This window comes from Cryptomeria japonica, chromosome 11 (genome assembly GCF_030272615.1).
Source record: "Cryptomeria japonica chromosome 11, Sugi_1.0, whole genome shotgun sequence".
NCBI lineage: Eukaryota > Viridiplantae > Streptophyta > Pinopsida > Cupressales > Cupressaceae > Cryptomeria > Cryptomeria japonica.
In genome coordinates, this window is record NC_081415.1 from 542,540,803 (window position 1) to 542,684,981 (window position 144,179).

At 37.5% G+C, this 144,179-nt stretch overlaps 1 protein-coding gene across 2 annotated transcripts; it reads left to right on the forward strand.

Annotated features, from left to right (window-relative positions):
• Positions 1–14,405: 14,405 nt before the first annotated feature.
• Positions 14,406–86,019, forward strand: LOC131041704 (inositol polyphosphate multikinase alpha). Of its 2 annotated transcripts, XM_057974884.2 has the most exons (11): positions 14,406–14,596; positions 14,743–14,817; positions 15,121–15,207; positions 36,142–36,217; positions 44,078–44,125; positions 51,700–51,897; positions 56,072–56,133; positions 56,282–56,337; positions 56,501–56,558; positions 56,687–56,889; positions 85,490–86,019. In XM_057974884.2, exons 4-11 carry the CDS (start codon positions 36,205–36,207, stop codon positions 85,746–85,748), a joined length of 897 nt encoding a protein of 298 aa, XP_057830867.1. In that variant the 5' UTR covers positions 14,406–14,596; positions 14,743–14,817; positions 15,121–15,207; positions 36,142–36,204; the 3' UTR covers positions 85,749–86,019. The 2 variants fall into 2 exon arrangements, with proteins under 2 accessions (XP_057830867.1, XP_057830866.1); XM_057974883.2 differs by lacking the exon at positions 15,121–15,207.
• Positions 86,020–144,179: the final 58,160 nt, after the last annotated feature.

Below are 144,179 nucleotides of genomic sequence, written 5' to 3' on the forward strand. Positions count from 1 at the left end.
TAAGTGTTGCATTCAAGACAAGGATTCAACCATTGAAGAGGAGATCACATACTACTACATACAACATACAACAAACAACAACATCTATACCTTCGCACATAAGGATACAAACATCCTTACAAAAAGGTATTAGTACTTGTTTTACATTACAATCATTTACATTTACAACATTTCTCATTTCTTGGTTAATTCCAAAATCGAGGTTTGACCTAAAGGCAAACCCCTAATCCCTAACCCCCCAATCATCTTCGCTTTTCTATGTGTAGGTTGTAGGTACACGGCTGAAATTGAAGGTCTGGAATCCTTGTGCAGAGACGAACAGATCCCCCTTCGTTTCGCGGATTTTTCGGAAGACTGTGTGCACGCCGGGTGCCATCGTCCCGTCAACTTTTGCTCAAATTTGCAGGACAGCGCCGTATCGACATTTTACTGCTAATTCCAGGTCCCCAGCTTCATCCTATATCCCTATCTCAGTTTATAAATGAATCTTTCTCACTTTCTATGCATTCCTAGCTTGATCATTCTATGCACATTCTTTACAAAAGAGGGTAGCCTTGTTGTCTTAACCATTGAAACTCATTTAGAATCCAATCTTGCATTGTGTGGGATTGGATCTTGTGGGCTTCAACCCCTCTTTTGAATGTAAAGTCTCCCCTGAGTGAAAACCATCAACCCTAGGAACCTCCCTTCTCTCTCCTTGGAGTTGGAAGAGGGGAGAGCAACTAGGGTTTGATCGATTTTCCGCTTTACAATAAGGCACGCTCAGACCTGTGAAACCAGGTGGAGTCAATACCTCGTACCTACCCAGTACTGGTACCTGCAATATCTTGCACCAAAGAACCACACATGCATATAGACCAATATATATACAGACACGGTAAGCACACCGATGAAGGAGAATCGTGATGTTCCCTGTCTCACCGGAGTGAGTGAAGGAAAATCATCCCCTTGCATCCCAATACACTTGCAAACATGCAACATATAAAAACACATTGCAATATAAGGGAAAAGTGTCAGTCCATGATAATGATCCATAAAAATGACATTACTCATAAGCACTAAATACTACGTAAAGTCATACACCATAAATCTAGATAAAGTATGAAATAACATTGCATAATATCCAAATCAAAATACAATAATGTTCCACAGAACAGTCACTGAAGTACCTCAAAACACACAAAAGAGGTTGATCAAGGAGGGGTACTACATCCTCCCCCCCAAGCCTAGGCTTACTCCTGGAAGCCTAAAATAGATATTAATAAAGCTCTCTTATCTTCGTTGCATCTTCCCAAGTCGTAGAGGACTCATCACTGGGGTCCCATAGGACCCTTACCTGCTCGATGGTGCGACCCCTGAGGGTCAAATCCCAATGTTGAAGGATGCGCACCGGCTCCATGGAAAGTTGCCCGTCCTCGACCTGCAAATCGTTCCAATCAAGAACATGGATCACATCACAATGATAAGGATGAAGAATAGAAACATGAAAAACATCATGGATGTGGGATAGACTTGATGACAAGGCAAGATGGTAGGCAACAGGTCCTATCCTCTCAAGGATCTCAAAAGGGCCTACAAAACGAGGCACCGACTTAGAACCCTTTCCATAACGGATCAGACTCTTGCGGGGACGCACTCTTAAGAACACACGGTCACCAACCAAAAACTGGCGATCGATTCTATGAGCTTCGACATACTTCTTTTGCCTATCCTGGGTAGCAACCAAATGCCCATGAATATGCTTAACCTGCTGCTCCATCTCACGAAGCAAATCTGGGCCTAAACACACCCTATCCTCCAACCGATCCCAACTCAAAGGAGTATGACAAGGACGACCACACAATGCTTGGAAGGGCGACATGCCTATAGAGCCGTGATATCCGTTATTATAAGAAAACTCCACAAGGAAAAGATATTCCTCCCAGCGTGACTGCTGATCCATAACATACATGCGAAGCATGTCCTCTAAGACCTGATTCACACGCTCAGTCTGACCATCGGTCTTTGGGTGATAAGATGAACTGAAGTTCAACTGGGTCCCCAAAGCATGCTGAAGTGAGGTCCACAAGGCCGATGTAAATACAAGGTCTCTATCAGAAATGATCCACCTTGGGATCCCATGAAACCTCACATCTTCCAAGAAGACTCGTGCCACCACTGCTGTAGTATAAGAAGATTGAATAGGCACAAAATGAGCAACTTTGGTCAATCTATCAACAATGACCATGATGGCATCATGACGCCGCGAAGAAACAGGCAACCCTACTATGAAATCCATGGAAATGATATCCCATTTCCAATTCGGTATCAAATTTGGCTGTAAAAGCCCTGCAGGGTGCTGATGCTCCGCCTTCACCCGCTGACATTCCAAGCACTTGGACACAAAATCAACAATGTCACATTTCATACCAGCCCAATGATATATATGTCTAAGATTTGTGTGCATCTTTTTGACACCAGGGTGTGTCGAATAAGGTGCACGATGGGCCTCAGTCATGATCAAAATGCGAAGACCCTCCAAAGGAGGTACATAGATCCGTCCAAGATGTCTAAGAAGACCATCCGACTCAAGAGTATATCCAGAATATCTACCCTCTAATGGTCTTCCAGACTCCACCACGACTCTAACCTCATGATACCAGGTGTCCTGAGGAAGAACTCCAAGAATCCTCTCACTCAAGTCCACACCAAAGGACAATCCTGCAACCTCAAGCCGCCTACAGCTCAAAGCATCTGCCACTACATTCTCTTTCCCCTGAATATAATGAACCTCAAAATCATACTCGTAGAGGAATTCCATCCATCTTCATTGTCGAGCATTCAAGTTCGGTTGCGTGAAAACATACTGCAAACTGCGGTGATCACTATGCAGCTCAAACCGACGCCCCAACAAAAAATGTCTCCAATGAACCAACGCATGCACTAGAGCTGCCAACTCCAAGTCATGAACTAGATAGTTCAACTCATGATCCTTGAGTTTGTGAGACTCATAGGCAACCACACGTCCATCCTGCATAAGCACCACACCTATACCTTCCAAAGAGGCATCTGTGCATACCATGAAATCTCTGGATGGGTCAAGAACTGCCAAAATCGGAGCAATAACAAGGAGTTTCTTCAAGGTATGAAAAGCCAATTTGCACTGTTCTGATCAAACAAACTTCTTCCCTTTCCTCTGAAGAGAAGTAATCAGATGGCCTATCCGAGAAAAGCTTTGAACAAAGCAACGGTAATATCCAGCCAAACCCATGAAACTTCAAACTTCAGAAACATTGGTTGGCGTTGGCCAATCAACAATGGCTTGGATCTTGGAAGGATCCATGGATACACCTTCTCCCAAAACTATATGACCCAGATAGCTCACCTTTGACTAGAAGAAATCACACTTTGCCAAATTCGCAAAAAGTTGATTCTCCCTCAAGCACTGCAATACTTGACACAAGTGACCCTCATGCTCTTCCATGGATCTAGAATAAATCAATATGTCATCCAAGAACACAAGAACAAAGTGGTCAAGGTAGGTGCGAAAAACCCCATTCATAAGACTCATGAACACTGAAGATGCGTTCGTCAACCCAAATGGCACCACTGTGAACTCATAGTGACCATAACGAGTACGAAACGTCATCTTATGAATGTCTGCATCATTAATGCACAACTAATGATACCCAGACTTCAGGTCTATTTTGGAGAACACCTTGGCTCCCTTCACTTGATCAAAGAGATCATCAATCTGAGGCAATGGATATCAGTTCCGGATGGTTACCTTATTCAACTGTCGATAATCAATGCATAATCAAAGAGAACCATCCTTCTTCTTGACGAAGATAACTGGAGCACCCCAAGGGGAAACACTAGGACAAATGAATCCCTTGGCCAACAAATACTCAACTTGCAACTTCAACTCACTCAACTCCTGAGTAGTCATCTGATATGGTGCTCTCGAAATAGGTTCCACACCAGGAACCAAGTCAATGCGAAAATCTATGTCTCGTTTCGGAGGCATACCAGGAATGTCCAAAGGAAACACATCCGCATACTCTCGAAGAATAGGGTGACCATCCAGAGCAATTTCTTGACTCTCTCCCTCATCCACATCCTCAAGAGCAACTACAAAAAGTTGACACCCTTGACGCATGCATTGCCTAAGTTGCATAGCGGAAATCATCCGTAAGGATATCGATCGTTGAACTCCAACGATCTCCACTTTCCTGCCAAGGTCATCTGCACACTCTACTATCTTTTGACAAAAGTCTACACGAGAACTGTGAGATGATAACCAATCCATCCCCAACACAACTCCATAGGACCCCAAAGGAATGACTCTAAGGTCCATTGAAGTGACAAAGGGTCCTAGGTCCAACTCACAATTGGGAACGAAGGCATCTACAAACACTCGAACATCGGTAGCCAACTCTACTTGCCCCCTATCTACCTGCCTAGCAGACACGAGCCCGCATCGCTCCACAATGGATGCAGAAATAAAAGAATCTGAAGCACCTGAATCAAAAAGTACGAAGATAGGGGTATCACGCAACACACCTACGGTCTCAATCACAGTACTCTGATGCTCTGCCTGGCGGTTATCCACCGCTGCAAATACTCTATGGGATCTACCTGCATCCCCCACTGTCGTCTCTTATGCGGCTAGCCTCTGACTAACCGACTGATGTGAATGTCGAGGACATAGAGAGACCTTGTGGCCAAACTGACCACAAGTGAAGCAAGCTCCACTGCCAGGTCCTCTACTTCTAGACTGTCCACTAGACTATCGAAAGCTCTCCCCAGTAGGGCCCTAAGATGCTCCCTGAGAAGACTGCCCTGGAAAGGTCTGCCTACCCTTCAGACATCTCCTGCTCTTCTGGGACTGAGAGATGCCACACTGCTGGCCTTGAGTCTGCTTCGGTCTTAGCGGCTGCTGCTACTTCCCACCCTTGGCGGTTGCCTGAGGACCCCTAAAAGGTGCAGCAGTCTGGGACTGATTCCCTCTACCTCTAGACCCACTGAAAGGATCACTCCTAATCTGAACTCCAGACTGGCTGCCATGAGCACAACTAAGGTTCTTCTCTACCAACCTAGCTTTCGCCACGGCTACCTCCACTGAAGAAGGCTCAAAAACTCTCACTCCTCCACTAATGCGGTCATTAAGACCCCTCAAGAAGTGTTGCACAAGCATAACCTCATCATTGCTAATCCTGGCATACTGTTTGAGCTCATAGAACCTGTGCTCAAATTGATCCACTAACAACCCAAACTGGTGCAGAGCATAGAACTCGTCTACTCACGACTGCCTCCACTCGGGTGAGAGGAATCGTGCCCCGAACCTCTCCAAAAAGATCTCCCAAGATGCGGTGTTAATGCTCACACCGATCCTTTCCTCTTCTAACCTCCACCAGATAGATGCGAAGCTCTCGAGACGCATGATCGTGCTTCTCGCCCTGGTGCTACTACTGTAGGGATACATAGCAAAACATCGACCCAAACTGATGAGCCAAGTCTTTGCCTCGAGACCGGTACCTCTTCCATCAAAGAAGGGAGGATTGGACCTCATCAAGTCCCTCATGTGCCCTAAGATAGATGGATCCGAGTCCACTGGGACCTCTCTCTTTCTAGGAGATCTCTCTCTCTCTCTCTCTGGAATCCCCTGAAGCGACTCCTCTACCCAGCCATGGATGGGCTGATCCATCTCGGGTCTGGGGCCTAATCTAGATAGCACCTCCTGAAACATCCGACGCAGCTCCTCCCTTTCGGGAACCTTCTCTACTGAATGTGGTTCCTCCTGATGAACTGACTGATCTCTATCCACACTCGCATGAGTGGGTGGAGGTGAAGGACTATGGCGGTCGGAACCTCAACCACTTCCTCCTCCTCTGCCTCTAGTGCGGCCACCAACACGACCACCTCCCTTGGCTTTCCTAGCCATGACCTAACACTGCACAAGAGAAAAAGGTTCAGATCAAAGGCAAGGAAGTCACACCACAAGATCTACACAAAAAAGTCAAGGCAAATGGGCACACTACAAACCTAGAGTACCCAGTGTTGAAACATGGGCTTTGATACCAAATGTAATGCCCTGCCAGGAACCCCGAAGGAAAACCCATAACAAGGGTGAAACAATTTTATTTTTTTTAAGTATAAACATCATAAGTGCATTACACAACATGCACAATAACACAAGCACGATAACACAACATGCACGATAACACAACATGCACGATAACACAAGCGGAAGACTTACACCAGAATTCCTTAAGGGTTACCAACGAAGAATTAACTTCAAGAATAATTTTCACAACATAAAAAATCCACATATGCATCATTAAACCAATGATCTCATGAAGCCATAAGCAAATAAAGATTCACCATAGAAAGATTGAAAGGATACAACATAATTTCCACTTCAATAAGCATTTACTAACATCATCAAGGAAACTTGATAAAAATATCCAAACATAGGATTATATTGCTCTTTCAATACATAGCTTCTCGATAAACATATAGGATAGATCCCATCCAATTACAAGGTTACATAAGATCAATATTACAACGATACAATGACCACATAGGTCTAGCAATACAAATAACCTTCAAAACATGAGATGAAGCATGAGTCACGAACCACAGGAACACCTGCGAAACCAATCCTCGCATGAAGGCACAAATCCGAACATCTGATGGGAAGTGGCACTACCACCCGACCATGTAATTCCCAAATGGAATCACCCCACCGTGCTAGGAGATAGTTGAGGACCCTCAAACAAGCATAAGCATGACATGGTCGACAAAACAATACGACTCCATGGCAGCACAATAAGACTCCACAAGAATCCTGGTGACTCAACTTCACAAACACAAGCGAACTGACATCACAAAACACAAGTGAACTGACATCACAAAACACATGTGAACCAAATGAGAGAGTGTCATCGCATAGCTTAAGATGGTTACCCTGGTACAGCCTCCATAGGTCCCGACTCACTGTCCTGGTAACCTCTCTCAATTGTCTAGTTCCAACTAAGTCTCATGCGGACCCTACCAGCCTTTTGTGAAGACAAGGTGGTTGGTTTGCCATTCTAGGCCTTCTCGCAACATTATGAGCCTTGTACTAGCACTCAGCTATGCACAAGGTACATTTATCTTTATTAATGTTATGATACTACCCACCTAATCAATTCATTAGATTACCAGTTATTATTTGACTTTCGTCGGGTCATAATGCCTACCACTTTGAGTGCAACCCCCAATCGAAAGCCACTCTCTCAAAAGACACTACACAAGCATGGTTACTCCCCGATGACCCTATAGCGAAGCAGACAACCATAACACCACTATCAGAAATAATTGGCCAAACAAGGACATACTGACTCTTGACTAACCATAAGGCAAAGACACTACATGGTTAAGACAACGGAGCCAACATATGTCACTTGGTCAAAGTTACCAATTACACCACAACAGGATGACTGAACCACATACCAAATTATCACAATAAACACTTGCAAGGATAGCTAAATACATCAAATCCACACTCAGACAATCTTTGAAAATAGCAGCATCATAAACACTTGCAACGTCATTGATTGAAAATTAAATAAAACACTCATTTCAAGTAGTCACATCTAATCAATTTCCAAATCAATATTCCAAATCTACCCATTTGAATCTCTAATTCATGCCTTAATTTTCATTGATAAATTCATTAACCACATAAAAAAAATCATATGAAAATCACATTACATCACACAATACCACTTTGAACTGGTAACACTTACCTCTTTGAGCAGGTAACACTTACCTCTTCGAACTGGTAACACTTACCTCTTCAAATAGGTAGCACTTACCTCTTTGAACAGGTAACACTTACCTCTCTTTGAACAGGAAACACTTACCTCTTCGAACCGGTAACACTTACCTCTTCGAACCGGTAACACTTACCTCTTCGAACAGGTAACACTTACCTCTTCGAACCATCCATTTCCAGAATTATTTCACAGGCACACACATACAGTGCCAATCTCCAAAATCTCAAGGAATAGTTTACCAACAAGGTAAAAGGTGAAATAAACACACTGGAAAGAATGACTAACCAAATCTTGACAATAAGAAACAAGGAAGCACCCAGCCAACCCAATCTAAAGTTAATTCTTTCAAAAGAAAAGGTAAAGCAAGAAATTGATTTCCAAGAACAAAACACACAATAGATAGTGAAATGAACCATTTCTTTCCTGAATGCAACCATATGATGTAGATTTCACAAAACCAACATTAATAAACACTAATTCTTCCATTTCAATCATTCCACAAACATCTATAGGAAGATTGTATAAATTTCCATGCACGTGAAGCAAACTGAAAATTACAAAACAAATTCAAAACAAGAAGGAAACCTCCAACCTTGAAGCATTTAGCAAGCAAAGAGATGAGGAACAACCAGTCTTGCAGCCAGGTCGAATTTCCAGCTCCTCCAGGAAGTTTTTCCAAAATTTTCTCTCCAAAATTCTCTTCTTCTCCTGCCGTGAATCCCCATAATGGATGCCCAAAAATATCTTTTAACCCAAGCTTCTAGGTTAAAGTTTTTCATCCAATCAAATTTAAATATTTTAAAACTAAAAGGCAATCAGATTTATTTCTTTCCCCAAAATAATAATTCTTTCCAATGATTAAATTAAAAAGGCCAAATGGAAAAATACAAAGGAAAGCTTTTATTTATTTCTTTTTCCATAAATACTTCCTTCAACATAAGCATTTAACCTTTTTTTAAATGGCTAGGCAATTTAGTTATTTCACAAAAATACATTATGCAACTTACACAATAAATTACGTCATTTAACCATTTAATCTAGCAATCATTAATTTAAACAAATCAATAATCACAAAGCATATTAATTAAATGATTATGCCAACACAAGATAACATCATCCATTTAAATTAAATAACCATTTAAATTAAATAACCATTTAAATAAATAGAAACACACAAAACCAAGACAGATCAAATGACGATGCTCAAATGACCAAACCAAGGCACCATGACTCGCATAACAGTGAGGAAATACAACCGACTGACAACACTCGTACGAGTGTATCTACGGTCAAGCTAGGGTACAATAACTATCTCCTCCACTCCCATCGGATATATATATATAAGGCACGCTCAGACCTGTGAAACCAGGTGGAGTCAATACCCCGTACCTACCCGATACTGGTACCTGCAATGTCTTGCACCAAAGAACCACACATGCATATAGACCAATATATATACAGACATGGTAATCACACCGATGAAGGAGAATCGTGATGTTCCCTGTCTCACTGGAGTGAGTGAAGGAAAATCATCCCCTCACATCCCAATACACTTGCAAACACGCAACATATAAAAATGCATCGCAATATAAGGGAAAAGTGTCAGTCCATGATAATGATCCATAAAAATAACATTACTCATAAGCACTAAAATATTGCATAAAGTCATACACCATAAATCCAGATAAAGCATGAAATAACATTGCATAATATCTGAATCAAAATACAATAATGTTCCACAGAACAGTCACTGAAGTAACTCAAAACATACAAAAGAGGTTGATCGAGGAGGGGTACTATAGAGGACATGGTTAGTAAATGCTTGGGAAAAGCATTAAAGCCCAAAAAGCTCAAAACACAAGCAACGTTCGATGTGGATGACACAATAGGACATTGGACAACTTAAGTGGCCAAGCCCATTCCTGGGAGAGATGCAGATAAGGCCACATAGGAAGATTTTACTATGGAGAAAATAGATTTGGGCATCGCATCAAGTGTCGTGGATGTAAAACATTTGGAATCTTCTACAAAAAGGATAATCTCCAGGACTTGGAAAGATGAAAAAGACAAGAGAGAAATGAAACAAATGGTCGCACAAATGGCAGAGTACATCAATTCTATTCATAATCCAAATCCTCAACCATTGTCACAAATACCAATGTCGTTTGACCCTATGTCCCCAACAAACCAGAAGATGCTTGATCAAGTTCAAAGGAACAGGGTAGTGACGGAGATGTTCAAAAAATGGTTGGATCTAATAATTCAACAAGGATCAGAATATATTACTAATCTGGTCAAGGTTTATAAAAATGCAGAAACTGTGAGTAAAGAACTTGAGCTGGAGACAGTCGCCTGGGAAAAGGAAAGGGTTAAGTGGGTAGCGGTTCTCGTACAAATGAATGATGTTCAGAAGTATGGCGTGATGAAGTTTTTAGCTGAGAAACCAGTGGAGAACCTAGATGACAATGTGCTATATGTGTCAAAGAAAAACGTGGAATGGTGCAACTCAATCATCGGGTAGGGCCATGAAGAATCCACTAAGCTACTCAGGGGACTGACTGATTTGATTGACACTATACATAAGGACCTTAAATGTATTGATATCCAACTCATGAAGGAAGGAGCTAAGGTTATTGAGGAAGTTGCAGACATGATTAAAGTCTTTAAAGAAAGAGTTCATTCCATTCAGACCACTAAATCTTTGACTACTGACGACTTTTCGAGAGTTGCAAGGATTGAATCAATGCTCATTGTCTATTTGGATCACTTGGAGATTCACAAAGCGAAGGTCACACAGGTGAATATGGACAAGGAAGTGTGGAAGCAGAGGATCATACACATTGGCCTGCCTTATTTCCAAGTTATCCTGAACTTTTCGATTGCACACCTAGGATGGTGAGGATCCTCGACAACACAAGACAAGCCCGTAACTTCCTCAGTTGCGGTAGATGCTTAGTTATGCTACAATGAAATGTCGGCCTTTGAGCGACTATTAGTTTAGATTTCTTTTGTTTCATCTGAATGGTTTATTTCATTGAAGTGAAAGTAAATGTTATTTGTTAATTATGTAAAAACTATGGCCTAGAGGCTATTTAAGCTAAAAAGCTTGCTTTTGAATGGGTTCCAAAAACTGTGATTTTGGGAGCAGTAGATAAATTTTTGATATGAATTGTTAAGATTATACATTGACCGATTATTAATGAAATGTTGTGTTATCTTTGAATCTGTGCGTTCTTAGATTTGCAATCTTTCTTAAGTAGATTATGGGCACAATATAATTTGATGATCAGTTATCTCTGTAATCCTTTTCAATTCATGTTTATTATTGGTTGTTGGACGACTCACATGGTATTGCTTTGCTTGATCCCCCTTGCTCTGTGAAGCATGAGAGAGTATTGATCAAGCCATTAGTCTTCGCTGAGTCCTTATTTTGCTTTGAGTTTGTACAACAAGAATGTTATGAATCAGAGTCTGTGAACTCTCATTTTAATATTCTTTTCAGAAATTTCCTATTTGTGCAGTTTTGAAGGCATTTATTTGTGTTGATGGATAAATGCTGAAGCCTTTCGATGCTTTCTGGTTAAAAGTGTTAGCATATCATCTATATAATAAATTCATTGTAAATCATACGAGGAGCTGCCCTCTAATGCAGAGGTTGAATTTTCATTAATTCTTCCAATTGTTGGTATATTTGTTTCTTTCCAAGGGGTAAAACGGAGTCATATTTTGCTTTAAGAAGATAATAGTTAAACTTTCAAGAAGGAGACAAATCTGTTTACTACCATATTGAAAATAAATACTTAAACCACTTGATTTCAGTGCATATCCTCCATCAACTTGGTACTTCCAGACAACGAGTTCATAAGAAAATGCATAGAGATTTGTCTTGATATAAAACAATAAAAACTATAAAAACTTCTGATATATATATATATATATATATTTTAAAATCCTCTATATATAGATGAGGATTCACTTTAAAAGTGAAAGGGCATACCCTTTCATTAAAACAAAAACTAACTAGAAACTAACTACCTAGAAACTGCCCTAACAAACTAAAACTGTAAAATACAAAGCCCCATCTTTGAACATCTTTTGATATCTATGACTGGTCTCCAAGCATCTGATCACACTTCTGAATGTGTTTCAAATATCCCTCTGATTTGTAGGTATCTGCATTGTAGATAATATCTCTGACCACAATCTCCAGAGTGATGAAGTTTTCCATCTGCTCGATTGTCTCTGTCATGTCAAGTCCATCAGACTGGGCAATTTTAAGGGAAGCACTGAGAAGACTTTGGCACTCCACAATCCATTTATCCTTATCCTTAATCTATCCATTTTGATCTTCAATTTCTAGAAAACCATGTTGTACTATTTCCTTAAATTCATTAAATTCATTTTGCAATTATGTGTCAAAGTCTTCATGTTTTTTCAATAGCTTTTGTATCCCTTTAATAACTCAGCATCTGTATTGGCCATTGTCTTATCATGCAACATAGTTCCTAATCTTTTATAAATCTGGTTGTGAGATATTGCATTATCCATATTATTTTGATAAACAACCAAGAAATCTTCAAGGAAACTCTGCAATTTTTCAAATCTCTTAGTCAATAAAACATAGGTTGTGTCAGCCCTCACACTCTGCATTTGCCTTTTTAACTTTTTATTTTCTAGTTGCACTTCCTCACATTTCTTTTTCGACTGAGACCCATCATGGATTTGTGGCACAGGTTGTCCTCCTCTTTTTAGCAATTCTTCATATAATCCCTTGTACTGATCTCTTTCTCTGATCACTTTTACCAATTGTGCTTTATTAAATTTTGAAATATCAATACCCATATTAGTAGTAACAAGGGGGTCCACTTCACCAACTTTCAATTTCATCATGTAAAAAGGGTACATCAGGGTTAGGGTCTAAAGTTAAAAACTTCATCTATGGTGCCATGGCTATATCTGATAAACACCTCGCCATTTGGAAACTGAATGCATCTCTTCACAAAATTATAGTTTTTGATCAAGACTTCCATCAGTCTGATATTTACGAAAACATTTGGAACAACCAGTTTACCTAAGTTGGTTATCCACAGGTTACAAATTGGTACTTCTCTGTCCTTTCTCAGAAAATGAAATAGGAAGAGTTCATAACCTCTCACCTTTGTCCACACGTCTCCAACCCCTTTATACCTGTCTTCAAGCTGGTCTTTTTTGGGCAAATGTTGTTTCGACCTCCTTGATTTTGGGCCTGGAGACTACAATTGATCAATAATATCTTGATTTAGTTTCCGTGCAGGAGGGACTTCCTTTGGTTTGGATTTTTTAGACGTGGATTCAAAGCCCTTAGCACTCCTCTTTCTTCCCGATGAACTCAAAGCCTCCATGATGTGTGAAGAACTGTGAGCAATAATTCTCACCTTGTGTGTTTTTTACTAAGACACAACTTGCATTTGTTTCTTAATTTGCCTCATGTGAGCCATCACTCTACTCAATTGCAAGCATTAAATATAGGCTGCTTTGGTTTCAGTTTTGAATTGCACCTGTAATGGCTCATCGGTATATGCTTTCTCGATGAATTATTCCCTTGGTGCCATCGACAATATTTCATTCCTCAAGTCACTTTGTTTTTTTATTAGCATGTGTCTTCCCGATGCCTCCATCGAGTATCGAAATAACCTTGAACAACCTCTGCCGATAGATACCTTTTCTCCGATGAACTTCCCGCTCTACTATTTCCATCGGGCATCGAGATAGCTTGAAATGATACATCCTGATCTCTTTAAGTTATGCCGATGACTAATGTTTCTCTTCCTATCGGTGCAAGTCTTACCGATAGCCTTATCGACTATCGGCAAAACAATAATTTGCATGTTTCGATAGTGAAAGTTACGCCGATGATACTTTAGTAATTACTCAGTCGGTGTATATCCCCCCGATGTGTCTATCGGGTATCGGGATAACTCCTATCCCCTTTTAGCGATAGTTAATCACTTCATGATGACCTTTGACTTTACTAGGGTGCTTTCTTTAGGGTAGGCTACACCGATGGTTTGATATGCTTACAAAATGCGCTCCCCTTAATGAAATACACGTTTATGATTTTTTACATACAAACTGAACAAAACCTCACACAAGCTCAACCTCTGAAATATCACATAGATCTTGCCTCTTTGGATAAAATTGTCAAAGCGAAAGCCTTATCTTTACTTAGTGCCACCCCCTAATTGCCTGACTGATAGTTGACTCTCTAGAGACAGATCACATATGGATGGAAACTGATGTTGTAGGATTACTCCTGCACATAAAATTTCAGTAGTAACTATTCTCATAATAAAAATACTTGTTTAAAACATACGACTTGTAAAATTAGCTAACATCAACTAATTCTATGTTTCCTGCTTTTATTCTTTTTACATTCACTTATTGATTTTCTTGATTTTTATTGTCTTTCTTATAAAATGTTATCTGATTTCTAATCTCATTACTCATGAGACGCTTTTATTTACCCTTCCAATCTCATTCTATCCATATTAGAAACCTAAAGTAATTTATAAAAACAAAAAAAACAATAAACATTAGTTTTTTTATTTTTTATACTAGAATCATTAAGCCTTCACTTCTCGGTGATTCTTGTTGCAAGCAGATTCCACTCTGGAGATGCCCGCTGCTTTATTTGTTTCCAGAGGAGATTTTCACGCTGAGCAAAAGAAAAGTTTTTTGTTAAATCAGCTTTCTTTCAATATATTTTGTTGGCTGTTTTATGATCGAAGAAAAAATTTCATTTGGCCATTCATGGGGTAATTTAGCTCTTTGGTTTGGTTTAAAAAAAATCTTTTAGCTTCTTTCAGTTGTGGCTTAGGCGTGACCCGTTTTTCCTCTTATTCGATGAAATTGCGAAGGTTGAGGATTACCTACTTACAGTAGCATTTTGCCTTACATGTAGTGAAAGGTAACTGTTGAGGTGAATTATCGAAGGATAACTGAAATTTCAATTTATGCGCTGCTGAAATTTCCGCAGGTACGCAAATTACTCGATAATAATTTTGTATACCGTAATCTATTCCAGATTTCATTTTATCATCGTCATTCGTTTTGCTTTTGTAAAGTTTTTATCCAGACCGGCGTTGAGTTGTTTACTTTTCACATTGCAGTGGACAATCATTAAATGAAAATGTGATTGCTCCTTAGGGTCAGATTGATCTATAAGATTTTTTGCATAATGTATCAAAGTGTGTCGGCTTGTTTAGAAGATTTTTTATATGGTTTTCTTGTTTTAGATTTTTCGATTTCGCGGTTTAACTTTTAAGATATCATGTGGTAGGTGATGACTGCGAAATATATGGCAGCTAAAATGGGTGTCATAATATTAATGGAGAATGAGGTTACAGGCTGTTTTTAATACGTGTAGGTAAGCTTTGCCTCGTACTTATATTTTTAAGCACTATTTAGGCTTGAATGCAACCCATTTAGTCCCGTGTCAGGCTCAGATATGCCTTGTAATCGTTCCACCACAACTTCTCTACATTTCTGCTGGAATTTAGGACTGCCTTTTAGCAAAACGAGGGAATGAACCAGTGTTGCATTCTTGTTAGGTGGGATATTAGCCTTAAGCGTTGCGTCATTCTGTAATGACCACCCTTGATTTTTAAAAAAAAAGGCGTTTGCAAGTTTGGAACCAATGTGAAATGGTTTGCTGATTGCGTGCTTTCAGATTTCATTCACAATGAAGAACATACATATAACATAATTGTTGCAAATAAGATAGAAGCAAAGTGCATTTAATCAACTGGTTCACCATTTTAATCAATCTCATTCAATAAACTGAAATCAGATTTAATAAAGTGCAGACCTGAAAATGGATTCTCTGGAATTTGCTTTAGCTTGCATTAATAAACTCCTTGACATTAAGTGTTGCATCTATGAAATATTATATCATTAAAATACCTGTTATTGGAAGCCAAATCAGTCAATCTTAGGTCTGATATAGTGGCAGATTTGGAACAGTTACCGACAGGGTTGAAGCACAGTCTTCAAGTGACTGAAATATAGTTCCAGGTGGCTGCTATGTTGCCAATATCACCCTCTAAACTTGCAACCAGGCCTATAAAACCACTCAGAAATGAACAGCCGCAAGAAATACTCCTGTTATGAATGTCAACAATTCAGAGAACCTGCAAGATTCTCTGCTGTAGCAATTTGCTGCACTTTCCCTTGGACAGCTAGCTTCATAACACCTCCAAACTCTCTCTAATCGCCACCATATACCTCCAAACTCCTGTAACCTCTTCACCCACACTAGATGCCACATACAGTAGATTTTCAGACATCCGAATAATGCAGATTTAAAACCCAAACTGAACTTTCAACCCCTCAGAGTTATGAGCAGAAATATGAAGAACAATGACTCTGAAAAAGCACACCAACAATCATCAAAATTACCAAAACTCTACCAATCACGAACAGCACTTCAAAAAGACACACCACACACCAAAACCACAATACTCACATCAAAGTATTGTAAATATCTTCATTCTAACTCCACCAAAATGATGGAAATCAGGAACTCTGTGAATACCAATGTGATCCCTGAAGTAGAGTCACTTCTTCCAGCTAGGGTGGATCTCTCACCACTGAAACCAGCAAGCAAAGATGAGGGTTTTCGTCCTCAACTAGCAGAAAATAAACCCTGAAAACAATCCAGCAGCATCCTGTTATGTTGTCAAAAGAAAGATGTCCAAATGAGAGCCCAAGAGGTGATTATATAGGACAGAGAAAGAAATTAGGGCAACCAAATTTGAAATTACTTTTCTCTCCATGAAACCCCGTACCCATTCAGGAGACTTTTTAATTTATTTTTAATTTCATATGCCTCCCTTTCTAGGCATCCACTTTTGGAGGCTAAGATTTAGCCTTTGAAAAAGATTAATTTCTTAATTCATGGCATCCCTTTAAGACATAAAAGGCCCTCCCTTTTAAAACAACGTCATGCAACTAGGTCAAGGGGTACAAGTTGCTTAAGTCATAAAGTGACAATATAAGAGACTTGGGTGATTAAAATCAAAATATATTTCTCTGAACATAATAAAACTTCACCAAAGTCCAATTATGAAATATTACACTGCTGGAGAAACAAAGGCCAGCCCAACTGTTAATGTTTTAGCAACACAGAAATCTGAAACAAAATACACAGAATGTATCCTGGGACAACCCTCCACTTGAGGGTGAAAAATCCAGCCCACTCAAAAATGAACTTTATTATATCTCTGAAAATGAATACAACTGTTGATAGTTTCAGATTACTATCAATCTCAATAAGGTAAGTTTGATTCTCCACAAATCAATCTTGACAATGAAGTCAAATGATACATCTCTTATACATTCTATAAACCTTCATAAGTCTGAAAATTCAGAACACAGAAAATATATAATATATCTGATCTAACAGACTACATACACAATATTCTCAACTTGCTATAGACAAATGAGAGAAGCCAGCAATATATATCTATCCATCTGCCAAAGAAGAAGAGCAACGGATATAAAGAATCGGAATTGCAAGTGAAGAGACACCACGAAGGAAAAAGAAAAGATACCAACAGTTACATCTTCACCGAGAGCCATATGGACATGAAGAGTCACCGACAGCCACAACTACACCATCAGCCACATAGACATGAAGAGTCATCGGCAGAGAAGTGAAGAGACTCAATGGTGGAGAGGTAGAGTCACCGATAGGAAAGTGAAGAGACTCCACGGTAGAGAGGAGTTAGATATTATCTTAGATCTCTTTCACAGCTATAAATCTTCAACACTCCCTCTTAGCAAGAGAGAGATCTTTAAAATGTCATCACATGACAAGTACACATAGCTGCAACCAAAAGAATGTCAACAAAAAAATCTCATCACAAATTTTCTTAAATAAAAAATGTTATCTTAGCATAACAATATTCACCATAGCTACTCCTAGAGGGTGAATCAGAAAAACAGAAAATAAAGTCATGAAGTCACACACATGACTTCCACCATGGCTACTCCCAAAGGGTGGATCCACCATAGCTACTCCCAGAGGGTGGAACAAGGGATTTCACCTTGAACTTCTCTCTCAGAGAAGAACTCGTTAACCAAGGGATTTCACCTCGAACTTCCCTCGTAGAGAAGAACTCATTAACAAGCGATTTCACCTCGAACTTCTTTCGCAGAGAAGAACTCATTAACATGGGCTTTCACCTCAAATTTCTCCATCACAGAGAAAAATGCATTAAACAAATTTTCATGATGACGTGGCTCCCTCTGAAGCTGAAATGTCAGGCTCTCTCCGAAGCTGAAATGCCAAGCTCCCTCTGAAGCTGAAATGCCAAGCTCCCTCTGAAGCTGAAATGTAAGGCTTCCACAAGCTCCCTCTGAAGCTGAAATCAATCTTCTGACCTCTTCGTCCAAGGTTACTTCTGACAATATGTCAGAGTCCCTCTGAAGCACAGGATCCTATAGGTTAGGCTCTATAGAAGGAACTTGGCTCTGATAATATGTTAATGTTTTAGCAACACAAAAATCTGAAACAAAATACACATAATTTATCTTGGGAAATTGGAAAACCCTCCACTTAAGGGTGAAAAACCCAGCCCACTAAAAAATGAACTTTATTATATCTCTGAAAATGAATACAACTGCTGATAGTTTCAGATTACTATCGATCTCAATAAGATAAGTTTGATTCTCCACAAATCAATCTTGACAATGAAGTCAAATGATACATCTTTGATACATTCTATAAACCTTCATAAGTCTGAAAATTCAGAACACATAAAACATATAATATATCTGATCTGACAGACTACATACACAATATTCTCAACTTGCTACAGACAAACTACATACACAATAATGTCAACTTGCTACAGACAAATGAGAGAAGCCAACAATATATATCTATCCATCTGCCGAAGAAGAAGAGCAGTGAATATAAAGAATTGGAATTGCAAGTGAAGAGACACCACGAAGGAAGAAGAAAAGACACCAACAGTTACATCTTCACCGGCAGCCACAACTACACCGTCAGCCACATAGACATGAAGAGTCATCGACAGAGAAGTGAAGAGACTCCATGGTGGAGAGGAAGAGTCACTGACATGAAAGTGAAGAGACTCCACGGTGGAGAGGAGGAGTTAGATATTATCTTAGATCTCTATTGCAGCTATAAATCTTCAACACCAATTGTTAAAAATAGACACTAAAATTAAGTGTGTCCAAACACCAAACTGAGATACACTAAGACTCACTATAAATAGTAAGTGCTAAAAATGGCCACTACTATAAATAGTAACTTAGTAAAAATAGTATATTTATCCTAAATCACTCGAGAAAGTGTTGTTCATCTCCATTAATCCGTCTGTACACATTGGCAACATCAAAATATCCCTTGTTCCTGTTGACACCAACCCAGAAAGCCAACATTAGATGCACTTCAAGAAAACCAAAAAAAGGGGACATTATGCATTCTTAATATTCTTAAGCTCACGTTAAGCTTGGATGCATCCCATTAAGCCCCGTGTTAGGCTGGGTTATGCATTCTAATTGTTACACAAGAACCTCTCTATATTTCTGCTGGAATAAGGATTGCTTTATTGCAATCTAGGGGCATGAACCAATGTTGCATTATTGCTAAGCAACACCAATTTGATGTATGAGACCCTTCTCGTAGAAACTCACATTTGAACTATTTTTCATTGGCCATATAAAATTCAAGCATTCTTGTAATGTCCCTACTAGTTAGGGATCACTGTCCTGCAAAACAAATTGTTAGAATACAACATATACATCAATTTGTTACTAAATCAACTTGCAAATTAATTTAAGATTACTTAATTAACACTAATCACAATTCTTATCTATAAAAAGGATACGAATGCCATACAAAGTATGTCCTTAGATGGCTGTGAGGCTCGCCTTCTTGGAACCCCTCTTGGTTCCAAGCCATCCGGGAAAACGAAGGTGAATTCAATTCCTGTCTTGGATGTAATTTCTTACATCCAAGCCATCCAGGAACCAAGGTTTTAATTTGATTCCTGTCTTGGGTGTAATTTCTTACACCCAAGCCATCCAGGAAATCGAAGGTTAATTCGATCCCTGTCTTGAGTGTAATTTCTTATACCCAAGCCATCCAAGGCAAACCATAAGTCAATTCCTTGCCTTGGGTGATGTACCTCATCACTCAAGTCCATTAGAGGGGACCGACCAGATCCGTCTCTTCTTGGATGAACTTGTCAACCAAGCCATTCATATATGCATATAGATCATCAGTATATATATATACTGCCAACCAGGGATTCACGTATCCCTCCATTAGGCTTAAGGGAGTTTCCCCCCTATGGCCTTCATTATTTAATCATATTTATATTGCATTTGACAATTTTATTATTATTTCCATTTCGTAATTCACATTATTAACATATATTCTTAACTATTCATTAATACGTATTTGTTAACATATATTTTAAATATGCCTAACTATCATCATGTTGTTATTAATTTCCTCAATCAAATCTGTATTAACATGTTCATTCCCTAATGTGTTAATTTGTATATTATATTCATTAATAAAGTAAATAACATTAACATGCTAATTTCCTACGTTCCTTGATATTAACACATTACTTATATTCCTTATTTAAATAAAGCAAATTGTAATAGCATGCTAACCCCTATATTCCATTTACATATATTAACATATTAATAACATTACGTGAAAAACATATAACACGTACCTGTTTGTATGCAGCCAATGTCTCTCCCTTCCTTTCCAATGCTGGTCCTCCCTTCCTTGCCTTCTCCCTTCCCCCTTATTATTTCTATCCCGTGAGGGGTTGTACCCCTTCACGGTGCCCTTCCGCATGGAGGGGTGTGGCTGTGATTACCGTTGCACCTCTTGTGCGGAGGTAATCGGGGGGGCATTAAATACTTTCGTTTAATTAACTTGCTTTATTTTATTTAGACTTATTTGCTTTTGCTTATTCGGTTTAGTTTTTGTAAAAGAATTATTAAATATTAAATAATTCACTTTTGTCATATTTAAATGTATTAAATATTTGATTGACATTTATTATATATTAAATATATTTTATTAATTTAATCATTTATTCATTTGGAACTTATTTAATTAATCTATAAATATATTGACATTATGTAAATACTTTTACATTATGTGATACCTTAGGGGTTATCACAATTCTACTCTTAGGTTTTTATCTTATCAACAGGCATTATAGTAAATTCAAACTTGCCAATCCACCTACACTTGTGCTCCCAAATTATGCTCACATTATATTCATATCATGGAAAATTCAATCGAGTATCTTTTAACAACAGGCTAGTTTTCATACAAAAGTTTCAAGACTCAGGCCAATCAATCAGTGAAGTTTCCAAAAAAAAATCATAACTGTAAAGTTTAGTATAAAGCTTACATAAAAGATTTACCAAAATGTACACACATTACTAGTAATTTCCATATTTTTCCTCAAATAGTAGTCTCTAATAGTAGTTTGTACGTGTGAATTTTTTTTTTCTAGTCCTTTAGGTTTTCTTTGGTGAATATTCCTACGTTACCCAGGGACGCGTCCCCAACCTAAAAACCCCCGTCCCAGTCCCGAGGACGTTTCGGGGACTTGGGGACTTGGGGACGGCTAGGGGATGTTTCCCCCCGTCCCCAAATTGTCATGCATTTTGAGGGTACATCCCCGAAACGGGGGGACACATGCCCTAGCTTTGGGGGACGGCCAGACGTCCCCCATATCTAAGGCCATTAAAAAATTTAAAAAAAATTAAAAAAGTTGCATTTTCATTTTTTTATATTTTTTTCTAATATAGGCCCCTTGTTAATTCAAATTGTTATTAAAAATAAAAAAAATGTTAGGAGATGCAGTTTAGGGGCAGCATTATACTTTGCCAGGTTGATGAGGAGGAGACCACGTAGACCATGACAGTGGGAGAGACTCAGAGGACTATGATTTTGGTGCAATGTTAGGAGATGCAGTTTAGGGGCAGCATTATACTTTGCTATTTTGTATTTAGTTTTACTTAGTACTATTTTGATTTTCATATCGTAATTGACAATGAAACTATATGGCAGCAGTGCAGCCTTTGGGCATTTTGACATTTTGTATGTTTTTTCTTTAATATCTATTATGATATGCATATTGACAATGTGAATGAATTGAAATTCTGATTTATGAATGCATAATTGCATATTGCCTATTGAGTATTAACAATGTTGTATGCTCAAAATTTATATTCTAAAATGTTTTCAACTTTTCATAGTATCATACACATGCTATATCCATGTTTTCATATGAATATAATGAATATATGCATGCTTTATCCATGTTTTCATATGAACATTTAGAATTTTCCTATATATTTTAAATTTTCCCTATATTTTATAGAGCCGTCCCCTTTGCTGTCCCCCACCATCTCCAAATTTGGCAAAAAAATTTGCCGTCCTGGAAACGCGTCCCGCCGTCCCCTACCCTCCTCGTCCCGGAAACTCAGGGTAACGTAGGCTTATTCTTATAAGCTTTGAATACCATTTATGCAAGTTTTTTGTTGCTGTCATAGTAGTAGAATTCTACTAAAAGAACCTTTTCGCACTAGACAACCATGATACATTTTATTATTCACTTTTATGAGGAAATTGGCTCCATTCTACTTCATGTTGTGTTCACATAATTACTGCATCCTCTTTTTTCATGTTATGAGATAGATCTCATCCATTCTTCACTCTGATAACACTTTTCTTTGAAGAGATGATCTTTTTTGGATACTTCCTCACAAAAATAAGAAACACCTTGCTTCACATTATTGGAGCAAATCTTTTACCAACAAGGTTGCCTGACACATTGAAAGGTGAGTATATCTGAAACTTGAAGAACTGATCTGGGAAACAATTATTCATTATTTCTACCTAAAAGACACTCTGAACCAGCAGGTTGGAGTGAACTCATTTTTGTAGAAGTTAACCATGTGATCCAGAGTACCACCAAGTTTATCTTGCAGAAAATTTTTAGTCATATAACTCAATCTGAAGTTAAGGGTAAAGTAATCCTCACGGTTATTGGGACATCATCTCATAGGTAAGAGGTGGTCCTCCTCCTGGGGTGGAACCTTATTTAGGCTAGTGTGATACATAGTAGATGCTGAACAAGGTTAGAGCCCCATCTAACAACAAAACAAACCATCTTGGGAGAAGCTATGATGCATCTCCTTGGGCTTTGTCATTAATGGAAGAAAATGTTATTCAACAAGACTTGTGACTTAAAACCTAGAATCTTTAACTTATTTTAAACAAAAAAATTGCACATTGAAAACACCGCTCATGTAATGTCCCTACTAGTTAGGGATCATTGTCCTGCAAAACAGACTGTTAGAATGCAACAAATATATATATAACTAATCTAATTTGCAATTAAACTTCAATTACTTAATTAAAACTAGTCTCAATTCTTATTTAATAAAAAGGATATGAATGCAGTACTGGGACATGCCCTTAGGCGGTTGTAATGCTTGCCTTCTTGGAACCCATCATGGTTCCTAGCCTTACCAGGAAATCGATGGATAATTCGATTCCTGTCTTGGATGTAACATCTTACATCCAAGCCTACCAAGGAAGATCATCATATATGATCAATTCCTTGCCTTGGATGATACATCTTATCATCCAAGTCTACCAGAGAGGGCCGGCCAGATCTGTCTCTTCTTGGGTGAGCTTTTGACACCCAAGCCTTAACATATATGCATATGAATACTTAGTATATACTGCCTACTAGGGATTATCATAATCCCTGAATTAGGCTAAGGGAATTTCCTCCCAATAGCCTCCATCATATAGCCACATTATTGTTATTCATATAACATTCTATATTTCATTATCATTTTTCAATCTATAATTTATGCCTACATTTACATATTCCTTAATTCCTATTATTGATCCTATATACATACAAATATTCTGCATACATATATATTTCTATTGCTATTATTTTTCAATCTATAATTTATGCCTACATTTACATATTCCTTAATTCCTATTATTGATCCTATATACATACAAATATTCTGTATACATATATATTTCTATTGCTACATATGAGACAATACTTTTGTAAAACTATAACTTTGTCAAAGAGACAGATCCATTATAAACATATATGTGTGTGTGTGGCACACACATATATTCCTTTAGTGTAAGACTTAACCACTTACCTCCTCGCAGATTGTTGGCGCAACTTCTCTACCTCCCGTCCTTATTCCCCGTGTCCTCCTTGCTCTGCGGGTTGTCTTTGTTATATACCCGTGGAGGGGAAAGGTTGTGTCCCTCCACGGGGTCCCTTCCGTGGGAAGGAGTGTGACGATGGTTGCAGCCCAGGCTGTGACTCCCGCGTCCCACCACTTCCCTTGGGGGGGGGGGGGTTACTTGTGGTGTTACCTCCTCCCCCTTCAAAATGCACGTAACTTATATTAAAACTAAATTCCATTTAATATTTAAATATATTTAATTATTTAATAATTCATCTCTCCATCATTTAATATATTTAAATATATTAACATTTTTTTAATAATTTATTTCTTATATTAACCTTATTTAATATATTAACATTATTTAATAATTTATTTCCTCTTTTAATATATTAACATTATTTAATATATTAACATCATTTTAATAATTGATTTTATCATTATTGGTGTATTTTATAAGATTTACATCAAGTGATATAGTAGAGGGTTATCACAGCTCAACATCTTCCCCACCATTATCTTTCTACATGAAACTCTAGGATTCTAACATTACAAAACAACACTTACATGCCTAGTTTCTAGAATAAGTATGTATAAATATCTTCTTGTTCTACATGACAAAGCTGTTGTAGTTTGGGGCCTAGTTTTTTCCCTAGAACTTGTTAAGAGTGAATTTATGATGAAGAGATCCCTTAGGTTTGATTGTCTACTTTTCTTGCCTTGCTCATTAGAGCAAAGCATTGTGTTGCCATTTGTTTGACCACCTCTTAGGAATATTATTGTGAGAATTTGAGCCAGTGGGATGTGAGAGTGTGGTCTATTTACTTGCATTTAGTAGGCATTGGAGTCACATGCATGGAAGTGTTTGAGATGCTAGAAGGAGATGGTCTTTAGGGTGATGCCAAGGGCAATATCTTAGGTATTGAAGCACCCTAGGGAGAGGCTGCAGCTAAAACATCCTAAGTCTTATGCAACTTTGGGCTAGTTTGGGCTTGACAAGCCTTGAGAAAATTATAGCATCTAAGTAGGGGCAATCTTGGTTTTTATGATTCAGAGTTCAAAATTTAAATGTTATTGATACCATAAATTTTCCCCTTCCTATATTCCTTTCCTCCACAATTTCTTCATTGAATATCGGAAGTCAAGGTGATGAAGCCATCTTTAATGAACAATGTTTTAGCTGGCATATGAAAATTAGCCTTGAGACTTGTAGGGGAGTGGTCAGAATTGGTATTAGAGTGCATTTTGATTTCTAGTTTGAGTCTCGGAACAAATTTTCATTGATAAAAAAGCAATCAAGCTTTTCTTGGAAGCTTGTTATTGCAATAGGAAGAAATGAATGTGATTCGAGATAGTTTGCCATTCTGAAATTGTGAAAGGAATTCAGTGAGATATTTACAAGTGATTATATTACCATCCTGGAGGCTCCTTGTATTCTCCCTACTTCGTTTCTCAAACTTCATTCCTAATAACTATTCTTGACCTTAAAAGTCATCGGAAGGTATATTTTGTTCTTCATTCTTCCTTTTTCTATCTGAAATGTTTCCAAGTTTCTTGAATTATTTAAAATTTTCAACTCCTCTTGATAATCTCCTTTATTTGTGGCACCTTGTCTTTGTGGACCTATTGCTGCATTTGCAACATGCCCTACTTTCCCAAGGAGATCATGGGAACCCTTGTTTATCAGTATCTTGCTTTTCAATTATCTCTAGTGTAATTTTGTGCATCATATGTTCATGGTGTTCATGATCTTGTTTAAAATTGATTTAGATGTAGTTCTTCTGAATTTGTAAATTCCTTGTGATTTTTGTGGCTCTGTCTTTCTTGACCTAGACTTTGATTTCATCATGTTTTAATTCTTCTTAATTTGGACTGGTTTCGATTTGAGAGGTCTCTTGGTTGTGTCTCACAACCATGTTCATGGCACCTACTTTGGCTTAAGGCTTGTTTCCCAGGTTCAAATTCTACCTCCATGCCTTCTTTTGAACCCCACTCACCGACACTATTGTCATGCCCCCGCCATGAGGTTGTTGCTTTTCAAACTAAATCGTAGCCTTGATAACAACAAGGCCTAGACAATAAAATAAAAGAAATTGATCTAGTTTAAAGAATATGCCATGCCCCAGCCATGATGGGAATAATCATAGCATTTTCAACTATAGATCACTGCCTTTATCCTTGACAAAAAGTGTAGCAATTCTAAAGAGGGTCGATAAAGATTCTTTAAGGGATGTTATTAGATAGTGGTTTTGATGTAGGAGCATTGTGCTAGAATTTTCTAACTGATTGATCACTGATCCTGTCGCCACATCAGCAGGAGGTTGAACTGAATATGAACGATTAATGAGTGATGGAAAGAATCAGTTACAAAGGGTAATGAAACGGTTAGGAGGAGTCGGGCGGTTTGGAGGAAACTGAACTCCAAAATAAACTAGGTAAAAACACTATAGTTTGGAATTGGCCCGATTAGGATGGGCGCTAAAAGGAAGAAGACTGATAGGCAAAGGGAAGGCGATTCGATTGGAATGGAAAAGGTCAGAACCGGCAGTACAAGAAAGGATTCGACAGTTAGTGTGAAGTAGAGTCAGATGGAAAGGCCGATAGGCTGACCTTCAGCATAAGGAATGAGAGTGTGGGTTGGTAATCGGGCAGAACCAGAGAGTCCCGATTTGGATGAATAGCAACGAAGGATTAACGTGTGGAAGCAGACCGAGTTTGTGTTGCAAACAAAGGGGAAAGGTCGTGGTCAGGAAATATAGCTGAATTGTGTGCGAAGTAAGCCGACCAAATACTCGGTTTCATAAAGGGAGGAGAAAATTCAAAATAGTAAATGTTGCATGAAGTAATGCGGTGGGAAACTATAACAGGTAGAGCCGTAATGATGCTGAGTCGATGAAAGGGCATATGGAGGCAGAAACAAAGTGCAGATGGTTATTGAGTAGTAGAGGGGAAGTCGGCCAACAAATGTATGGCCAGTTAGTTTGTTTGTAAACAGCTATTATTTTTTGTGTAGCCACCTTCGTATGCTGAGTAATAATAAAGATAACCTTTTTGGTGTTCACATTTTCATTGTTGGTTGTTATTGATGATTCTTGTTCTCATTGTAATTGGGTGCTAAATACATTGCTGTTATCGAATTTGGTTATTCTCTATTTTGTTCCTGTCACAATTCTGACAGGAAGTCTGTAGATGCTGATTGTTTTCCCTTGAAATTCCTATCATTATTGCCAGCGTGTGGAGTATGTGTTTGGGGATCAGGTAGAGCTGCTACGTCAGGTTCCATAAAATAAGCAAAAGACAATTAATTAAAGGATTATACAGCAGGGCAGCAATTAATTATGAAGGGGTGTATCTTTTGCAAGGGCAATAGACTTAATGAAAGGGTAGGACCTCTTCTCACTTGAAGATATGAGAGGAAGGACAAATTCGATTGGACAAGGCATCCATCAAGGAATTCAGCAGAAATAAGAATAAATATCAATCAAGTTTGAATTGGAGAAGAATTCAGAAATAAACCTGAGTTAGAAATTAAAACAGAAGCCTACAATATGAAGGGAAATGATTAGTATGGAAGTATTATTGTGTTTGTTTATTTATTTCACACAAATCTGATAGGAGGCTTTTAAGTATCACTCATATGGTTAAATTGCCAATCCAACAAGAAATATAGGATAAGTAATTATTTACCTAATTTCCTTCAGCAACCATGTTTGGAATCAATGCTTATATTTTTGCAAATAGGAAGATGCAGCAGTACTGGTCTTCCCTCATCAAGTACACCACCCCAAGATGGATGGACTAGAGGTCCTGCCATACTTGTGGGCCAAGGGGCCAAATGGATTGGAGGTTCATTCCATGCCCTTGGGCTTGGTTGGGGAAGACAGTCTCTTGGCGTCCAATCAAGCTTTTCCATTGGATTTCTAAATGCATGACTATGGGAATAAGCTGTGAAATAGATATGAATAATTTTAGTATACTTTGATTTTAATAAAGATTATTTGTATACGATAATAGGTTCTTGATATTAATGCTTTGATGTTGATTAATATTGTTAATAAGACCTAAATTAGGATTTTCTCTAATTTGGCATTACAATTATATAATTTATTAGAGAACTCTTTTGATAAATGAATTGCATTTCTTGGAATTGTTATTTTTAGACAAAATTAGGTGTATCCCAATAGGGGACATTACAATTGGTATTAGAGGCTTAATCTTGCCAGCTTTTTTGAAAAACCTACTTTAACCACCATTCAACTAGGGTTAACTATTCAGCCCTCTTTTAAAGTAAATCAATATTTAATTTTTATCCCATATATACCTTTTTAAGTCAACTAGTTGGTGTAAGATACCATCAATTGCACCAATCAAAGTTCAAATTCAACATCATCCAAGACTTGATAAATACATGGATTACTCTTGAATCTTACAAACCATGACTTTGATATTCACATTACAAAATATATCTTCTCACTAGCTAATTTGTAACACTCCACCAAGGAACCTTAGAGGATAAGAGCAAACTATACAATGAATGCGTAGAAATATATTTTTTGAAGTAATAAAGTGTCATCATGCATTGCATATTCAAGTATAATGCTCAACTTGAAGATAAGGTCAACTATGTGTCAACAAACCATGCAATGTGGAAGTCAAAACTCTTGGAACTCCATCTGAGATAACTCAAGTCACCTCTAAGGGTTCGTTGATGTCGCTACCTTAGCAATGCATCCAAGATTGGATCAATATCTCATGACTCACTAGGAGATGACTACATCAACCTCTAACACTAAACCAAACATATTTATGTTTATTTTAAAACACCAATTGAAATGTTCCTATGAAAACATCATGATACATGAATGTATAGAGAAGCATAAAATATCATACTTCATGCCCGATCCGAACACTGGTGCATGTAAAGCAATACCGATACATATCCAAAATAATTATTACATCCATTTCTAATTGGAGTGTTCAATACATATATGACCAATGATACATTACATCTTCCGATATACAAATGATTACATCTTACAAGAAAGAGAGAAATGAGAAAGATCCAATGTTGAGGAAGGAGGTAACATCCATCGAGCCAATCACAAACCAAGTCCTCCAATCCCCAACGGTGGTTGGCAAGTTCACTTGATCATGTGGTACCCTCAGGTCTACTCCATCGTGCTCATGGAGATAGTCAAATGACCCAAACAATCATACAAGTATACAAGGGAGGGCAATGGGTTAACACAAGAGCTAAACATGGAGCAAATACTCAACATGAACTTATCAACCCAACTAGGGTCATAAAACCATAACAAGATGGAAATGGCAACAATCCAGTAAGAGATGTTGCTCGAGCAATAATAAGTAAAATACCAAGAGAATGAGGAAGCATCCCCAGTTGGCAATAATAAAGGCAATGAGGCACACACAAGAGCAATACCAAATTTGCCATACGACATATATCACAACAAGATAACTATAAGGTCGAGCAATTGTAAATCCATAGGGTGCCAGTCAACTCTCAAGACCTAGATACTAGAGTGCTAGTGTAGGGAGTGTCATCATGTGTGCTCGTGAGGATGCACCACACGAAACCAAGCATTCTCTTGTACGAACAAGAATGATGATCATGCAAGTCCCAACGCTACATGCATGGGCATACCACTTCGGGTAAGAACAGGTGCCTACATGTGCGGGCATGCCTTCTCGATACATCCTTGGCCTTGTACTAGCACTCAAGGCACATTTGAGGCACCAATTATCTTATTAATGTTTAATCCCATCCCAAGTTTTAATTAATATTATCACTTAATTAAGAAACTCCCCAACGTGATTGCTTGCATACCACTTTGGGCTGGGTGCACATTGGGAGCCACTCCCTAAACCCACTTTAGTACCTAGACCTAGGCTCATCCCATTCAATTGATTGAGGTATCAAAAGAAAATACAATGCATTGATTCACTTGCCATAATCTCAATAACATCAGATATCTCTTTTACACAATGCCATAGCAATTATATACAAGGCATATTCAATTGGTCATGCTACCAAGAGAACGAATCCATTTGATCCCACAATGAAATGCAAAGATACAACACATCCATTTGAAGATTTCCATAAGCACTCAAACATTCATAACAATTTTTCATATCAAGAGCTATCAATTTATTCCACTTGGAAAGGCACAGGTCAAGTATCAATATCAACTTCAATGCAGTTCAAACATACTATAATGCCCACACCTGAGGCTCATCCATGAATGAGAGCAATGCATAGATACATATACTAATCATCATAGTAACATCTCAAGAGATCACATACATAATGCATAACAACGCCATTACTCAAGGATCAACCTAAAGGTTTCCAAATCATGAATTCAATCTCGGATTGATCCCAATCCACAAGTACAAGTGCAATTCTCTAAGGCATCTCATAGAATCATACCTTGACATCACAATTCATCTCACTCAAGGCCAATCAGACTCAAGAATCAAGGCAAATTGGAGAAACAACTCAAATAGGACAACGGAAAAGACTAAGACCCAAAATCAGTTCACTGCCAAGCATTTGCATGATTCTGCTCTAGAAAACCATCTAGGGCATCAAGTTTGACAAAAACAAAGTATGGGAGGTCAAATCGGGGTTTGACCCATTTGAGAACTACCTCATGAAAGTCCAAAAACACAAAAAATGAAATCAAACTACCATTACACCCATCCCAAAAGATTTGGACAACATTTCCCATATAAACTCAAGTTTTCAACAAATGCAACATACAAATCATAAAATCAATTAAACAAGGAGATTCAAATAGAAAGCACTCTTTAATCTCATCACAAACCATTTGCAACTTACTCAATTCATTTCAATTGAGACTCAAGGGAGAAATTAAATATCCTACCTCAACCTTGATGAAAACTTCATACTTGAAATGCAAACCACATATGCTAGAAGATGCTGGATTCTTCGAGTAGACCAAAGCACTCATCAACCTTAATCTTTGGAGCCAATGCCCACAAAAATCCATCCATCCAATCTACCCAAATCAACAATCCAATTTTCAACATGTAGGGTTTGAGAGAGAGCAAGAGGAAGAAAACTGACTAAGTGTTAAGAAAATGAGCTCAAATCCAAAATATAAACTCACTTTTTGAGTGAGGGTTTAATAATAATAAAAATCAAATTAAACTTAAAATGCCAATTAACCTCCCAAAAGACCCCCAAGATTATTCATTCAAATCTCATTAAATCAAACACAATTAAAACATAATATGCATTTAAATATTAAATCACCACTATAGCAATTAAATATCATTACTATAAGCATTGCAATAGCGACAATTGCAACTGACTGACAGTCATTACGGGCCGACTCAACATGACGAATGGGTTTTTCGAAAGTGAACAATTGTGGTAGTCGAGGCTCAAAAGAATAAAATAAGTAAAATGGTAAAATAAAGGGAATTGCCCTAATCAAGGGATGATGAGTTTTGGTTTGGAGTATTTGGCCGGTGTTTCATCTCTTGTTAACTACCATCGGGGGTGTGGGCATGCTCAAACTTGTGGAGCTAGGTGGAGTTGATGCCTTGTACCTGTAGTCACTAAAATATTCACATGTCAAGTGTACTTGCTCATATTTTTCGAAAGTGAACAATTGCGGTAGTCGAGGCTCAAAAGAATAAAATAATTAAAATAGTAAAATAAAGGGAATTGCCCTAATCAAGGGATGACGGGTTTTGGTTTGGAGTATTTGGTTAGTGTTTCATCTCTTGTTAACTACCATCGGGGGTGTGGGCACGCTCAAACCTGTCGAGCCAGGTGGAGTTGATGCCTTGTACCTGTAGTCACTAAAACATTCACATGTCAAGTGTACCTGCTCATATATATATATATTAACTCAAATCATTGAAGGGGATTTTAACATTGTATGCATTCTCATATAATCGAATGATACAATATCACCCCTTTCACATCTAATTATCAATTAAACTCCATAATACTAATTTCATCTAATCAACTACATTAGATAACATCATAAATATTATTTATCTACCTCTATGAGCATATATATATATATATATTTGTGAGAACCATTGCATGACTGATTTGATTAGAATGAAACAAGTGATTATGATTCAATGAGTTGAATATAAGTAGTAAATCATATTCCATGTTATTTCATTTTATTTAAGAGATTAAATGCTCAGTAGTGCAAATGAGGATATTTATGTTAGATGCAGTAGTTTCGTATATTCAATTTGATGAGATTATATTGAGTTGATGAGATATCATGTTACTAACAATGTTATGATGTTGACCCTGTTTAGGGAATATATATATATATATATATATATATATATATATATATATTAACTCAAATCATTGAAGGGGATTTTAACATGCTACCACATGCCCCTCATGGACTTTGTTTATGTATTTCATGTATGATGAGATATCATGTTACTAACAATGTTATGATGTTGACCCTGTTCAGGGAATATATATATATAATTAACTCAAATCATTGAAGGGGATTTTAACATGCTACCAACCACATGCCCCTCATGGACTTTGTTTATGTATTTCATGTATGGCAAACTTCAGACATTTGGTAAGTTAGGGTTGGCTCGCTCCCTTACATTTGTGTTTTCAAGAGTTTAATGTTTGAGAACTTTTCATACTTGATATTTTAATCAAATTTGTTTGAGTGAGGCACTCACATCCACTATTTCAAGTCCAGTCCTCACACAACATAATGTGCCCTATTGAGTATATCTACATATCTCTTGCAAGCCTTGTCCATGTGTTCAAGTTAGAGAACCTAGTAGATAGACTGCAAACTTCAAATTGCAAGTAATCCTGACTTTTCTTGGCCTCTAACATCTAAACTACAACACGTTTTAACTCCAACCACCTCTTGGACCTATTCACCTACACGAATTCTTGTTTATTGGAAAGCTTTAGTCAACTTTCAATTCTAGATTCCCATTGATAACATGTTAGCAATTGTTTAGATCCAAGTGAACTTGTGATGGTGTAAATAGACGATGTGGCTTCACTAGAGTAGTTGGCTTAATATTATATTTTTATACATTTCCATGACATCTAGATGGAGCTGAACTAAACATAGTTCCATGGAGTTTCCTAAGAGGGGGGACATGCGGGACCAAGGGCCTCAATTTGGGGATGGCTGGGGGTTCGTGGCGATATGGTACTTGAAAAATTAGTTATAAAAAGGTGTATAAGAATTACAAATGAAACTTGGCAAACTAGTAAAACCTAAAAACTGCTAAACTTTGAAGTGCACATAAACAATTTAACATTGAACAATGAAAAAATATGTGTATACACACACACATTCATTCATACATACATACACATACACATACACATACACATACACATACACATACACATACACATACACATACACATACACATACACATACACACACACACACACACACAGAGACACAGACACAGACACATACACATACACATACACATACACATACACATACACATACACATACACATACACATATGCTTAGTCACCGCATTCGCCGAATTTCCGGCTTCAAGTTTGGAATTCAGCAAATTTGTAAAAAGTTAATCAAATTCTAAAAAATTCGATGAAAATTCATATGGTGAAATGAAGGGTTTGTTGTTCATCATGTTGTGCCAAGTCCGCCATTGATGCTTTGCCCAGCTGCCGCTTTTCCTGTGCTGTGTGAGGCCAGCCGTGACTTTTCCTCGCTCTCATAGTGCACCTGCCATCGGATTTTTGTTTTTCATATTAGAGATAAGAGATCTACGAAAAAATTATTATTTGCTATTTAAGAATAATAAAGTAGTTTTCCGTTTAGGTTTTCTATTTTTTATTTTTCATTCCTTCAGTTAAGATTAATGTTATTTTAATATACTTTTAGTTATTAATATTAAATAGAATTATATTTATTTCAGTGTTCCACGGGGATGCGTTTCCCCCCTTTTGGGCTGCGTCTCGGAGACAGGGACGTTTCCAGGACAGGGAGATGGGGACGCGACGTCTCCTGTCGTCCCACCACTACCACCAGAGCTCCACCGGAGATGGGGAAACGTCTCTGCGTTTCCCAAGGAGACGTGGAGACGTGGGGATGTCCCCAAGTCTCCTTGGGAGACGTCTCCACGTCTCCTTGGGAGACGCAGAGGAGTTTCTCGAGGGGCGGGGAGACGCCTAGACGTCTCCCGTTGCCCCACGTCAAATGCAAAAATTAAAATAATTTAAAAAAAAAAGTGGTACAAGGCTAGACAGGGTAGAGTGACACCGATTCAGGATGATGAGGTGAAGGCGGGTTTCTTTAGGTGCATAGATAAGATGTTTGATTCCAGAGATGCCGACACAATTCACACTGAGTGGGGAAGATTTGTCACTCTTAGAGGCTATTTAGATGCAACAAAGATGGATTTAGAAACTATGGCATAGGAGGATCCACTTTTGTGGTGGAATTGTCATGGCTCGGAATCTTTGACCACCACTCTAGCCATCCGTTTGCTATCCCAGGTTTCTAGTTCTTCAGCTATTGAGAGGAACTGGTCTACATATAGCTTCATCCACTCCCTTAAGAGGAACAAACTTACCTCCAAGAGAGCAGAGAAGCTTGTGGTTGTACACAGTGCTTTGCATCTCATGGACCGCAAGACACTTGTGTACAAGGAGAGTCCAGCGGCATGATGTGATGTAGAGCCAAAGGAGCCTTCACAGATTGATGAGGATGATCCTACCACTTCAGATGCAGGGCTATTTGGTGTGAGCTTGAGGGATCTTGATCTTCAGGAATTCAGCAATTCCAGTGATGAGGAGTTCGTAGATGATTAGAGGCCTCCATTCGTTATATTTTGAGTTTTGTCATTTTGACATTTTGTCTATGACTCTTTTGTAATGCAATTGCTATTAGTATTTGTATTTGGCTACTCATTGTAATGATGAATCATGTAATCATCTTTATAGACTTTGCAATGGCATCAGACATTCTTATTTTCCGTTTTCGATATAATAGAAATCTCCAATTTGACAATTTCATTTGTCAAATTATATCTAGCAATTAGCATTGAATAAATCTTGGTATTTAGATTTAGTATTTCAAATTTCCTATAGTTTCATTTGAAATGTAATTCTTATACTGTTATACTGTCATACTTCTTTTCAAAACTAGTTTTTCAAGTACTATATTTATATGTATAACTATATCAGCACCACTGCCCCGCCACCCCCCCTGCCGTCGTCCCTTCGCCATCCCCCCACCATCCCCAAACTTAGGCCCTTGGTCCCCCTAGTCTCGGAAACCCGTCCCCACGTCCCCACGTCCCTGCGTCTCCGCATCCCCAACGCCGGTGGAACACTAATTTATTTATTGTTTTATAATTTTAATTTATATTAAATTTTCATTAAAAATTTAAAAATGAAAATTTAATATTTAGTATATTTAATTTATGATTATTTTAATTTATTTTTAATCTATTTATAATGTTTTCAAATCTATTTTGCAATCTTAAACTATTTTGATAATTTATCAAATATATTATTTTTATTTAATTTTTTTTATATAAGGCTAATTTAATGCCGAATTTTTTTTCTAATTTTTTACCTTTTCCGAATTTCATTCGAATTTTATGGTTGCTGAACTTGAATTCGAATTCAAACGCGGTGACTCAGTATACATGTACACACTCTCTCACACACATACATATCCAAGTACCCGTCTGCAATTTATTTTGAAAATGGCATCTTGGAGCCCATCCCCATCTCCCGCCCCCATCACCTGTGCTAGTACCAGTCCCCTGATGACTATGGTAGGAAGGAAATGCTTTAATCATTTGTCTTAATGAATTGGCTATAGATAATGATTTTTGTTTGCCTTCCTAATGTTGAAAATTTCAATATATCAACATTTATTCTGTGTTTAGTTATTGCATTCATTTATTTTTTCTGTTAGATCATGTTGGTTGTTTTTAAGTATTCTAGTCACTAAAGTTTGAGTGTGATGCAATTATTGAACTTGAAATTTGAAGGGCAAAGGGTAAACAATCAGCCAAGCCTGTGGAAGAAGCATTTGAAGATTTACTACCTGCAGCATGACAGAAGATGGTAAATTACTATGTCAATTTCAGCTGTTAATGATTAAAAAATGTACTTATCAAAATTATTTTGAAACCTTATTTTCTGTTTCAGTTTTTTAAACTGTCTTCTCATTCTTAGTTTGTTTTAGGACCATTTTGTGCTTTCCAAAGAAAGTTGAAATTAAACTACTTATTTTACAGAATATTTTGGTTTTAAGTAGAGTTACCTAAAATAGATTGTGAGGTAGTTTAATGGGTTTATTTGACATTGTAATTTTTAGTCAGAGTTAGTTCAAATTCAATAGAGACTTAACTGATTCTACTTTGAAAAAATCTTGTAGTGAAAGCAAGATAAATTATATTAATCAGGATGTCTTGTTTTAAGAAGTTCTAATTCATCATAAGTTTCTGGAATTATCTGCACATTAAAATTTTTGTTGTCCAAAAACCTTATAAGAAAATTACTCCAGCAAGTTCTAATGAACTTAGATAAATTGATTTTAATGTTTTTTAATTTTATTTTTCTTGCAAAATTATTGCATAGTTTTAACCGTGTTTTTTTTTATTTTTTTGGATTAAGAAAAATAAAATGGGTTTGTTCAGAGGGTTAGTTTGAATAGGTGGATAGTTTCAAATAGAAAACATTTTGCACAATTAAGACAAACAAGATTAATTGTTGTGAAGTAATACATAAGCATTACGGTAGATAACTGAATATCAAGTTCTAGTTAAGTTGAGGTTATTCTCAAACTACAGATACATCTAGATGGATTAGAGTTTATAGCTCCATTGGAAAGAACGCTGAAGAGCACAATTAATTCAGTCAAATCTGATGCTAATATATTGCAAAGGATCAATACATATAATCATTCTAAAGAGCCTTTTTATTGAACAATCAATTTTACATGTTTACATTTAATGAATATTGAGAAATGGCCCTAACTTGAATTTCATCTTGTAAATTATAATATTTGATAAACAAAATGCTTTGTGAAATTATCACATTTGACACTTATATTTACTTTGATTGTAAGGTTAGAATGAAATTAATAGTGATTATAGCTGTTGAGAGTTTTAGGGGCATCTAAAATTACTAGATTTTGCAGTATGGGACAGATAGTCAAGACTCAAGAGAACCTTAACACTTGGGACATTGTAGAATGAGTAGTACAACATTTCTCTCATTTTGGTGAAAATCCAATTTAATGTTGTTACACTTAGAAAACAGCAATTGATCTAGGTTGACTTTATTGTCTCTTTACTTAGTGCATTTGTTTACTTAATAAGTTTGATAGCATCCCCTTTTTGATGTTCCAATGGACTTACCATGCACAAGCTTGATGGGTTTAATTTTAGTATTTTACTTAAGATAAACCTAGTTGGCAAGTTTTTGTTTGTACAATTTAATAATGAGGATTTTTTAATGATTGGATGGGTTCTTTGGTATTTGACAAATTCTTTCCATTCATTTTTTTTAAAGAAGCCTTAAGTTAAATATATGCATAGCAGTTAAATATTATCATTACCTGCTATCTTCTATATATGTTTTATTTCATACTTAATGGGTGTTTTTTTTCCTTGATGTAATTATCATTTTCACATATATTTCCATCATTTGTTCAGCTGTCTATGTTTGTCTTGCTGCATGGGAGAGGCTACTTAGGGCTGGATACTTAAATTCCATAAGCCCCCATGGATCTTTTATTAGGCACTAGGGTTAGGGACCTGTTGGTGTGTTTTTTATGACAGCATCGAACACAGAATAAAGTTGCCTAACGGTCACTTCATTCTCTATTGATCAAAGTGCGATTGCATGCGAAGATTGCAAGAAGTTCAAACAATCGACTCCAAGGTTCCTTTATGCTACAGACGTGACTCAGTTGGTTGATGTGATTGCTGGTAATCCAAGGGGCCTTACGTTTGCATCATTCTTTCACTTCTTTGTTGTGGCTGGAACTCCATCATGGGTTATGGCAATTCTGCGATGCTGCTGCTTCGAACAAACTAAAATGAACTAAAAGTAAAAGGGAAAGGGTTTAGAAGGATTTGAATGTACTCCTAAGGGCAATGATAACAATGAATAGTACTTTGGTGGACAAATTCCAAATAAACCAAGCTCTGCTTCGCCAAGATCAACTACAACTCCGCAAGAACTGGTGCAATCTTCTGGGAATGCTAGAGGATTTTCAAATCGAGAAAGTACATTTGAATACCCAAAAACGACACAATCTAAACGACTATCCACAATTGAACTTAGCACAAATTTAGGGGGCTCAGACTAACTTTACACTGCAACTTACAATCAACAAGATGCAAAAAGTATGAACCATGGAAATTCATCAAACACCATTACATTCTCCATTGAAATCAAAACACTTTACTATTTCTAATCTAAGTGAGGAAGGTGAAGCCATGCAAGCTTTGAAAAAATAATTTAAGTGGACACCATCAGAGAACAATGTTTCATCGTTATTATCTCAAAACGTATCGCAACGATTTCATACAAGTCTCCCTCTTACAAATGAGGGGGTCACCCCTTTATATAGGCCTCAGGCCATGATTACATGCAAAACCCTAATTAGGGTTTGCCCAAAAGATTCTCCACTCAAGATGCAACAAGATGGGAATCAACAATAAATGCCCATTATGCCCATATACAATTAATTACAATCCTGCCAGAAATGGCACCCATAAGGCATTAATTAACCATTACATTCAAAAAGTGCCCACTATGCAATGAATGTACCCTCATGCAAAAATTGCCCATGATGCCATAAATGCACCATCATCTCCTGAACGTGAGGGCTGCATGCAGAAGGAATCTGCCATAATGCCATAAATGTGATGACTGCATGCAAAGAGATGCTTCATTAATTTAGCGTGCGTTGACTCGACTGCCACTTGGCGAGAAAACCTTGGAGAGAGAAAACTTCAGGAGAGAAGAATTTGATCCGTGAAGAATTTTTTGAGATTTTGAATTTTCCTTGCCTTGGAGAAGATTTTTCATCAATTTTGCACATTTCCTATTTTTTAGGAATTTTCCACAAATTAGGGTTTCAAGTCCAAGAGGGAGAGAATTCTCCCATGATTCCAAATCTGTAAAAATTTTCAGATTCTGACAAGATTTGGTGTCTAAAAATGGAAATTTCAAAATTTTTCTTGAGGGGACTTCCGCTTTTCCATTCCTCCCATTCCTCCTTGACCCCTTGGATTTTCATGCCTTAGACAATTTCCTCAGTTTTCCGGCTTGGGTGTGGAATTCACTTTGCATGGTGGAATGTCATCTATTTTGCACTTCTTCCATGCCTTAGTCATTTTGAAGCTCATCTCCGTGGATTTCATTATATCATGGTTTTCTTTGATTCTCCGTGACAATGGAGTTTTAGAGTTTGAATCTTCCCTAGGGCGCAATTCCTTATAAGGTAAATAATTCATCCTTTTTTCATATTTTCCATTCCTACCTAAGCCCCACCAATGCAAAATTTCGCCCAACACTTAGGTAGGGCACTGAAAATGAAGTATCATGGAGAAGGGAGGAAGTTGTGAATTCCCTCTCCCAGGTGGAATAGCGCCCAAGATGAATGGAAGGTGCCAAAATGGAATGTGCAAGGAAAATTAAAAATTTTGTGAATTCCTTGCCTTAGGTAAAATAGGTCAAGGCATGGATTGATGGATTTTTCATCTTTCCTTGATCACCTTCCTTTAGTGCCCTCCTTTCTCCTAGGGCGCTATCTCTCATAAGTCATGGAATTCAACATTTTATCTTGCATTCCAAGGACCCTCAACTTTACTTGGGCGCTATTTTGACCAAGGCAAGGATTTCAACATTTTTCATGAATTCCATGGTATGGTGGTTTTGGCGCCTTGGTACCTTCTAGGGCAGAATTCTTGCTTGTGGAGGAATTTCATTGAATGTTGAATCCTCCTTGACCCCTCCATTTTGGCGCCTGTCCTTGGCCTGGGGTGGAATTCTACTGTGAAGAAGGAATTTCGTTGAAAATTGAATCCTCCATGACCCCTCCATTTTGGTGCCCTGCTGAGTGTTTGGGTGGAATTTCACTGTGAAGGAGGAATTTCATTAAATATTGAATTCTCCATGACCCCTCCATTTTGGCGCCTGTCCTTGGCCTGGGGCAGAATTTTACTGTGAAGGAGGAATTTCATCATTTCATGCCTCTTCCAGACTTGGATGGATTTTGAGCTTCTTTCGGATCAGGCCACCATATAAGAATTTGTGGTGCTTTCCCAGACTAAGACAAATTTCTTGAGCTTTCCATTTTAGGAATGGGCTTCCAGCACTTAACCATTTTCTAACCCTCCCTATTTGCTTTTTGACTTTCTAGAATTAGAAGTAGTCGCAAATGCCTGGCCTTTGTCACCTTGCTTGAATGGTCCTGTCAGAATAAACTTTCCAAAAATAGAAACCTTTAAAATGTTAGTGTTAGATCCCTAGACAGGACACAAGAATGATTTACTATAAATAGAAACTTACTAAAAATAGAAATTACTAAAAATAATAAGTTTGATTTTTGGCAAAATGATGACATTCCGGGACTCTAAAATCCCTAAAAAATAGGAACTTTCTAAAAATAGAAAGTTGCTCAATTTTGGCTCAAATTTTACTGGGAGGTTCCTTGAAGGGTCCCGATTCCAGTTGTATGCTTAGTTTCTTCAAAACCCTAATAGAAACCTCGAAAATCTAGGACAAAAGGCATAAACCCAAAAATCGACAAAATGAGTCCTAGACTTAACCAAATTTGCTCAAATGAAAAGCAGACTTAATCAAAATGACCCTTGAGCACCTGCAAAGCGGAGAGACCAATGAGACTGCCACCAAAACCCACAAAAAACCAAGACCAAACGATCAAAAGGGCCTAAAAGTTAGGGGGTCCCTATTTGCAATGGGGCAATGTGTGAAAACGTCACAACAGGACCCTAACCAATAACCCATAGATGATTATTCATCAGGTCCTCAGACTATATAAAGTTCATTATTGGGTTCCAAGATGCTAATTTCTATTGGAAGATTATGCCGAGTTTGTTTATAAATAAATGTCGGTAGCCGAAGGTGTTAAGTGTGTAGTAGTTAGTCGGCTATGTTATGTATTGGTGTTTATTTGTCCCGATGAGTAGTTGTTACTTGATAGTTCTTGACAGTTGGTAATCTCAACCAACTGCAGACTATTTATGTACTCATTTTGGATGACTCAGGGACCTGTTATTATTGCCATACACATTACATAGCGGAATAAATGATTTGTCTTTTTGAAACTATATTGCACTTGGTATTTCTATGCTTGATAGTAGTTTCATTTCCATTTACTCTGTATGTAAAGTAACATTACCCTACCTGAGTAAACACTAATCACACTAAATCCATCTGATTTAGCCTATTTCTTCTAACCTAGTAAATAGACATAAGACAACAAAAACTTCTCATAAAAACATGAATAAACATTCTTGACTTCCTCCAAAGGCCCAAGTTCCTTCCCAGCTGTAACATACACCCCTACATTTTTTGAAATTTTTAACAGCTGAATATAATATGCAATGCAACTTCCTTTCCACTTTTTGATCACCCAGTTCCCAAGATGGGCAAGATGAGAGCATATGATGATGAGGATTATACAATCAAACCAAAATGCTGCACCTAAAAGGAAATACCCTAGTCAGCAAGCTAGCCAATGCCTCTTATTCTCTGAAGTGCTTATGCAAACTAAAAATGAAAATGAGGTTCTTCCAATTAATGAACAAACCCTAGTTGATCCTCTTTGTTTCATGTGCTAGAACATCTGAATGTATGCTTTTGTGTTTTGAAAAACTTCTTGGCTTTATAAGAGCACATACCCATGCATTATGATTCATTTTTCACTAATAAAAAAATTCTATTCACTGAAAGGTGCACTCTTGATTGTGTATTTGCTGACTTTTGATCTGAAAACTTGATTCGCCCTTGCTGTGGAACCTGACGATTCATAGAGGCACAATTTTCACTTTGAAAATCACGTTTTCATGCCCCTAGGGTGTGTGACTTTGTGCATTCCTAATTTGGAAAGCTTAAAAGCCTATTCAATAGTTTCATTGGTGTGCACCCTGCAAGGTAGCTTTAGGTTCTTTGAGACTCAAAATTTGTTCTCTATGGGGTGCATGGCTCTATGCGCTGCTACAGATATTTCTGATTTTGGAAACTAGTGTTTTCTTCCTTTAAGGCTGCTTGCCCAGAAATTACCATAGCATCATTTTGAAAACTGCAACTGCCTGGCCCTGCAAAAATCTGAACAAGGTGGTGAAAACAACACAGATGATCAAGACCCTTGAATAAATGGAAAAACATGGATATAGATTGCAGTTTGATACATTATGGGAAATTTCGTATGGGTAGTCCACATATTACCATTTATATGTGTAATCATTCAACCCTTTGTATAAGCTACTTACAGTTGATCCAAAATGGGTCATGAAAATAAAATAGCTTAAGGAAGAAAAAGAAAAGGTGCCCAAAATAAAGGTGAACTTGTTTCCCATTTATTAGGGAGCAAGGAGTAGAGTTTTGAGATTGACAAAGGCTGGAAAGGCAAGGTGGCATTTGCCACTCTAGGTTGGGAAGTTTGCTCCAAGATGGTTATATTATTTGCTAGGGCTTTGACTAGTATTGAGTCTTGTGGAACTCCTCCATCAAAACTTAATGGATTTGTATGCCATAGTTGGAGTAAACAATGTTTGGGCCCAAGCAGAATGTCCCATGGGGAAAACAAGTGGAAGCTAGTTAAATCATGGTGAAACCGACCATGTTCATTGTTAGGTTGAAAACCACATAAGCATTAGTTGGTACATCCCTTCTATGACACTGCATTGGAGACAGAGCAAGAGGGCCATGCAATTGGCAATAAATGATTTTCTTATTAAAAAGTTAAAGGAGAAGCAAAACAAAAAGATAGTTAGGAGTATTTCTGAGGACAAGAGGACAAGAGGAATGCAGTCAGAAGCATGGGAAACCATCATAGTCTTTTTGTAATATGAAATCATAGTACGGTTTCTCCAATAGTAGTTGAAGATCCCTGTTTCTCTATAATAGTGTAAGGTTTCCATTTTCTGGAGTTTCCTACACCCATAGGGGTTCGCTGACACCATGTAAATGCTTGTATTTCATGTGTGGATGCTTGATTACTTAAGATTATGTTATTAATTTCTGTAGTTATTTTACAGTTTACCCCAAACAAAAAGTTAATAAGTGTCAATTTCTGCTCCATACACTTTTTTTTTCTCTATCTATTATAACAGAAATATGTGTGATGAATTGAGCTAATCCCTAGGACAACCAATTATAGGTCAATGCCAAAATCACATATTAAAAATAGCCTTACCGACTTGGACTAGATATATAAAGTTGTTCTATGCATTGTATGAGATGACATCAGTGATTAATGCTGGGTGTTTTTGGTTCTTAATTTGCAAATGGCACATGATTTGGAAGAGGATCGAGTCCTCTGAGCTTCAAAATATTATAGTCTGCCTGTACAAAATGAAATGCTGTTTGTCAATAAAGGGTTCAAAAGAAAAGGGGATTTTGGAGCACTCTCCTCGTGAGGTCGAATACCACACAGTGTTATTCACGAATTGATTCTAATTTATTTTTATAGTTTGGTTTTATATTAGATTGTTATCATTTATGTATGATTGGTTTTTCTTACTTTATTTTTGAAAATAGTGGATAAGACTCAGGATGAATGCTAAGGGGTAGAGGAGGTCATTCAAATTCTCATTTAGGAAAAATAGCTATCAACTAGTTTGGAAATTATTTTTAAAAAGCCATTTGAATTTGAAATAATGAACAAAATTTATTCACTCCTTTATACTCCTAATTTAATTTGTTTTTGCTTTTGAATAGGTCTGCTTTGCCCTCCTATAAACCAGGTTGCCGGACACTCTGCGACAGGTATTGAAAAAATTCTTTGTTTCATTAATTAGAGTAAGCCTTTTAACTGATGCATTCTCTCTTCACTAAGGTCTGTGTTCCATGACCGAGCTTAATATACTCTTGTATCTAAAGTCACACAATCTGTTGTTCTTGCATGCATCAATATTGTTAATTGATTTTGGTCATTTGTGGGCGAATAAAAGTACATCCTTTTGTTATGGTTAAAATATGTTATCGGTGTAATAAGCTGAGAGGCTTCATGTTATAGATGGAAATAGTTTTCCAGTCCATGAATTAGTTCATGTTGAGGCTGCATGTTAGTTCCAAATGTGGATTTGATCCTCCACAACAATAAAGTAGATGTTGTTTTTTGAAAAGTTATTTCTCTTGGACACTGGATACACCTTTTGTACCCTTATTGCTTCATATTTGCATTATCTGAAGAGTGAGATGGACATGGTAAGATACAACTGTCTAAATCACTGGCCATACTGAGGTCCGTCTTTGGGCTCTATGTGCCATAAACACAGTCACTTCTCCCCCTCTTCCCCCCCAAACCCTACAAGAAAAAGACATTAAAACATTTTCTGTTGTTTAATTCGTGCTATTTTTCAATTATATACAAAGTTTCCTGAAGCATATTTTTACTAAAGACCCCTGAGATTAAGGTACCCCATAACTGGAAACATGGCAACTCATAGTTGGTGTAACTGTTAACTAACCAATTTGCAAAAATAAAAATGTCTTGAATTTCTAGAATAAAATTAAAGCACAGGTTTTTCTGCTTATTGGGTATCTTCCTTTTCAGCTCCAAGCATATTCCAAATGTGAGAACGTTAGCAAAAACATTAGTGCCTTTCATCATTTATCCACCACACTATAATCAGCTTCCTTTGGTTGATTCAAACATGAAAAAAACACTACTTAGTTAAAGTTAAAGACATTTTTTTAGTCATGGAAGTCTTTCCTCTTTCTTATGTCAATTTTTACAAACTTTTCTTTACCACAATCTTCCTATTATGAGCTTAATTACTGTGGAGGTAAAAGGATGAGAATAATACCATCTTCCCCAATATTTTCACCCCTGAATAGGTCACTAAATTTGTGATCATATTTCCTATTCTCCTGAATATGTTGGTGTGAGATATTGAATTTCTCAGTGTGCATCTTAATTCTTCAATGATATTGTTTATTTTCCAGTCAATGCCTTCCTCATTTATGATTGCTTCAATAATTAGTGTTGAATCCCCTTCCATCTTAAGTTTCTTCCTTTCATATTCCTTAGCCAGATCAATTCCTTCTAGATGAGACATTGTATTACTATTCGGTACCGTATATTGTATTCTGTCCCAAGTGATTTGGAAAATTAACAGATACTGTTCATCTTCATCTCTAAAAATCCCTCCCCCACCCCTCTTGCTTGTTGTGACGTAATCACACATCGCCCCATTGCAAATGGGGACCCGACTTTTTGCTTAGGTGTATTAGTTATGTCATCTTAGCTTGGTAGTAGCTGTAACTGGCAACCTTTGCTAGTGAAAGAAGGTATGTTGTGTGGATGACAAGGTTGAAAGTTGTGGTAGCGTTGTCAATATTGTCAAAGTTGTTAAAGGTGCTAGGTCATTGCAAAATGTTGTTGTGGATGGATTAAAGGGCATGGAATGGTAAGTCTTCTTGTAGTTCCCTTAGGAACTGCAAGCATAGCACCTTAAGGTCATAGATTTCAAGTTCACATTATGAAGGACCTAAGGGTAAAAGCCATGGAAATTTGGCCAAGTAAAACTCAAACCCCCTCAAGCATGTACAAATTTGTGCAAGGACACCCTATGAATGTGCTCATGTTTTAATTTGTGCATCCAACTAACCTATTTCTGCTCTCAACTTTGTGCAAGGTGACCCTTCTTGTGTGCTTTGCAAGAAAGGTCTTGAAATGTGCTCTATGATTATGCAATGCTAACCTTGAAATGCGTTCCATTGCCTTTGTGCTTTAAGTGGCAAATTCAAATTGGTTAAATATGCTCCCAAGGGGGAGGGGTACCTTGTTTGTGCAGTCAAGGGGCCAATTTGTGCCCATCTTACCTTGTGCTAGCTTGCCTACAAAGTGCTCTCCATCACCTTTTGTGCAAGCATGCCTTTGAATCCTGACCTTATGAGGCAAATTAGAAATCCTTCAAGTGATTGTCTAAGGGAAACCCTTAACCTTATGTATTTTTGTCAACATCATCGGGAGACGAGGGATACTTGGAGACTGGTACTGGTTACAGTATGGCTAATTTTAAAAAATCGGAGACAAGGGGAATTGGTGATGCCAATTTTTTTAAATATAATTCTATAATTTCCAAAAAATATCACGACATAGAACTTTGACATGACATGTATGCAAAATTTGGAAGCATTCACAAGGCATGTGAACTGTTTAATGATTAACCTTGAATCAGAGGCCTTGAAAAAACATGGTCTCATCGAATGCCATGATTGTAGGGTTTAAAATTTCGAAAACAAATGTAAACAAATGATTGCCATGATTTGCAACCCTAGTGTTGGGCAACTTTTTTATTCTTTTGGGAGCATTCACTCTTCTAGGGCAGCCTCAATGCTTCCAGTAGTGGAGTGGATAAATGATGGAAAATAATGTTTTTGTTTTGTTTTTAACCTTTTTACTTGCATTTTCCTAGAGGAGACACACAGGAGATGGCCATAAATTTGGCGGGAGACGGGAAGATGGTGGGAGACATGGAATTGAGGTCTCAAGCCAAAAACGAAAACTTTGGGTGCACAAAAAGAATCTGACCATCTCTGAGACATGTCTCAATGGGGTGGAGACATGTCTCCCGGTTAGAGAGATTTTTGTGCAAAGCTACCACACTAAGGCGCTCCCCCCATGTTATTATGCAAACATAGGCACTAAATGTGTCCTATCATCTTGTGCACATCACAATGTCAAATGCACTCAAGAAGAGGTAGAGATCACTAAATTTGTCTAAGTAAAAGGATGCCCCACTTGATCATGCATAAATCTGTACAAGAGCTCACTTGAAATATGCCTATGACTAGCTCTAATGCATGCCTCCCCCTTTTGTGCACTCATGAGGATAGATAAGATAGTGGTAGAGCAAGCACACATTTGCTCTGTGCAAGTAGAAGGAATAGATTTTGAGGAAACTTATGCTCTTGTGGCAAGAATGGAAGCTATCAGGATGTTTCTTGCTTTTGTGGCACACAAGGATTTCAAGGCTTATCAGATGGATGTGAAGTTTGCATTCCCTAATGGATAATTGAAAGAAGTGTATATAGGACAGCTAGAAGGATTCAAGCTATCGGACACTCCGGATATGGTCTGCAAACTGAAAAAGGCACTGTATGAATTGAAGCAAGCTCCCAAAGCTTGGTATGCAAGGCATGATAGGTATTTGCTGAAGCAAGGATTTCAAAAAGGTACTGTTGACAGTTTTCTCTATTTTAAGGTTGAGGAAAATGATATCTTGATTGTAGTTGTTTATGTGGATGATGTAATCTTTGGAGGAAATGATGGTATGTGCAAGAAGTTTGTTGATGAGATGCAAGAAGAGTTTGAAATGTCTATGATTGGGGAAATGAATTTCTTTCTTGGTTTACAAGTAAGTCAGAAGGATGATGGTATCTTTATTTTACAATCTAAGTATGTTAAAGAAATGCTGAAGGAGTTTGGAATGGAAAATGCTAAACTGGTATATTCTCCTATGGCTATTGGTTGTAAGTTGAGCAAATATGTTGAATCTCCGAAGACCAATAAGAGCAAATACAGATCAATGTTTGGAGAATTATTGTACCTGACTGGTACTAGCTGGATATCATGCATGTTGTTTGTCTTGTAGCTAGATTCTAACAAGATCCCTGAGAGACACATGTTGCTGCTATGAAAAGAATCTTCAGATACTTAAAAGGAACAAAAGACTATGGACTGTGGTATCCCAGAAGATCTAACTTCACTTTTATTTCTTATACCGCTGTAGATTGGGCTGGTTGTGTGATGACATGAAAGTACAAGTGGGGGAGCATTTTTCCTTGGACCTCGGTTCGTTGCTTGGTCAAGTAAGAAACAAGATTCAGTATCTCTATCTACTGCTGAAGTTGAATATATTGCTATTGCAACTTGCTGTACACAAGTATTATGAATGAAACAAACTCTTAAGGATATTGGAATGTTGTTTGATGAGCCAATTTTTATCTTTTGTGACAATACCAGTGCAATGAATATTTCTAAGTATCCGGTACTGCATTCAAGATTGAAACACATTTCAATTTGGTATCACTTCTTGAGGGAGAAAATTTTGGAGAATGAGGTGAAGCTTGATTATGTACTTACAAAAGAACAAATTGCTGATATCTTTACTAAAGCACTCCCTATGGATATTTTTGAATATCTTCAGTAGAAATTGGGGGTTATTGCCCCTCCTTTTTTGAAGTAAATGCATATAGAGGTGCATTAGACTAGTGGACTTCATGAATATTATTATTTTGGACTAATGATTGGGGCTTCCTCTTAGGGGGAGCTAAGTGCAATTGTGAGTTTTTGAGGAGCTAAACAAAATGAGCTAACAGTTTTTGTGTTTGGGCCTTTGTCCTTGATGGCAAAGGGGGAAGAGAATGAGAAGTTGGGAGAGAACGAGAAGATTGGCAAAATTGGAGAGGAAATGTGAGTAACAAAGTAACTGGAAGGGGGAGAATAGTGTATTAAAAAGAATTCAAAATTTGGTATGAGAGCTGTTGATATTGTTGCTGTCATTGATGTGTCGTCATCAATGACAAAGGGGGAGATTGTTGCAAGCAAGTTTGGGTAGAATGAGCTGCTAATGTATTGTCATTGATGTCAACATGCATTGGTTGTCATTAGTGACTGGTTGGTATAGTTGATGTTGAGTTTCCTGTGCAATTGTGTTGAGAGATTTGCTTCGCAATTCTTCTATATTGTACATCTATTCATGCGGTTTGGATATGTTGTTAAGTAATGTTTAGAGATGCTAGATTTGGGATTGCAATGCTAAGGAAGTTGTGTGTCACAATGTTTGACTATGTTTCCATGTGAAATGCATGCTCCACATTTCTCCACTTTATGGTTTTCGGTGTTGCGGTTTTGGAGATAAGTTGGTAATGTCCTTAGCTTCATTCTATTTTGTTGGCACGAGTTCTTGGGCTTTAGAAGCATGGTTTCAAAGTTCGATGGTGTTTATTCTAGGTTTGGCTGATCTCGGGTGTTTACACTTCACAATATTGCTCTGATGATTATGGATCGTTGTATAACGCGTGTGATTTTTATTTTGGTCTCAGTTAAGATGTGTTGTGGTCCACTTTACATTCTTTTCCACCGTGGGAATGTTTAGAGCTGACCTAATTTGAATTGTGTTCGGTTAAGATGCTTAGCCGACCTTGGGAGATTTTGCATATGTAAGGAGGATATAAATAGAGGACAATTTGTTGAGGATGAGGTGTGTGTGTGAAATGTGAAATGGAAAGGAAGTGAGTCGTGGCATATGTGTATGCGATGAAGATTTGTGAAAGAGGATCTATCTCACTGATTGTCTAATAAGTGTTATTTGAGTTGGTGAAAGGTGTTGAGCAGTGTGGACTTTCATGAGTTAGCTACTGGAAGTAGTGAGTTGAAGGTATCTACAGATCTTATGGTTGTAGAAGTGTATCAATGGTGGATTCTCTCTCTTTTATTCTTCTTCATTTGGGCAGTAAGCCTTTCTTTCTTCTGGGCAGTGAGCCTTTCTTTATAAAAATCATCTTAATTGGTGTCACCCTAACATGTGTTCATATATTGAGAATACCATTCTTCGTGGTTTTTCCCTTAACAGGGTTTTCCACGTCAAATCTGATGTTTCATTGTGTATGATGTGTTCTGCCTTTCATGTTCTTTCATGCTATGGATTAAGTGATAAAGTTAAGTTGCTGTGAATCTGATTTAAGGAAATTTTTTTAGAGTTGTATGTAAAACCCATACAACCCATACGCTCATACACCCCCCCTTCCCTCCTCGCCGCCCCCCCCCCCCCCCCCCTCCTCCTCAGTTGTCTTGTGTGTAAGAACATTCAACATAACCTGCCTTCTTCATAAACCAAGTTTTACTCTTGAAAACCCTATCTACATCCCTCAAAGTTTGACCTCTCAAATATGGCTAGGAAGAAAACCTCTGCCATCAATCTTATATCTACATCCCCTCATTGTTTCTCTAGCCATATGCCCGATTCTTCTATAGTAGGACAACCTATGAGTCTTTGAATTGGTGTGCTGATATTTTAAAATCTTACTTATGGTTCTATTGATTCATCCCCAATCGCAAGTTTTGTGGTTTCTTTAGTTGTTTTGAATTCTTTGTAAATCTTGTCTTGATTTGCTGGTTCCTTCTTTTTTGTCCTTTCTTTCCATTTTTTTTGTCCTTTCAGAGCCTTTCATTTCTTGTTCCTTGTTCCTTTTTTTTCATTATATCCTATCTTATTGTGCACATCTGCTATTCTTGTAGAAACTCCAAGGTTTAGTTAGGTTAACATCTCATGCTGCTAGCTCTGATCGTTCTCTTCTTAGAATTTCTTGCTAGTTTTTTCATTTTTCTTTTTTCAATTCCTCCGTCTCCTTTTGCCAATCTCCCCTTTTATTTTCATGTGTGAAATAATTTGATGAATTATTCCAAATTCAAATTTATAATCAATTTTAAGTTGTAATTAAAATTCATTAAAAAATAGTTGCAGACAAATTTATCGAAGTCTCTTCTTATTTTTAAAAAGTTTTTTTATATAAGAGAGACATTACTTAAATTTGAGATTTCACTTTGAAGGGTTAGCATTTCACAAGCCTTTTATATGAAATATAAGGGCACCTTGCAATTTTCTAATTCTTTTTAGTTTTATGATCCTAATTTTCTTCATTGAAAAAAGTTATCTTTTATGAGTAGATGTAACTATAATATAATAACTTGAGGTTGATGATATAATTACCAATATTTATTTTTGTTCAAGGCTCTGTATAATTTTATCAAACTCTTAGCACCTTCACATGAGGATCCCAACTTACAAATATATTACTTTGTTAATGATTGTAATTTGACTTCCTTGTTTGATGATGTTATAATTTATAACCAATGAATTGCATTTCATTTGAGTTGGAGGATGTGAATATTAGAGCATGTCTTCTTTAGAAGTTTGATCTAACTTCATTCAATGAAAGAGGATGGGAATATCAAAACACATCTTGATTTTAAGCTGTATTCAACTCTATTGAATGAAGAGGATGGAATTTTTGAAATCCAAATTGTCGGTGTATATATATTCCAAACACATTTTGATAACTGCCATGGCACTGATTTGGGATTTTTCGTTTGTTTGTTATTTAAATTTTATCTTTTTGCATGTATATATGTCACCAAGTTTTTTAAAATTCTGCTTTAACCTCACCAGATGCAATACATGTATCACGTACCATTTATGTATCTGGAAAACAATTTTTTTCACTAGATTTTTCATGCTTGACTTGTTTCCAAAATTATGATACTGCAATATTGTTGCTTATGCCTTATATGATTCAGTATATAAATACTTGATATATTCTGCTGGCAGGAGGAAATATAGGACCTCTTGTAGACAAAGCAGGCCGATTTTACAAGCCTTTACAAAATAATCAAAGAGGACAAAATGAAGTTGAATTCTATAAGAAGTTTTGGGCAGATCAAACAATACCACCCATCGTGCAAGATCTCTTTCCAAGGTTCTATGGCACAACATCTGTTCAAACTTCTGATGAGACTGGGATGTGTGATATCCAGACACGAGTTAACTGCAAATGATTTAAATGCATTTTCAAGTAAAAGTTCTTAATGATAATGTTTTCTAGGATATACTCTAGCGAATGAGGACAATGGTTAATATTTTATGATTTCAGACTTATCAAGAACCCATAAATGAGTACATCTGAATGACAAATATGAGCCCTGGTTCATTAATTCTGTAAATCTCTTTTATCAGGCCTTACTACTGAGTAAAACAAAACTGTGCTGCCTCAAACTAATTACTTGTTATTTCTGTGTCCTATTTTTTTGTGGTTACAAGGTTATAATGACAGAAACCATTTTCCATTATGTCAATTGGGACTGATAGTTTATTATCAAGATGGGTATTAGAACTGAATATTAATAAAAAGTGCCTTTTGGGGTTTCAAATGTCGACTTTGCAAGAAAGGATAGCAGTTCTGTACTTTATTACTGTCCTTGCGTCTGTGACACTTTTCTGTCCATTTTAAGGAAAGTACGTAACAAAAATTGGTGAGCTTGAGTTGTCTAATAGTTCATGCATTATTTTTTGCTGGAATTACACAAATTCTGTAGTCATAAAGAAGTTAGAGTGTAAGTACACTGTATCAATCAAACTTGTAGAAGTCATACCTACATCAATGGCTCACTAAGTTTATTTTTCATAATTGTATCGATTCATACATCTCCTGTGTGTTGGTGTATAACATGTATACACTTTTTTGTTTAGTTAGTTAGCTTATGTTAGATTTTTTCTTGTGAAAATTTAAGCTGTAAATATGGATGATTCATAATATTCATCTCATGTAGTTGAACTGGAAGCCAGTCCTCCTTAGTTCACGTCCTATTCAAACTTAGTGTCAAATAAAATGATTGAGTCCATTAAATTCATCCCATGAGTTAACTGTCAATCACCTTGAAGCAAAGAATTCAAATCACAATCAAGTTGAGTTTGCACAATTAGGGTTTCTTCCTAGTTAGCAAGTGAAAAGGCATGTATGCAATTCAATTTTGATTTTAATCAATTTAATTACAGACTAGACTAGACTAGAAACAAGCTGCCATGGCACAAAAAAGTAAGGAGTCCGTATGGGTGCAAGATGTCATACACAATGTCGCCGTACAGGTGCAAAATGAAACTGCCGTATGGGTGCAACCTGAAATTGCCGTACAAGGAAGTTGGGAGTATGAGTTTCTCCATAAATTTCTTGTGATGTTGATTTTCCTTCATAAGTACCTATACACTCCACATTACATATTCTGCTTTTCGTACTGTCAGATGTATCCTTCATAACTTTATATGCTTTCATTGGTTGCTCTTCACCAAGAGTTGAAGCTTCAAGAAAATTACATGTTGGTGAAAATACATCGTAGTCCTCCATTTGCCAGTGACGTACCCGCACTTCCATTGGAGGTTACTTGTTCCTTTGCCAACACTTGTTCTACTTCGGCTTTGGCTTCTCGAAGTTGTTCCTTCTCCGTACAAGCGTCTGGGTACATCGCCTTCTTCCTCTGTGCTCTCTTGATTGCTAGAACTACCTCATCTTGTTCCTCTACATCTAGCATATTAATACCCTTTTTCTTTGGGCAGTTGGTGTCTTCATGATTCCTGGGACCACACCATTTGCACAATAGTTGTATGTTGTCTTTCTTATTCTGGAAGTCTTTCGCAAAATGTCCCCATTCACTACACTATCTGCATTGTATGCTAGGAAGTCCTTTGGAGTCGTATTGTATTTGATTTCGCCCTCGATAACTGCCTAGCAATGCATTATGTGGTTCTGATGGAGTGGACTCTCCCTATCTGAAGAGTACTTGTGTACTTCTCGTCTTCAAATTGTATGGGCACTTCTTGATTTAATGCTCTATCACTTGGCAAATCTCACAAAACATATTTCTAGGACAATTACCTTTCGTGTGCCCCTCGCTTTTTCATTCAGTACACCATAGTTCATTACTTTCATTATTGGTTCCTTTCTTGACCTTCAATTCTTTCATCATTCTCAACATATCTCGTCGAAGCGCTCGTATGGTTTTGGATTCTGTCATTGCTACCTGCGGTGCTCTCGTCATTGTTAGTCTTCCTCTTCCCTTGGGAGGAGGTTTTGTTTTCACTATCAATGTCCATCGCCCGATTGTAAGCATCAGCGTATGAGGACGGAGGCACTACTTTCATCTTCTTGTGCAATGAGGGTATCAATCCCTTAGTGAACCACCTCTTCTTCAACCCATCAGTTGGTTGGCTCTCCATCTTGTTTAATAGTTCTTTGAGCCTAAGGTTGTAAGCGCGTACACTCTCATTTTTCCCTTTCTTGGTATTATAGATTTCAACCACGATCTTGTTGTCATCCCGCAGGAGTTTGAACTCTTCGAATGCCTTCTTCAATTCAATCCACCCAGCCTTGTCCTTAGCATCTAGGTTTGTGTACCAATCAATAGCAATTCCTTGAAGGGTGGCGGGAAATGCCTTCAGCCAATAATTGTGGTCATCTTGGCCACTCGCCTCCCATATCGTTATACATGTCTTACAATGTCGTACAAGATCCTCCAATCCATCCCTTGTAAATGTAGGGAGTTTTTGCTTCTCCTGGGTGTTCATCATTGTTTTCACTCAAAAGGTACTGAAGGAGTCTTTGGCTCAAGCCCCCTTATTCTCGGTTCCTCGACGAGGGACAAATTCCCGCATATTGGTTTCTCACCTGCTTACCCCCTTGTGTGCCGGACGTGGGGGATTGTTTCGACTACTACGTTCTAGTGCTTTCCTTGCACTCTCGGCCATGCACACGTCCTCTACATGTCCACCTCCAGTGTCCCCAATACTCCAGGTACTTCTAGGTGTGCCGGACCTGGGTGGACTATTCTAACCGCCACGCTCTGGTGCTTTCCTTGCACTCTCAGCCACACATGAGTCTTGTACACGTCCACCTCTAGTGTCCCAATACTTCGGGTACTTCCAGATTGTGACTCGTCACTGTGCTCCCTCCAGTCGAGGGTCAGTGAATCACCTAATCACTTGGTCTTGACCACCTTTGGCCTTTTCTCACCTTTATTGGGGTCTATGGACATGAATCACTCAAGGCTGACCTGATTTCTCTTAGGGCAACGACGCCAAAACGTTTACTCCCTATGGTGTGTTTTTCAAACTACTAGAAGTAAACATAAATTAACGAGTACATGAAATAATAATACAATGATAATGCATACCAGACATGGCAGTAAAATATATCTTTATTCGCACATGCAATTGTTACAGAGAAGAAGACAAGAGATGGTTGGCCAAGGATTACAATTGACTCGACTATTCCCTACTACCTTCCTTGGTAGTACACGACATATTTAAAGAACCAGACGGTTGCCGAGGGGTACACCACTGTCAACCAACTGACACATAAGTAACCGACAGTGACAACCCACTTACTACAAATAATTAATGCTATCAGATTTCCACAATCCATATTATAATTCTCTTGGCACACAATCTAATCCAGAGGCTCTAAAAGAATTACAAATAATTAATACTTTGGCAGATAGCAAATATTATCAATATAACAATAAGCAGTTTATGCCAACTATAGTATATTTCCAAATATTTGAAATGCTCAATGACATGAATGGATATGCTGGTAAATAAGAAAATTATAGAACAAGAGGAAGTTGCAAAGAGCCTAAATGATGTTAACCTTAGATAAGGAACAAATTGGAACTATAAATATGCCAATCTAGCATGAAAAGTGCTTTGAACATTTGGGAAGCAGATATTTCGTAAGTACATGGAGAAGTAAATTGATGTCAATATGCATCACATTATTTTTGAACCTCTTAAAAATTAGCTTAGGTTTCATATATTTTAAGAAAAGGAAGTTTTGACCATTTACAATCTTCAAAATGGGAAGCTACTATTTATTCACTTAGGTAATGTGCCTTTTGAACATATGCATACTGTTGTCCTGTTGGGATAAGACTTAAGATTTTCCACAATATTATACTTTTAGACTGAGATTTAGTTCAATGACAATGATGATGTTGTTTGTATGAAAAGGGTTGTGTTATCTCAGTTAATAGGAAAAATATTATTTATATAGTAGGTCTCTGTGGTGGAAATTGAGAAGTCTGGCTCAAATTATATTTGCAAAGGATGGAAAATTTTGATAAGAAGAATTTTAATTTCCTTAACATGCCAGAACAGTATGCTGTAATTGAAGACTTGACCTATCATTTTCCTCATCCTTCTGTGATTGATATCAAGGTACTTCTAGTCTCTCTATTATAGAGTACAGTAAGTGATTGGATGGATGATTCCTAAATGGCTTTGTCTTTGTCTATGCAATTTGTTGAATCCTGTAAACTGATGTGTATATTACCATTATTCTGATCCAGCTGTATGGTATTTGTAGATGGGGTCACGAACATGGTATCCTGGGGCAACTGACGAGTATATCAAGAAGTGCTTGTAATTTTATTGAAACATACTTATGCTTCTGGAAACTTGAGGAAAATCATAATTTCCATCGTTGAGCAATTTAATGTCCATATTATTTGAATATTTCTTTGTCCGTAGTTTTAGATTTTTTGAACTTACAACATGAATTTCAAGAATAATTAATTCGGTGCAGAGATAAAGATAGAGAAACCACTTCTGCTCTTCTAGGTTTCCGTATATCAGGGTTGCAGGTCAGCAGATATTACTACAAAGATGACGATTCCTGTTTTAGTGCAACATTTCAATATGTTTTGTCCTGGTTGATTTCATCCAATACACTCTTATGATACTCTTAAGTTATTAACACATGTTTCCACAGGTTTATGAAACTGCTACAAAAACCACATGGAAGCCAGACAAGAAGTGGTGCAAAGAATTAAGCACTGAAGGGGTTAGGTTAGCATTGAAACGATTTGTCTCAACAAATCCATTCTCTGAGACAGATCCAGATGGTTCACTTGCATCTATAATTAATGGTGATCCAGGAGGTGTTCTTTCACAACTCTTAGATCTGAAAGCTTGGTAAGACATGAATTAAACACCTTGATAAGATAATCACTCTGATAAGCTCACTGCTCTTGTTTGATCTTGATTTATTGCTTTGTGTGGGCATCCAACCCATAGATATGATACATGACAAAATAATAATGCACTGAAATAAAACAGCAATACATAAATAAATTATTTATCATTAGATTATTTGAATTAATAAATATAAGAGTTTTCTTTGTTCATATATATATAAATAAATAATTGAGTTATATGTACATGTAACATTTTATACTTTTTGCTTAATTTATATCATATTTATATATAATTATAAACATATGTTGAGGTATGTTTATATAAAGGAAAATTCTTTTGCAATTTTTTACCTTTTCCTTCATCTTGTTCCACGAGCAACCTTTCCTCCCCCCACCCAACCTTTCTTTCCCTTCTCTCTTTTTAATCTATTTGGGACTGCAACTAATCATTTTTTCTGTTCTTTAGCTATCTAACTTCCTGACGATGGATCGCAGAGTGTGATCCGAAATGTTGATGGGAAAACATTGCACACAATCAGATCTGACAGTAGTCTTTGAGGGCATCCTTTGCTCATCTCATGGCAATGCATGCCAATACAGAAGGGGCAGGGGATGGCATACACACGCACACCCCGCCTGTAAAAAACACCCCCTTACTTTATTTTAGAATTTTTTGCCAATGAAGCCACAAGAATTCAAGCAATGAGCATGTGAGTATGAGAGTTTTCTTTCACAACCTCTGATAGGTTTTTGCATTAAGTGAACTTCTGCTGTTACAAATTTGCTATTATGTTTTCAGTCAAATTAACCTCTGCTGTTACAAATTTTGAAGCAAAATACATCTAAAGAAAGTACTCTAAAGCACTGACTGAGCATTCAACTAAAAACATTTAAATACCCAGAAAATAGATGCATTACAGACCAGTTACAGACCTGCTGTAATAGTTTATAAGTGTAGACAATGAATTCCAAACAGGTATTACATCGCCATGAACAAGCCTCCCAGCTGAAGTGATAGGCTTAATCTACTCCATCAATAAGAAACTCTTCTAAACTGCTCAGGCCTTAAATAAATCCTCAACCAGCATTGGACGCCAAACTAAGGGTCTGAAAATTAAATTACAGTTATAATACCCTGCTGTTGGTGGCTAAAAGCGGGTGCAACAAGACTTAGAAAATGCATAACTCCACAAAACCACTTTCATTCTTCAATGCAAATAGCTGTGACTACCACCAATGGCTAGACGCCACTTTGGGAGGTGAAGGATGCCCTAAATTTCCAGTACTTCTCCTCGAACTGCCTCACGCTATGCCTCAACAATCTGTGCAGTCTATGCTGATGTGTATGGATCCTTCCAATAAATCAAACACTGCAAAGAACTCAGGAAAATCACTTGCAAAGGGGTCGTCTAGTTCTTAGAATGTCTTTGCAACATTACCCATAATCATTAACCTCACGTTTCTGCCCTAGTTGTCTCAAATGAAGGGGTATGACCTCCTCATGGAGATGTATGGCCAGCCCAAGCCAACCAGCAAACTCACTCCAAAAAGCATAGCATAGATTGCTAAAATGACACCCAAAGAAATGCTTAACCTGCAGTTAATTAACACTAAAAATCTCTACTGTTTTTTTGAAACCCTGAATTTCCAAACTCCATGAAAATTAGTGTGATTCCTATGTGAAATCATTAAACCAGCTAAGATGGATCTTTCACTACCAAAACTAGTGATTAGTGACGAGGGTTTTTGTCCTCGATCAACTCCTAGAAGAAGTCTTCATTCACTCCGATAGCATCTTGGTATGTTTTTAACTCTGAATGATGCAAATGAGAGCCAAAATCCCCTTATATAGAGTTGGAGGGAAAAAAGAGCAATTTGAATTTAAAAAAAAATCATTTCCCTCCAAAGCTTTTCTACAAATAAAAAATAACTTAAGTCCAATTCCCCCTTTCCCTTCGAGGTCCAACTTAGAAGGGACAAAACATCATTTTATTAAAATTAAAACACTAAAGTAAATATATAACATTACTTTATAACTTTAGTGTAATAATTAAAATTATCCCAATCATACTGTGGAAAGTACCGCCAAGGCACTGAAAAAAAACCAATCATGCTGACAAAATACTAGTGTTGAAGGATGATGTTGGATGCTAAATCAAGGACTTACTCAAAATAGCAATGTCCTCCAAGACCTGTGGAGAACAATCCAGAAGGCCAAAAATGCTACAAAGAGTTTTACCACTAAGTAGTACACCAATTGATTACCACACTGCTGCTGGAAGCCAAGAAAATTGATCTCTATCTTTCCAAGAATGCTGGAGTCCCTTAACCACCACCAATTAGCCTATGGGAACCCAAGAATAGGTTAATGCGAATCAACAGCTAACTACGTCCGAGAAGGGGACATTACACCACCAAATCAGGTGTTAATGCAAATGATCTCTAGCTGATGATACCTACCATATATAAATGGTTTTTCAATAGAGAAAATAACTAGCAACATTTTGCTTCTCTAAAATGCGCTAGGTGAACAGATGAGTTCTTTGCTCTTATTGCAGCAGTTTCAAATGTTCATTCAGAAATAATCTCTTTTCAAGGAGCTAGAATTGCCACTATCATGAAAATTAGGAGGATCTTAAGGCTCAACCAAATCCATAAATGGCTCTCCCTTAGAGCTAATACAAGTGTCTCAAGGGAAGTGGTAACTGTTATCACAAAAGCTTGCACTCTTGCTAAGCTATCAACTCAACAACCTTGTGAAACATGGAAACAACCTCGAAGTGTGGGACCTTGTGCAGGGGGGTTGAATCTCCGGAGAAGGCCGGCTTCCTTATCTATCTAGGTGCAGGTGTTGAACCAAATCAACACTTCAAAACTAACTCCTAAGTCTATCCTAACAACTTGTAGAGGAAAAGAGAAGAGAAAATGCTTCAAATAAAAGGAGGTGATGCACCGAGAAGAGATTGTTTCTCTCCGTACCGAAATGACACAAGTAAATTAACTGAAACACCCTGAAGGTGCACAACTTTTCAGTTGTATGAGTGACCCCAATGCATATATGAAGGTTAGAATTCACTGAATGCCAAGAGGGGAGAAGGATTCCCACAAGTCACACTCAGAAAAACCAGTTAACACAGCATATATGAAGAGAAAAAACTACAAGACATACACCTATGATGGAGGTAAGAAAGCATACACAACATACATAAGTTGAAAAGAGGCAAGAATGTGATTTTCAATTAATCATAAGGCCAAAAGCCAATCTTATAGTTGCAGAAATGCAAAAATTTACAAGTCTTCAAGAGAAGAGAAGAGCATAAGAAAGCTCAAGGCAACAGGGAGAGAACCCTTCACAATGAGGCTTAAAAGCCATTATATAGAAAATGGTCACAAGGGTGATCATGACCCCTGCATGTCAGTCTAGAAGTGCAGGGAAGTGCATGCACTTGACTTGTACATGCAAGCAACCTAGCCATACCCACAAAGGGCAATCCTGAGAAGGTGGATTGAATAATCTTCCAAAGTCAGGCATGACATAAGTCACCAAGCATGGCCCCGTACCTCCCTTGATGGCAATCTTGCCAAAAGCATTAAATGCACCCTTGTGGCTCCACAAAAAAAAGTGCATAAGTCACCAAAACTGTCGGAGCATTTAAAGCCTTGAATGTCGATCACGCCATCCAGAAGTGTTGCAAGTCGGAAGTAGGCTTGGAAGACTTCGGAGACCGGACTCTCGAAGTGAGGAAGACAAGGGAAGGAGCAAGGAAATTCAGAACCTCGGGGTTCCGAAGTTTCGGGATAGGAGGAAGGAGGGCTAGGAAAGGAACTAGGGAGAGAAGGCAAAGGGGGGAGGAACTTTGGAACCTTGGTGTTCCGGAGTTCCGGGGAACTGCTCAAAGGAACTTCGGAACCTCGGGGTTTCGGAGTTTCGGGATAGAGAGGGAAAGGGTTAAAGAGAGAAGGGGAACTTCAGAGACCGGAGTCACCGTAGTTGGACAAGGAACTTGGGAACCTGAGGGTTTTGGGGGAGGAGAACAGGAACTTCGGAACTTGGGGGTTCCGGAGTTCCGGGGTTGAGGAACTAAGAACTTTGGTACCTGGGGGTTCCGGAGTTCTGGGGTTGAAGACTTAGGAACTTCGGAACCTGGGGGTTCCGGGGGAGGAGAACAAAAGAAAAGCTAAGGGAAGGAAGGGAACTTCGGAAACTTGGAGTTCCAGAGTTCCGGAGTAGGAAAGAAAGAAGCTAAGGCAAATAAACTCGCAACCTCGGGGTTCTGGAGTTTCGGAGAAGAGAAAGAGAGTGCCAAGGAACTTTCGACAAGGCAACACTTCAAACCATGATTTCACTGCTATTCTCCTTGATCAACTGGGCAGCGCTGGTCCATGGAACATATCTCTGATCGGTTCTCACTGATGGACCAAGGGTGTCATAAAATGACAACAGTAACCTTTGCAGATAAATGCTAGAAAGAAGAATTGCAGACATCTACAAGAAAGAGGAAGTTGTCTGTTGTTCAAGGAAGCATAATTAATATGAGTACAAAAGAAAAAGAATGCAAAACTTCAGAATATGACTGCCCTGTCACCATCATTCTGGATGAGAAATGCAAAGCTGAAGAGATTCCAATATATAATGTGGCTGAATCCTCTCGGATGGTTTTGCTGCACTGAACACCAAACCTAAAAGAATCTGAATGTCTACAGTCCTGGATTTACTCCCGTTGATCATATCTCTTAGAAAAATGGCTTCCCAAATCTTATCTCCCCACCAAGAGTTTATTCCTTGCTGCTAGCTTCTCCAACTGTTGAACATACCGTTTACAACACTACACTACTGAAAATTGGCAGACATTTCATGCTATGTGCCCAACCAGCAAATTCCACAGTTTCAAATGCCAATTATAAACAAACTGCTGGTGCTGAAAACACTATAGCCAAACAATCCACTTGAAAAGAAACTACAATACACTTTTCCCTTGCAAACATATATGGTTCTCTCCAAGGATTCATAAGAGTTGTGGAACTCAATAATTACCATTAGGAATTCTTCAATCTGCTGCTAAACAACCTCCATGTAATCAAGGACAACCAGTAAGCCATAATCAACTGTCTTAATAAGCAGGGAAAAGGAACTACCATGCTAAGGATTTGCTACCAAATTTTCCTTAATAGGATTGAAGCAATAGAAATGATTCTAAGCATAGAGGGACTTGATGACGTGTGTTTTGTGACCACGCCCAACACAGAATAAAGTTTCCCAATGGCTACCATATCCTCTCTTGATCAAAGTCAAATGTATGCTAAGATTGCAGGAAGATCATACGATGACTCCAAGTTTCCAACTGCGTACTAGCAACTTTATATGGATATAGGCTCGTGTGGTTGATGTTGTTGGTAATCCAAGGGGACTTACGCACACTTGAAGAAGATTTTAACGAATTTCTAAACTTTCAAGGAGATTTTTTTGGTAGATGATTTGTCTATGAATGGCTCTTTTTTGGGACTTTTCAATTGAATAATGCTGAAAGTAAAATGGTAAAGGGTTTAGAAAAGCTATTCTAAAACTAAGAACTCATTAGATAGCAATGCTTTGAATGACATCTACCACACTTTACTTTGCCACTAGTAGACAACTACATAAAACTGGTGCAATCTTCAAAGGTTGTGTTCAAACGATTCTAAACTGCTGATAAACACCATTAGAGAACAATGTTTTTCCTACAATTCAGGTTAAGCATACACATGAAAATAGCTCTGTCCAATCTTGCACTGTTGATAAAAATCATCTATCAACAAAAGGTATGAGCAATCGATCGTCACCTTAAAACATTGCAATCAACCTTGTTCATCTAAATGCTTGAAATAAATCTACTCTAAGTGAGGAAAGTGAAACCATGCAAGCTAAGAAATAACACAAGTGTACACCATTAGAGGACAATGTATCACAATTTATTACTTAAATAGCTTATCGCAACAATTTCGTACAATCTCCTCCCTTTTACAAATTAAGGGGTCACCCCCTTAAATAGGCTTCCAACTTTGATTACATGCAAACCCTAATTAGGATTTGACCCAAAAGGTTCCAAGTTTATGATGCCATAGTCAAAAAAATATTAATAATGCACTATGCCCATTATCAATTAATTACATTCCTACTAAAAATGGTGTCCATTGTGCATTAAATGCACTTCTTTCAAATTCGCCCAATGTGTAATAAATGCCCCATCAAGCTAGAACCGTGCATTGTGCATGAAATGCACCATCTCCAAAATCAGTTGCATGCAAAAGATTCTCTACTATCTCATATGACGGCTGCCATGTAATCAATTAGCCGCTACCTTGGTCAAATATTCCTAGCAATGAATGCTCCACCACTTCATGTGGTCAAAAGATTCTCATCCAGAATTGGACGACCACTGTCTCGCTCATTAATGGAAAATGCAATGAATCTAGCAACGATGGCCTCCAATTCTCCTATGGAGACACTTGGCACATTCTCCATCTAGAATTCCAGCTAGGAAATATCTTCTTCGCACTTGGAGAAAAACTTCTCCCACTCTGCCACTACCTCCTGATTCTTTTGCATCGTGTTGGAGAACAAGGAAACATTTTCCAGATGTGCCTTGGAAAATGATTTTGCAAAGAAATATTCATGTAGCCTACCCTTCAGGAAATCAACTGTCAACTCATCCTTAGTCAACCTTCTAGCAAATAATGCCTCAACTGCGTTGAGGACTTCTTGTATTTTCTTGACTAAGTCCCTCAAAGATGTAGACTCCTTGCTGAATCTTTCAAAAGATTCCTTTCCAGTGCAGACGACATAAAACCACCACACGAAGTCATAAACTTCGTTGTCCTGGACAACCTTCCCATCAATCAACATCTGCTTGGGAATCACCATTAATGCTCTAAGTCGCGGAACACTTAGGTCTTGGTAAATGTGCACATCTTCCCATGAACTATCCGCAGTCTCCAGCCTGTTCAAGATAGCTTGAGTCTTCCACTGGAACTGAGCCAAGTCTTTGATGAATTTTTTGGCTGAAGTGAAGACATCTTCCACCCACTCCTTAAAGCATTGAGCTCTTTTCCTGACTTCTTCAGTGCCATTAATAAATTCCTTAGGAAGAGAGGAGGGAAGTACAAAGAATGGATCTTCCTCTTTGAGAGGATGCTTAAAACTCCGAACATATTCACATAAAGCCCTATTTTCACTCTTTAGCCTCTTAATCTTTTCTTTCATCTTTTTCATTTGCTCCTTCAATGCTAAGGAAGATTCATCAAAATCTTCCACCACCTGTGCAGTGGAAGCACGCCTTAGATTGACTTCTTTGATCACATACTCATCAGGTGTGATTTCACTTCTATCTTTATCTACCCTAGGCTCAACCAAATGCAATGTTTTGGATCCTAACTTGTCCCTTGAAATCTTTGAAAACTTCTTGACAGCCTTTTTCTTTGTTGGTTTGTCCATTCTGCTCAAAATTTTTTCCAATTCCTGTGCAGGATCCATTTCTTCTTTCGGCTCTTTCCTCTTTGTTTCCCTCAACCAGTCTAGAGCGACTGTTGGCTGATCCTGAACTTCCATGTGTACCTATTCTTGCGAAACTTCCTCCAAGTGTCCAAGAATTGTTTCTATGAAACCATCTTGGTCCTGCTTGTTGTGACCTAATCACACATCACCCCATTTCAAATGGGGACCCCCTACTTTTTAGGCCCTCTTTGTCTTTTCATAGCAGTCTCTTCGGTCTCCTTAGTTTGCAATTGTTTTGGGTGAATATGATCAAGTTTGCAAGTCGTTTGAGTAAATTTCGCTGTCTCGACCTCGTTTGGTTTATTTTATTGTTTTTGCCCTTCAGACTTAGATTTGAGGTCTTTTCCTTAGGGTTTTGGAAAAACTGAGTGTTGTGATGAAATTGGGACCCTTAAAGGAAGCTACCTGTGAAATTTGAGCGAATTTTGAGCAACTTTTTATTTGTAGAAAATTTTGTTACCTCCTGGATTGTCTTTATTTTGCCAAAAATCAAACTTACTATTTTTAGCAGTTTCTATTATTAGTGTCATCCTACCCCGGTTTGCCCTAATTTTGACATCTTGAAGCACTTACTATTTTTAGCAAGTATATTTTTGGCAGGTCCATCATAGGTAGAGGTCCCAACATTGAAGACAGAGCCTTCCTAAAAATCCATGGCTAAATCCGAAAAGTTGAAAAAGCAAACAAGTGGTTAGAGAATTGGCTGTGTGTGGATATCCTTCTTGAAATGGAAAGGCATGAAAATTTTCAAGGCAAGCATCTCGATTTTGAGGTAAAAAATAGCTAAGTCGGGGAACAAAGTCAAGAAAATCTGTTATCTTGGCAAAAATGGCATCCATGTCAAAAGAAGGTGCCAAAGTGACGTCATGGAGGAAAAGCAAGAAAATGAAAAAACCCTCCGCATGGTATGATTAGCGCCCAAGGATAGGGTCAACGCGCCAAAATGGAGTCATGGAGGAATTTTCCCTCAACTCCAAAAATCCTTCACACCATGCTTTTAGCGCCTAGTCTAGGAGGATGAGTGCCAAAGAGACATCGTGGATGAATTTTCCTCCTAAGGTAGAAATCCTTGACACCATGGTTTTGGCGCCCATGCAAGGGAGTAGAGTGCTAGATTGGGGTTGTGGAGGAATTTTCCTCCCAACCCCAAATTTCTACATACTATGATTCCAACGCCCAAGTCTTGATGGAGAGCGCTAAACAGAGGTTCAGGAGGAATCTTACCTCCAAGACAAAATTCTTGCAGGACATCAAAATTCCACCCAAGTCAAGTACTAGAGTGCTAAATGGGCATTTAGGAGGAAAAATCAAGATAACCAAAATTCCTCTACAACATGAAAATGGCACTCATGATGGATAAGGAGCGCTAGGCAGAGGTAGAGGATGAATATGCCTCCATGGTAGGAATTCCTCTCAAGGATGGAAATTTCGCCCAGGATGAAGAAATTTAAAGGCATAGGTAAAAATTGGTCAAGAGAGAACTTTTCTCTATCTTGAATTCCGGAGCTCAAAATGGAAAAAAATCCTAAAAAATAGGAAAAGTGACAAATTGATAAAAAATCTCCCTTCGAACAAGATGAATTCAAAAACACAAAAAAATCTTCAAGGATAATTTTTTTTCTCTCCAAAAATTTCCTCTCCAAAATCCAAACGAACATGATTTCTTTCTAGATGGATAAATTCGTCAAAATTCTAAGTGGAAAGGGAAATCTTTCAAATAATCCTTTTGAATACAAAATGGAAAGATTTTCACAATCAACGAGTTGGCAACATGCAAAAGGGAATATTCCAAATTTATGACGCATGACTTAAGGAATTATGGAAATTTTCATTTTTGAACTCAACGATAATGGCAGGACCTGTTTGCATGTCGAGTTGTCGAGGAAAGTATGACGCATTTTAAATGCAGCTGCTAAGTTTAACCTCTCGCCAACTTAGCAATTTGGTAGAGAAATTCTATTTAAACGATGAATCACAATTCATTTCTCATGCAGGTTTTGGAGAAATTTGAAGTCAGAGAGAGGTGGAGAAAAATCAGATTCGGAGAATTTATTTATTTTCCAGAAGTTCTTGTTCGCGGAGGTTCTATTTTATTCCGCATTAGGAATTTACATGCTGGAATTTCTTCTCCATTATTTTATTTAAATGCCTATCATGATTTTAATGTTAATTTATTTTGTTTTGTAGGAATGGTGGAATCTAGCAAGGCTGCGACTACTTCCTAAGAGGTGCAGATTAAGAACGAGATGAAAGGATTCCTTCCAGAATCCAAGGTTATTTCTAAGTGGAAGGAAATCAGTGATACCAACTTAGAGACTTTCCAATTGGGAGCTTTCAGGAACAGGATTTTTGGAACAGTTGGATGCGCTTCATCACCCACTGCTGTCAAATTTGTTAAGAGCGGAATCGTCTCAGCTGATGGTTTCCCTCCAACCGTCCAATGCTTAGAGCTAATCTTAGAATGTGCAAAGCATTATAATCCTGAAAGAAGAGCAATTCTAACGTCAAACGGCAAGCTTCTAGCCAACTTGACCACAGGGGCAATTGGAGAAACATTTGGAATTTTGGCATTCCATTCCATGACATACAAAACCAAAGATAGGGCAGCAACAATATATGAAGCGGGTGTTGAAAGATGTGCTGAGATTATTGTTTGTTGTTTGTTGTTTTTCTTCCTCAAGACACTCAGTTTGGTGCATCACCTGTTAGGCAGTAAGTTCATTTTTCATGTTCCCCTTCTCTTTCCTCAAAAAATCATTAGGATAGTCAGAATTAGGTGATAACCAGTTAAGAACCAACTTTCTCTGGAGGTTCACTCCAACTATTAGGCAACCCATAGGCCTAGGAGAGTTCCCATGTGTCACAAGTCTGCTGAGTTGAGAGCTTAGCAAGATAGGGTGCAGGTTCAAGTGATAACAGTTTTTAACAAAACTTGGATGGTGAAGTCAAGGCCTCATATTACAAAAATGCCTGAGAAGATCATCAATTTTGACTTCAAGCAAGAATATGCCGACCTCGTGATGATGCTGAGTAGGATTATGGGATGTCCACATGCCTTAACATTTGAAACCTAGATGTTCTTCTTCATCGGCAAAGTTATGAATGCCAACGGCATAGTGGATTGGGCAAGATTGATCAGCCAATACTTGCATGAGCAATTGAAGAATTTGAAGCAGAAACAAACCCAATCCTTTTACATGAGCTTGTATGTGATTTATTCATTGGCAAGGATGGGTAAATTCGACGGCCTGCCAGGAAAGGGGCCCATGGGATGTGGGCCAAGATAGTTGAAAGTCCACGATTGCTATCCCCAATTGCACCTGTACAACACTAATTCTTTCAAGTTGGTGAATGATACTTTCACAATGTACTTAACTAGATAATTGCAAGGTGAACTCCACACGAGGTTGTTGCCAAAAGCCAGAGCGCCGATACAAAAATTTGGAGCCTGGTACATTTAGTTTTCAAAGTTTACTTACATCTGGATCCAAGGGTTTTCCTTTTAGCCGCACAAGCTACCAAGGTATCCAATGAACAAAATAGTGTTGCTGGAGCTCACTAGGCAATTGACCACCTATGACAAGATTCAAAAGAGGAAGGGGAAGCTATCCATTGAATTCCCTATTGTCCTAGGCGACTATGTGGAAATGTGTTCGACATTGGCAGCGGCTGAAAAGTCCATTGAAGAGTTGGCATTTTATCACTTGACATTCCATATGACCAGATCCTACTTTGACCCATATAATAAAATTAGGATGGTCGTTGGAATGAAGTTCAAGCACAAATTTCACCTAGAGGACTTTTGGGCTAATGCTAGGGATGATCTTGAGATCAGGAAAAGAATGTTTTCTAGATTGCCCCTTGACATGATTAGAATTGGTGAAATTATTCAGGGGCCAAATCAGTAGAAGGAAGATCCGGATGTGGTTCAACCAAAAGTTGAAAAGTTGAAGGATAGGCCTATCCAAGCTCCAGATTGGTTGGAGCTAGAAATTGATGGTCTGAGTGTCTTGGCTAGGCTAGTTTTAAAACACACCAAGCAGTGGATTGATCGACACATCAGGACGCTGAGGGAAGGAAATGTTCACCTAAGCTACCAATTAATGGGAAATATGGATTCCCATAGTGAAGCCACGGAGAGGTCATCACAAGCTCATGCCGAGGAAGGTGGAATCCAACAGGAAGAAGATGAGAATAGTAAAGAAAAGAATGTTCCCAAGAAATCAAGAATAAGGAAGAGGAAAGAAGTTCAACCGGAAGAGCCTCAACAGAAAAGGCCAAGGGTGGAAGAAGCACAATTGCCAGCCAATTCATCTAGTGTACAAGAAGTTGAGATGCTTGCACAAATGTCAGCCTCAGGATAATATTTTTTATGGCATCGACAAAAGATATGCTTAGTGCCAGTGCTTCTCACATACCAATTCAGCTTGTAGTTCGAATGTAGGAACTTCCTCCTAGCCAAGGACAACAAGATCAGGATGGTTTCATTAATACAATTCTCAAAGACACGAAGGACGTTTCACAGGAGCAAGTGCACATGGAATTTCAGGATCAGCCAATGGTCACTCCTAATTGGCTGAGAGAAAGAATGAGAAGAGAGTTAGAAGAGGAAATGGATCCCACACAAGAATTGGAAAGACTTCTAGGCATAATGGACAAACTAGCTGAAAAGAAGGCAACCCGAAAATTTTCTAAGATCACACGTGATGAATTCGGATCCAAGATGCTACACTTGGCTGAGCCTAGAGTTGATAAAGATAGGAGTGAAATCACGCTTGAGGAATATTTGATCAGAGAGGTTAATTTGGGGCATGCTTCCACGACACAGGTTGTGGAAGATTTTGAAGAATCTTCCTTAGCAGTGAAGGAGAAAATGAGAAAGATGAAGAAGCTAAAGAGTGAAAATGAGGTCTTATGTGATTATGTGTGGAGTTTTAAGCACCCACTCAGAGAGGAAGATCCATTCTTTGTATTGCCCTCCTCTCTTCCTAAGGAATCTATTGATGGCACTGAAGAAGTCAAGAAAAGAGCACAATGCTCTAAGGAATGGGTAGAGGATGTTTTCACTTCAGCTGGAAAGTTTATTGATGACTTAGCTCGTTCTCATTCTAGGATCCTTTCTATCCTAAATAGGTTGCAGAGTGCAGATAGATCATGGGAGGACGTGCACATTTACCAGGACTTAACTATTTCGCGACTCAAAGCATTAATGAAAATTCCTAGGCAGACGTTGATTGATGAGAAAGTTGTCCAAGAGAATGATGTTTATGACTTCCCGTGGTGGTTTTATGCCATTTGCATTGGAAAGGGATCTTTTGAGAGATTCAACGACAAGTCTATTTCTCTGAAGGACCCAATTAGGAAAGTACAAGGAGAATTTTTTAATGCAATTGAGGCATTATTTGCCAGAAGATTGACTGAGTAGGAATTAAGTTTTCATTAATACAATTCTCAAAGACATGGAGGAAGTTTCATAGGAGCAAGTGCACATGGAAGTTTAGGATCAGCCAATGGCTGCTCCTAATTAGTTGAGAGAAAGAATGAGAAGAGAGCCAAAAGAGGAAATGGATCCCGCACAAGAATTGGAAAGACTTCTGGGCAAAATGAACAAACCAACTAAAAAGAAGACAACCCGGAAATTTTCTAAGATCACATGTGGTGAATTTGGATCTAGGACGCTCTACTCTTGGTTGAGCCTAGAGTTGATAAAGATAGGAATGAAATCACGCCTGAGGAATATGTGATTAGAGAGGTTTAATTTGGGGCATGCTTCCACGACATAGGTAGTAGTGAAGAATCTTCCTTAGTTTAGCGCCCTCTTCATGCCTTGGGCGGAATTTCTTCATGGAGGAGGAAATTTAAAAAATTGTGCTTTTCCTCCAATTCACCATTTTGGCTCTCATTCCTCTTCAAGAGCGCCATTTGCCTAGGGAGGAGGATTTCTTGGATGGAAGGGAAGTTCCTTCCTTACCTTGTTTTTGGTGCCCATCTCCACATTTGAATTGCATTTTGATCAGGATGGAGGAATTTTTTGTGACTTAACAATTCTTTCCTGACTTTCCACCTTTCCAGATTTGGATGCCATTTTAGGAATGAAGACGATTTCTCTAGCCTTAGAAGGATTTTAATACTTCTTCCACTTCATGAAAGAATTCTAGACTATAGCTATTTTTTTTATCATCTACTTGCTATTTTCAAATTTTCGGATTTGGACTTGGATTTTTCAAGAATGCTCTACCATTAGTGTCTTGATCATTGCCTGAGATAGACTTGCCAAAAATAGACTTACTAAAAATAGAAAGTACTTCCAAACATCAAATTAGGACAAACCGGGATAGGGTGACACTAAAAATAGAAACTGCTAAAAATAGTAAGTTTGTTTTAAGGCAAAATTAGGCCAATCTGAGACATAGTGAAACTTACTAAAAATAGTAAGTGCTCATAATTCACTCAAATTTCACTGGTAGCTTCCTTGAAGGGCCCTGACTTCGTTATAATGTTCATATTTTCCAAAACCCTAAGGAAATGACCTCAAATCAAGTTTGAAGGGTAAAAACCCTAAAATAGACAAAACAAGCTCCAAACTTAAACAAATTTGCTCAAAACACTTGCAAACTTGCTCAAAACTTTTCAAAACATTTGCAGCCCTGGGGAGACCGAAGGGATTGCTGCGAAAAAACCCAGAGAACCACAACCAAAAGACCAAGAGGACCAAAAAAAGCAAGGGGTCCCCATTTGTAATAGGGTGATGTGTGAAAATGTACAACATCTCCCTTCATGGAATTCTTCAAGAACTTTGTCAATTTGATCAGCTTCAAAGCATCTTTACAAAACTCCATGAAAGTTCTTTCTATCCAAAACAACATCTAAAATAATGTAAGGGATTGCTTGAACCAAAACTCCATCTAAAATAATGTAAGGGATTGCTTGAATCTGAGATACCTTCGTTTTGCATTGTTTAGGCCTTGTGGACACTCACCAATTTCAAGATAATGCATCATATGCTGTATCCAACTCGAAGGAGTGGCTCCTTCATCATCTTGGTCTTCATCATTAAGCACAAGGACGACCTCTTCTTTAACTTCTTTGCTGTCCACTTTAGTTCCAGCTAGTTGTTCACGCAATCCTTTACCTCTTACCATCTTGGTAACCTTGATTTCTATGTCATATTCCATGACTTAGGTGATACAACCAGCCCTCTTATCATTCAAATCCTTACTCAAAAAGAACTCTTTAATACTTGGGTGAGCAACCATAAGATTAATCTTATTATTTGAAAGCAAATGTTTGAACATTTTAAGGCTTCTAATGACAGCTAATGCATGCTTTTCAACAAAAGTATACCTTTGCCCATATTCTTCCAATCCCTGACTGAAAAAGGCTATTGGTTGTTCTATACCTTCTTCATTCTTCTGAACCAACATAGTTGAGATTCTATCAATACTTCCAAATGCATAAAGTATGAAATCTTTATCAAAATCAATGCCTTCAATATGAGTATAACCTTTGCAAATCAACCTTTCTTTGTTTCTTACAACCTTTCCATCTTCATCTAGTTTGTTCCAGAATACCCACTTAGTTCCAATTACATTCTTGTCTTCAGGTGTGTTAACTAATTCCCATGTGTGATTTTTCTCAATCTGATCCAACTCTTCTCTCATCGCCTTCATCCAATTATGATCGTTACAAGCTTCTTCTATAGTCTTTGGCTCAGATTTAGATAGTAAACACAACAAGACTTGTTCTTGAGTTGCTTTGCTTCTTGTGATGATACCTTTACTTTTATCTCTGATAATCTGATCTTCTGAATGATTCTTTTGAACATATCTAGGGCTCTTGGATGTAGATGTCGGAGCATCTTGATTTTTCTTTTCTTCACTTCTAATTTCCTCTTCCTTTTTCCTTTCACCGGACTCATCAGATTCATATCCTGCGAATATCTCTGAGTCTTTTGAAAGACTTTCATCAACTTTCACATTTGCACTTTCAACAATCTTATTCAGCCTCTTGTTGTAACACCGATATGGCTTTCTCTTTGTTGAATAGCCTAAGAATATGCCTTCATCTGCTTTGCTGTTGAACTTTCCAAGATTATCCTCGTCTCTTCGAATATAGCACTTGCTTCCAAATATTTGAAATATTTCACTGTTGGAGTTCTACCATGCCAAAGTTCATAGGATGTCTTCCCATATTTCTTCCAATATAAAATTCTGTTAAGAGTGTACGCTGCTGTGTGAATTGCCTCTCTCCAATAGACTTCCGGTAATTCTGCTCCTTTCATCATAGTTCTAGCTGCCTCTTTTATAGTTCGGTTCATTCTTTCTACTACACCATTCTGCTGCGATGTTGGGGGGGTAGATAACTGTTTTCTAATGCCATGTTTCTCACAAAAATTGTTAAACTTGTCAGAATTAAATCCTCCTCTATCAGGCCTTAAACACTTGATTTTCCTATCAACTCCATTCTCAACTTTTGCCTTGAATATCTTGAATTTCTCTAATGTCTTAGACTTCTCTCTTAAAAATGAAAAATAAATTGAATGAATGATTCAATAATCGGATAATTACATTGAACGATATACACACGTATATATCGAGGTTACAAGACGATGTTCTATAATTAGAACATAACGTTAAAGTAAAAGACTAAAGAGATAAATGCTAAATTAAGTGTGAAAGCTAAATTAAGCTTAAAAGCTAATTACATAAAAAAAAGTAAATGACCATTAACCAAGGAACTAAAAATTTGTGACTAACATAGAATTAAATATTCTAATACCCTCCCTTAATGGTCATGCTATCTATCACACTGATGATGTGTATTTTGTACACGACCAAACACAGAATAAAATACCTAAGAGGTACCTTATCCTCTCTTGAGCAAAGTTCCCGACTGTTGAAGATCTCGCCGAAGGATCAGTCGAGGCAACTCCAAGGTTCTGCTTTGTAGGATCTCTACTCGTGGATAAGCTCTTCGCGGTATGATGTGATTTTGCTGGAATCACAAGGGGACTTACACTCAATGACCTAAACGTTTGATTTGCTGGAATCACAAGTCCTATTAACTAACTGGAAGACAAACAAATGACAAAAGATGCAGGGTTCAGGACGTCTACTCTACTACCTAGAATGCGAGAAAATGGATGAATGACTAGGTGGAGTCCTATTGGGCTGGGTCTCACCATCATGTTGAACAATTCAACACCAACTCAGTGCGATCTTCTAAGGGATGCTTCCAATATGTTCAAATCGTACACCATTTGACAATGATCACCATTCAAGATAATGCATGAACAATAGACGTGTAACGATTTAAGATTAAGCTCATTTTATACCAGTTGACCACGCAGGGCGCACTTACCATCAGTAAGAGGCTAGTGGTATGGACTAGACAGATTCCGCACAGGTGCATTCAACAATTTTCTTCAGTCAATCTAATCATTTGTCATCAAAAATGAAGATTCAACAAGAGACCATGCACATTGCAAAGAAACAGCATATTCCACCATATCTTCAACGAAAAGAAGTCTTTACAATTAAGGCAACAATGTCTTGCCTTCTCTTCTTAATCTACTCTAATTGCTATTCTACTATTCTGGCCTCTATTACTAACTATTCACTATTAGCTATTATTGACTAACTATCAGCCTTTATAAATGAGGAGCCAGGGCTTATATAGTGCCCATAATACAATTCAATGGCTTAGATCAATTTGAGATCAATGGCCAAGATTTTACAATGAAACCCTAATTAGGGTTTGTTACAACAAACTCAATTCTGGCCAATGAAATAATTGCATTATTTGGACACATGTCTTCTCTGGAATATTCGATCAATGGAGAACCGGGGTAGGTACATCAAAGTTTGTGCAATCTCCCATGAGTCAGGTACATTGAATCTGGACATGCTGAGGTGGACCAACCCGATTGGAGGAGTGATGACTGGGATGCCACCTTGTCCGACACTTGGTTGATGTTCAATTTGGTGATGTTTGTTTAGAAGCTAACTTTAATTAACTCTTCTGAAACTATTGGCTTCTTCAATGGACCCTTGCTTTAACCTCGTTTGTCTTTGATGTGCAGGATGGATGGTGTACCTTTCCTTCAAATGCTGGACTGGAAGAGGTCGTCCTTGATGATGCTGGACCGGAGAAGGCTGTCCTTGTTGATGCTGGAATGGAGAAGGCCGTCCTTGTTGATGCTAGATTGGAGAAGGTCATCCTTGTTGATGCTAGACTGGAGAAGGTCGTCCTTGTTGATGCTGGACTGGAGAAGGTCGTCCTTGTCTTGGCTTGATCTTCTTTCATCTGCAAAAACAAATCAAAAGATGATCAAGGACATAATAAATTCATTTCAACATAGTATTTCACACCTTAAATCATCAACAAAAGATATTAAAATGAAGTTAGTTCAAGACTCTTTCCAGGGACAGGCCCTATAAGAATTTCGCCGTGGACCCTCTAGAAGGGTCAGGAGCGAAATTAGCATTCCTGGCCAACTTGGACCTCTTTTCAACGTTACCTCACAACCAGCTCCTCGCCTGGCCCAAACAAGGTGAAAAATAGTAGTTTCAAAAGATTTCGCCCTAGACCCTCTGGAAGGGTCAGGAGCGAATTTTGCATTTTTGGACAAATTCCATCATGCCTCTACTCCAAAATGTCTTCCAAGGCAAGCATACGCTATCCTTCTCCTCACCAAAGGCTAGGAATCTACAACCTGACCTTCCTCACGGGCAAACTAGGTGATTTTGGAAATTTTGCTCTGGACCCTCTAGAAGGGTCAGGAGCGAAATTCCTTCTTTAGGCTTCATTTTACACTTCCTTCACTTCAATTCATCTGGACTCCCCCACATTAAATCCACTTCCCAACTTGGCAACATTGGTTTGATCTTCACAAGGCCCAAAAAGGAGAATTCGCTCAAAAACTTAGCCAGGAACAAGACCTATCTAGGATTTCGCTCTGGACCCTTTGGAAGGGTCAGGAGCGAAATCCTTGTCTTAGCTCAAAATCTACATTTTTGGTGGCCAAAATCCATTCAAAGGCAATCTTAAGGGCTTATCTTACCTAGGTCTAAGCTTGGCCTGACACAAATTTTAGAGAAAATGATGGGTTTTAGGATTTTCGCTCTGGACCCTTTGGAAGGGTCAGGAGTGAAAATCTTGTTTTAGGCTCATTCCTCCATCATTTCAACTTGAATTCACCTCCAAGACTAAGGACACATTGCCTCACTCCTAACCAGGCCATAAAAATCAAAATTTTGACTTGTCTTGCAAAGAAAGTAGGTGATCCTAAAATTTTCGCTCTGGACCCTTTGGAAGGGTCAGGAGCGAAATCCTTGGTTTGGGATAATTTCCATCATTTTTCAACACCAATTAACTTCAAAAGGCAAGAACATGTCTCCTCGCACCCATCCAAGCCATGAAAACCTAACGTTTGACCAGACTTGCAAGGAAAATAGGTGGTTTTAAGATTTTCACTCTGGACCCTTTGGAAGGGTCAGGAGCGAAAATCACTTTTTGGCTCAATTCCTTCAAGTTTGATAATCATTGCTAAGTCAAAGTCATTCTTGAGGACCTCTCCCATCAAAACTCGCCCTAGTCAGCACTTGGCTTGGCACAAAATTGGGAAAAAAGGTGATTTAGAGAAAATTCGCTCTGGACCCTTTGGAAGGGTCAGGAGCGAATTTCTTAATTTAGGCTTATTCCTCCATCATTTCAAGTTGCATTCACCTCAAAAGGCTAGAAAACACTTCTCCTCTCACGTCCAACCCAAGTTTGACTTGATTTTGCAAGGGGAAATAGGTGGTTGAAGAATTTTCGCCCTGGACCCTTTGGAAGGGTCAGGAGCGATTTTCATCATTTGGCTCAATTCCTTCAAACTTGATAATTATTGACCATTCAAGGACATGCCTAAAGACATCTCTAATCTTGACCCACACTAGGCTTGGCATAAATTTGAGGGAAAAGATAGGTTTTGCACAATTTCGCTCTGGACCCTTTGGAAGGGTCAGGAGCGATTTTCCTTTTCTAGCCCAAAATCATCATTCTTTCAATCCCACTCTTCTTTGCAAGGTGAAATTTCTTCGCTCTTCGACCTAGGAACAAGGTTTTAAGCTCAAACAAGGTTAAAAATATATGCTTGTAAGGAATTTCGCTCTGGACCCTTTGGAAGGGTCAGGAGCGAAATTTCCTTCCTTGGCTAAAACGCTCATTCCTTAACTCTTTCAAACGTCTTTAAGGGTTTCAATATGTCCATTCTCTCTTTCAACATGCCTTGGACATCAAAACTTGGCCAAATAAGGAAAGAAATGATTTCTAGGAGGATTTTCGCTCTGGGCCCTTTGGAAGGGTCAGGAGCGAAAATCTCATTCTTGACTTGATCCTTCATATTTTCAAATCCAATCCACTCTAGAAGACAACTAGACATCATTCTTCACCCAAGGGATAAGGTCTTAAGCCAAAACAAGGTCAAAAGATTAGGCTTGCAAGGAATTTTGCTTTGGACCCTTTGGAAGGGTCAGGAGCGAAATTCACCTTCTTGGCTAGAATCCTTCATTTTTTCAAAGCTTCCAAACATTTCCAACGTCCAAACATGTCTACTCTTCCCTTCAAAATGCCTTGCAAATCAAAATTTGGTGAAATAAGGCCAGAAATGAGTTCACTTCAAGAAGAAAACTTAGATCATTTTCCACCTGAGGAAAAAGGTTTCAAGGTCAAACAAGGTAGCAAATGAAGTTTATGATGAATTTCGCTCTGGACCCTTTGGAAGGGTCAGGAGCGAAATTCCTAATCTTGGCCAAAATCCTTCACATTTCTACATTCCATCACCTCAAAAGGCAGAGACATGTTATTTCCTTCCCAAATTCGCCCATGGAACAAGGTTGGTATCCAAAACAAGGGAGCAAATGAGGCTTATGAAGAATTTCGCTCTGGACCCTTTGGAAGGGTCAGGAGCGAAATTCCTATTTTTGGACAAGATCCTCACTTTTCAAAACACTTCTCAAGGCAAGAACACATCAAGACTCACACATAATGCCTAATAAACCAACGCCCATCCAAAACAAGGAAGGAAAATGAGGGTTATAAGGATTTTCACTTTGGACCCTTTGGAAGGGTTAGGAGCGAAATTCCTCTTCAGGCTAGAGTCCATCATCCCAAGGTCTAAAATCTCTTCTCCAAGGCAAAGTTGCATCAAACCTTCTCAATTATGCCTCAAAAGTCTACAAACTTGGTCAAGCTAAGGAGAAAAATAGAGGAAATATGAATTTCGCTTTGGACCCTTTGGAAGGGTTAGGAGTGAAAATCACCTTAGGCCATGATCTTGACTTGATTTTTTTGCATTTCTTCATTCAAACAAGTGCTTTTGCCTTCATTGAAGCCTGGGAATGCTTTAGTTCTAGGTTTTGGTCAAAGTAGAATGTCTTATGGAGAATTTCGCCTGGAAGGGTCAGGAGTGAAATTCGCTTTGGACCCTTTGGAAGGGTCAGGAGCGAAATTTGACATTTTGAACTCTCCGTCAGGATCATTTTATGGAATATAACATTTAAGTATTTTCCTTATACTTTAAGTTATATTCCATATATACTTTCAGGATGTTTGAGAGTGGTTTCGGACCTCCAGGAGTTATATTGCAAAATCTAGTTTTTGGAGGATTCTTCAGTTTTCCAGACTTAGTCAAATTTCAGGATCAGGACATTCCAGACTTAGCCAAATTTCAGGGCATTTGAAGATCAGGATGACATTTCAGACTTCATCACTCACCAACTCGACCTACCTCGGACCTTCAAGAATGATATCCACTCACAAAGCAAGACACAATTAGCAATGAGAGCAAAACATGGCCCTAAGGAAGACTCTCAAAGAAACCCTAATTCTGGGGCCCTGTGGACTCACCCTGGCTCAAGCAAAGCCTGTAATCCAACGATCCCCTCGACAACACTCATCATGCAAAGGCTAACAGACAAAACCCTAAAAGACCTAGAAAACAAACCCTAGAAAGCAAAAAGTAGGGGTCCCCATTTGCAATGGGGCGATGTGTGAATACGTCACAACACACACCAAGCTGCCCTCTAAATTTGAGAAACTTTGCCGGGCTCAAGGACTTGGTGAGGATATCTGCAGTTTGATCTTCTGTAGGAATGTACAACAATATCACTGATCCATCTTCAACATGCTGGTGGATGAAATGACAATGAAGCTCAATATGCTTTGTCCACTCATGGAAGACTGGATTTTTGGCTAATTTTAGAACCCCTTGATTATCACAAAACAAGGGAGTAGGACCTGGTTGAGACATTTGCATGTCTGCAAGCATCCTACGTAGCCAAATTGCCTCACATGCTGCCTTAACAGTTCCCCAATACTTTGCTTCGGTCGAGGAAAGAGCTATTGCCTGTTGCTTGTTGCTGGTCCATGTGACTGCACCTGTACCTAAGCTGAAAACATACCCAGAAGTTGACTTTCTGTCATCAACACAACCTGCCCAATCTGAGTCTGTGAAACCAACCAGCCTAGGATCTTTGCTTGTGTTGTACAAAATGCCAAAATCAGGAGTGCCCTTCACATATCTAAGCACATGCTTCGCTGCAACCCAATGTTCAACTTTTGGGGCTGACATGAAGCAAGAAATATAGCTCACAGCATAACTGATGTCAGGTCTAGTGGCAGTGAGATAGATGAGGCTGCCGACTAGTTGCCTGAATGAAGACTCATCCACTACAGGTGAATTTTATTTGGTTGATAATTTGAGCCCTATCTCCATAGGTGTAGATGCAAGTTTACAATCTTGCATTCGAAACTTATCTAGTAGGCTCTTGGCATACTTTGACCGAGAAATGAATATGTGGCTATTAGTCTGCCAAACCTCTACACCGAGACAATAACGGAGAAGTCCCAAATCTGTCATATCAAAATGCTGACACAAATTTTGTTTGACCTGCATGATCAGATGTGCTGCATTGCTAGTAATGATGAGATCATCAACATAGACTATAGAAATAGAATATCATCACTAGCATGTTTGACATACAAATTGGGATCCGAAGGACTCCTCTGAAAGCCTCGATCAATCAAGTACTTATCAATTTTGATGTACCATGCACAAGGAGCCTGTTTGAGGCCATAGAGTGCTTTGACTAGTCTACATACATGGTGTTCCTTACCGGCAACCTTGAAACTTGGAGGTTGCGTCATGTAGACTTCTTCCTGCAAATCACCATTGAGAAAGGCACTCTTGACGTCCATTTGATGGACTTTCCATCCAAATTGAGCTGAGTGAGCGAGGACAAGCCTAATGGTACTCATCTTGGCTGTGGGTCTCCTCATAGTCGATGCCCTCCTTCTATGAAAACCCTTTTGCCACCAACCGAGCCTTGTACTTATCAAGGCTTATATCAGCTTTATACTTGACTTTAAACACCCATTCGCAACCAATGGGCTTCTTCCATGGAGGAAAATCGGACAATACCCAAGTGTTGTTTTTCAGAAGACTATGGTGCTCAACTGCCATAGCCTTTTCCCATTCAGGTACACCTTTAGCCTCTGTATATGTTTGAGGCTCATAAATACTATGAATGTTGGCCATAAGAGCAAAATTAATTGTGTTGCTTGTTCTTACCTCTAACTGATCTACCCTCAATTAGCTCATCATCTTGAAGATCACCAATGGTCTTGGTCCACCACTTAGGCCGGAGAGTAGAAGTACCAACATCTGCTACAGGATGAAGATTACTTGGAATATCTGGAGCAGGCTCCTCTGTATGTGGATCTAGAAGATCCCGTGGAAAGTCAGGGGGTGCAATGTCATGCCTGGGAGACCCTACAACTTTAGAGTCAATTGAATCCCTCCCATCAAGTGGAGCTAAGGGAAGATGAACACCCATACTTGCAATCTTTGGAGGCTGATCCTTAGTGCTCAAATTAGGTGAGGAAGGCTGAAAAGGCCCTCTTTCTTCATCAAATAATACATCTCAATTGAATATGAGGTGATTAGTGTCACTGTAGTCGGTGAACACAATTTCTGACTCTTTGAATCTAGTTTGGTGCACTTGGCATCTGGAATCCAAACATAAGCTGTAGAGCCAAAAACTTTCAAATGACTGATTTTGGGCTTCCTACCAGACCAAGCTTCCTCTGGAGTCATCTTCATAACAACCTTTGTGGGAGACCGGTTTGGAAGGTAGACTACAGTGAAGACCGCTTTCGCCCAAAAGTGTTTTTGGAACATTTCTATGCTCCAACATAGACCGAGCCATCTCAGTGATTGTACAGCTCCTGCGCTCAACAACACCATTTTGCTGTGGGGTGTAAGGTGTGGAAGCTGATGCTTAATGCCATGTGATGCACAAAATCTGGTGAACTTTGTAGAACAAAATTCCCCTCCATTGTCGAACCGAAGAGTGACTATTAGACAACTAGACTGTTTTTCCATTAAGGCCTTAAACGTCTGAAACATGGTGAACACCTCTGATTTCTGCTTAAGAAAATAAACCCACATGCGTTTGTTGAAATCATCAACAAATAATAGAAAATACTTGCATCTAGTGACTGATGGAGTGTTCATGGGACCACAGATGTCCGCATGAACGAGCTCAACCTAGTTAAAGCATGAGACATTCAAAAATCAGAATAGAAGCAGCAGCTGGAAAAATTGAAACCCTGGAGAAGAATTCTGGCACGAATTCCAAGGCATGAATTTCAAGGTTTGGAAGAAACCCAGAAATTAAAATTTTCTTGCAAACTTAAAATAGCATAAACAACACCCAGAAGACACCAAAATTCTCGACATCCACAGAGTTAGCAGAAATCGCAGATTGTTTTTAAAGTCCAAGGAAAATTCGCTGGCACGAAATTTGAGGCACGGAAAACGATGCACCGAGAAAAATCTGACGATGGCCCAGTTGAGGTCTCAAAAAACCCACCAAGAATCTGCAACCAGAGTAAAATTTCAACTTGAATTGAAGGGTCAAAACCCTAGTCAAAAATTGCAGAAATTGTAGGAAAATTTTCAATCTGCAAAAAAAAACTCCAGGTTGCAGGCCCGAAAATGTTCACAACCCTAAAAATAACATGAATTGCTGCCCAACACAAAGAAATTCGCCCACTAACCAGAAACCCTCAAAACCCTCAAAAAGCTTTAAAAAAACCAAAATTGTTTTTTTATAAAAAAAACAACAAAAAAAAATCTGGAAAATATTCCAGAAAGAAGGCCATGAATTTTTATTAAAAAATTTGCCAAACTTTAAAGAATCCCATCGACTTGCTCTGATACCATGAAAAATAAATTGAATGAATGATCCAATAATCGGATAATTACATTGAACGATATACACACGTATATATAGAGGTTACAAGATGATATTCTATGATTAGAACATAACATTAAAGTAAAAGACTAAAGAGCTAAACGCTAAATTAAGCGTGAAAGCTAAACTAAGCTTAAAAGTTAATTACATAAAAAAAGTAAATGACCATTAACCAAGGAACTAAAAATAGGTGACTAACATAGAATTAAATATTCTAATAAAAAATGCAACCCGTCATTCGACAATAATCATCAATAAATAACATGAAATACCTCTTACCTTGCAAGCTCTTTGTTCTAGTCGGACCACATAGATTTGTGTGTACCAAATCCAGTAATCTGATGGACAAATACTCTTTTCCTTGAATGTGCTCTTTGTTTTCTTTCCTACTTGACATTGCTCGCAAATGTTGTTATCCGGTTTGGTCAATCTCTGTAAATCTCTCACTGCACTCCTTGAACTAATTTGTACAAGGTTATCAAAGTTGATATGACACATCCTCGAATGCCATAGCTAGTTGTCATCAAGTTGAGATAACAAACAGTGCCTTGTAGCTCCTAGCTGATACATATTTCCATTTGTCCTTCTTCCAGCCGCAATAACCGTTTCAAACTCCTTCCGGATCTCACGTCCATTATCCTGAAAAACAACATGATATCCATTTTTCGCACATCTGTCCAACACTCAAAAGATTATGATGTAGACCCTTCACATAGTAGACATTGTTAGTGTTATGCTTTCCATCAAAAGTAATTGAACCAATCCCAACAGTTTGAGTGGTCTGATTATATCTGAACCTAATAAAACCTCCATATTTTTCAAGTTTTATGAACTTACTCTTATCGCTAGTCAAATGATTTGAGCATCCACTATCAATCAACCATTCATTCTTATCTCTTCTAGCATGAAATGCAGTAGCAATAGTCTTAGAAATATCAAACCTAGTTGCATCCTTTTCTACTAGAAACAAACAATCATCTTCTTCATAATTTGATTCATCATTTGAAATGCCAACACCATCCTTAACATAATAGGTTTTCTTATTGAACTTTCCTTTGTTTTGTTCTTTTTTTTGGACATCTAGTAGCTATATGACCAATCTTTTCACATCTAAAACATTTAAAGGGTAACATACCTTTGTACTTGCCGATGCCTTTCTTTAATTTCCTCACAAATTTGCTTCCATCGCATCTGGGCCGTTGTCATCATTCGGACCATCTTCAAATGCTTTGAATGTTGTCTCTGATTTGTCTTTGTCCTTTCCAAACTTTCTTACTTCAAATGCAGTCAAGGTACCAAATAGCTGCTCTCTAGTGAACTTCGGATAATAGGTTTCTTCAATAGCTGAGATCTTATCATTGTAACTCACCGGTAGAGTCATCAAGATTTTCTCAATTACATCTTCATCATTCAAAGTACCTTCGAGTTCTTCGATTTCATTCACTGCACTGTCAACCTTCTCAAAATAGCTTACTATATCTTCTCTTTCTTCCATCTTCAAGTTTTCATACCTTAGCTTAGCTGTTAGCCTCTTTGTCAACTTAACTCTCTCATATCCTTCATAGATATCTTTTAGCTTCTGCCAAACCTCATAAGCAATATTTAAGGAAATAACTTTTGTCAATTCAGTTTTAGATAATGCATTGAAGATAGCGGACCTGGCCTTTTCATTTTCTTCATAGGCTAGAATCTCATCCAGACATGGTGCCCAATGCCATGGTCCTGCAAATCAGGGCTCCAGGATTAAGGGGAGAAAGTGCAGACAGAGAAAAATTGTGTTTGATAGTTGGTGTGAGTAGAATCAGTGCTTCAGTCAGGCCTTAGAGGACAAATACCAAAGTGAGGCCTAAGTGAGGACGAAATTGTAGGCATATACAATCTAGGACACTACAGACGCATGTTAACACCTTAAGGGAGGGTATACAAGGCCTCCTTTTTGCTTCTGGTAATTCATTGGTATACCACCAAAATGGCAATTTTGTGCTACATAGCATCCTATAAGGTGTGGCTATCAATATTTAGGCTTTTGTTCTTGGCCATCTAGTATAGTGTGTCATTGAACACAAAATTAAATCAAGTTATTTGTCATGTCCCTTTTTCAGAAATTTTCAGAAATAAAATAACTAGGAGACTCAAAGCCTTGTGCTTTATTTCTTGTAGGCAGAGGGATAAACTTATGGAAATATTTTAAATTATCATGTTTTAAGTCAGTCGTAATAATATTATTTGAAAGCATTGTAAAAGGACGACTTAAATACTATTATTAGTTAGATACAGTAGGCCAGATAAATAGATTAAAATGTTTTAGGAATCATAGGATGAAAACCCTAGTGATTTCAGAGGGTGATCTCATAAAGTGTTCGCATTTGAGCTTCATTCGATGCGAGCTCTAGCTGCATCAATTTTAATTTGATTTGCTATTGTTGTTGGTACGAGTTGCTGTTGTAGTTATTGCTATTGCATATCTATTTGAATGTAATATAACCATAATTTTAATAAGAAAGAGATCAGAATTTACACCTGTTATTTTCTGCTCATTATAATAAGAAGATTGGGAGTTATTTTTGTCATTTGCTGTTTGAAATGTAATGATATTGCTGATGCATAAATGGTAATTTTAATCTGAGTTGTCTAAGATTTGAGTGAATGTTAAGGCTGATAGTGTTTTTATTCAAATAATAAGTGTTTGAGGAAGGTTAAGAATCGCATTTGCATTATTGTTTTGGCCAGGGACTTACACTACATGAAATGGGTTTGAGTGTATATTTGCTTGCTTCACTGTATGCTCAAAGATGGTTTTCCAGCAGTTTCTGAATTATATCTTCCGAGATTTGTGATGTAAATTGCTTTCAATATTTGGACTGCACTAGATTTTCACTTTTGTGTCACAGTGTTTATAGGTTCTCAAGCCTCTTTTGTGTTTAATACATACAGGGGGACTTCTTGTTGTGAAATAGCCCCCAATAAGGTTTATCGTTATAATTTGAGTAAAGACGCTTGTGTTATTTCTATTGGGCCCTTTTCTACTTTTGCATTCAAAATGGAATTCAGTATTATAACTCTTCAAAGTGCATATGCACCAATGGAGTTTAGCAGAAAGATTTAACCTTTTTATATTCCTCCACTGATGGAAAAGGTACCATGATCAAATATTTTGTGCAGAATTCAAAAATGTGTTTACTGTAGAGATTTGTTCTGTGCTTTCGATAAAATGCTAATTAATTGCAATTAGCTGGTTCCAAGGAATGATGATATCAGATTTTTGGGCATGCAACCTTTTATCTTTGCAAGAAAGAAGAGGCTATTAGTGGAGGAAGGGCCTATTTATGCCTACATTAAGCATGTTAGGTTGTGATGTTTTTCGTGATTTTTGTATGTCAACCGTTGATTTCTGTTGGGTTTGGATAGAATTTCACTGCCATAACATGGGCTTTTAGGGTTATCTGTAGAGCTTATGTGTCAGTGAGCTTCTGACGGTTATCTTGGTGCAAGTTGAATTTAATAATCATGCTACAGCTGCTTAAATGAACTGATATGCATAACCTGCTATGTCCACTCCTCCAAGTTCCAACGTGGGTGGATTAGTGACAGCAATACTGACAGGAATCTTTTCTCTGCACTCTCTTATTCTAGTTTCCATGTCTCTCTGTTTTTGATAATTTGATCTCATTTTGATGTTTCATATGTTCATAGTTTCCATGTCTCTTTGTTTCTGATAATTAGATCTCTTTTTGATATTTCGTATCTTCATTCTTTGCCCCTTACAGGTTTGAAGAGCAAACATGCTTTCATTTCTCTTCAGCATCCGTTCTGCTGATTTATGAGGGTGATTCAACAAGCATTACTGAAGATGCTCATAGATCTGGTGTATCTGTTAAGCTGATTGACTTTGCTCATGTCATAGATGGTCAAAATATTATTGATCATAATTTTTTGGGAGGCTTGTGCTCATTGATCAAGGTTATTTCCCAAATAATGGCTGACCTTGGCATGAAGCTACCCAAAGAGTCTCTCTTGACTACCTAAGTCATGTTTGCATGGAACAAAAAGCTAATTAATCGAAGGCTACTCATTACTTTCTCGAAGCGGAGGATGGGAATACCTTCACCTTTTAAAAGAATTGCCTAAAACATATTGTATGGGATGATGTGCATTCGCTCCAAACTAACTAGAATTAATCTGCACCATACAAGTTTGGAATTATTTGCCACCTTTATAAAAGTTTCACTTTGTTGATTTGCGGAGACTAATTGTAATTCTAGTTTTCAATGAAGGCCATCACATTTGCTACTGTAAATGCTTAGGAAATGGGTTCTTTGTATTCGTTATTCATTTTTTCATGGTAGGTATTATAATAATTTATATTTGTAAAGGATTTTAATTACTTATTATTTATAGTACTTTCCAACCAATCAAAATTATTTTATATGTGCTACTCTGAATGCTTAGGAAATGGGTTCTTTGTGTTTATTTCTACTCATTCTTTATTCCTTTTTTCATGGTGGATATTATAGTAATTTATTACTTATTATTTATAGTACTTTCCAGCCATTCAAAATTAATAATTTTTTAATCAATGTAAATATTTTGTATTCTTAAATGTAAATATGTAAGTTCACTAATCAAATATAATAAATAAATATATTGTGTATTGTGTTATTAATTAAATTTGTTATGAAAAGTTCTCATGCTTGAAAAATTTATATCTTAAATTTTCAAGACAAACAACCCTTTTACAAATGTTTAAGTGAGGAAGCACCATAATTGATTAAGAGTGGTTGACAATATTAGGGGTAAACGTTTAAAATAAACTATTTCTCCACACTTCAAATAGAAAATATGCTTGCACTTAAAAACTACTCTTACCCTTTAGTGCCACACTAATATAGTAATATTAAAAACTATTTTTCATTTACATTGAACTCCCAATTTAGAAGTCAAATATCTCATATATTTATTTGTAATCATTTGATTTTTGGAGGTGCAATGTATACTAATTGTTTGGATAATCTAATCAACATACTAGATGTGCTTTCTACCATAAATAATACTTAATTAAAATTTATATATTATAAACTTTAATGGATTATTATTTCTCGTCAAATGCACATCAATATGTCCAATAGACATTGGCTTGTAATCTTTTTTTCAATAAATCCTAAAAAATCAGGGGGCCCATTGAATATTTCCATCATTTAGCTAATTTTTAATTCATTAAAATTGTTTAATAGGTATTCAACAACATTCAAAAGAATTTAAAATAAAAAAGTTTTTGATTAAAGCAAAATAGGTTTTGAAGGGACCTAAAACCCCTTACAATTAGATTTTGAATGGATCAAGAGCCCTTAATCAGAAAGTTGTCCAAACATAAGGAACATGAAAACACAGGCAACCATGGGAAAAAGGCTACAAAAATAACAACTTGCAACCAGCCAACCTAAAACAAAGTTGCAAAAAGAACAACTTGTAGCCAGCCAACCTAAAACAAAGTTGCAAAAAGAATACCTTGCAACCAGCCTCCAACCAAGAACCATCAATATTTACATTTAGAGCTACTCTTGTGGGAGCAGAGAGTCATGTCAAAAGAAGGCTTAGAGAACTTTGCTTTCTTGCGATTAACAGAAATCAAACTCTTTTCCACTTGCGCTGCCTTGTCATCCCAAACCAACGCACCATTATCATGAGAATGAATGCCCGCAGCCACTGTTTCACAAATTTCATTTGAATTCCTCCCTGTAGGCATAGCCTTAGTAGAAAAGTCACGAGAATTGATAGCCAGAGCGCTATCACCAGAATTAGTAGCCCGAGGCCCATTCTCTCTCACTTTAGGGGTTTCAACAGGAGAATCTTGCACAGTTTCAACAACCCCACCATTTGTGACATCCATAGAGGATGCCCCTAGATCTTGTGATTCCATCGCAACCACTTCAGAAAAACTCCTATGTTTAGATTTCTTCTCAACTGTATAATGTTATTGAGAAGCACCTTTAAAATTAAAAAAGTTACAAAATGGGTTTATTTCCTTTTTGGTTTGATCATGGATCTCAAAGGAGTAGTTTTTATACGTGGGTTGTAAACAAATATACATATTGTGTTTGATGGAGTTGCCTACAATAACAATAATATGATTATCAATATTTTGATGCAAAGGAAAGAACTTTCTAGAGTGTGCAATACAATGAATACAAAATTTAGAAAACCATCATCTAATTTGAAGAAGCTTTAGACAATGAAATACCATTGTCTACTCCATTGATAACAATTACGTAGCCTAAAAATAATAGACTTAAAATCAATTACTCTTACAAAAATCATAAAATTTAAAAAATTGTTTAAACAAAAGAACTCGTATTAAATCCTAAAACCCAAACTATTACTAATTTGACTAGCTTCCCACCATCTATAGCTTATGTGCACTTAAAAGGACCTTAATCTATAAATGCACAGCCTCCACATCAAATCTTGAACTATAAGAGATGTAATAAGTAAGCAAAACTAATAATTCTAATGAAATTGCTTTGATGGTATAGTTTATCAATTGAATTCTAGTATAGAACTTAGAGCTTATTCCTCTTTTTATTTTCATCATAAGATTTAGTAATATTCATTGCTATTTGATATCTAATCATGTGACTCCTTATTTCTGTATCACTAGTTGTAACAACCAATCTTATATAGTGTATAAGATTTTAATTTAAATAAAGTAATTATATATTTACAATCCATTAAAATATGATTTGAAGAGCTTTTAGAAAAAAAGTTGTGTGGATTTTTTTAATCAACACTTTGGATCACAGTCTAATGTGAATTTAAATTTTATTGATTAATATCAATTTTTAAAAAAATCTAAATAGTTGTTTTTTCCTTTTGTCTTTTCCTTTCCATATTTTCCTTTTGAAGGTGCCTTATTTTCATCATTTTTGCTATATAATTTTTATCTTTCAAGGATGTCTGTTTGAATCTTTTGATCTTTGTTTGATATCCCTCTCCTTTTAAGAATCTCTCTACAATCTAATTTGTAAATTATATCTTGCTAATGATGGATCACAAAGTGTGATCCAAAATGTTGATTCAAAAAAGCTTATCTAGAAGTTCTTCAAATTACATTTAAATAAAACATTTTATGAATATGATGTAAGGATTCTTTAACCAGGAGATAAGTTCTTTTATATATTGTTAATTATATCTCTCGTTAATGTTAGCGTATATTTATATCACATTCCATAAATTGAACTAGAGTATTTCATAAAGTAGTAGATACCTTGAATGGATGTTTTAGAATTTTGAGTATTAATTTGGAAACTACATATATAAAGACAAGTTATCTAACTCACAATTGATGGCAATTTTGCATGTGACCTCAAACATTTTCTATTGATATCTTTAATTCAAATTTTAATATTTATTTCTAATAAAAGGAAAGGTATTATTCTATGAATTTAGGCAATAAATGCACAATAGATGAAAACTATCCCATTATATTGAAAAGTGGTCAATGCTAATAAAATGATCACCAAATGTAACGAGTATAGACAAGATAAATGACAAATAGATACTTGGGAATTTTTTGGTACAATTATATTACCCTTTAACAATAGCTTTCTCTTTGTGAAGTTTGATGGCTTTGGTTAAAAAAATTGAATCAAAGAGGTAAACCTACTAAGTCAAATAGGTGTTTATTCCTAAATTGTTAATCTTGGTCTATGCAAATATTGAACTCCATGTCTTCAAGTCCTTTCACTTGTGTATTCCTTCAATGAAATATGTTTTTCCTCCTAAGAGGATTTAGTGAGCCACATGTAGGTATTTTCTAATTTGCAAGGATAACAATGTTCTAGCAATTGCTCATTTTAGAAGGACTAGGGATTAGGGTTTAATTGTGGGTGTAAAATACTAGATTTGCTAATTGTAAGTAAATGTGAAAAAGAACATATTTATACTATGCTAACCATGTTTAGTGTTGTCCTTAAATGTGTCAATGGAGCACAAGGACTTAAGACAAAAAAAAGGTCTTAAAGGGATAAGAAAGAAATACAAAGGATATCTTTAATTTACCAAGGTGTAATTACGTGTTTAAATTTCAATGACCTAAAGCATGCAAAGGACACCTAGTCATGATCATGCAATAGAGGACCTCTAGCTTATTCTATGACAACCTTGTGATAGATTATTTGTTGGCTATTCAAAGAGCCAATAAGTATTTTGACAAAATAAAATCGCATATATATCATTATTAACATCTTATTTAGCTACATTTTTAATTTACATTATGTAAAATATGCACAACTATAAAGGGCACAAGTTCATGAAAAGGTAAGAATGTTGAAGCACCTTCACATATAATGTTGGAATTATATGAAAATACCAATTTATCTACTAGATTTGATAGATAAATCAACTTAAACTAATAATAAAAACTATAACGTGTTGTATGGTATACATTGTTAGCATAATTCTTGTATAGAAGATCTTACATTTCATTCAACATGGCATTTGGTTTTAGAACACACCAATCATTAAATATCGTATGTTCAATAATATTTGTATATAACATTATAGTTTATTAGTTTAATATATTTGTATTAGTATATTTGATCATACAGTTCATTAATATTTGTATCTCAAAATCGTAAACCACATTTATAATTAGCTACATGAAACTATTTGAAATAGTAATCTCCCCTTTCGTAGAAAAATTCCACTTGTAAAGTTCAATGTCTTTGACTTAAATTTTAGAAGGGAACAATCAATCTACTATAATAAGGATTAGTTTAATGAATTTGTATTAGCATATTTGATCATACAGTTCACTAATATTTGTATCTCAAAAACGTAAACCACATTAATAATTAGCTACATGAAACTATATGAAATAGTAATCTCCCCTTTTGTAAAAAAATTCCACTTGTAAAGTTCAATGTCTTTGACTTAAATTTTAGAAGGAAACAAACAATCTACTAAAATAAGAAGGTGCTTGTTCCCAAGCCATTAATAATGATTTTTAGCAAATAGTCAAGTCCAAATCTTCAAGTGCTTTAGCTTGTGTATTTCTATAGGGGAAGTCTTCCATTTCCTTCTAAGGAGATTTAGTGGACCACAAGTAGGTTTTTTTAATTTGTGGTGGTATATATGATTAAATGGTTTGTTTTGAAATAGTGTTAATGATTAGAATAAAATATAAATTTAAATCATAGGTCATAATGTTGATATGACTAGCCATGGCCAATGTTATAAGCTTTGAATAAAGATGAATCAACATATTCATCCTACACATACCATGATTGTTAGTATTGTCCTTTTAATGAGCAATAAAAAAAAAGAGATCCAAAATTGCTTAAAAAGGGTCCAGGAGGGAGAATAGGATGCTATATGAAGGAATCAAGTTTATCATGATTTGTAAGAGTTTTTAAGACTGAATTTTAGGGAGTTAAGTCATATTGAGGTAATTTAAACACAATTATATGACATGTTTTCTAAAAATTCAACCTCCAATCTCATGAAATAGTAATGGTGGGAAATATATAAGGAGCTTCAATCTCATGATATAGTAATGATGGGAAATATATACGGCTAGGAAGCCCCTTGAAAAGTATATATATATATATATATATATATATATATATATATATATATATATATATATATATATATATATATATATATATATATATATATATATATATATATATATAACTTAATATATATATATATAACTTATTTTTTAAGGTTTGTCTAGTATATCTATGGGTTATATTATTATATCTTAGTGTTTTTCTAGGATTTGTGTATTTTGCTTATATAAGGTTATATAGTGAAATTGCCTTAAGATATATTGAAATGTTTTTGATAATAAAAACAGTAAAAAATGTGTTAGATTTATTGAAATGTTGACAAATTGCATATATCTTAGTTTAATGTGTTAGATTTTATAAGTGGAACCTATCTTGATGTTGCATTCAATATTAATGAACATATTTCAGCTTTTTAATGATGTATACTGATTTATGATTTTTTCTCCATAATCTTAATATTCATTCAAATGATAGAGAAAAAAGAGTGGGTTGAAATTGTTAGAGTATTCGGGTATTTACTTGATTAATTAAACAATATTTGTTTAATTATTTAAGTTCCTTTTATCTCTTTTACACTTAAGCTAACTTTAGGTGCATATAATTAATTATTATGTGCAAACCTAGGTTTTCCCTTTTAGGGTTTCTTGACCTATTAAAGGTTAAGTTCTTTCTTTTCATTGTATGAAGAAGGATTATTATTGACAATACATTTTGGAGATTATTGAGTTCTCATCTTTTGGAGCATATTTTTCCTGTGTATTCTTTCCTTTTGTGATTTGCTTCATTGCTTCTCCTTGTAACAGGTTTTTCAGCTTGCAGAGATTATTTGGGCTCCTGTGGTGTTGTATTTTCTCAACTCCTATAGAAATATCAATTTTATTTTATTTTTTTAGTTTCTTCTAAGCCTTATCTTATTAAGATTTATGTTATTTTTAGAAGTTCAAAATATATTTTTTTAATATTAAACTTCATAATTTTGCTTTACAATATTACTTTTTAAAACTAAATTTTCAATTAAACATTGAGCATCACATGATATCATTATTGAAAAAAATTTAAATACATGTGATAGAAATCTTCTTAGATAGAGATAATAGTCATAGTTAACTATTCTTAGGAGAATTAATTTCATGACAATGAATCTTGAAATATTAGAAGAGATGCAGGTCTAATATAAATCATAAATTTAAAATATATTAATATAAAAATAAGTATTTTAATAACTTCTAAATATGTCTTCGGACATGTAGTGTCGTGGTTAAAACACTTCGTTGGTGAAGCGGCCACCAAGGTTCAAACCCTTGCCGGGCCATTGTGCTTGTAGGCCTTGTGTCTTCGCTGGGCCGTTGTGCTCACGGGTTTGAACAAGTGAAGTGTGGGGATGAGGTCCCCCGGTTGTGGCCTCACTAGTTCATAGCTCCAGGTCAAAAGCGTTTGACGTGGAGCCGGAGGGCGTGTCATGCCAGCGTCGCCGGTCACATTAAAAAGTTTACCAGACATTATTTAAAAAAAATAAAATAACCTCTAAATATATGGTTATTAAAATAAACACATTAGATATACCTTAGGACTAATATACCATGTACTCATAGATGAAACACACTAACCATATATTTTCTTCAAAGCGCAATATTTCAAACATTTTTTTCTAACATCCATATCAATGGTACGATGAATGAATTTGTGTAATGTTTAATAGTCTTTTCAACTTGCGTTTATGTTATCTTAAGACTACTTGTCAAAGTGTTCACCTACCTATTCCCTTAGGGTTTTAGAGATGGGGATAAAATCCCTCTTTTCATCCATATGCGTGTATTTGAACTAAGTATTTACATCACAAGTTAAATGATATTTTATTTTTATCATTAAATATGACAAATTTATAATTTCTTGACTAATTAAGTGGGATTGAAGTTATAGGCCACATAAAAAAACAAGCAAAACTTATTTTATAAATTATTACAGAAAAATATATTAAAGTTGAGTGTTTATTAACAACTAAAATCCATATAGTTCGAGTTGGCCTAGTGGTGGAGAACTTGTGCTCTTGAAAGAGAGGTCACAAGTTCAAACACCACAAGGGGGTAGGGTATGTACACCTTATCGACTTCGACCCATTATCGATAAAAAAAAACAAAAAAAACAAAAATCCATTACATGGCTTATATATTATTAAAACCCACAAGTTCTAATCATCCAAAGAAATAAACTTTTAAGTTCAACACACTATATGTCCAACAATAAGAATTTACAATATATCTAGAGGTTGACGACAACATGAGATGGGATAAATCCAAACCAAGGAAACATAATAGATTCAAATGTCTATATAAGACATATCTTCAACGATATTTCAAGAACTAATTATACTCATTTACATTACATTTATTATAAATTTATTACTTGTAGGCTCATAATTTAATTTATACACAATTATTGTTCAAATTAAGGTGTGCTACTACACTTGCACAGTCATAGGATATTGAAATGTAATATTTTATTGTCAATGGTTATATCATTAGGTGCTATGAAACCTAGATAAAATAACATGCATAATTTCATTATTTAACTTGAGTATCGTTTTGGAATGGGACATGGATTTTATAAGAGTAGGCTATGATGCTATCTAGAGACATGAAATATTGGGTGTGATGGATTTTATGACATTATAAAAGGTGTGCAAGAGATATGAGTTGTGTATGACACCCTATGAAACCTATGGCATATTCTATGGCATGTAAGAGCATCATGATGGAATTAGAACTTGAAAAGATGACCATTTGACCTCATTAGGTGCTTGGAATTATTATTTGTCTTATCTAGGTTATTCAAAACTAATATTGTCCTCTAGTAAAATGGGCACCATTTTGGGAGGGAAGACAAAAAAACTTCCTTTGGACCACTCACATGGGCGAGACATGCTTTTTGGTCCATGATTCCTTACTTTCTATAAATGAAAGGCTTGGGGTAGCAATTGCATGATAGAGTAGTATGTGAGCAAGGAGGTGTTATTGAAATTACAACATGGAGGAATAATATACTCTAGTTACCATTTGATCTTTATATGTAAACTTGACTATGGATATGTGGTTGTATGTATGGGATGTGATGAAGTGACAAATTTAAAAAAAAAAGAGAAGATATTATATTTTGAGTTATAATTTGAAAAATAGGTGTCTGAGATGGATGTTGAACTCCATATTGAAAGTGATGTCTTGTATTATGAATGATTATTTGTTGAATAATACAATGGTTTCATGATGTTTAAAGGTTGCAATTTTTACTTGAAAAGGTTTCTCCCACACACATCTTGTGTTATTTCTCTATGTTGGATGATATCTATTGTTCATCTATTATTTGCTTTCATTTGGTTTTTTCTTAACCTGAATTTTGCAAGATATGTATCTATTGAATTTTTCTATATTTGTAAACTATAAACAATATTTTCTTGGTTAAAAAATAAGAAATGAAATTTATAAATGAATGTATTGAAATATAATTCAAAATAATGAAAATAAAAAGAAGATTTAGAAAAAAGATATATGATGATATAAGAAGGAAACTGTTAATTACTAAGAATTGGCACTATTGTAGTCACATAAGCAGAACATGTGGCGATTAAGGCATACCTAGCAAGAGAGGTAGACTAATTATAATAGTTGGCGAAAAGCGAAGACGATAAGGTGGTAAGGAAGGCAAACATGAAAGGAAACCAAAGTATGGAGTAACACTTCCAAATGCTAAATCTAATAGGAGAGGTGATGCAGAAATTTCTTACAAACTCTTAAACTATTGCAAACTAGATAAACACATATAAAATCAAATTTAACAAATCAAACCACAACACCAAATATACGTGAGAAAACCCTTTCAACAAAAAAACCCTTACTCCAAAAGACAGACTCAATTGTATTATCATCAACAACAATAGTTACAATACAATACACAAAGCCAATGCTCTTCAAGAGTAGTTACAATAGATAATTCAAGAACAATTTCGGTAGCATAACAACACCTTAAAAATAATCAACTTGTCTCATACAAAACAACTAAGGCATCAAGATATAAATAGAGCTCATCAAAAAGAGGTATGTGCCCATAGTTTCTAAAACCATATTCAAAGCCCAAGAGGTAAGTTGTGTCGCATGAAATACCTTGTTAATCCAATGACATGTTGCACATAGAAACTTTCGAAGCAACAACACCTATCTCTTCCATAACAGTCATCTTTCCAAATGTAATGTAAGAACAACTATAAAGCGGAAAATCGCGAGCGAACCCTAAGTGTTCCCCCCACCACTCCAAGGGGAAAAGGGGGGTCACTTAGGATTGACGGTTTTCACTTAGGGGAGACTTTACATTCAAAAGAGGGGTTGAAACCCACAAGATCCAATCCCACACAATGCAAGATTGGATTCTAAATGAGTTTCAAGGGTTAAGACAGCAAGGCTACCCTCTTTTGTAAAGAATGTAGATAGAAGGATTAAGCTAGGAATGCATGAAAAGTGAGAAAGATTCACTTATAAAATGAGATAGGGATATAGGATGAAGCTGCGGACTTGGAATTAGCAATAAAATATCGAGATGATGCTGTCCTGCAAATTTGAGCGAAAGTTGACAGGACGATGGCGCCCGGCGTGCACACGATCCTCTGAAAAATCCGTGAAACGAAGGGGGATCTGTTCGTCTCTGCACAAGGATTCCAGATCTTCAATTACAGCCGCGTACCTGCAACCTACACATAGAAAAGTGAAGACGATTGGGGGGTTAGGGATTAGGGGTTTGCCCTTAGGTCAAACCCCGGTTTTGGAATTAACCAAGAAATGAGAAATGCTGTAAATGTAAATGATCGTAAAACAAGTACTAGTACCTTGTTGTAAGAATGTTTGTATTCTCACATACGAAGGTGTAGATGTTGTTGTATGTTGTATGTTATATGTGATATGTGATCTCCTCTTCAATGGTTGAATCCTTTGTCTTGAATGCAACACTTAGCCTTGAATGGAGACTTAGAATGATCAATTGCTTGAAGGAATGCTTGAATGCTTGAATGCTTGAATGTTTGAATGCGTCTTGTACACATATGTCCTTCCTCTTTTCATCTACCCAAAATGGGAGAGGAAAATGTAGTTTATATACTTGCCAGTTAGGGTTGATAGACTGATTTTTTCGACCTTAGGCCGACCAAGAAAGGTTATTTTCCAAATTGCAAACATAAAGACCCGAGGTCCCAAAAGAGATCGGGCCCAAAATAGGGCCAGGGACCAGGGCGCTAGGCGCCATGGTCCTGGGGGACCAGGGCGCTGGGCACCCTGGTCCTGAAGGACCAGGGCATTGGGCGCTTTGGTCCCACCTCCCGGGGCAGCAGGGTGCAAGGAGGATCAGGCCAGGGTGCAAGAAAATGCAGTTTTTGATGTCATGGACAAGTTTCGGGGTCTCCATTCAAGTTCGGTGTTGCATCACCATCGTGAAGACCCAAATACGATCGAAATTGCAAGTGTCGCAATTTTAGGACGCTACATTTAGCCCCCACTTTAGCGGGAGTATAAGCGTACGCTCATACTTCTGGTAAAGTACAAGGAAACAACATTGAAAGACTTTCACCACGTCAAGGAGGCAAGATACACCAAGCCCCCAGTGGACTAAGGATCTTACGACTTTGATTGACAAAGTAAAAGGGAAGATCACGAGGGAGAACCATGACTGTCAGTAGTAAGGTTCCCTCACTATGAGTCATGTAAGAAAAATACCAAAAATTTTCAAGGCAAAGCTAAGTTCGCCAAGAAATTTTCAAGTATCCTGAAGGGATAGACGAGGTGTATGCCCCCCTACGTTAAAGCGATCGCACATGCCTCAATGGGGGTGATTGCTTTAAGGTAGTGATACACATAAGAAATGAGAAGGGAAGGGAGCATGTTATCTCAAAGATTTAGCCCCCAAGTGTGAGATAAACCCAAGGATAATAGACACAAAACACAAAGCACGAGGTGACTTCGCTTTCCTCGGGGTCAGTATGCTGTATGATAATTCATGTATATCATATGTATGTATGCATAATTGTTCTTCATTCCCCAATCAAGGAAGGTCACCTAGAAGAAGGGAACACATGTGTCTTTTGAGTCAACATGAGAGAGACCAAAAGAGATCTCAATGCTTTGCATCGTCCTCAAGTAGACAACACTAAGGACAACAAATAGAAGAATGAGAATAACACATAGAAGAAGTAACAAAAGAGCGGAGGAGAGAATCTGCTATGCTAATGAACTAGTCTAGCACGTCATCTACCCCCCGATCTTGCTGATCAATGTTTCGGGAAGGCAGGGAACACGCTAGAGGAGGAACATCCAACACAGTAGATGGAGCTATCACAAGATCCAAACAAGGGCTATGTTCATGTTCCAAGCCACGTTGTTCTTATCTAGGAGCTAGGATAAGTGCTTTAGAAAATTCGTTAGATAAATGGTTATCAACATCAACAAGTTCATATTCACTATCATAAGCAAGAGAAGTAACATTTTCATCATGAATAACATTTTCATCTATATAATCATCAAGATTTATAAAAATAGGATCTTTAACTCACACAGGATCAAGACCATCATGCATCTTATGTTTAGGAGATTTTGGAGAAAATGGAATAATGCTTGTTGAAGGTGTTTTTGGAGATTGCAAAGTTTGAGAAGCAGCTGCTTGAGCCCTAAGATGACGCTTTCGTCGGCGTTCACGTGTAGAATGATTTCATCTAGTCTTAGTAGGAAGTGGAGAAGATTGAGGAGGAGGAATGTTCTCATCCTTATCACTTGGGTGTTTAGGTTGTGGTCTCTTAGGCTGGATAATAGGAGAAGAGGAAGGTCTCTTCTCTCTATAAAAAGAAGGAGGAGGAACTGCTCCATATAAAGGAGGAATATTTGGTTTAGGAAGGAGACCAAGTCCATCATGACGAGGAGGTATAGGTCTGCTTTTAGAAAGTTTATTAGACATAGACATAGTCACATCCATAGGAATGGGTTGGGAATCTTCTTGAGGAAAGACATTAGTTTTATCTTTCAAAGGAAGAACTTCCTTCTCAAGAACGATAGGAATATCAAGTTTGGGTGTTCTAGGTTCACTTAGAGATAGGATCATATCTGTTTTCCACTTTTGATAAGATTTGAAAAGATGATCACTTCGCGGAGGAAGGGATTGGAATTGTTTAGGCCAAAAATAATCAATAGGAACGCTAGAGGTTCTTTCAGCTGGTTTAAAGAGACTATGATTGACAGTAACAACTTCACCATTATGGGAAATTTCAAACACTTGTGAATAGGAGAAGCAATAGCTTTCATGGAAGATAGCCAAGGATAGCCAAGCTTCACACGAAATTGTTCGGAAGAAGGAATAATAGCAAAGTTCACATCAAGGGATTTGTTATGGACCTCAATAGGTAATGTAATAGAACCAATTGTAGGAGAAGAAAATGCATCAAATAATTTCACAATCACATCTATTTTGTCATAGATCATTTGATTTAATTGCAAAGTAAAAAGAAATTCTTCAGTAATAACATTAACCATGCACGAAGGATCAATAAGCACTCCACGGCAAGGTGTATTCTTGACTTTTGCAACTATGTATAAAGGACCATCAGGTGCCCTGATAGTTTCACTAGAATCAAATGTGATGGAAGGTTCTTTATGGTTTTCTTGCTGCTCTACAAAGTTAATCACATTCGGAGTCATAGACACAAGACCATCAGATGAGAAAGAAGAATCATTAGCCTCAATCGCATTAGAGGTATGAGAAGGTAATGGATCAGTAAAAATCTGAAGATTTTGGTTAGGAGGAGCTACAGCTGTATTGCCTTTATCATTCACTCCAGAAACAGAGATAGTATTATTATCAATCAAATCTTGAATTTTACCCTTTAAAGCAAAACATTTTTCAGTATCATGCCCAGGTTGACGATGAAATTGACAAAAAGATTTGTTATCAAAATAGGGTGAATTAATCTTTGTAGGATCGATTTGCTTTATAGGAGGGAGAGTAAGCACATTTTGTTCAAATAACTTATTCATAATACTATGCAATGATTCATTCAAAGGAGTAAACTTTCTTTCTTTCTTGAAAAACTTAGAAATAGGAGGCACACCTGATGCTGCATTCACATTGTTGTTGATGATGTTTTCATTGAATTTGATGGACTCTCTGTTCGGTTTAAACTTCCCAAATGGTTGTTGACTACTATCACCCTTATCACTCGGAGCCATAGGATGTGATTGTTCCATTTGACTCACAGTCAGTTGATAATTGTGAAGAGTTGCACACAACTGTTGGAAAGAAGTAAACTCAGAAAAAAAAGTTTATCTCGAATATCTTTTTGTAAATTAGAAATAAAGATTCTTTGAATATCATTGTCAGGCACTAGAAAAGAAATTTGAGCATACAAATGCTTATATCTACCAATGAAATCAGTCACTTTTTCTTTAACACCTTGTTTACAATGCATTAAATCAATCAAAGTAACTTTAGGACTTATATTGTTTTGAAATTGTTGAATAAAAGCATTTGCAAGTTGTTCGGAAGAAGTAATAGAATAGGAAGGCAACGAGCAATACCATTGTAGGGCTTTATCTCTTAATGTTCTAGTAAACAGTTTTGCAAGCAACCTTTGGTCATAAGCAAAATCGGTACATATTGTTTGAAAAGTCTTAACATGTGTTAGAGGATCACCTTTACCATTATAAAGCTCCAAATGCGGGATTTCAACATGTTTAGGAGGGATAGCTCGAACAATGTCAAGAGAAAGTGGGCTCGCAACATCAAATGTAGGCACACTAAACTTAGATTGATTCATAGAGGCAATTTGTTGCTGTAAAGAAGAGACAGTTTGTGCAAGATTGTTAATGGTCGCTTCAGTCGAAGAGTTCATATTAGACGTGTTAGATTGTGATGGAGGTATTATGTTATTGAAAGAAGGTATTGATTGAGAGTAAGGTGGCGGGACACTATGATAGTTAGTCATAGGAGATGATTGGAAAAGAGGAGCACTACAAGGAGGAATGGAATGGTTGAATGAATTGCCCCCTTGCGTCATGTTCATTTGTGGAGATGTAATAGGAACACTCATTGAAGGAATGAATGAAGAAGTCAGATTGAATGAAGGAAGAGGGTTAATTGAAGAGGAAGGATTGCCCCCATGACTGGTAATCATGGGCGGAATGCCTTGTATAGAAGTAGTCATTATGTTTGATGTAAAGGTAGGTATACTAGCAATAGAAGTTGTCAAAGGAATAGAATGATTGACTTGAGTAGGAGGTTGTGTATAACCTAAAGTTTCAGCACAACTCTTCATAGGCATCACATTCGAATCCACAATGTGTGCAATACCACGCAAAATATCAATTCCATTCTTATCACTTTGAAGCATACATTTTAGACCCTCAATTAAAGGAAGAGCTTGACTATCGGGGTATTCTTGAGACATCCATTGTCGAAAATCGTCAAATTGGTTATCCAATTTCAAAAGTTGTTCTACAGAAACCTCATGGAGAGCTTCTTCATCATTAGGAGGATTAGAGGAATTACCCATGTCCTCGTTAAAAAGGCTATTCAAATTAGGTTCCATCTCCTCTGTAATTAAACCTTGGAAAGACTTAATTCTAAGGCTTCATCTAACGGGAATAGTGTAAGTAGGGCTTATTGTTGTAAAACTCATGCACTAGAGAGAGAGAAGATTTTGAATTTTAGAGGTAGCAAATTTCAGTAAAATCAGCCAATCTCCTAGATTTAAGCTGTTAAATGCAATCACGATGATCTCTCGAAATTTCGAAAAAAATGTCAGGGACCGTGGTGCTCGGGGTGCACACGGTCCTCGCAACTTTTTTCGAAATTTGCAGGGATGACAGTTATGATGATTTTAGAGCTAATCTAAAAAAATTGAGTGATTTTACGATCTATAGATAGGCCAAATTAAAGTTGCAATCTCAAAATTGAACCCTACCCAGATTGTCGAAAAATGCAAAATTTGAATTTTGAAAAAGAGAGGGAAACTGAAATTTTGAATTTTATGATTTTAGAGGGAATACCAAAAGCAATGCAAGTTTTGAATTTTAAAAGTTGATTCAATTTCACGCAAAATTCAATTTTGAAAGTGGAAATCAAAGTTGGTGTAATCAAACACTTAATTTCAAAAGTCACAAATTGCAAGAATTTGAATAAAGCACTGAAATTTCGAATGAACGCCAACACACTTTTCAGATTTTAGGATAGTAAGAAGCACAATTTCGACACAAAATTTCAATTTCAACAATTTTTGAATGATTAGAAGCCTTAATCCAAGCAATCACTAGACCAACTTTGACTTTAATTTTGACAGTGTTGTTATTGATAAAATCAGCCAAAATTCTGGATTTTAGCATAAAAATACAGTAAGATCTAACTCCTGAAATTTCGAAAAAAATGTCGGGGACGATGGCGCTCGGAGTGCACACGGTCCTCGCAACTTTTTTCCAAATTTTCAGGGACGAAAGATATTATGATTTTATTGCGGAATCCAAAATTACAGCCGATTTGGAGATGTTTTGATCAGTGAAATTGTCAGTCAAACGCTGAATCAAGAGGGTTTTAAAAATTAGGGTTTTGACACTTAACCACTTAATTTTCAAAATTAAAGCATAGATATGATTTGATAATTTGTAGTAGAAGGGTAGATCTGAAACAAGAATTAACCATTAAACATTTCGCAAGCTCAATTACTAAAAAGAAAATTTTAGGGTTTTTATGCAATTAACCTCTAAAATTTGCAAAAGATCAAACATGGAAATGTAATTAAGGAATTCAGATCTAACCATGAATAATCAGAAAGGATGTTCACGTTAGGTTCACCAAAATGTAAAGCGGAAAATCGTGAGCGAACCCTAAGTGTTCCCCCCACCACTCCAAGGGGAAAAGGGGGGTCACTTAGGATTGACGGTTTTCACTTAGGGGAGACTTTACATTCAAAAGAGGGGTTGAAACCCACAAGATCCAATCCCACACAATGCAAGATTGGATTCTAAATGAGTTTCAAGGGTTAAGACAGCAAGGCTACCCTCTTTTGTAAAGAATATAGATAGAAGGATTAAGCTAGGAATGCATGAAAAGTGAGAAAGATTCACTTATAAAATGAGATAGGGATATAGGCTGAAGCTGCGGACTTGGAATTAGCAATAAAATGTCGAGACGACGCTGTCCTGCAAATTTGAGTGAAAGTTGATGGGACAATGGCGCCCGGCGTGCACACGGTCCTCCGAAAAATCCGTGAAACGAAGGGGGATCTGTTCGTCTCTGCACAAGGATTCCAGATCTTCAATTACAGCCGCGTACCTGCAACCTACACACAGAAAAGTGAAGATGATTGGGGGGTTAGGGATTAGGGGTTTGCCCTTAGGTCAAACCCCAGTTTTGGAATTAACCAAGAAATGAGAAATGCTGTAAATGTAAATGATCGTAAAACAAGTACTAGTACCTTGTTGTAAGAATGTTTGTATTCTCACATGCGAAGGTGTAGATGTTGTTGTATGTTGTATGTTATATGTGATATGTGATCTCCTCTTCAATGGTTGAATCCTTTGTCTTGAATGCAACACTTAGCCTTGAATGGAGACTTAGAATGATCAATTGCTTAAAGGAATGCTTGAATGCTTGAATGCTTGAATGTTTGAATGCGTCTTGTACACATATGTCCTTCCTCTTTTCATCTACCCAAAATGGGAGAGGAAAATGTAGTTTATATACTTGCCAGTTAGGGTTGATAGACTGATTTTTTCGACCTTAGGCCGACCAGGAAAGGTTATTTTCCAAATTGCAAACATAAAGACCTGAGGTCCCAAAAGAGACCGGGCCCAAAATAGGGCCAGGGACCAGGGCGCTGGGCACCCTGGTCCTGAAGGACTAGGGCGCTGGGCGCTCTGGTCCCACCTCTCGGGGCAGCAGGGTGCAAGGAGGATCAGGCCAGGGTGCAAGAAAATGCAGTTTTTGATGTCATGGACAAGTTTCAGGGTCTCCATTCAGGTTCGGTGTTGCATCGCCATCGTGAAGACCCAAATGCGGTCGAAATTGCAAGTGTCACAATTTTAGGACGCTACAACAACATAGAAGTTACCATGACCAAATAGGTGCCTTCCTTACCTCACACCACTTGTCAAAAGTGGAATCAAACCATAAATTTAGACTACCAAAATTTAGCTCTCCATGACTCTTCTACCGAACTAGAAACCATCATAGTCACAATAGAAATTCGTCATAGTGTCAACATAGCAACCTATGCCACTAGTTCTCTACACTTTAGGAATTTCAAAGCGGGTGAAAAATAAAATAAATAATTAAATTAGCATGTTTGGACTCTAAGATTGAGACACCTTAATCCCAACATTCTTCCACTTGTCGAAGACCTGTCAAGACTCAAAACACTTTGTCATCTGCTTAAGGCCCCAAGGCCCATAGAATCAACACACCATTTGAACTTCTTAATGCTCATTGGCTTCATCATTGCATTTGCAACATTCACCAAAAGTGTCATAATTTTTCCAACTTCACCTTTCCATCTTCCATCATATCATGAACAAAATGAAACTGTACAACAGTATGCTTTGTTTTGGCATGGAAAGTAGGATTCTTTGCTAAACAAATAGCACTTTGGCTGTCACACCAGATAGTAATTTGTCCTGCATCAAAATATATACAAACACAATATTTTAAGCCAAATTACTTCTTTGTGAGCATGAGTATCTTCCATGTACTCAACTTCAGTTATAGATAAAGTGACTATAGTTTTTTGCTTACTCATTCAACTCATTGCACCACCAAACATCATGAACACATATCCACTGGTGGATCATCTTCTATCAATGTCACCTGCCCAATAAAAGTCTACATACCCATGAATACTCAAGGAATGTGGAGGTCTAGTAGGATCACCATGAAAATATAGAGAATACTCAGAAGTACCCTGCAAATATTTGAACACTCTCTTCACTACATCCCAATGCACCTGTCCAAGAATAGCCAAAAAACAATTAAGGATTCCCACTACTTGTGCAATGTATGGCCTTGTAAAAACCATACCACACATTAGGATACTAAAAACACTTGCATAAGGAACTTTGGTCATGTTCTGAATCTCAGTAGTAGACTTTGGATAGTCTTCCGCAGAAAGCTTCGTTCCCTGTAGAATATGAACAACTAATTGTCTGCAATTTGTCACGTTGAATCTTTCTAACATAGAGTTCACATACTTTATTTGGTAGACTCAAAGCTTTCTATTAGCTCTATCCTTTCTGATCTCCATTCCCAAAATGTACCTTTCTACACCTAGATTTTTCATCTCAAACTATGTTGACAATTGAGACTTCACATCTGAAATAATTTTCTTCCCATTCCCAATGAACAACATATCATCCATATACAAGACAGTAATGAGAATATGACCATTTTTAGCTTTGTAATAAACATAATGATTAGATTTATATCTTATAAATCCCAATGATAACACATAGGTGTCAAATTTTTGGTACCACATTCTAGGAGATTGCTTAAGACCTATAGCGTCCTAAATTGTACTCCCTTACAATTTTATCCTCATTTGGGCCCTAACCTTAGAGTTCATGTCTTGAGGCCTGATAAGAGCCTTGCTTCTACTCACACTATGCAAATAACTCAAAATTTTCATTGTGCACACCTTTCTCCTCAACTTCCTGTGTCCTTAATTGGTCAAGACCAGGGAACTAGCGCCTTGGTCCTCCTAATCAACACCCATTTTTGGGGCCTCACATTGGTCATTCGATTTGAGCATTTTATTTGATCATGTGTCGGCTCATGTTAGAAAATTAATTATTTTTTTGACAAGCATGTATAAAAGGAGGTCTACCCCTCTCATTTTGATAATAACCTATCAATTTGAAAACTTCAAGTAATCAAGCATTCATTCAAATTCAAGTGAGAAAGCAATCAATCTTCTTTCAAGCATTTGGAGCAGAAGTAAGGTCAAGATTCAAGCATTGGAGTTCGCATTCATGTTCTATGTGTATGAAGACTTCATGAAACCCTAATTCCTTGTGGAGACAAACAAAAATCCATAAAAAGGTATATCATTAGTGTTTCAAACATTATTCAATATTTTCCTCAAAAGGAAATCATTTCCCTTACGACAATTCAATTACATTTCATTTCTATTTTATGGCTAATTTCCAAATCAGGGTTTGACCAAAGGCAAACCCCTATTCCCAACCATTTCCTCTTCTCTACTATGTACATGAATAGGTACGAAGTTGTGATTCTCAGGATCAATATTATTCATAGAGACAAACAAATTCCCCTTTGGATGCCGAAAAAGTTCAGAGGACCAGAGTGATGGGTATTCTAGTCCCAAAAAATGAAGATGACTGTTTTGGAACAGATCCAAGAATTCACATATTAGTTAGATCCAGGTTTGTTTCTTGATTTGATGATTGTAGTTCATTTCTTATGTGTTTTTACTTCAATATAAGCACATTCACCCTAATTTCAATAATTTCACAATTCAACTTAAAAGAGGGTATCAATCCTTAATCCAGTGAATCCAATAGAAATTCTTAGTCCTATCCTTGTTGATTTGAGGCTAGATCTAGAGGTTTCACTCCTCTTTAATGTGGTGGTTCCTAAGAAAAATATCAAGGGTTTTACTACATCATTGGGTGAAACCCTAAAATATTTTCACCATTACAATTTGGTGAACCCGACATCTTAAACTTTTATTATCTTGATTTATGTTCTCAAATCTGAGTATTTATGCATTTCAAATTCAAATTTACATTTAAAAATTTAATTTTCAATTGAATTTCAAAAATTTAGATGCTAAATTCATAAAGACCCTAATTTTAAATTTTAAAATTGAGCTTGTGGGTCGTTTAATTTGGGTCAATAATTTTAGATATGGTTATTCATGCAATTTAAAATTCAAATTTTCCTTCCTAGATCTAATTTTCAATTGAAATACATAAATTTAATGGTTGCATTTACAAAAATGCTAATTTGTAATTCTAAATTTACTTGTGAGTTGTATAATTTTTTAAATTCATTTTCAAATCTGATCTTTATGATATGTTGTGCTATGATCTAGATGCATTTATCTTTCAAGTTCACAAATCAAATTGCTCATTTAATTGGTTAATCAATCATTTTTACAAAAAATGCATTGTTGAATCACAATTTTTAATTTCAAATTCAAATTTCCCTCCTTTGTGCATGAGTTTTACTACCATTAGTCCTACCTACAATATTCCTATGAGATTTATCCTCATTCTTGTTATCCAACAATTGATGTGATTTATCCTCATTCTTGTTATAATTCTTATGATGCAGATGAATCACTAACTAGGGTTTTCGTTGATCAATTGAAGAATCTTGAAAATGAATTTTAAAATCTTCAACAATGGATGAATCAACAATACCCGGAAAGTGAGGCAATCCCATTGATTGAAGGATTAAAAAGAATGGTTCAAAGTGATAAAATTGGTGTTGATTTGTTTCATGGCCTTGCTCATATTGTTGACACTAATATCATGCCTATGAAAAGTTCTGTTGAAGTCCTTGGTTACATCCAAGCTCTTAGTCAAGTTAATCATTCTATTTGTAGGCCTACATCCATGCCTAGTGTTCCTACTTTTACATCTTCTATCATGACTACTTCCACACAAAATATTAATCCTACACATGTTAGTCAAGGGGGAAACTTTGTTAATTAAAATTATTTCACACCTCCTTACTCTCAACCTCCACCTACATACAACAATGTTACTCCTCCATCATAATCCAATATGTCCAATTTTAATCCATCCATTGAAACAACCATCAACAACCTAGTACAAACTATGTCATCCTTACAACAACAACTAGCTTCTATTACCCAATCTAAGTTTAATGTGACCATATTTGATGTAGTGAGCCCATTATCCAATGACATTGTTTGTGTTAACCCTCCCAAGCATGTATAAATCCCTCAATTGGAGCTTTATAATGGAAAAGTTGATCTCTTGACTCATGTGAAAACATTTCAAACTTTATGTAGTGAATTTTCTCAAGATCAATGACTTTTGGATAAATTATTTATTTGAATGTTTAGGGATAAAGCATTGCAATGGTATTGTTATTTTCATCCTTATTCTATTATATCATTTCAATAATTAGTTAATACTTTCATTCAACAATTTCACAATAATATTGGTCCTAAGATTATTTTGACTAATTTGATTCATTGTAAGCAAGGTGTTAAAGAAAAAGTGACTGATTTTGTTGGTAGATATAAACATTTGTATTCTCAAATTTATTATGACAACATCAAGTTCATCAAGTTCAATGACAACATCAATACCTAGGTAGCATCTCTGACATCAGGTGTGCCTCCTTTATCCAAATAATTTAGAAAATAATTTACTCCTCTTTCTGAATCTTTCCATAGCACTGTGACACAATTGCTGAATAAAAATATGTTGAAACTTCCTCTCATCAAACCAATTGATACTTCCAAGCCTTTTCCACCTTATCATGATCCCATAGCCTTTTGCATTTATCATTGTCAACTCGGCCATGACACTGAAATGTGTTATTCCTTAAGAAGTAGAATTCAAGACTTTAATGATAACAATACCATATTTGTAGCTGGTGTGAATGACAAAGGAAACAAATTTGTAGCTCCTCCTAATCAAAACCTCCAAATTTTTACTAATCCCTTTCCTTCCCATTCTACTAATATGGTTTAGTTTGAGCATCTTGCATTTTCTCCCAATGACCTTGGCCTTAAGTCTAATAATATGGTGAATCTTGTTGATAAACCTACACCTCCTAAGGACCTATGCATTACCTTTGATCCTAGTGAGACTATTGATGCACCTGATGGCCCACTATATAACACTACGAAGATCAAAGACAAACTCTCTTGATGGGTGCTCATTGATCCAATGTGTTTGGTGACTATGATCATTGAAGAATATCTTTATACTTTACAATTGCATCAAGTTACACATGATAAATATGATGTAGTTGTTAGGTGTATGCCAGTTTCTCTTGACCTGCTATTGGTTCTATTACTCTTCCCATTGATGTTGATATTAAGTGCTTAGATGTGATTTTTCCTATCATTCCTACATCTGATCAATTTCATGTGAAGTTGGCACATCCTTGGCTCCCTTCCATGAAAGGGATCCCTTGCACTATTCATAAATGTTTAAAATTTTCTCATAATTAAACAATCATAACAATTAACCCATGATGAGGCATGGAGTTGTTAACCATGATTAATTTTGGCCTAAACAATTTGAACCTCTTTGATGCAGGAGTATCCCCGGTTCTTGGTAATCTTGCACCAACCAAAAACATTTCCTTTCTAGTATGTTTTTTGTTTTGCAGTTTCAACATTTCTTTCTGCATTTTGTTACATTGGCTCACCGGATCTTGCAGAGCTATATTTTGCTTGAGGGCATGATCATCTTCTTTATTCCTAAACCGTAGAGCATTTGGATCATTTTCCAGCAAGTTATTACTTCTTGATTCCGAGACAGTTTTCTGGCCCTGAAATCGCTTGGATCTATTTGTTATTGGTGAATCTTTCAAATCCTTTATTTAGCTTGCAGAGCTTCAGTTTGTTGATTCCAATGTTCCTTGGTGTGTGGCCAACCTTCCCTTTGATCCTCATTTCATCCTTTGGATTTTTCAGAGGAATCTCTTTGGCAGAGGCCGACCTAGTGGTTCTTCATGTTTGATCTTGTTCTTTGGCATTTGATCCCTCTTGGGCTGATTGGATCCCTCTAGACCGTATAAATAAATGTAATTAAGCATCATAATTCAGTTAGGAAGAATATAAAAGGCATATCTTAAGAATCAGAGATCCGGAGTTGACCAATTCTTTAATTGAGCATGTATGTAGCAGGCCAGTGAGCTGAATCTTGTATTCTAGATATTACAGATTATATGTAATTAGTTTTCATGATCTAATTCATCCAATTCTGCATTGCCTCCATCATATCCTCTTGTTTTTGTTGTGTTTACTCTTGTTGTTCGGTCCAAATTGATCTCTTTGAGGTCCTTCCTAACCGGTGACTAAACCAAGTGCTATTAGAGCGAGATTTCATTTCAGAGATTGCGTTGTCTTAAAAGAATTTGTTGTGGGGTAGAAAATTATGGATCTGACCTGCAGTTGTAGAGGACTAAAATGAGGATGGCACAAACAAGAAATAGGAATGGTGGAGCACGTGGGAATGTCGACCCTGCAGTGATGGAAATATTGAGAGGAATTGCAACCCGGTTGGAAGCTATTGAGACAGGCTAAAGAAGAAGCCGACCTATTGAAGATGTGAGCAAAGATGAAGAAGAAGAAGAAGCACCAAAAAAACAAGTATAAAATCCACCGATGATTGATCCAGATGAAGAGAGGTTCTTGAGGGTTTTGAGCCACCAGAGTATGATGGAAAGTTGGATTAAGATGAATTAATGGATTGGATCTCAGAGATAAAGAAGTATTTTTATTTTGAGAACACCACAAAAGAAAGAAAGGTAAAATATGCTTGTACCTGGTTGAAAGGTCATGCATCTCTTTGGTGGAACATTTGCAAGTTGATAGACAAAAAATAGGTAAAGAGAAGATCAAGTCATGGAAGCGGATGATTGCCAATTTAACATCGAAGTTTATGCTAGCAGATTATCAAGGAAGTTTGTTCCAGAAGTTGTAGAACTTGAAGCAGAAAAAATCTAGTGTGAAGGAGTATACCGAAGAATTCTACAAGTTGAATATTAGATCCAAGAATGTCGATGATGAGGTTGAACAAGTTGAGAGATATTTGAGTGGACTGTGGATGTCTATACAGGATGAACTCAGTCTGATCAAGTTGTAGAGTGTTGAAGAAGCTTATCAATATGCCTTGAAAGAAAAAGAGAAGATGAACAAAAGACATGAACAAAGACAATGAGTTAGAGGTGGAAGATTTTCTAGACAAAGATTTCAAGGAGGAAGAGGATATTCTAGAGGAAGAGGAATCTATACAGATCAAAACAAGGACAAGGAAGTAAGCAAAGATGAAAGTTCATACCAGAAGGATGACATAAATTTCTACCAAAGGAGAGAGCACGATGGCTATCAGAATGAGGGTTTTGGAAAATATGATAGAAGATAATATAAGAGAGTGTTTAGAGGTGTAGTTTCATAAAATTGCAACCCCTATAATTTTAACCACATTTGGGGTCCTCACCTTGGTGACGACTTCTCCTTCCCTAATCGAGACCTATTTCTACATTTCTAACCCTTCACTCTTTCTCCTTCGTGTCATGTATATGCTATAGACCCTGTCCAGGCCCCAAAATAGGGAAGGAAAGTGATGTGGCACCTCTATCCCCCTAGGATAGGGGCGTGGAACCCTTGTCCCCACCTCTTAGGGTGGTCCTATGTGCGGGCTGCCTGATCTCTTATGCATTTCTTGTCTTCAGGGTTTTTCATTCCTCTTTGTCGACCTTTAGTGGTTGAAAATTAATCCTTGAGGCATGTATAAAAGAGAAATCAATACCTTCATTCAAGGAAGGATGACCAACGAAAGGACAAATAGAGAGCATAAGGAGAAGATACAAGATTTCAAGGTCATTATCAAGAATTCAAGTCTTCTTCATTCATCCATGGGAGCAACATCACAACGTTCATTTGCAAGCATGTGTGTGTGTGTGTTAGGGTTTTGTCATGTTACATGCCATTTCATACAACATTTATGGTTGCATTCAAGAAGAAAAACAATCATCATCAACAAGTTGTCAATCTACAAGGTATACATCTCCATTGTTTACATTCAAGCATTTGCAATTACTTTCTTTCTAGGTTGATTCGTGAATCAGGGTTTGAATAAGGTAAACCCCTATCCACAACCCCCCTTTCTTCTCTTTTCTATGTGTAGGTTTTAGGTGTGCAACTGTAATTGCAGGTTCGGACTTCATTTGTAGTGATAGAAGAACCCTTTTCATTTCACAAATTTTGTGGCAGACCATGTACATTCTCGCCACAGTCCCGACGAATTTTCTCCAAAATTTTAGGGCTGATCCGCGTTAGTTTAATTAGCTCAGATCCGAAGTTACAATGCGATACCGAACTGGTAGCACCTCATTTCACTCATTTCCTCTCTCTTTTCTACATAGTCAACAAGTTAACTTTCTCATTTACAAAAGAGGGTACATCACAATACAACCACTTGCAATCCACTTAAAATTCACATCCTTATTTCCTTTGGATTTGGATCTAGCGGATTCAACCCCTCTTTTGAATGTAAAGTTCTTCCCAAGTGAAAATCATCCTAGTGGCTTCCTTTCTCTCTCCTAGGTGGGGAGTCACTAGGATCCAATTTTCCACTTTACATTTTGGTGAACCCGACATCTTACACATTAATTGTGATTTTATATTTTTAGATCTGATTAATTGCAATTTGAATTTCAAATTTTCATTTTCAAGTTTGATCTATTTGCAAATTTTAGAGGTTAATTGCATAAAAAACCCTAATTTTTCATTTTGTGAAAATTAAGCTTGTGTGGTGCAAAATATAATTGCTTGTTTCAGGTCTGATTTCTATTTCAAAATTGCAATTCAAATCTGTCTTTATTATGAAAATTTAGTGGTTAAATCATAAAACCCTAAATTTTTAAGATCTTTTTATTTTTGACCTTTGACTGCAATTTTGACCGACCTAGACATCTCCAAATCAACTTTTTTTTTGGATTCCGTATTAAAATCATAATCTCTATCATCCTTGAAAATTTTGAAAAAAGTTGGTCAGACCGTGTGTGTTCTCACCACGGTCCTCGACTTTTTTCTCAAAATTTTGGGAGACGTAATTGACTGTATTTTTCTGCTCAGATCCAGAAAATCAGCATACTTTATCAATTTTAACACTCTCTAAAGTCAAACACAAATTCAAATTTCATCAAATTCACATCTTAAAATTAAGTTTCATAATAAGGTCCTTCTTTTAGATTTGCTTTTCTAGCAAATTCAGATTTCACTTAGGAGACTTTTAATGACAATTAATAAATTAGATTTACTTGCTCTTTCACATGTGATTACATTAATTTTTGCATATATTTATTATGTGTCGGATAAGAGTTTCTTCCATTTCTTGTTTCTTCTCTTTCTTCAAGGCATTTGGTCATATTGTGTTGTTAGGATTTCCAAATTATTAGATCTCAATGCTTTCATGTATCATTCATGTTGCATTATGGTGATATTGTTAACAAAATACATTTCCTATGTTAATCACCTTAAAGATTTCGTATATCCTAAACCTAGAGATCCTAATCTTTGTACCTCTCCTAGGGTATCTTGTGCAGATGAAATGAGATTTAATGCTTTACCTAATGATCTTTGTACAAGAGAGCAAGCATTGGAAAGTAATATGGGCCCATCTTCTTCTTCTACACATACCCTTGAGCAAGGGAGGCAATATGACAACATAAATATCCTTACATCTTTAGATCCTCCTTATTCTCCTAAGACCTATCTTCAACATCAAAGTCTATGTAGAGAGGATGAAGTCATGCATTTTATTCATGACCTTTCTCCTCGCATAGAAATCACTACAAATGAGCTTTTAGATGATGAAGATATTACTCCCCAATCTTCCAAAAAGGATAATCTTGATAAAGGCAAAGAGATTGTCATTTCACATGATACTCCTCCTTCATCTACAAATCCTTTTCTGCCTCCTTACGCATCAAATTTAAAATAAATTCATGATCTTGTTCCTCCATCTAGTCAGTTGCAAAATGCTTATAGTCGTGGCTTTCATATAATTACAAAACAAGGTTTTAAAGGACAAGGAATTGGGAAATTTGAGCATGGAATTTGTGTCCCTATAAACCCTCCTACCCAAACTACTACAAGAGGCCTAGGAAGTGGTACCCCTCTTTCTATGGATGAATCCCTTAGACTTCAAAACTTTAAATATTACCTTCAAAAACAACAAATCAAGAGAGCCCACAGGAATGCTTCTTCCTCAAAGAATCCTTTTTGTTCATTTCATCAAACCCATGACCATAATGCTGATGATTACCCCAATTTTCAAAAATCTATTCAAGATGGCATAGATAGTGGAAAAATTAAAATTGTGGATAATGAAACTTCTTCTTCATGGGAAGATAATATTTACCACCCTGACAGATTAGCTATGAAAATCTATTGGAGATTGAAATATGACAAGAACATTTCCTTTCCTCCTCAAAATAAAAACAAAAGTCTTAAGCAAGTGAAGGGTATTGAATATAGCATTTTTCATGATTTATATTCACATTCTATTGGAAAATGTTATGCATTTAAGAAATTTGTTCAACTACAACATAATCTTGGACACATTTGTCTCACAGAGGATTTAGTTGGCTTTCTTGTTAAAAATATAGTGCATTAGCACTTCTTTTCCCTTCATGTTTCTCTTTACCCTATGACATAATAAGCCCATTTAATGGGGGATATTTATCATTAGTGGTGGTATTGTTTCAATTTAACATACTTTGGGGCAGCAACATGAAGTCCTTTTTCTCTTCTTTCTATTCATTTATCTCTATCTTGGTGCATTATTCATTATTAGTTCTCTTTTCTTGCATAGGGTTATTCTTATGTGAGCATATATTTGTTCTTTGGTTTCCCTCTTTGCTTGGAGAGGGGCATGTTTAATGAGTACTGCACTTCTTTTTTTTCCCTTCATTCTCTTGGAAATATTACCTCTTCTATGGTTTGGATTATTTGTAAGTATGACACGCCCCTTAGCAAGGAATGATCTCTTGGAGGTATGTATCTGATGCCCTCCTAAATGGCACACAAGGTTAGTCTATGATCAAACAACACAAAACACACAAAGCATTAGCGTTAGTCAATCAAAAACTAAACATATGAAGGCATTCCAAAAGAGACACTAAAAACATGCTAATGTATCTAACTAAAGAAGTAAAGATAATGAGATATCTCCAACTATCTCTTAGCATGATATTAGCTTCTTCTCCCTTGTTCCTCTCCTCTCCAAGTTCTAAAATAGTGTAGCTCTCAGCAACTTTTTGCACTATGGATGCTTATGGAAGATTGAGATTGTAGTATAGCTCCAAACATGAAATGAAAAGCTATTTTTATGCTAAAATGATGTATTTTAACGAAAAAGACAAGATTTAGTTATGCTATGCTAAATGCTCTCTAAAATGTCTATAGCTTAGATGCATACAAGTTTTCAGGATCTGGTTTATGAAGGAATGGGCTCTATTTATAGGAAAAATGGAGCAATGGATGGCCAGGATTGAAAGGTTTAATCAAGGGTCAAGCTTGAAAGTTGGGGATCCATGTGCACAATTTGCACCAATAAAATGGTGACAAGTGTCAACATAGGGTTGGGTTGAAAGAAGAGGTTGGAGGCATTAAAGGCCTGAGAAGACCTCATGGTTATCTAAAGGCTAAGAGTCAAGCCTAAATTAGGATTACCCACTGAATTAGGAATTAATCCAAGGATAAACCTTTGTGCAAATGATTAAGAGATAATCATGGTCAAAGCATTGAAGGCTTGATGAGACCCTTGGGTTGGGTAGAGGTTGAGTCAAAACAAATGTTTTAACCATGTGGGAGGGTTGAATTAACCATTAATGGTTATTGGAGACTTTGGGGATTAAGTGGTTGAAAGTTGGAAGCCTTAAATGGTTATCAAAGACTTTGAGGAATTAAGTGGTTGAAGTTTGAAAGCCTTTAATGGTTATCAAAGACTTTTAGACTTTAAGAAGTGACTCCATTTTGCTTAGGAATGTGACAATATTTAGGGGATGGATTAGGCTAATTAGGAAGGGTTTAGAAGAATCTAGAAGGGGATTAGATTTTTGCAAGTGGATTTGGTGGGTGAGGGAAAATAGGATTTTATTTAAAATAAAAATTCATTTATTTCAATAAATGTGTGCAAGTTGCATTTGTAGGAAAAGGCAAGTGGGGTGAGGATAATGATTTAAATAAATGTTTTATTTAATTTATTTAAAAGAGGAAAAGGGGATTTAATTAAATAAATTGATTTTATTTATTTAATTGATTGGAATTGATTTTAATGAATTAATTAAAATAAATTGGATAATTTATTTAATTAATAGAAGAATGTTTGGGGATGAATTAATTAAATATTAATTTAATTAATTGATGGCTAGTGGATTTTTAATCAAATAAATACGAAATATTCATTTAATTAAAATGGACAGATTTATGTGACTACATTTGCCCCTCTTTGAGACAGTGCAGTTTATCGCATCGTTTCAAAGAAAGAAAAATTGGTGTGAAGAAAATGCCCCATAAAATGTAAATTTAATGGGTGGTATGCAGAAAAATTGGTGTGAAGAAATGCCCCATAAAATGTAAATTTAATGGGTGGTATGCCCCCTCGAGAGATGGGCCGAAAAATTTCAAAAAATCGGGCGATCTCTCGAAAAAGAATGAAAATTAGCAGGGTGGTAGAAGAGAAGAAGTTAGGTATACTAGGGAAAAATAGAAGAAAACAGGGGAAACATGGAGAAATGGGGGGCTCGGGAAGTTCACGGGGACCACGGTAATGAGCGGGGCGAAGTTACGGTGACGGCGGGGGGTATAAATGGGGTGAAAGGGGTGAAAATAGGATCATTTGTGACCGCGACCATTTGAAAACGAGAGCTCTGACAGTGACATTTGGAGGAGCAAGGAGGAGCTACGATGCCGTTTCCGATCACCGAGCACCGATTCGAGCGAGTCCGCCGGTTCCAGCGCCCAGCCGACTACAGACCAGCGGTACGCAAATTCGAAAACTTCCTTTTTAGGCATTTTTGATAGCTTTTTAGCTGAGTCCAAGTCAAGTCGGAGCAAGAGCGCTGGAACTATGGTTTTAGCGCTTTTGCTCCATGAATTAGCGCTATTGTGCCGCAATAGCGCTATTGGAGGCTAGTTTGAGCGCTTTTGCATGCATTAGCGCTAATGTATGAAAGTTTGAGCGCTTTTGACAAATTAGCGCTATGGTAGGGTTAATTGAGCGCTATTGATGCGTAATAGCGCTAGTGTATAGCAGTTTTAGCGCTCTTGGTTTTGTAGCGCTATTGTAGAGCTTTTTGAGTGCTATTGTTTGTTGTTGTAGCGCTATTGTTCAGAACTAGCGCTATTGTAGATGAAATAGCGCTTTTGCCTTAGGATAACGAGATGCCCCAGTTTTGGACAAAATAAATCTCCTGATGCCTAACTAGTGATAGATGGCGAGGTGGAGTGGGAGTTGTTTTGAACCATAGCAGCTCGATGAGACTTAGGTCATTTGCTAGGATAAATGCCTGTTGAAGTCTAGGCGGCCATGATTGCTTACCTGTTGAGACTCGAAGATACTTGATCAAAGTATCTGATGATAGTCTAGGTTTAAACTTAAGAAAGTTTGATAACAAAACAACTGATGGTGGTTGGATGAATGTCTATGTGCAGGAGGATCTGCGCGTGTTGCAGTTACGCGAGCGCCACCCCGCAACACAAGGATTAAGAGATCGGTTGACACAGATTTAGATAGACTGTATTGCAGCTATTGGCCTGTACGAGGTGATGCACATGCCCATGATTCGGATGAATCACGACCTGATCACAGCATTGGCAGAGCGATGGCACAGTGAGACGTGTACATTTCATTTAGCCTAGGGAGAGATGATGGTGACATTGGAGGATGTGTGGCATATCCTCCGGATTCCGATTCGAGGAGAGCTGGTCACATATGACAGATCCTGGGGGATGGTTTCTTGCCAGAGGATTTTTGAGGAGGATGTATACATTGATGATGGCTCGATCACATGGGAGGATATAGCGGCACTATATAAGCCCCTTCCAGCAGTGTTGTCAGGGATCGTGAGAGGACTTCTGTGTCCAGACAGGCGGTCACATGGATTGGCGGTGGGATGGGGACAGGTGATAGAGATGATGGTGACTGAGGGGACCCGATTTGCCTGAGGGCCATGCGTGTTAGCGCACATATATCAGGAGCTACACGAGGTAGTGTACTGGGGGAGAGGGTCTCTTGCAGTGGGAATGACGCTGCTGCATGTGTGGGCATGGGAGCATCTACCAATGACTTGACCAGTGAGTCTCAAATTTCGAGCCGTGGACCAGCCCTATATGTTTATGTATAGTGGCATGATGAGTCAGCCCCACTTGGGGAAGTTAGAGTGGTGGCGGCGGGCATTGGATGACCTGGATGTAGTGATCTGGCGGCCATACTTGGAGTGTGAGCCATGGGAGGATGATGCGGAGGCACTACCGTATTGCTTTATGACCCGATTCCTCATTGGGAGGACCTCTTATCATGTGGAGAGACAGGTGCCAGGACGGGTGATGAGGCAATTTGGACGGCAGCAGGGACTGCCTAGCGGATCAGGGGAGTATGCACGAGTGATCCGAGAGCGGTATGCATGGGGTCCAGTGCTACCGTATGATTAGGCACTGGCAGAGTTCCAGACACTGCAGGCGAGGCCATGGGACTTACGATCGAGGGCCGTGGATGCAGGGGTGACAGATGAGTATACACAGTATCGGGCAGCGCACCCGATCCTGCGGATATCAGACCCAGCTGAGCCGATCCCATCTTTTGAGGATGAGAGGGGACGAGGACGGAGAGCAGGAGGCTGAGGAGGGGGAGGAGGAGGAGGAGGAGATGGAGGAGGTGGAGGAGGAGGTGGAGGAGGTGGTGGAGGAGGTTTGGGGATACCGAGACAGCGGAGAGGGAGAGGTGGATTACCTCTTCAGATATCACAAGGTCCTTTGATGCAGGGAGGATCGCAGCTGAGTGGGAGGGGGATGGAGAGAGAGATCCCGATGGATACAGGTGCAGGAGAGGGTGGTGCAGGGGAGGGTGGTGCAGGGGGTGATACGGGTGTGGCAGCCATGGGGGAGGGAGCTACAGGGGATCTGCGGGATCATATGATAGGTTATTTGCAGACCCAGGTAGAGAGATTAGAGGCGGAGGTAGCAGCTAGGGATGTGCAGCTATTTGCACGTGAGTCAAAGCTGACAGTGGTGCTGCAGGAGAGAGATACTGCGGTGGAGAGATTGGCGGAGCTGCAGGAGAGAGTCCGAACGGGAGTAGGAGCACAGGGTCCTACAGGGGAGATTATGAGGTAGTTTGGGCGAGCACAGGCTAAGATAGAGTACTGGCAAGGTTTATATGAGCAGGTGGTGCCACTCAGTCAGCGAGCTCTTAGTTATACCTAGATGCGGCAGTCGAGATCCAAGCGATCACAGAGGATGCAGAGCAGTGGGGGAGTGATGGGTCCTTTGAGGCGGGATAGATCAGGAGATGCAGGAGGGAGTGGGGGTTCGATGAGGCCTCCACGGAGAGATGGATCAGGTGGGGCCGGTACCAGTGGTGGAGTAGGTAGGGGTGGTGTAGGTACAGCATCTGGCCAGAGCGGCATTTGAGAGAGCACCTTTGCATCTATGTATTGTATCTTTGTCTATTTTTGGATTGTATCTTGGATGGCTCTTGACATCCGATTTTGTAGACTTCATTGTACTCTGATATATGAGTTGATATATATGAGGGGATCCCATATTGTGATGATATGCATGTGATTATGTCTGGTCGTTTATGCATGATGATGATTTATTGCTTAGATGTATATGTATATGGATGCATTTGATGAGATGTTTCTTTTATGCATGATTTTATGATGATTGATGATGTGAGATACTGACAGATGAATGCAGGTTTAGATGTATATGATTTATTTTGATTTGTGATGTAATGCTTTATGTATGGAATGCTATGATGATATATGCTTATGTTTTGATGTATGAACATGATTTATGGTAGTTCCTATTGTGATGCAATGATGAGATAATGTTAATGCAATGGTTTGAATGATTGATGTGTATGTATGAATATGCATCTAGATGTGTTTTTAGATGAATGTAACATGGATGATCAAAATGTTAAGTGCAAATGTTTATATGATAAACAAAATGTTAAATGAATGCATATGGATAAACAAAATGTAAAGTACAAATGTTTAAATGATGATATGTTTAAATGAATGCATACGGATAAACAAATGTAAAGTACAAATGTTTATATATGATGATATGTTTAAATGAATGCATACGGATAAACAAATGTAAAGTACAAGTGTTTATATGATAATGTGTTTTAAATAAATGCACACGGAAAATGGATATACGAAATGGTATGAACCAATGTTTTGTAAACAAATGGTGTTATGATTCTAAATGTGTTTTTAAATATGTTGGTAAGTACAAATGATAATGGGATGATACGATAACTAATGGGTATATATAACTGCACCTTAATGTAATGATAATGAATGCAATGTGAATGAATCTTACAATGAGCATAATAAGATACTTAGTAATGAATGAATGCATCTTTTAACTATAAAGAAATGAATGCAAATGATAAATGATGAAAAGATAATAAAATGATAATGGATAATTGACACTATATGAATGTTCAGTAAAGGACTAAATATAATCAAAGACCATTTTAATCCTATGAATAAAGCGATTATTTATGATGATGCAAAATGATTAATGAAAACTTAATGTCCAAAATGAACGATAGTTAAAAAATGTCATGAATGTTTAATGTAAGATGCAACTTAAATGTTTACTGCAAGACGGAACTAAATGTTTTATGCAAAATGCAACTAAAAAATTTAATGCAAGATACAACTAAAATTTAATGCAAGATGCAACTAAATGTGAGGATGATATGATCATGAGGCATGCAAGGTTTGTAAGACTTTGTGTGATGCATTGATGATGTATCAGAGTACTCGATCATGATTGTATCCAAGACCAGCTTTAGTCATTTTTGCATGAAAAAGCCTACATATGAATGAATGAATGGATGGGTGATATGCAACGGAATGCAAGATATAAACAGATGAAGTGAAATGACGATCCATAGTGCTCTATTTTCATCATTGAGCTTTAAAATGTTGGAAGAGAATACAAGCATCTTGACACAATGATTCAAGATGACCTGAGTATTTCTTTCATTTTAATATAGCAAGTTAATACAAACGACTTGATATAAGGGTCAAGTCGACCAGAGTATTGCTTGCGGAACAGACAAGGATTATCTCCTTTCATGCATGACTTGGATCGTCCTCCTTGATCTTAGGTTGACCAGATCTTGAGACAAGTGCATACCGTACTAAGAAAATAAAACCTTTATCCAATTTGGAGGAAGAGGAATCAAAAGGATGAGCATTGTACCTACAACCAAACAGTATATATACATAAAGATTCTGATATAGATACAAAATAATGCTGAAAAGATTCTGATACAGATACACAAATGATTGTACTCATAAATCAACCAAGTATTTGATAGCCTAACAGAATTTTCTTGTCAAAGAAAATGTCATCTTGTCTTTGTTTTGATAAGGAAGGATGCATCCTTGTTTTAAAGACAGTTTGGTTTGTTGAAGTCGATTGTGTTGATTTGATTGGTAAATGGTCAGTGTGTGAGTATTGTGAATGTTTGTTTTGTATCTGATGCGAATGAGTATGTACAATGTGTTGTCATGTTTTTGTGTGATTTTTGATGGGTGTTGTCGATGTTTTTGGATTTTGCGAGACATTTTTTGAATGTTTTTGGATTTTGCGAGACATTTTTGAATGTTTTTGGATTTTTCTGATGATTGCTTGAATGAAGAGCGTAATGAAACATAAAATAATGTAGAATCCACTTCCATCACGAGGGTAAGGGTATTGCCCCCAGTTGGTAGACCTAACTATGAAAAGGTGGGATGCTAGACGCATGGAGTACTTTCTTAATTGCAGATCAAATAACAAGCCATGGTTTGGATGGATGGATGTGTGTGTGCATGAATGTGATCGCAACAAGTTTGAAAAGATAATGGAGCCATATCCCTTACGAGTGGCGCCTATTTGCCAGGTTTTCACCATCGTACTTACCCAAGGTGCCATCGGAGTGGTTGTTCACCGTTTGGATGTATGATTTTTCTTTACTTTTTTGGATGTTTTTGTATTTTCTTCAGGACATTTTCTGAATGTTTTTGGTATTTTCTGATATGCAGGGGAGCCTGATGCTCTGTACACCTTAGGTATAAAACCGTTTGAGGTGCATGCTATTGATTGGATCTGCGAGCGGTTCTCCATCTGATGTAGCCAACTGATATGCCCCGGACCCGAACACAGCAGTGACAACATATGGGCCTAGCCAATTTGATTCAAACTTGCCCTGATGTTCTCGGTTTGGTTGGTTGCGAGGATTTTCTCAAAGAACAAGATCACCTACCTCAAATGTACGAGATCTAACTCGGTGATTGTAGCTTCTGCTCATGCGCTGCTGATAGGCTTTGAGATGATTGTATGCAGCTTGTCGCTTCTCATCTAGTAACTCTAAGTCCTGAAGACGAGATACTCTGTATGCTTCATCATCGATGAGATTGTGCAATGAAACCCGTAGTGATGGTATCTCGACCTCAATAGGTAAGATAGCTTCAGCACCATAGACCAATGAATAAGGAGTTGCACCTGTAGGGGTTCGAATGCTAGTTCGATATGCCCATAGCGCTGGATTCAATTGAACATGCCAATCACGGCCGACATCATTGAATGTCTTCTTTAGGATTCTCAATATGTTTTTATTGGATGCTTCGGCCTGACCATTGCCTTGTGGGTAATAGGGAGTGGAAAAGCAGTGTTGGATATGAAATTTCTCACAAAGCTCATGGACATCCTGATTTTTGAAAGGAAGACCGTTATCTGTGATGATGGACATGGGTACACCATACCGGCAGATGATGTAGTTGAGGATGAATGAGGCGATTTGCTTGCCGGTGACTTGGGTAAGTGGAACAACTTCGATCCACTTGGTGAAATATTCGGTGGCGGTAATGATAAATTTATGGCCATTTGATGAAGATGGATGAATCTTACCCACAAGGTCAAGGCCCCATTGACAAAAAGGCCATGGTGTTGTGATTGGTTGTAGTTCCTGTGCTGGTGCATGTATCAGGTCGCCGTGAACTTGACATTTCTTGCATTTCCTGACAAAGTAGTAGGAATCCTTTTCCATAGATGGCCAATAGTATCCAGCTCGCATGAGTTTCTTGGCTAGTGATGGACCACTTGAATGAGTCCCGCAAATTCCTTCATGTACTGCTTCCAAAGCCTTTGTTATCTCATCTTGTTCCAAACATCGAAGGAGAGTACCATCAAGACTACGTCGGTATAGGGTTTCGGCAATAATGGTATATCGAGCAGTTTGGCGAATGAAGGTTTTACGTTGGTTATTTGATTGGTTGGGAGGAAGGGTGTGATCGCGGAGATAGGCGTAGAACTCACCGTACCATGGGGATTCAGAACCGACAAGGTGACATATCATGTCGGATTCAGGGATATCATAAGCGGGAATCCAAAGTTGTTCTACCAAGAACTCGTAGCGTGTTGAATTTTGCGAAAGATCTAGTAGAGATGCGATGGTAGCCATAGCATCAGCAGCTCGATTCCGATCTCTTGGTATCTGCTCAAAGGTGATAGTAGTAAATGATGTCTTTAGAGTGTCCACCATTTGCTTGTATGGCATGAGTTTATCATCTTTGGTTTGATACTCATTTGTTGCTTGTCGAATGACTAGTTGGGAATCGCCATATACTTGTAGTTCTTGTAATTTCCATTGTATGGCTAGCCTGAGTCCTGTGATCAAAGCCTCATATTCTGCTATGTTGTTTGTGCATGGAAATGTGAGCCTGTAAGACTTCGGAATGCTATCACCCTGAGGTGTGATAAATAGAATGCCTGCCCCCGAGCCGTGCCTAGTGTATGAACCATCAAAATATAGTTTCCATGATTGTGCTTCTGTAATCATGAATATCTCTTCATCTGGAAAATTGGAAATGAGAGGATGATCGCCTATGAGGGGCGCATCGGCCAACTGATCTGCAATGACTTGACCTTTGATAGCTTTACGGTCCACATACTCAATGTCAAATTCACTTAGAATCATCACCCATTTGGCCAAGTGACCTGTCAATGCTGCTTTGCTGAGTAAATACTTGAGTGGATCAATCTTTGCAATGAGTTGTACCTTGTGTGTTAATAGATAGTGCCGCAATTTAGTGGCTGCCAGGATTACTGCTAGGCAAGCTCACTCAATAGGTGTGTAATTGAGTTCATAGCCAACCAGTGTACGAGAGATGTAGTATATAGCACACTCTTTTCCTTCTGCATTATGTTGTGCCAGTAGTACACCCAATGCTGTACTTGTTGCTGAGATATAAAGTAACAACGGTCTACTTGGATCTGGTGGCATCAACAAGGGTGGATTCATGAGATAGTCTTTAAGTGCCTGAAATGCTTGCTGGCATCTGTCATCCCATTGAAAGCGTATGTTCTTGTGTAGCAGGTGTGTGAATGGGTGACACTTATCAGCCAATTGTGCAATGAATCTTCGGATGGATTGAAGCCGTCCTTGTAGTGTCCTTAGCTGACTGATATTCCTTGGAGGTGGCATGTCCATGATTGCCTTAACCTTTGCTGGATCGACCTCAATACCTTTGCTTGAGACAATGTATCCTAGAAGTTTCCCGGAGGTCACTCCAAAGACACATTTCTTTGGGTTGAGTCGAACATGGTATTGTTCCAGTCTATCAAAGATTTTATCTAAGATGTGAAGATGTCCTTCTCTTGTGAGTGATTTTGCTAGTAAATCATCCACATAATCTTCCATCATAGTATGCATCATGTCATGGAAGATGGTGGTCATTGCTTGTTGATAGGTCGCTCCTGCATTCTTTAGACCAAAAGGCATTACATTCCAGCAGTATGTGCCCCATGGACATGTGAAGGCTATCTTATGTTGGTCCTCTGGTGCGATTTTTATCTGATTGTAGCCAGAAAAGCCATCCATGAGTGAAAGCATGGCATGTCCTGCTGTCAAATCTACTATGATGTCGATATTTGGTAGAGGGAAGTCATCCTTAGGACATGCCTTATTTAGATCTCTGAAGTCTGTACAAATGCGAATGCCCCCTTTTGGTTTGCCGACTGGCACAATGTTAGAGATCCATTCTGCATAATCAATTGGTCTAATGAAACCAACATCCAAAAGTTTCTTAAGTTCTGTTTTGACTAACACGACAATCTGAGGATGCATCTTACGAAGCTTCTGCTTGACAGGTTTGGCTCCTTTTGCTACTGTGAGATGATGCATAACTAAATTAGGATCAAGCCCAGGCATGTCTGCATATGACCATGCAAAGTTGATCTGACGTTTCTGGAAGAACTCTATAAATTGTGGCTGTTCCTCTGGAGTGAGAAGAGATGCCAGATGTATGATATGAGGGTTTTCAGGAGTCCCCACATTGTATTCTTTGGTCTCCTCAATAATAATTGTTGATTGTTCCTGTTGTGTACTAGCAGGGAGAATGTCAAACCCTTCATCCTCAGGCGCCTCAGAGAGGTTTTCACCATTGGATACGCTCTTTCTTTTTACTATTGTTGGATCAAACAGTGCCACAGTGTGGTTTTCACTGGAAGATCCATGTTTTAATGTTATATTTTTGCAGTTGAAGGGTTTGGCATCCGCCCCAAAGTATGCTGCGCTATTAAGTTCAATCGTGAATCCAGCTTTGTGATCCCCGCTTGGTAGATTATCCCTTAATTCCAAAAAGTCAATGATAGCCTCATCATTTTGGAAGAGGTCAAGACATGGGGGATTTGGTTGGTTCCATTCGATGAGTTCAGGGTGGATAATGGGCATTACTTCATCGATTAAGTTAAGTGTGGGAGATGTATCAGTGAGGGTTAAGACAGTGTGGTGAAGGTCGTTGATGGTACTCTCTCTATCAGAATCCGGCGTAGGATGAGACGTAGGGTCTGTGGAAGATATTTCCAGCTCAGGTACCCAAGTGGTCTTTATCTGTGCTTCTCCGTAAGTAGGGATGTCTTTGCGTGGTGGAGGTGGTGATGTGTCTTCCTCATCTGAAGTGTTAAGCTGTACAGAATCAAATTCCCACTCATGTGAGTCGGTCTCTGAATCACTTTCCAGCATCCGATTGCTATACCATACTGGGATGTCGCTGGGGTTGAATACTGCAGGTGTGATTGGTTTATGTACCTTTGTAGTGATCGGTGCTGCAGGAACCGTGATGGGGATTAAAGGATTTGTCACTGGAAGTATCGGCAGTGTTGATTTAGTGGTTTCTATTGGAATGGCTGGTGCCATAGATGCTGCTGCGGGTTCTGATACAGTTGTGGCTATGAATGGTTTTATTGATGTGATGACTGCTGTGGATGGGATTACTGGTTCGATTGGTAGGATTTTAAGCACTAGTGATGGTTGCGGTGGAGTCGTGAGCCTCGATGGGGCAGTGGGGATAATGCTTGATGGTGCTTTGATTATAAAAGGTGTCCTCTTTGCAGTAGGTGGGCAAAATGGTTTGCTGGGTTTTCCTTTGAATCTGAGTTTAGGAAGAACTTCTTTTTCAAAGCCTAGTCCTGTATTACCTTTGGGCTTGAACTCTGGCAGTAGCGGTTCATGTCGTCCTTGTTTGCAGGATCCCAAAGCACTCTGACCAGCATACCCCATTCTTTGCATAATGAGGAGGCCTTTACCATACTGTTCCGTAGGAAGTGTAACTTGCGGTCTTTCAGTGGTGATGGGATCCTTATAGATCCAATCCGCTAGGTCTTCATCTTGTGTTTCTTCCTCTTGACTCTTTCCAAGGACGAAAGGCGTCAAGGCACATCCAGGCGTGACTATGGGTTTTTGGAGTAACTGCTGTGGTTTACCATGCGTTCTAGGAGAAGTAGGCATTTGTCCCACACAAAAGAGTTGACTCAAGTTGTATTCTCCAGGACCTTCCTCTGCGACTTTCATTTTAAGCTTTTCTTGCTTGGGTATAGGAGTGTTTGAACTGGCAAGAGAGGTGGGATTTACATATGATGTGGAGGAAATGGCTTCCCTATTATTAGGAACAGTAATCTCTGGTTGATGGCTGATATTATGGCAAAATGCAAAGGGATTTGCATCACCCAAGATTGTGATCTCTATACCATTATGTGGGAACTTGATACATTGATGGTAGGTAGATGGAACGGCTTGCATGGCATGTATCCAAGGTCTCCCTAATAATAAATTAAATGGCAGGGGAAGGTCCAGCACCTGACAAATTATGTGCTTTACCACAGGGCCAACCCGGATCGGTAGTACCACAGCTCCTTTGGATGAACGCTCTGCATCATCATAGGCCTTGATGGTGATCTTCTTGCGAGGATCCACTGATTCTATTGCATATCCCAATGCTGTGACCAACTGTAGTGTGCAAATGTTTAGGCCTGCTCCATTATCTATCAAGACTCGCTTGATCCTGTGTTGGTTGATAAAGCCTTCAATGTGTAGGGAAGCATTATGAGGTTGTTGGAAGGAAGAGTTGTCACTTTCGGAAAAGGTGAGACAAGGTGATGACTTTAAATTTCCAACCATGGCTTGAAACTGGTCTGTATTCAGGTTTGCAGGGATTGATGCCTCTTGGAGTGCTTGATCCAAGATTGTTTTATGAGATGGCGATAGGCGTAATAGCTCTATAACGGATATGAGCGCAGGCGTTTTATCTAATTGTTCCACAAGATTGTATTGCTTTGGGATGGAGGTGGTGCCTTGTGGAGCTGCTTTTATGGTAACTTTGCCGCGACGCCTAACAACATTGCAATTTGAGGTGGGATTTTTGAAGGTTATAGTTGCAATTTGTTCACTGGCATCATACAGGTGATTTACAGTGTAGTTATACGCAGCCTGCGTATAATCAATGGTATCAGTGCCTCACCGGGAAGTGGAAGGACCCCTTTGATCTTGTGATGGAAGTGGATTCTTGAACATCAGGTGATCATTATTTGTCATTTTTGGATCATGTCCTTCAATCTCAATTTCTCCTCGATCAATAAGATCTTGAATGAGATCTTTTAATCGGTGACAATTACTTGTCTTGTGTCCTCTTCCTTGATGGAACTCACAGTGTTCAGTATCTCTCGACCATGCTGGTTTGACCTAAGGTTCATAGTTAGATAGCTTAGGTAGAGTGATCAAATTCTGAGAAATGAGTTGTCGCATCACTGTTTCAATGGGTTTCCCTAAGGGAGTGTATGTGCGTTTTTGTTTTTGTGGACGAGGTCTCGGTTTATCATGAGATGTGATGCGACCTTGATTAGGAGGAACATTTGTGTTATTCTGTGGTGGAGGATTTTGTCCTACAAATCGAACCACAGGTTGTGCATTTTGGATAGTTCGAGCATCCACAACCCCATCGTTGATGATATTCTTATTCTTATTCTAGAAGTTTGGTTTATCACTATTGAAGCGCGGGCGAGGACCATCTTTGGGTTCATTAAAGATTTTGATGAGTCCTTTTTTGATGAGTGCCCTTTCACATTTTATACCCTTGGTGATCATATCGTTAAAAGAGTTTGTGTCTTTGACATCCAGGTGAAATTCCATTTCTTCGTTTAAGTTGGAAATGAAAATTTCCACTAGTTCTCGTTCAGGTAACTGAAGAGAACGTCTGCTAGACATTTGGCGCCATCGTTGCAGGAATACTGAGAATAGTTCACCTGGTTTTTGTTTGGTATTGCACAGATCAGCCATGGTGATGTCGCGTTCAATGTTATAAGAGTAATGAGATAGGAACTTCTGGATGAGTTCCTCAAATGTTCTAATGCCACTTGGAAGTTGGGAAAACCATGATGTGGTTGTTCCTCCCAAGCTTTGGGGAAAGAGGCGCATTAGGTATGTGTCCTCATAAGCCACTTCAAGACAAGCGGAATGAAATTCGCGGACATGATCACGAGGATCTCCCTTTCCTCTATATTTTTCAAATTTTGGTGTTTCGAACCCGCGTGGAAAGGGTGGCATATAAAGATTCCTATCAAACGGATAGGGACAGATGTCGTTAAGTGAAAATTGATTGGTCTTAACACCACTATGAAGTTGTTGGGTGAGATTCTCGACTTGTTGCCGCAACATCTCCATTTCATTTGGAGGAGGAGGTGGTGGATTACCTCGAGGAATGTTATATCTGATTTGATTTCTACCCCTTTCCTCCTCATGGCGACTTTGTCTTTCTGATGCTTGTCTTAATTGGGCAAGATCAAAGTCAGAGGGGAGTTTGGCTCCTTCTTGAGCGAGTTTTAAGAAGTGAGCATCCACATTGCTCCTGAGTATTTCATCAAATAATCTGTTGAAGTGAGGGTTATGCTGAGCCCTTTCGATTGTTGAAGGAGTGGGAGTACTTGGGTTTTCATCAGTTACAGTTCCTCCAAGTGCTTCTTGAAATTCATTGAGGTTGTCCTCTTCTTCCTCAATTTCTATTTCTCGTTGCCTTGATCGCGATTGGGTTTGAGCCATTTTGTTTGCAAGTTTGTGTTTGAAGTTGATTGAAGATGATGATGAGTTGTTGATGAAAGATTGATGATTTAGTGGATTGTATGATATGTAGATCTCTAGCACTTTAAGGTAGATGTAACCGAAATTCCTTCTTTGAATTGCTTGTTTGTTTTGATGATTTTTGGATGTGATAAGGTGTAGAGAAATCTGAGATGTGCTACAGATTTTGACTACCTAGTAATGAGAGGATTCACTCATGAACTAGTTTTAACCTGCGTAGATGTGTCTCTTAGGATGAGCTTATCCTAGATGTAGAAACAATCTAAAAAGTGATGTGATGTGTTTTGATTTCAAGCAATATCTAAAAAGGAATCTTGGGATAAGAACCTCTTAATGTTTTGAGAGTTTTTGGGATGGATTGATAATGGAATAATGATGTATGAATGAGATGATGGATGTTTTTGTTTTCAACTTCAATAAAAACTTTGTGTTATAAATGGAACAAACTCTACTTCTTCCCTTTCATGCGTTGGTGGCACTTCTCGAGCTGTGTTGTAGGTGATACAAATGTTTGGGAAGAAGTTGGGATTAATCTTTCCTCCTTGATGTTTGTGATAACTTAGAGCTCTATATTGCATAAAAGCTCTGTGGTTCAATGATTCTGAATCAAACTCGTTTGTTTTTCCTTGAAGGTATAGACGCATGCGATGTAGAAAGATTCTATGTGAGACAAAGTTTTGTCTATTGAGATAGAAGAATTTCCTCCTTTTGATTAAAGCCTTTGAGCTTAGTGGTCTCTTTTTCAAGGTGATATTCTGATGACGCTTCTTCTTTCGCAAGATGTGAAGATTGGTCATAAATTTTGACTCTTTGTTGTTTGTACTTTGTTTTTGGTATTTTTGGTTGTTTTTGAGAAATGTTAGATGAATACTTTGTTTTTGGGATTGATTTTCTCATTTTTCCTTGACAAGAAAACAAAGCAAGCACACAAACACAAGAATGTTGCCTCAAAGGCACAAATGAGTATGAGTCTAGATCAACCCAATCCTTGGACTTGTTTTTGACCCTTCCTTTAGATTTATTTTAAGGTGTATTTCCAAAGCCTGAAGTCGGCTCAATTCGCACTAGGTCTGTAAAACGAACACACTTCAAACACTTTTTATCCCTATGGTCAAATGGCCAGTTGTGATAAATTTAGCCCACATCTTGATATTTCTTTGAATTTGGTACTACATACCTTATGAATCCCGCCGTGGCAGGTAAGGATGTGATATACTAAGTCTTGCATGAGCATAACAAATAGATGATCCCTATGATGGGGGAGTCACCACTTTCATCAAGCCACAAGTGACTTTTCAAAAAGCTATGTTTCTACTCAAGGAAATAGGTATGGTGAGTATCTTGGGAGCAAAACCTTCTATGCTCTTGCACTAAATTATATCTCAAATATCCTCAATCAATAGAACAGGTGGGCTACTACTTAAAGGTGTTTAGTCATGTTCAATGTTTTTGGACATAAGTTCATTCTGCAGTGACTCACTTAAGAGCCTTGTAACTGGTGGTGGGGCCCATTTGTCCTTTCGGCCAGTTACACTGTAGGAACAGCTATACCCAAGGATACAGCTTTCGCTCTCACCTGATTTCTATAGCGGCTCGAAGGATTTACCACTCGAGGTCGTTCCCAAGAGTATCGATCCCTTGGCAGGCCTCTCTTAAAAAGATAAAATTTTGAGTGTTACCAACACTTTTCTCTTGCACCTAGGACCACGAGAGCCAAGGGAGAGGATAGTGTGTGTTAGAAGTAGGTCCACTCGACTGACTTTTTGCACAAGTGTGCCAAACACGAAATTCACTTGTTCTTTTTAATCCATCATTGCAAATGTGATCTAACTATTTGGAGATGTTGCTCCAACAGCCATGGTGTTCTTTTTAACTTCAAAAGAAATGTGTTTTGTAATCTAGAATTCGAAAATTCTGGTCAACTTAATGAAAAACACGTTTTTCTTGAAGTAAAATTTGTTTGCAAAAATAAATCAAGACAAGTGGATTGTTCGTTTTACTGCACCAAAAATTGAAGTGTGGATTGTGATTTTTAAGTTTGATGCAAGAAAGAAAATTTGTTTTGTCAATTTTAAGCACCAAAACAAAATATATCCCTAACTTGCAATGAAAGAAAAATTTGAAGTTGTTGTTCCTTTTACTTTGCAATAAAAGAAAGATGAATGTTCTTTTTAAGCACCAAAAACAAGTTTTAGGTTCATTTTATGCACTCTAAAGGAAAATGTGAGGTTGATTTTAACTTGTGCAAGAAGGGAAAATGAATTCTTTTTAACCAACTTTTTAAAGAAAGTAAAAAGAAAGATTTTATGGTATTTAAACTAACTCCTTCCCCTGCACACACACACAAAAAAAGATTAGAACCTGCACATAATCAACGGTCAAATGTTAGTGTGGGCTTACACAAGCCTAAATTCTGATTTTTTGGTTACAAAGCGAATTGGACAACACTCTGTCACAATAGCGCTATTCTACTTTTTTTTAGACGAAAGCGCTAATTAATACAATAGCGCTAGTCTGCGGTCGCAGAAGCGCTATTTTACACAGTAGCGCTGAAATAATAGGAAGATCCGAAACGTCAAAAGCGCTAGAATAGTTACAATAGCGCTAGAACTGTGACAAAAGCGCCATAATGGAATCAGTAGCGCTAAAACTTTTTCATTAGCGCTATTATATGGACAATAGCGCTAAAAGAAAATGTTGCAATAGCGCTAGAACGCGTTCAATAGCACCAAAGCGCGACCTGTGTGGTAGTTTCAACAAGCAAAATTGTTAATTTTTTTAAAAAAAGAATCAGAAGGTTGCGTGTTCGATTCACGTCGGGTTCACCAAATGATGCCCTCCTAAATGGCACACAAGGTTAGTCTATGATCAAACAACACAAAACACACAAAGCATTAGCGTTAGTCAATCAAAAACTAAACATATGAAGGCATTCCAAAAGAGACACTAAAAACATGCTAATGTATCTGACTAAAGAAGTAAAGATAATGAGATATCTCCAACTATCTCTTAGCATGATATTAGCTTCTTCTCCCTTGTTCCTCTCCTCTCCAAGTTCCAAATAGTGTAGCTCTCAGCAGCTTTTTGCACTATGGATGCTTATGGAGGATTGAGATTGTAGTATAGCTCCAAACATGAAATGAAAAACTATTTTTATGCTAAAATGATGTATTTTAATGAAAAAGACAAGATTTAGTTATGCTATGCTAAATGCTCTCTAAAATGTCTATAGCTTAGATGCATACAAGTTTTCAGGATCTGGTTTATGAAGGAATGGGCTCTATTTATAGGAAAAATGGAGCAATGGATGGCCAGGATTGAAAGGTTTAATCAAGGGTCAAGCTTGAAAGTTGGGGATCCATGTGCACAATTTGCACCAATAAAATGGTGACAAGTGTCAACATAGGGTTGGGTTGAAAGAAGAGGTTGGAGGCATTAAAGGCCTGAGAAGACCTCATGGTTATCTAAAGGCTAAGAGTCAAGCCTAAATTAGGATTACCCACTGAATTAGGAATTAATCCAAGGATAAACCTTTGTGCAAATGATTAGGCTAATTAGGAAGGGTTTAGAAGAATCTAGAAGGGGATTAGATTTTTGCAAGTGGATTTGGTGGGTGAGGGAAAATAGGATTTTATTTAAAATAAAAATTCATTTATTTCAATAAATGTGTGCAAGTTGCATTTGTAGGAAAAGGCAAGTGGGGTGAGGATAATGATTTAAATAAATGTTTTATTTAATTTATTTAAAAGAGGAAAAGGGGATTTAATTAAATAAATTGATTTTATTTATTTAATTGATTGGAATTGATTTTAATGAATTAATTAAAATAAATTGGATAATTTATTTAATTAATAGAAGAATGTTTGGGGATGAATTAATTAAATGTTAATTTAATTAATTGATGGCTAGTGGATTTTTAATCAAATAAATACGAAATATTCATTTAATTAAAATGGACAGATTTATGTGACTACAGTATCCTTTCTTTGAGAGGATTTGTTCCACTAGGATGACATATCACTTGAAAATAATCACCATCAGAACATGTGTAATATTTCTCCTTGTTCTCCTCACTTGGGGGGCAAGGATTTTTGCTCCTTTCCCTTGTATCATTTTTCTTTTAGGGGCTGCATTTTTCATATGTGATTATCATTTCTTACAATGGTATGATTTTATGACTAACCCCCCTTGGGGAATGTATGATGCTTTTTCTCTCTTCTTTTCAAAGATTACAACTTCTTGAGATGTGTATTTTATATTTACTGGTGTCTTTTCTTGCATGTGTTCATGTAAGTTCATTGCACATTTTCTTATGCTAATCTCTCTCTAGTAGATTGTGTGAGATCTTCTCATTGTCCCTTAGCTTGGGGGGAAATGATCCTTCTCTTTCTCTTTCTCTAGGGATCCACTTTGTCCTATTAAGTGGATGGTGTGAGTTCTATTACTTGATGTCATTCCTTGTGTAGAATTGTTGGTTATTGACTTAAGGATTATCTCTTATACAAGAAGTGTTAATCCTTGACTGTGACCTCTTTTACACTTGGTTATGTACATCTATGATAAATCTAACCATCCCTCTGGGGGATAAACATGAGTCATCACTCATAAAGAATCCCTTTCACCTAGAAGTAGGAGGAAGGATTGTATTCTTGTTCTTTCCTTTTCTTGTTCTAGAAGATGTTATATTTGTCTAAGACAACACCTCTTGGGGGTAGATGTCTTTTTGAACAAATATCTCTTCTCCTCTAAGGATCACCTTTACACTTACAACAAGATATATCTTTTCAATTCTCTTATCCTTGCTTGAAGAGTATTCCCTCTCTTGGTTGGATTTATGACATTGTTGCAACGAATATCTACTTTGTGATGAAGGTAGGTATCCTTGTTCTACTTTCCTTAAGATATCAACATTAAACTATGTTGACATCCTAAGGGGGGCACCCACACTACTCCTTTGTACTATACTTCTCTCATGCATTGAACGGTGGGACATTCTTGGAACAAGAGGGAAACCTCTTAAAGCAAGATGTCGTCACTTTTTGTACAATGGGTCATTCTCAGAACTAGAGCATGGTCTCTTAGAGCGAGATGTCTGCACTTCTTCTTGTCTTGTATAGTGAGAAATTATTGGAACTAGGGGGAACCTCTTAGAGAAAGATGTCGTCACTTTTTCTCTTGTACAATGGGTCATTCTCAGAAGCAAAGCACAGTCTCCTAGAGTGAGATGATGCCACTTTTCTCTTATGCGGGGTGATTATTCTCAGAACCAGAGCATGGTCTCTTAGAGTGAGATATCACACGTTTCTTGACACTTGTACTATGCATTCTATACAGGTTGTAGTGTACTCAGGCATAGACTCCTATGAGGTGCTTCAAACCTCACTTGCACACACGCGCATGAGGTTGAATGAAACTAACAATATTCTCACTCTCTTTACATGGATCACCTAGATAGGCTCTAGGGGCAAGGTTTTCCATGTCCTTCTTTCCATGGATCACCTATTTTTAGGGGCGAGACGTCCATGGTTTCTTTCTTTTTCACCTTTCTTCTCATGGATCACCAAAGTGTTTATTCATGTTCTCTCTCTTCTTCCTCTCATGAACTCATAGTTTTACTATTGATAGTTCATGGATAATGTCATCTTTTCTATTTTATGTGCTTGCTCATGTTTATGTGATGGCATTGGTATTTGTGTCCTGATTAGTTGTTGAGACATCTAAGCTCAAGATATCTTCGGCTAGTTAGTTTGTCATCTCGTGTCTTGTTCTTGTCGTGTGTCTTTTTGCACTTTGTCTTTGTTTTTGTGTGTCTTGTGCCTTTTTGTTTTGCGTTCTCTTGCATATGTTGGCATGAATTGAGACCCTAAGATTAAGGTTTTTTTTCTCCTCAATATTAGTGATGTCTTATACTCCTTGTGGTTTTTCTCCACATCTCTCATCCTCATCTCTCTCTTTCTTCTACTTTACCAGTAGTAGTGGCATAAGCACTCCCGCTAAAGTGGGGGCTAAATGTAGTGTCTTAAAATTGTGACCCCTACAAGTTTAAGCACATTTGGGGTCCTCACCTTGGCGACGACATCTCCTTCCCTAACCGAGACCTATTTCTACATTTTTAACCCTTCACTCTTTCTCCTTCATGTCCTGTATCTACTCTAGACCCTGTCTGGGCCCCAAAATAGGGCAGGACAGGGGCATGTCACCTTTGTCCCCCATAGGGCAGTGGCGGGGCACCCCTTTCCCCTTAGGAAAGGGGTGTGTCACCCCTGTCACCACCTCTTAGTGTGGTCCTATGCGCGGGTTGCTCGATCTCCTATGCATTTCTTGTCTTTGGGGTTTGTCATTCCTCTTTGTCGACCTTCGGTGGTTGAAAATTAATCATTGAGGAATGTATAAAAGGGAATTCAATACCCTCATTTAAGGACGGATGGACAACGAAAGGAAAGATAGAGAGCATAAGGAAAAGAACAAGATTTCAAGGTCATTATCAATCATTCAAGTCTTCTTCATTCATCCAGGGGAAAACATCACAACATTAATTTGCAAGCATGTGTTTGTGTTAGGGTTTTATCATGTTATATGCCATTTCATACAACATTTATTATTACATTCAAGAAGAAAGGCAATCATCATCAACAAGTTGCAGATCTACAAGGTATACATCTCCATTGTTTGCATTCAAGCATTTGCAATTACTTTCTTTCTAGGTTGATTCCTCAACTGGGGTTTAACTAAGGCAAACCCCTATCCATAACCCTCCTTTCTTCTCTTTTCTTTGTGTAGGTACAAGTGTGCAACTATAATTGCAGGTTTGGGCTTCATTTGCAGAGACAAAAGAACCCTTTTCATTTCATGGATTTTGTGGCGGACCATGTACATTCTCTCTAGGGTCTCGACGAATTTTATCCAAATTTGTAGGATAGATCCGCGTCAATTTAATTAGCTCAGATCTGAAGTTACATCCCGATCCCGAACTGGTAGGCACCTCATTTCACTCATTTCCTCTCTCTTTTCTACATAGTCAACAAGTCAACTTTCTCATTTACAAAAGAGGGTAAATCACAATTCAACCACTTGCAATCCACTTAGAATTCATATCCTTGTTTCCTTTGGATTTGGATCTAGCGGATTCAACCCGCCTTTTGAATGTAAAGTTATTCCCAAGTGAAAATCATCCTAGTGGTTTCCTTTATCTCTCCTAGGTGAGGAGTCACTAGGATCCAATTTTCTACTTTACAAGAGGAACTTTCTATAAGTGTAGAGGAGGAGGACATTGTAATTTTAAATGTAAGAAGACAAAGAAAACTATGAGAACAACTATGGTAGAATAAATCCCCACCAGATCATCTAAAAAACTGAAAGATGGAGAACTATTGATGATGAGGAGAGCTTTGTGTCATACCAGAGAAGATGAAGAGTCCTTGCAGAGGCGGAATTGGTTCAAGAGTAGATGTAAGGTGTCTAAAGTACTGTAAAGTAGTTACTGATAGCGGTAGTCTGGATAATCTTGTTTCAGAAAAAATGGTGAATAAATTTAAGTTGGAAATATTGAAACACCCTAAGCCTTATAAGATAGAATGGATTCAATATGATCATAAGTTGTTAGTAAGTGAGCAATGTTTGGTGAAATTGAGAATTAGGAATTATCATGATGAAGTTTTGTGTGATATTATGCCTATGGATATTTGTCACCTTTTGTTGGGTATACCTTGGCAGTTTGATAGACAGGAAATACATGATGGGAGAAAGAAAATATACACCATTGTAGCGAATGGGATGAAACAAACCTTTTTACCCTTGGAGGAGCCTTTGAAGAGTGAAGTTTGTATGAATGCTAGGATCTATTTGGTGGATGGAAGGAAATTCTTGAATCGAATGAGACATGAAAATGTATGTTTTCCTTTAGTTCCTAAGAAGGATGAAAACCTAGAACATGAAGAAGAAAAACCAAAGGAGATAAAATAGTTGCTGGAAAAATATGAAGACATCATTTCAGATAATGTGCTTGATGGATTACCACCTATGAGCAGTATTGGTTAGTGCATGGACCTGATTCCTAGAGCTAGGTTTCCTAACAAATCTAGACATTGGATGACACCAACAAAAAATGAGTTGAATAGACAAGTGCAGGAGATGTTGAAGAAAGGTTTGATAAGAGAAAGTTTGAGTCCCTGTGCAGTACCAACAATGCTAGCACCTAAAAAGAATGGAGAATGGAGGATGTGTACCGATTCCAGAGTAATAAACAAGATTACAGTAAAGTACCGGTTTCCTTTACCTAGGATGGATGACATAATGGATTGTTTGAGTGGAGCCAAATAATACACAAATATAGACCTAAAAAATGGATATCATCAAATCAGAATCAAAGAAGGAGATGAGTGGAAGACAACATTCAAGACAAACAAAGGATTGTATGAATGGTTGGTGATGCCTTTTGGATTGACTAATGAACTAAGTACTTTCATGAGATTGATGAATGAGGTATTGAAGAAATTATTGGGTAAGTTTGTTATTGTATATTTGGATGACATTCTGATTTTTAGGAAGACAAAAGAGGAGCATTTGTTTCATTTAAGACAAGTTTTGCAAAGGTTGAGAGAAGAAAAGTTGTTGATAAACCTTAAGAATTGTACTTTCATGAAGGAAGAGTTATTCTATTTGAGATTTGTGATATTTGTGGATGGATTGAAGATGGACCCTAACAAGGTAAGAGCAATTGTTGAATGGCCTACATCAGAAAGCATTGGAGAGGTTAGATCATTTCATGGATTGGCTAGTTTCTACCAGAAGTTTATCAGAAATTTTAGTTCAGTTTGTAGAGCTATGACTGAGACAATGAGAAGAGATAAGAAGTAATTTAATTGGACCACTGTAGCAAATAAAAGTTTTGAATTGGTGAAGCAGAAAGTGATTGAACAACATGTGTGAGCTTTACCATATTTCAACAAAGTATTTCAAGTGGACTGTGATGTAAGTGGGAACACAATTGAAGTAGTATTGAGTTAGGAAGGGAGAGAAGTAGGTTATTTTAGTGAGGAGTTGAATGATGCCAAGAGGAGATATTTAGTGTATGGTAAGGAATTTTATGCCATAGTTCAAGCCTTGAAGAAATAGAGACATTACCTATTGCCTAAGGAGTTTGTGTTGTATACTGATAATCAAGCTTTTCAGTATTTGAATAGTCAGAGCAAGTTGAATCAGAGACATATGAGATGGGTAGAATTTTTGCAGAGTTACACCTTTCTTTTGAAGCATAGGAGTGGATAGTCAAACAAAGTTGTCGATTCTTTAAGTTGAAGGAGGAATTTGTTGACAAAGATGAGAGTGACAGTATTAGGATTCGAAGAGTTGAAGACCTTGTATGATGATTATCTAGATTTTGCGGAACCTTGGAAAGCATGTAGAGAACCAGTTATGGCAGATAGAAGCAAGTAGTTGGATTACTTCACTCAAGATGGGATGTTATTTAGAGGAGTTCAGTTGTGTATACCTAAAACTTCCATGAGGGTGAATCTAATAAATAAGAAACATAATGGAGGATTAGACAGACACTTTGGTGTTGACAAAATAGTAGCATTGGTGAGTGAGCATTACTTTTGGCCTCAGATTCATAACGATGTCAGGAAATTTATGTAGAGTTGTAGAATTTGTCAAGTTACAAAAGGCATTAGTCAGAATGTGGGATTGTATAAATGTTTGACAGTACCAAAGAGACCTTGGGAGGATATAAGCATGAATTTCATACTTGGATTGCCTAAGACATAGAGAGGAAATGATTCTATATTTGTGGTGGTGGATAGATTCTCAAAGATGGCTCATTTCATACATTGTAAGAAAACATCAGATGCAGTGTATGCAGCTGACTTATTTTTGAAGAAAGTGGTGAGATTGCATGGATTACCTAAGAGCATAGTTTTAGACAGAGACACTAAGTTTGTTGGTTATTTTTGGAGAAAAATTTGGAAGAGAATGAAGACATATTTGAAGTTTAGTTCTACTTTTCACCCACAGACTGTGGATACACAGAGGTAGTAAGGAGGAGCTTGGGAAATTTTTTGAGATGCTTAGTTTGAGAGAAAACCAAAAGTTGGGATTTGATTCTTGCACAAGAAGAGTTTTCCTACAACAATTTAGTGAACAGGAGTACCAGAAGAACACCTTTTGAGATTGTTACCGAAGCACACCCTAGAGGTATATCAAAATTGAGAGATATCAGTAATGAAGACAAGCAAAGTGCAAAGGCAGAAGAATTTGCAGATCACGTGAAGGCCCTGCATATTTGGGTTAATAAGCATTTGGAGGATATGAACAGTAAGTATAAGGAGAAAGCATATGAGAAGAGGAGACATAAGGAATTTAAAGTTGGTGATAAAGTGACAGTATATATGAGAAAAGAGAGATTTCCAATTGGAACCTATAACAAGTTGCAGATGAGGAAGTTTGGACCTTGTAAGATCTTGAGGAAGTTCAGTTTCAGAAATGCATATGAAGTAGAATTACTGAATAGTTTGAGTATTTCATTTATATTCAACATTGTAGATCTACATCAGTATCATGAATCAAAATTCAGTGAAGACAGTATTGAAGACTTGGAGAAACAGTTGCCCTGGAAGAAGCCAAATCAGATTGAAGACATTTTGGACAGTAGGATTGGGCGTAGTACCCGGAGTAGTCAGTATAAGGAGTACCTTGTGAAGTGGAAGGAGAGAATAGTTGAAGATTCATCTTGGATTTCTTAGGAAAAGGTGGATTGCCTTGGTTAGACTCACTTTTTTTCAACAACCTCGGATGTCTGATGCAAGAGCATCCCCATTTCTTGGCAATCTTGCATAAACCAAAAACATTTTCTTTCTAATTTGTTTTTTGTTTTGCAGTTTCAACATTTCTTTCTACATTTTCTTGCATTGGCTTACTGGATCTTATGAAGTTGTATTTTTCTTGAGGACATGAGCATCTTCCTTATCCCTAAACCGTAGAGCGTTTGAATCATTTTCTGGCAAGTTATTGCTTTCGGATTTTGAGACAGTTTTCTGGCCCCAAAATCGCTTGGACCTATTTTCTATTGGTGAATCTTGTAGATCCTTTTCGTAGCTTGCAGAACTTCAATTTGTTGATTCAAATGTTCCTTGGTGTGTGGTCGACCTTCCCTTTGATTCACACTTCATCCTTTGGATTTTTTGGAGGAATCTCTTTGGTGAAGGCCGACCTGGTGGTTCTTCATGTTTGATCTTGTTCTTCGGCATTTGATCCCTCTTGGGCTGACCGGATCCCTTTAGACTATATAAATCAATGTAATTAAGCATTGTAATTCATTTAGGAATAATATAGAAGGCATATGTTAAGAATTAGAGGTCTGGAGTTGACTAATTCTATAATTGAGCATGTATGTAGCAGACTAGTGAGATGAATCTAGTATTCTAGATGTTACCGGTTATTTGTAATTAGTTTTCATGATCTAATTCATTCAGTTTTGCATTGCCTCCATCATATCCTTGTGTTTCCATTGTGTTTACTCTTGCTGCCTGGTCCAGATTGATCTCTTTGAGGTCCCTCCTAACCGGTGACTGCACCACTCTTAAACCTCGAAGTGATGCTCTTTTTCAATCTTATCAAAAGTGAAGAATGAGATGATCTTATCTTTGAGTAAGCCTAGAGATCCTAGACCTATTCCTTATCCTCATGATGGACATGGTATCCTTCCTACACCTTCTATTCCTCCTTTATATGTTGCAATCCCACCTCCTACATCTTCCAAAGGAAAGTGACCAACATCTCTTATCTTTCAACCTAGTAAACCTTCTTCTATTCCTCCTCTTTTAAAAGAAGAGAAGAAGTTAATGTCCATTGATCCTAAACCTTCACAACCTTCAACTAAAACTAAAAGAAACCATTGTGCAAGAGAACACCAATAAAGATGTCGCGCTAAGGCTTGTGAACTTGCTTCTCAACCTATTCCCTCCCCGAAGACCCCAATGTTGTGCAACAATAAGAAGGAAAACTGAGAGGGGGGGGGAACAATTTTCATTGGATTAAATCAATTAAGCACAATCTCAGATCTGATCAACTACAACAAAAATGAAATATAATAGCAATAACAACAACACACATAGCACCAATATTTTTGACGTGGAAAACCCGGTTAAGAGAAAAACCACTGTTGGAACCTACCCACAATAAAATGATACTCTGCAATAGTATGTGAAAATATTATGATGGGGAATGCACATGCATTCAGACACACTGCCTAGAACTAACTGCTCAAATTACAATGTCCTAGAAGGATCCAACCTTGAGGGAAGGTTCACTACCTTACAAAAAGATTCTGACTATAATATGAAAAAGAATGAACTGCAAAAATAACATCTGCTAATGCTTATGACAGTTCTAATTAAGCTCAAATGTCTGCCATTCACCAATCTCTTCTCAACACACCACACCAAAAGATGAATTCACTTGTTCGCACATACACCACTCTTTGATAATGTAGAATCAACACCTATTTGACACCAAATTACATGAATATTACACCCATTTATACAGATCATCAACCTTGACTACAAGGTCGGCCAAACCCATAAGACCTAATTACAAAATTACATCACACAATACATAAATCAACCACCGAACCAATTCAATGCCATAGATATCATATCATGGACCTAAATCAACTTCTCAAACATGCATCACCATCTAAAATCTTGCCACGAATAACCGCAACACTTTACACCACCAAGAATACCGCATAACACGAAGAATATGACCAGACCATGAAGATCATCAATAACTCGCACAATAATAAATGTGGACCATCAAGAAAAATAAGAAATGATTACGAAACACCAACAAGCACATTAGAACCATCCAAAATAGCTGCAACAATACCACTTATACAAATCTTCATTGATCAACATGCTAACATTCAAGTACAATCAACAACAACAACTCAGATAAGAAAGATAGCTTTCGAAGCACCAAATCCTGAACCACTTGAAATGAAGATACACACAAACATCTAAAACATTCTCCCAAATTAGTAACACAAGATATGATCATACCAAATCTCACTAGATAAAAAACCAGACTCTACCAACCACTGAATAGAAAGACCAAAACTTGAAATGCAATCACGGGATCACCAAAATAATTGTCTGTGATACCAAAACACAGGAATATGTTGACATCAATGGAAACAAAATATCCTAGCAGCAACAATGTCCAACACCCAAATGTTGACATGATCCCATTTGTTTTTCCTTCACCTAACCCTAGGGAGGAAATTCAGCCCAAATCTGCAAGATTAAAAATGCTTAAGAAAAGTGATGGTTCATGTTCTATTCATGTTAAAGATCCTATTTTTATTTATCTTGATGAAGAGATGAATGAAAATTATGTTCATGCTAATTATTCCAATGATGAATACAAGCTTTTTGATGTTGGCAATGATTTATCTAGATAATTTTCAAAAGCATTAATCCTAGCTCCTAGTAACAGACAAAGTGATTCATCATTAGAGCATAGTCGTTGTTCAAGGAACTTGTAGAAGATCCATCTACCATGCTCGAAGTTTCTCCTCTTGAATATTGTCCACCTTCCCAAAGCAATGTCCAGAAAGATTGGGAGGTAGATGATTTGCTTTATTAGCTTCATTCGTTTTGTAGATTCTCTCTCTCTCTCTCTCTCCTCTCTTGCTTGTTCATAAAATTATTCTATTTTTATCTCACTTATTCTATTTTTTTTCCTTTGTGTTATTTACTTGAGGACGATGAAAAGTATTGAGATCTCTTTTGGTCTCTTCCATGTTGACTCAAAAGACACATGTTCCCTTCTTCCATTGTGGTTCTACTTCCTTTGGGGGATGAGGTTAATTCAATGCAACTATATTTTATAATATACATTATTTATCATAAGAGCATACTAACCTTAGAGTTAGTAGAACCCTTATCTATTTTGTGACCATTATGCTTTGATTTGTCCTTTCTTGGGGCATATCATTGCGGTAACGTGCTTGTCTCTTGGATGCATGTATGCTCCCTTAAAGCAATTTCTCCCAATAAGGCATATGCAATTTCTTTAATGTGGGGGTATACACTCCACTCAATGTTTCACTTTATGAACACACTATCACATATGTCGATACTCAAGTTACTTTACAAACTGATCCTTTTTATTTGTAATTTTTGGTATTTTTGTTTTTGATGACTCATAGTAAGCGAAGCCTGCTTACTAGGCTAGAAGTCCTAATTTTATCTCTTATGACGTCCCTTTTATCTTGATATTGAAGTAGTAAGATCCTAAAGTCCACTAGGGGATTAGTGTGTCTTGTCTCTTTGATGTCTTGGTGAAAGTTTTCAAATGTAAACCTTTGTACATTACTGAGAGTATGCTTAGTCTCATACTCTCGCTAAATTGGGGACTAAATGTAGCAACCTAAATTGTGCCCCCTTACAATTTTTTCCTCATTTGGGCCCTCCCCTTAGCGTTTGTGTCCTGAGGCATGATCAGATCCTTGATTCTACTCACACCATGCAAATAACTCAAATTTTTCATTATGCATAGCTCTCCCCAACTTCCTAAGTCCCTGATTGGTTGGGAATAGGGCACTAGCAATCTAGTCCTCCCAATCAAGACCCATTTTTGGGGCCTCACAACTGTCATTCAATTTGAGCGGGAATTCTAATCTCATGTCAGCTCATCAAAAAATTAATTTGTTTTTTGATAAGCATGTATAAAAGGAGATCTACCCCTCTCATTTTGATAATCACCTATCAATTTAAAAATTTCAAGTAATCAAGCATTCATTCAAATTCAAGTGAGCAAGCAATCATACTTCTTTCAAGAATTTGGAGCAAAATTAAGGTCAAGATTCAAGCATTAGAGTTGGCATTCATGTTATATGTTTATGAAGACTTCATTAAACCCTAATTACTTGTGGAGACAAACAAAACTCCATAAAAAGGTATATCATTAGTGTTTCAAACATCATTCAACATTTCCATCAAAAGGAAATCATTTCCATTACAACAATTCAATTAATTTTCATTTCTATCTCATGGTTAATTCCAAAACTGGGGTTTGACCTAAGGAAAACCCCTATTCCCAACCATTTTTCCTTCTCTACTATGCAATGGAACAAGTACGAAGCTGCGATTCTCAAGATTGACATTATTCATAGAGATGAACAAACTACCCTTTGGACAACAAAAAGTTTGGAGGACCAGAGTGACAAGAATTCTAGTCTTGAAAAATTAGAATGACCTTCTGGAAACAAATCCAAGCATTCACATAGAACTCAAATCTAGGTTCATGGCTTGATCCAATGACTATAGCTCATTGTTTACACATTTTTACTTCAATTTCACAGTTACCCTAATTTCAACATTTTCACAATTCAACTTAAAAAAGGGTATTAATCCTTAATCCAATGAATCCAATAAAAA

Coding starts and splice junctions, on each gene's coding strand:
- LOC131041704 (XM_057974884.2), top strand. Junction 51,898..56,071: donor TGATGAGACTGGGATGTGTG/ATATCCAGACAC, acceptor ACATGCCAGAAC/AGTATGCTGTAATTGAAGAC. Junction 56,134..56,281: donor CTTCTGTGATTGATATCAAG/GTACTTCTAGTC, acceptor TGGTATTTGTAG/ATGGGGTCACGAACATGGTA.